We start from the raw sequence: 144,179 nt of genomic DNA on the forward strand, positions 1-144,179 counted from the left end.
CAAACATATGAAAAGATATTCAGCATCACTAATTATTAGAGAAATGTAAATCAAAACCTCAATGAGATACCACTTTACACCTCTTATGATGACTACTATAAAACCATAAATAACAGGTGTTGGCAAAGATGTGAAGAAATTCAAATCTTTGTGCACTGCTGGTGGTAATGTAAGACAGTGCAGTCTCCATGGGAAACAGTATAGATATTCCCCCCCAAATTAAAAATAGAACCACTATAAGATCCACTAATTCCACTTCCGGATATATACCCAAAAGAATTCAAAGCAGGATCTCAAAGAATTTTACATGCCATGTTCAAAAGCAGCATGATTCACAATAACCATGAGGCAGAAGCAACCCAAACCCCATTGATCGATGACTGGATAAATAAAATATGAGATGTACATACAAGGAAATATTATTCAGCTTTAAAAAGGAAGAACATCCCGTCACATGTTTCAACACAGACAGACTTGGAGGACACTATGATAAGTGAAATAAGCCAGTACAGAGAGACAAATACTGTATGATTCTACTTACGGGAGTTATCTGAACTAATCAAATTCATAGAAATAAAGTAGAATGGTGGTTGCTAGGAGCTGGGGGGGAAGAGGATATGGGGATTTTTTTTTTTAAACAGATATAGAGTTTTAGTTTTGCAAGATGAAAAAATTCTAGAGTTCTATTGCAGAGCAATGTGACTATACCTAACACAGCTGAACTGTACATTTGAAAATAGTATGGTCAATTTTATGTTATGTGTTCTTTATCCCTTTTTTAAAAAGGCAGGGGTGCCTGGCTGGCTCAGTCAGTAGACCATGCAACTCCTGATCCTGGGGTTGTGAGTTCGAGCCGTGTGTTCAATGTAGAGATCACTAAAAAAATAAAATCTTTAAAGGTGGGGGAGGAAGATAGCTCACTCCAAGAGGTCCAGCTTGCATATGAGTCCAAAGGTGAGGAGTTTATATGAAGGAGAACAGATATAGTGGTATTCCACCATGAGTTATTAGATTAATTATAAATACTGAGGGGGCCGTGTTAGCAAGGGAAATAGTTTAATCTTTTTCATTGAAAGTAGAATATATAATCTGATATAGATAAAAAATTTAAAAAAAATTTTTTTAAAGACTTAGATCCTTAAATGATTTTGAGAGATGAGCCCATCACACTCTACAATAAGGCACGGCCCCAGGGGATTGTGCTGAGTCCTTGCCAGAGACAAGCCCCAGATTAGAAGGGCCCCAGGAAAGTTTATTTCTTCCTGGAAATTTAGGTATTTTCTAATGGCCTTTGAAAGCCATTCTGGGCTTCAGTCCGGGGTATCTGCTTTCTTCCCATTAGTTTTGGCATTTTGTAAGGTGAGGAGCCATTAATAACAGCTTTTCTCCAAGCAGAGTAGTACATCTCCTTTTATTTCCAAATCCTCACTTGGCTAATATAGGATAATGGCCATCTCAGTTTCTTTGGCTTCTGTCATTCATTCAAAGGCCAAACTTACCCTGCAAAGAATGGCAGACTAATAAACTAATTACCATCCTAATGTTATCATTTATTGGGTACCTACTAACCACATCAGACACTGTACTAGGCAATTTGCCCATTTAATGTTTTTTTTTTCCAAACTGAACTATAATCAAGTATTCTTATTTTACAGTTGAAGCTAAAGAAATTAAGTTGCTTGCCCAAGGCCGAAGCAGGAGATAGCTAGGATTCAAACTGAGCTCTGCCATATGCCTGAGCCTAGACCCTTTTATAAGATATTACGTCACTTCTTAGTCACAGAAATTTACAATTAGAGGACTGTCTGGTCTAGTCATTTTATTTCAAGTGAGAAGAAAGAGATAAAATACTCCCTTTTCCATCTATTTTACTTATTTACTTATTTATTTATTGCCCAAAGAAATCTTTTCTAAATGTTCTGGCTTACTCTTGCTCTTAATAGGAGAACCAGAAAAATACTAGTCATAACCAGAAAGTTATTCTTAGAGGATACAAGAATTAGTATGGATGTTTATGTAGGAATGTGTTCCTCATAGCGTTGACCACCCTTCCTCCTATATATAAAAATCTAATTTTATCATGCAGCTCACTTAACTACAGAACAGACAAACACTTCAATTCAAGAATTGTTCAGTTGGGATTTTAAGATTAGAACTGAAGTACTGACTAGAGAACAGAAGAGAAAGTCATTTACTTAGAAAACCCATGGATATATTTTCATCTTACATTTCTCATAGCAGAAAGTACATTTATATTCATTTTTCCGTAATACCTAATGAGAAAAAAAATTGCTTCTTTCTTCCAAAAACCTCAGACTACTCCCTAATCAGTATCTGAAAAACTTTCAGTATTTGTCAATACCAAGAAACAAATGTCTGTGCTTGTTACCACTGCTTAAGAATGAAGGAGACCTGACTTCCTGTTTCTGTGAAGCTGCATCGTGTTAGAAAGAAGGGATAGACAGGGGTTCCAGGAAGGTGTGATGACTCTGAATTCGGTTTAGAAGCTGCTGTGCCACAGGTTTGAATTCTGTTTCCCACTGGAGTTTGTGATAGTTTTTTAGGTCTTGGTCAAAACTGCCATCCAGTGCTAGTTCTTCATCTGTATCGGAAACATTAAAATTACAGCGATTATTTGAAAGTGTCACCCTCCTGGGGAAAGTTTAATTTTTGTTGGCCTAAGTTAAACTCATCCTGGGTCATCTCTGATTCCAAGACGACACAGATATGATTTGGGGGTTAAAATGGTTTTGTTTTGTTTTAAAGATTTTATTTATTCATTTGACAGACACACAGAGAGAGAGAGTACAAGCAGGGAGAGCAGCAGGCAGAGGGAGAGGGAGAGGCGGGCTCTTCGGTGAGCCAGGAGCTGGATGCGGTACTCGATCCCAGAACCCCGGGATCATAACTTGAGCAGAAGGCAGACGCTTAACAAACTGAGCCACCCGGGCGCCCCCCACCTCCCCCCGCCCAAGAAAAAAAAATTTTTTTTTAAAGATTTATTTATTTATTTATTTGTCAGAGAGAGAGAGAGAGAGGAGCAAGAGTGAGCACAAGCAGACAGAGTGGCAGGCAGAGTGAGAAGCAGGCTCCCTGCCGAGCAAGGAGCCCGATGTGGGACTCGATCCCAGGACGCTGGGATCATGACCTGAGCCGAAGGCAGCTGCTTAACCAACTGAGCCACCCAGGCGTCCTCCAAGAAAATTTTTTTAAAAGAAGGAGTTCTTTACTCTCTTTGGCGCTTGGAACTATACTTATTTTAAAATATTCGTAATCTCTTAATAAAAAGGACAATAATCTTCTCAAAAGAAAAAAAGCCTAGATTGAATTGAGCTCTTATTTTAACTAATCCCTAAGTATTTCGATGTAAGGGCACATCCAAAAGTCAGATCACAATTTCTCAGAAGAGACAAAATATTAATAGTTCCTTCCTTATCTGGGCATTAGAAAAGTTAATTACTTTAGCAATCCACAGGTATAAAAGGAGTCAGGAAATCTTTTGGGAAAGTAGCACAGTTGAATTCGATGCTGTAAACTTGACTTGAAAATCAAGGTTGTGGTTGTTGTACTGAAAGGGAATCCCCCATGCCCTTGCCAGTAACAGCGAAGAGTAGGAGACTTTGAGAATCCCAGGGAGTATTAGAATCCCAAGTCACTCTATCTATAATGCAAAAAGCATTAGTTTAAAAAAAAAAAAAAAAGCAAAATTACACCCTTAATTTGCTTCTTAGTCCAAGGACACCCTGAGTTCTGCCAACACCGAAACTATATCCAACCCAAATAAGAAGATAAGTGGCCACAAAGGTTTCTGTGCCAACCTGCCACAGCATGTTTACTTGTTTTTATTCGGCTTCACACCCCATGGGAAGGATTTTAGGAAAATGCCGGGGCCTGCAGGTCAGAAGACTGGCGCTTCTACTTCCGAGGTCTGTGGCCGCAGCCAACTTTGCGAGTGGGAACCACTAAGCCCGTAAGTGACCACAATTAGTGCTTCTTACATAACCAGCAACCTTTTTTCCACGGGGCCAATGAAAATCCCATTATAAAATGCTTCATTACTGTTGACATCAAATTTTCTGCACTGGATGTTTTCCTTGACCCCGTGTACTGTGGTGCAGTTCGTGTTAGCATTGGCCCTCAGAGTAAGATAAGGGAACCCCGTTTGTCCCCTCCCCTCCTGTCCTTCGACCCAGAGACCAGCTCTGGGGCACTGAGATAAGTTCTGCATAGACATAAACAGTCCCGCAAGGTGCTCCACAGAGGCCCGGATCTCCCCAGCCACACGCCAACCAGGGCCTGGAGAGGAGAAAGCAACCGGCGTTTGATGCCTTCGAAGCCCTTCCCACCCGGCTCCCTTCAGCCAAGTGGAGCCGGGGAGACGTGGCAGTTTCGGGCTTCTAGAACATCTCCCGGCTTGCTCTTTTCCAGGCTTTCTGAGCAGACTGCCATTAGACCATGAAATCTCTTATTCAAGAGGCTCAGGGCCAACGGCTGCCCAAGCACTGGACAGTTCCCTTCTCTGCTTGGGGCTTTGGTTAGGGTTAGTAGGTTTAATAAACCTCGATTTGGGTGTTTTGGGGTTTTTTTCAACCTAAGGTCAAGACTGTTCTCTTTCTTGAGGTTTGGCCTCGGATTAGTTAATCCACACTCAGACCCTATTAATTTGTAAAATGAGTTAAAACAAGATAACAAAAGGGGCCAAAGAGCTATGGGCAAGAGGAAGGCAGTCTGCAGTTTGAAAGTAAATACAGCAAATACCTAAAAATGTGCCCTATGACGAGATACCTGGGTGGCTCAGTTGGTTAGGCAGCTACCTTTGGCTCAGGTCATGGTCCTGGAGTCCCAAGATCGAGACCCACATGGGCCTCCCTGCTCAGCAGGGAACCTGCTTCTCCCTCTGACCTTCCCCCTCTCATGCTCTCTCTCTCAAATAAATAAATAAATAAATCTTAAAAAAAAAAAAAAAACCAAACCAAAAAACAGTGCCCTATGACGCTTGGTATTAAATTTTGGAACTTTACCGCCGAGAACGGCAGAGGTGAATTCAAGAACAGTTGAGATCTGTGATTCTCAAACTCTGGCCTGGGACCTAAAAAGTACACAGGTCATGACTGTACGTGGTGACTTACCAACTTATGTACAAATAACAACGGTTTCACCATAGAATACTTTGCTTTGCTACATGGGATAGATTCTGGTATTTTCTTTCTTTGCGACCTCATTTTTTAAAGATGCTGGACACAGTGTGAAGAGCACGGGTTTAGATAACCAATCATTCTTAAGCTTTCTTCATGTACCGCATACTTCTAATACTAGAATTTGAGTCAAGGTGTTAGAAAGGTTTACAAAGGGGTAAGGAAGTCAAAACAATAAGTTTCTCAGTGATCATTATAGCACAGTCCCGATTATTGCTTAAGTATCCTGCGCCACCAATAAAAGCTTCTCCTACTCACTGCACAATCTTCCAGCTGGGGTTCAGCACCAGGTAGCTACTGAGGGTTAATTATTGCCCTATTATAAGGCACAGCCCTCATGGTGCATGCTGTTTGGCGTGGGCTTGTTAATATGATCCTTTTTTCCTTTTTTCTTTTATTTTTAGAAATTTATTTTTTTAAGTAATCTCTATATCCAGTGTGGGGCTCGAACTCACAACCCCAAGATCAAGGGTTGGATGCTCCACCGACTGAGCCAGCCAGGAGCCCCTTTAAGGTGATCCTTCAACTTGAACATCAGGCCCCACTCTACCCCTTGTCCCATAATCTAGGTGCTAAGTGGCATATACCTCATAATGAACAAAACGCAACCTGTGTCCTTTACATTCACAATAAACCACACACCCCGATCACCAGCTCCCGGGAAAGCAGCTCAGGGTAGACCAGTGGACCAGGGTACACCACTTAAGAACTTCAAGATAAAGACACTGCTGATGAGTTCGTAAGAAGTGGCTGCAATCCATCAGAAAGTTTTAGACAACATACTTTTTAAGCCACTTTCCAAAAACAACATCAACATCCCCATGCCCCAGCCGTGTTGAGGACCATCAGTTTCTCCTTTTTTCCCCCTCAGTCACCCACCAAGAAAAAGCCGATGACTTACATTTCTATATTGATTACCTTGTCATCATTTCTAAAAGCAGCGCTCACACTTTGGCATGGGGCTCAGTGATGTAGCGGCTCGTCCTGTTTTCAAAATGGCCGGCTTTTCAGCCATCTTTGGAAAGGAACTGAAACTCAAGCCCACTCTCACCCCCCACCTGCAGGACTTGCTGCTGCCCAGCTGGTCAGACACAGCTACAATCCTGTCGGAAGTGAGGGTCTGTTGAGGGAGAAACCAGGAAGGAGCCCAGTCCTTAGGCTTTATAAGGAGAGCCTGGCGATCAGGTGAGGATTCGCTGACATGTGGTGCCGGTTACTCCGCTCCCTGATCAGCTGGCTTTATTTCTGTTATCCACGCCAAAGTCCCCTCCCAGGGGCTGGAGGGCAGGGGGTGGCTGGCAGCAGGGGATTTAGAAAGTTAGCCAGTCCACAGACTGGCTATCTATCTATCAAGGACTCTTTCGTAGGAGGCAATATCCTTTCCCCAAAGTTGCTCAAATGGATTGGGGAAACAAGACAAAAGTTACAAAATAATAACACAGGAGAAGTTACACAGTTCATATTGCTATCAAAGAAGTAAGGATTTCCTAGGACCAGGCCATGGGCTTGAAAAGGGATTTGGGAAGGGTCTTCCTGGACAGACAGCACATGGCTAGGCAGGTAAGGGGTACGGCACCCACAAAGGCTCAGAGGCTGGGGAAGCACAAGGAGAGGCCCAACCCGGTTCTAAGGGAAGGTTTGGGGGGCGGGGAGCACAGGCACTAGGCCTACTAGAAAGAAGCGCTTGCCAGGTTCCGTACCTGCTGAAGAGCTGGTCATGCCCACACCCTCTTCAAAGGGGCCTTTGTGTCCCATGGCCTAGTCATTTTGCTATTTACAGTCAACAGCCCCAGACCTAAGTGCCAAACCAAGCCAGAGATAGTCTCTGATAGAGGCGGCTAAACCCAGAAGGGCCTACAGCCCAAGGGAATGATGCACAGAACCAATCACACCTCTTCCCCCAAGTGGGAGACAAAGAGTGAGCCAAGAGCAGAGGAGACTCACGCTGAGGGCAGCAAGGAGCAGCCTTGAGCTAGTTGAAGCCAGGACCAAGCGGGAGCCTATGGGAACTTTTTGCATAACAGCAGAGACAGAGCAGAGTGGCATCTCCAGCTCCGTGGAGAAATGATGGCCTGCTACTGAAGGGGTCAGTCAGGGACTCTGGCTTCATCCAGAACACCCTTCCAGTGCCTCTCCAGCAGGCTTTGGGCAAGGTACACCCTTCCCTTAAAGTCCTTCATTAACCAGGGTAAGGGTTCTCAAGCTTGGCCTCGGAGCAAATTCACCTGAGGAACTTTGCAAAAAATGCAGATAACGAGCCTCACCCCAGAGTTCCTAAGTCAGAATTTCTGGGGATGGGGTCAGGACAAGTGTGTGTTTTTTAAATTCCACACTTGATTCTACCACACCTGAGAACTGAATTAAGGCAAGTTGAGCACAGCCCTCTGCTCCTGGCAACCTGGGAAAGCCCCACATTCACAGAGCACCCTGTGAACCTCAATCATTGAAAACCAGGCTCATTTTTTTCTTACTCCTACACATGCAAGATTATTTTTACCGCAAAAAAGCAAATTTCACATCAGCTCCGCCGTCCCCAGTCTTTCAGGTAACTTCTGGTTCTGAGTTCCTGTTTAGTAACTTTGTTACAACACTTGGAATTTATAAACCACCAAGTCCCGGCTGTACCAGGCTCTCTGCACACGTCTCCTCTTACCATTCTAATAACTCTGCAAAGTGTCCATCAATTGTCCCTAGCTTAGCGATGAGAAAAGATACATGTAGGGAGGTTAAGCCCAACACCAACAACTTAGAAGGGCCCAAAGCAAGGTTTTAAACTCAGAACTGTCCAGCTGTGGTTGTCTGGTCTTTTCATGATGCGCACAGAGGCCTAATTGAGGCTCGCTATTGGCTGGAGCGCGGCAGGAATTACCGTGTCCCCATCATGGAGATGAAAAGACAGGTCCTGAAATTCTCTTGTCGAATCACACCGTAAGAGAGCACGAGGATTTGGATCCATGACTGCTAAGTCACACTGAGCTTTTCCACGTGGTCTTGCTGATCCCACATGGTGGCTGGGCAGTGGGAGGGACATTGCCTCCGTTTGGGGGAAAGGACTATTGAAAATGCTCATTTACTTACTCAAATCATTGTTTTTAGACCTAACCCAGGATGAAAAAAAATCTCCTAAAGAACCTTTTTTTTTTTTAAAGTTAAGAAACTATCCTCTTTCGTTTAGTTTGTATCAGGGATTTCCTGCCTTTCAGTGATCTGAACCCCACTGCAATGTCAAAATAGTTTCACAGACGCTCCTCCACATTATAATTAATATAGTTGCTAATTAAAATGTATGGATCCCGAGGCACCTGGGTGGTTCAGTCGGTTAAGCTTCAGACTCTTGGTTTCAGCTCAGGTCGTGATCTCAGGTTCTTGAGATCAAGCCCTTTGCGAGGGCTCCCTGCTCAGCGGGGAGTCTGCTTAAGATTCTCTTTCTCCCTCTCCCTCTGTCCCTCCTGACCCCCAGTGCTCACTCTCTCACACTCTCTCTCTCAAAATAAATAAATGTTTAAAAATAAATAAAATGTATAGGTACATTAAAATCTTGACAATTCAGAGTAGCTTTTAGCCTTATTTTCTCAATTAAAACATCTATATATTTTTAAGCAACAGCAATACTTTAGGTTGAAATCTTGGATTTAGGCAGTCTATAAAACATGCAAAAAAAAAAAAAAAAGGGAAAATGCTGCAGAAATCATGACAGTCTCCAAGGAGTTAAAAGTCCTTGTGTCCCCACTGTAAATAACACTCAGCCTCTTCCAGATATCTCCAAATTTACACAGCTACTCAAACACATACCAATCTTTATTCATGCTGGTCACAGAAAAAAAAAAAAAAATTCTTACTCTGATAAAACTCACAGACTCACAGTCTTACCTAAAAATGATGGCAGCAGGACGAGGAGTGTGTTGGTGTCCTCATCTCCAAACCATGATGAAGCATTGGTGATATTTTCACTGAAGTTCCATAAAGTTTTGCAAACCAAGCAGGCCAGCTGCCAATCGGTAGGACCAAAATGTCTTAAACAATTCACCAACCTGAGTTTAAGAAAAGTCAAATTGAGAAGTCATTAGGTCAGAATCTCTTTTATATTTTCAGCATAACGACGATACTCCTTCTGTATTATTTAATATGTATATGTAATTCAGTGATGTTTTAAAAATTCCACATCCACAAATTTGAGCAGCTACAAAGTACCAACAACCGACTTCTGAATTATTTTAAGGGTCCAGGGGAACCTAAATTCCCTCTTAAGTAGTAGCTTGGCAGTTCCAAACGTTGAAATACCTCCACGCCAGGAGAAGCACAGAGGAGCCCAAGCTCCCTGGGGACACTGTGAGAGAGTCAGGACTCCATGCCTTGAAACTCACTTTTTAATGCCACCTCCTTCTTTTAGGATGACACGCTTTTCTTTATCCACAGTGAGATTTAGGAGAACGCCACAGGCAGAAAAGCAAATATCCTGATGCTTGGCATCCAGCAGGGCAATCATGAACTTGTGTACTGGGAGGGCAGAGAACAAATGCAGACCAATAAAGCTTATGGTTCCCAGCTGTGCTTTATTTTGGAAAGGGGAAAGGGGGAAGATGGGGAGTGGCTCACAAAACTGGAAACTCCGCTAGGGGGTTTAATCCATTCTTCCTAAAGCTTTCTCGCCATGCCCAGCTGCAGGTTCACCAACATCCACTGCATCTAGAACTTGCTCCCCAACCCCCAAGTCCTTGGTGCCCACGTAGTTCTGTCTCTGACCTAGACAGCAGCTCCCTCTCCAGGGCAGTGATACTGTCCCTTCTGGTAGAAAAGGAAAAAAAAAAAAAAATCTTGGGTCCAACCACACAGGTGACATTCATCTCTAACATCTGATTCTTCTCAAGGGCCCTTTTGAACCTTCATCAGCAATTTTCTTGAAACAGACAACCTCAGGGGAGGAGGGGAGGCTCCCGTTGAGATCCTCTCTAAAGTCTTCCAGGGTTTGTAAGAGAAAACTTGCTCCGGGGCTGGAAACTGGCCTGTAGCAAAGCAGGACTGCCAGGGTGGGGGGCCGCTCAGATCAAGACCGGCCCCCTAACTTCAGGAACCACTTTCCTTTACTTCCAGAAAATGGAACTCCTCGTCCTGTTGTCTTAACAGCCCCTGCAGGGGTCGGGCAAAGGGTCGGGCAAGGTTGGATAAAGTGTGTGTTCTGCTGCCTCCTGTTTGCCCCCACACCTGACAGGTGGCCATCCTGCTCTGACTTTGGTCCCAGGGATCGTCAGACACATCTATGCGTGTGTTTAAGAGTCTAAAGAATGGGGGCGCCTGGGTGGCTCAGCTGGTGAAGCGTCTGCCTTGGGCTCAGGTCATGATGCGGGGCGGGGGGGGGGTGTCCAGGAATCAAGCCCCTCTTAGGCCTCCGTGCTCAGTGGGGAGTTCTGCTTCTCTCTATCCCTCTGCCCCTCCCCCAACTCGTGCACATGCGAGCTCTTGCCTCTCTCTCTCTTTCTTGCTCTCTCTCAAATAAATAAATGATCTTTAAAAAAAAAAGTCTAAATAATGTACATCAAAACATTAATAGTTTACACTCTCTGGGGGAGTGAGATGATGGGTGACAGTTTACTGCTGCTGCTTTTTCTCCCCCCTAATATCTGTGTTACCTAAGTTTGCTATCATGGATAATTGGGAATTTTTAGTGATTATTCATACATGAAATATTTGAGACATACAGAGGATAGTTATCTTGGATACCTGCCACCCAGTTTAAGAAATAGAATGTTATAGATTCAATTGATATCTTTGGGCATCCCTTCCCCTTCAAAGGTGACTTCTGTCTTACTATTTTCAAATGCCATTTGTACCTTATACCATTACTAAGTACGTTACATAATTGTTACGTATGATTGTTATGTATGTTCTAGAACATATTTAATGGTATTATTCTTTATATACCCTCTTATCACCGGCTTTTTCGCTCCTGTATTACATGTTTGAGGCTAATTCGTGTTGAGTGAATCTCTAGTTCATTTATTTTAATTGATGTAGTACTTTCTTTCTTTCTTTTTTTAAGTAGACTCCCCTGCCCAGGGTAAAGCTCAACACAGGGCTTGAACTCATGTCCCTGAGATCAAGACCTGAGCTGAGATCAAGATTTGGATGCTAAACCGACTGAGCTACTCAGGCACCCCGATATAGAACTTTTTGTTTTGTGAATATCATAATGTATTTACATTTAAGTTCTTTCCATTTTTTTGCAATCACAAGCCGTACTGTTAGGGATGTTCTAGTACATGAAGGAGAATGTCTCTTGAGTCCATTCTCAGGGACATTAATGATGTTAATGGATGACCTGTTTCCCTTAAACACACACACGTCCACACACCATCTCAGAGCACTCACAAGGGAGAGAGGACAGGGAGAACACCGCCCAGATCTATCTTGGCACACTGAGCTGAAGGCCTTAAGTACGGATGGAACAGAATGTAAAGCACTACTTGTCCCGGAGCAGAGACAAGTATTACATCGTCATGACCCAAGCTCGAACACTGCTTAGCTGTTTATTGGCAAGAAGAACATGTTTATGAACCTGAAGTGTCATTAACTCACCATTTTTCTGCACAATGAAATCGCAGATGTCATGGTCCTGGGAGAGGTTTCCAAAAACACGCACAGCCTCTAGGATTCCATCCATGTTATTACTCACAAGAAGCTTTATGAGCACTGGGTTTGGGAACCAGAGACATAAATCACCGAATTTAACTTTTCATTTAAAGGCTATTAGCCATCAGCATCATACTAAATACTGATAACTCAAAATTTTCAAGTGCCAGTAAAATACAAACTAAAAGGGACTTTAGCGAGAACCAAGACCCTAACGTTTCCCCATATTCTGAATTCTTAGAAACAAATCAGGTTCTTTGATATTTGTACAAGAAATCAGAAAATAGGAAGGACACCAATTCTGTGTTTCGTTAAAAAAGTCAAAATCTTAAACAACCATGCATCTGCCCGAACCCAATTCTGAACCTTACATTCAGCAATATATAGCTTTTTGTCCTGAATTATGGAATTCTTCACTTGGTAGTAAGATAAGTTGTTGATTGTGGCTGTAGTATTGATCACCAGCTCCTCGCAATCCTCAATTGACTTGTATTCTGGAAGAAAGTTAGGAAAAGGGTATGGAAGATTCACTGTAGGGGCAGAAACATGACCTCCTAGCTGCCCCAGCATGCCAGGGTCAACTTGGTGTCCCAGATGGGATCTGTGTAGGAGCTTTGCTTACTGCTTTACTTCCCAGGACTCTTCTTGCAGGGAAATGCACGAAACACAGGGGACCACTCCTGACCAGGTTCTAGAACACTCTAAGCTCAATCCCTCCAGTCAGGGGGTCTGGGAAAATTAGGCTGACCTAGGCTCTGTGATCATAGTCAAGTGAAGGTGCCAACACACGGACAAGCTGAGCTGTGTCTCACCCCCACTGATGTGCATCTTACCCCCACCGACCTGCGGTGTTCTGAGCTTTCCTGGGGGCTCTACCTTGCGAGTCTGTTCCTCACACCTCCACCTCTCAGCAGAATGACCCTTAGGGCATAATCTGTTCATAACTCCTAACCGTGCTGCCCTCCAAACACACAGAATCTGATCGCTTCTCGCCTCCTCTGCTACTACCTAGCCCATCCCTCACCTCTTACCTGGCTTCTCCTCTTCCATCTTCCTGCCTGAGTCTATCCTTAACACGGCAATCCTTTAATAGTCAGCTAACATCACTTGTCTTACTTGAGCTTCAGGCCCTACCTGGGAAGCCCCAGTTCCTTTTTTTGTGTGAGGCGCAGCACAGAGGGAGAGGAAGAGAAAGGATCTGGAGCAGGCTCCACGCCCACCGCAGAGCCCGACGTGGGGCTTGATCTCACGATCCCGAGATCATGGCCTGAGCTGAAATCAAGAGTTGGATGCTTAACAGACGGAGCCACCCAGGCGCCCCTAGGCAGCCCCAGTTCTGACATCGACACCTCATTTGCTATTCCACAAGACCCTCACCACACTGGTCTTCTTGCCCAGCCCCCCCCTTTTTTAAAAGATTTTATTTATTTATTTGACATAGATCACAAGTAGGCAGAGAGGCAGGCAGAGAGAGAGGAGGAAGCAGACTCCCTGCTGAGCAGAGACCACGATTCGGGGCTCGAACCCAGGACCCTGGGATCATGACGTGAGCCGAAGGCAGAGGCTTTAACCCACTGAGCCACCCAGGTGCCCGCCCCCCTTTTTTTAAACCTATCAGCATGATCCTGCCTGAACCTATGCACCATTATTCCTTCTGTCTAGAACATACTCTGCTTCCAGGGCCCACTTGGTTCACTCCCCACATCCTTCAGGTTGTTGTTTAGATGTTGTCTTATTGAACACAGTTTCCTTAACCTCCCTCTATAAAATGGCATCCATTCCACTTTTTCCCTTACCCTCCTTTTATCTGTTCCATTGCACACATAATCATCTGACTTGTTAAGTGTTTAATGTTTGTCTTCTAGCCCTAAGATGGAAGCTATGTGAGACCAGGGATTTGTCTGTTTTCTTATTGTTGTCTTCCCAGCAGCGAGAGCAGACTCTGGTGCACAGGAGTGCTCACTAAATAGTCGCTGAATGCAACAGCAAGTGAACCCTTACTCCACACAGGAGACCCTTGGTCATTCTGTCCCCGCCTTCCACTCAGCCTCCACACTCAGCTCCCGGCAGAGGTAGAGATGCCACTGAGGAGTCCTTGTTCTCTCCACCCTCAGACTGATGGCACTAGACCTTGGGTGGTGTTCGGGAATCTGGTTTTTTTCTCTTGCCTTGGGAGAATTCATTAGCTTGTCCAGGAAAAGAAAGGGCAGCTCTTCTGTGTTACCGCCTTCTGGGGTCTGGCATCCAGGGCAAGAGGGTAGGGACTCGCTTCGAGGTAGCCCGTCACAACAGCACCAAGGGCTGTACGCGCACTTAGCACCACAAAAGTAAATGATTAATAATGCCTTACATGCACTTATAAGCATTTGAGCCCATAATAATTCATACTCCAAAGGTGCATCTGTCTCAGCTCAGCCACCATAACAAAATACAACAGATGTGAGGCTTAATTAACAGAAATTTCTTTTTCTCAGAGTCCTGGAGGAAGGGCGCCAGTGTGGTTGCCAATGTGGTTGGGTTCCGGTGAGAGCCCTTCCTGGCTTGCAGATGGCCACCTTCTTACCATATCGTCACGTGGTAGAGAGAAAGCCAGAGCAAGCTCTCCAGCGTCTCTTCGTAGAAGGATGCTAATCCCACCACAAGCACCCTGGCTTCATGACCTTGTCTACACCTGATTATCTCCCAAAGGCTCCACCTCCAAATACCATCACACTGAGGATTAGGGCTTCAATATTTGGAGCTGGGGAGTGGTGGGTGCAATTCAGTCCATATCAACCTCCTAATATGCCCATTTTACATATGAAACCACTGAGGCTGAGAGGTGTTACATACCTTGCCTGACTTCACAGAACCCACATCCGAATCCGGGTATGCCTGACTCAACCATGTGTGTTCTTTTCGTTGCCTCTCTTCCTGAGTGCCCAGTAGGGCTGCCTGGGGCCAGCATTTGCTGCCAGAGGGCTTGAGAAAGCCCTGTGTAGCTGGCTCAAGGATGTAACAAAGTCTAGAATTTGGAGCTGGCCACTAAGGCAGCAAATCTCTAAATCTGGGAGCTTGCTGAAAGGGCTAGTCCTTATTAGAAACATTTTGTTTTGTTTTGTTTTGTTTTGTTTTAATTTTCAAAGACTTCTGCAAAGAGACTGGCCTCTAGAGACAAGTGCTGGGGCTCCAAGTCCTCGACATATCCTGTGTCGGCCTGGAGGCTGGTGCTTGTCATCGGCTTCCTGTCCGCACGCCTGCCATGTCTCCACTGTAGACCCAGAGCTCCTGGAGAGCAGACACTATGTGTTTTTAAACCTTGCTATGCACTGAAGGTTGGTATTCCTCTCCAAGTTCATATGGAGGAGCCCCAGTGTGAAGTCACCCCCAAGGTGGTTGAATCGGGGGCAAGGGCCTGCGAGGAGGTAATGAAGGGTTAAATGAGTCATCAGAATGAGGCCCTCGACCCATAGAGCTGCTCTCCCTAGAAGAGGAGGAAAGGAGCATCTACAAGCCAGAAAGAGCATCCTTGCCAGACGCCAACCCTGCTGGCACCTTGACCTTGGGCTTCCAGCCTCCAGAACTGTGATGTGAGAAAACAGATGTCTGTGGTTTAAGCCACCCTTCTGTGGTGGTCTGTTGCACAGGAGCCTGAGCAGACTAAGATAAACCTCCTTTAGCATAGGACTCATTAGGCACTAAGCACTCAATAATGGATCTTAACGAAGAGCAGGGGGCCAAGTGCAAAGGTTACCCCAAAACATCATTTCATCAGGTATTAATGGTTCTTCTGTAGTGAAAAAATCTGTCAGAGCCTGGTAAGTCGTAGCTAAGTTGATCCCTCTGTGTGGTAGTTAATTTCCCTGCACATGGGTGGGCAAGTGTGACTGTGGGAAATGACAAGGCCCCAAAAGTGGAAGGGGGCTATAGACTGAATTACATCCTTCCAGTTCATACGGTGAAACCCTAATGTAACTGTACCTGGTAATACAAGATTAAATGAAGATTAATGAAGATTAAATGAGGTCATAAGGGTGGAATCCTTATCCAATAGGCCTAGTGGCTTTTATAAGAAGAGGAAGGGGGACATCTGCAAGGCTCAGTCGCTTAAGCATCTGCCTTCAGCTCAGATCATGATCTCAGGGTCCTGGGATCAAGCCCGGCATCGGGCTTCTTGCTCAGTGAGGAGCCTGCTTCTCCCTCTGCCTGCTGCTCCCCCCAACCCCCACATGTGCTCTCGGACAAATAAATAAATAAAATAAAAATAAAAATAAAGGGGTGCTGGGTGGCTCAGTGGGTTAAAGCCTCTGCCTTCGGCTCAGGTCATGATCCCGGGGTCCTGGGATCGAGCCCCACGTCCGGCTCTCTGCTCAGCAGGGAGCCTGCTTCCCTTCCTCTCTCTCTGCCTGCCTCTCTGCCTAATTGTGATCTCTGTCAAATAATAAATAAAATCTTTTAAAAAATAAAAATAAAAATATAATAAAGTAAAAAAGGAAGAGGGAGAGAGAGAGAGAGCACATGCTCTCCAAGGGCACATGCCAGCAGAGGCTGTGTGAGGCCACAAACAGAAGGCAGCCATCCTCAAGCCAGGAAGACAGACTGCACCAGAACCCAGCCGTGATGCCCACCCGATCTCAGACTTCCGGTCTCCAGAGTGTGAGGAAATAAATCTGTTGTTGAAGTCACCCAGTCTACGCTCTTTTGTTACGGCCGCCGTAGCAGGCTGGGATGGGGGTTGGTACCACGAAGTGAGCTGCTGCTGTACTAAGTACCTAAAAGCGTGGCAGCAGCTTTGGAGCTGGGGGATGACGGGAGGCTGGAGGAGTCTGAGGTACATGGTAGAAATGAGAAATGTTAGAGGCAATTCGGGTGAGGGCTCAGAAAGAAAAGATTATAATAATCAGGATAACAATAATCATGAACAGAATGTTGGTAGACGTATGGACATAAAAGGTCATTCTGAGGAAAGGAGGAACAGGTTACTGGGAACTGCGGGAAAGGTGATGGTTGCTGTAAGGTGGCAAAAAACTGGCTGAACTATGTTAGCGTTCTAGTGTTTTGTGAAAGGTAGAACTTGCAAACAACGATACTGGATATTGAGCTGAGATTTCAAAGCAAAAGTGTTTGAGGAGCGACTTGGCTTCTCCTGACATTACAGTAAAATGTGAGGATGAAGAAAGAATTGTTAAGCAAAAAGAAGTAGAACCTGAAGATCTGGAAGATTTTCAGTCTATCCCTATGGCAAAAAGTGTAAAAGCATGTGCTAGAGGGAACCAAATGTGTGTTTGGAATATCAATCAATACAGAGCTTCTGGGATTCTGTGGGCAGAAACACTGCCAGTTGGACCAGAAAGGCTCTGAGACCGGAAGGCTATCCTTGCATGGGACAGGACAGGACGAGGGAGCTATTGGGCTGTGAGTGGGCATTATTCTTCTAGAAGAGTGGAAATGACCCCAAAGGTGAGAGATCACAACCAGGGCCCCTGCCTCGGGTACAACAGGCCAGACACCCTCACCCTGAAGCCTTGAGAACAAGACCAGCCTACAGAGCCCCGGCCCCCTGACTGACAGATGTGCAAGTCGGACCCCTGCCCCAGGGGGTCTGGAAGGCAGAGCACTGAACCAAAGAGGGTGGCTTTCAGGTCTTAAACTATGACGGCATTCACCTGGCTTGCAGACGTGCCTGGGGACTGCAATCTTTTCCTTTTTCCCTGTTTCTCCCTTTGGAATGGGAATGTCTATCCGAGGCCTGCCCAATCCTGTATTTTGGAAGCATGTAACATGTCCGGTTTCATAGGTTCACAGGAGAGGAATTCTTCCTCAGGATGTACCGTATCTTGAGTCTCACAATATCTGATTTAGATGATATTAAAATGAAATTTGATCCTTAGATTTTAGAGTTGATGCTGGAATGAATTAAAACTTTCGAAGTTACTGAAATGGAATAAATGTGTCTTGCGTGTAAAAAGGACATGAATTCGGTGGGGGAGGCAGGAGCAGAATATTATTGACTGAATTGTGTCCCCTCCCCCAAATTCCTATGTGGAAGCCCTAACCTCCAATACCATTGCAACTGGGGACAGGGGTTTTAGGAGGTAAAGTGAGATGAGGTCGTAATGGTGGAGTCCTTATCTGATGGACCGGATTTGAGGTCTTAGAAGAAGAGAAAGAGAGAGAGAGCATCCACTCTCTCCTGGGGGCCACACTCTGAGGAATGACACGTGATGACCTGGTGAGAAGTCAGCCGTCTACCCAGCTCTCAATCCAGACCCCACCGGCGGGCCTCTCCACCTTGGCTTCCAGGCTCCAGAATCACAAGAAACACATTTCTCTGGGTCAAGACACCCAATCTGTGGTAGTTTGTTATGGACGACGAGTGCGGTGGCGAATAATGGGGGGAAATGGGACCAGAGTGACTGGGGGCCATAATTACAGGTACTGTAAAAATCTAAGAAAAAGATACACTCTCATCTTGTGGAGTAACCCAGGAAAAATGAAGGATTTTAAACTGTTTGTGCTTAGTTTGGCCAATTTTTGGCAATTTGATACCTTTTTTTTTAAATTGTGAGAAAATTCACATACCATAAAATAAACCCTTTTCAAGGTGTACACTTCAGTGGATTTTAGTAACTATTTTTTTTCTTTTCTTTTCAGATATATATATGAGAAAAATACATTTTATGTATTTTTAATGTAGAACTTAAATTTTAAATATATATATTTAAAATATTTAATACATATATACACACATATATACGTGTGTGTATTTATATATGTATTTTTTAGCCTGGGTTACTTTGGAGGCAGTTCTGAGCAGAAGAGGGATTTTCCCACCTGCAGCTGAGAAGGCTCATTCAAGCGAGCCGATCGCACTGCTGAAACTGTCGCCGCGCCCGAGGGGCCACCTGACTACGTCCCCTGCAGGCAGCGGCCGGCGGCGCGGGCCTTACCCAGCGTGGTGAGCAGCAGGCCCACGGCGTGCGGGTTGGCGGCCAGCGCAGGGCCGATGCCCGGGTGGATGGCTAAGTTGGCGAGCACCCGGGTCAGCTTGATGAGCACGTCCTCCGCCTGGGCCCGCGACCTGGGCGTCTGGGGCTGCTCCGCTCCCGCCGTCCGCTTCTCCGCACACAGGTCCAGTTTGTAGAACGCATGGAACAACGCCAGCAGGGTCGGGATGCTCCCTCTCTCTTTGGAAAACTGTTCGCGAGCCTGATTATTTTTCGCCGTCAGGTTGCCGAGAATAAAAACAATGCGGACAACCAAATCCTGCAGTAGAGAGAAGCCGGTTACAAAGGGCAGGACCCGGGTGCCTGGGTGGCTCAGTGGGTTGGGCGGCTGTTCGGCTCAGGTCATGATCTCAGGGTCCTAGAATCGAGCCGTGAATCGGGGTCTCTGCTCCGCGGGGAACCACTTCCCCTCCCCCTCTGACTGCCTCTGTGCCTGCCTGTGCTCTCTCTCTGTCAAATAAATACATTAAAAAAAAAAAAAAACAACCAAGGGCAGGACCAGTCGTTGGAAAGAGTACAGTATTTAATTTATTCCCGAGTTAATTAATAGTAGGATGGAACAACTTGTCTAGTATTTGATTCCCAAGATCGGTGCAAATCGACAGGGCAGATTAAAAGCATTTGGCCACAGTGAGAGACTACAAACTGAGGGATGCTCTTAGCAGGGGCTATTAACTTCAGATCCTTCATCTGAAATTCTGGCTGGCCTTTTTTTTTTTTTAAATCCCCCAGAGAACAGTTAGTTGAGTGGGATGGGATCACTGATAACACGTTAGGTATAAGTATTGATACTAACAGCTTTCTTGAGCACCTACGTCTTTCACTAAGAGGTCACCTCCTACAGAAGCACTGTGTTTCCAGAAACCAGATGTTCTGCACAACGGTTCATCAGATTGTGTTGCATCAGGCTTCCCCAACCTGGGCTCCACAGACTTCCGGGGCAGGAGAATCTTTGTTGTAGGGGCTGTGTTTAGCAGCCGGGAGCCCTGGCCCCTACTAGAGATGCCGGTAGTGCCTCCCATAGTAGACGTCACAACCAACGAGGGTTAACCATTGTTTTAAGTAGGCTTCATGCCCAATGTGGGGCTTGAACTCAAGACACCGAGATCAAGTTGCACGCTCTATCAACTGTGCCTGCCAGGCGTCCCCATAACCAAAAAGGTTTAAAGGTCAGCTGGGGGCAAAGTGACCCCCAGCTGAGAATCACTGTGTCATAAATATTCCACTTTAAAGCAGTACTTCTCTTCTTTGACCAGGGTAGTGGTGACGTGGGTGATCCCTTTATCACGATTTGCTAAATTGTACATGTGTGTTTCATGCACTTTCCTGCAAGTCAGCTATATTTCACAATAAATGTTTCTAAAAATCCCAAGCTGAGAGCAATTTACAACTGAACAGGATACAAAAACAATTATGTTCTTAATTCTACAACAACAGACAGATGACGGAATACAGTTGGCCTCCCGCTACCTGTGGATGCTGAGGGAATTCCTCTGGGAGGAAGAGACTTTATTTTTTTTTTTTAAGATTATATTTATTTACTTGAGAGAGAGAGTGCACGAGCGAGGGGGAGGGAGAGGATGAGAGAGAAGCAGAAGCCCTACTGAGCAGGGAGCCTGATGTGGGGCTTGGGGCTCGATCCCAGGACCCTGGGATCATGACCTGAACTGAAGGCAGATGCTTAAACAACTGAGCCATGCAGGGACCCCAAGAAGGGACTTTGAAGAGACATCAGAGAGGGGCTCTCACCGATCTGGGTGCTATCAGTGTGGCAGGCGCTGTGCAATCTGACAGAAATTGGGGTTTATAGAAGCTGCCAGGTCACACAGCTAGTGAGGAGTGAGTCAGGATTTGAACCCAGGATTCCCCTGACCTGGAGTCCTTTCTACAGCCAAGCCCTGCCTCCCACAGGGCCTATCCTGTAAGGACCTCTTTGCCCAGCCTTTTGCAGAGCAGTTAAGAAATTATCTCCTTATAAAATGCAAATGTGGGGCGCCTGGGTGGCTCAGTCGTTAAGCCTCTGCCTTAGGCTCAGGTCATGGTCCCAGGGTCCTGGGATCGAGCCCCACATCGAGCCCCACATCGAGCCCCATGTCTGGCTCCCCACTCAGTAGGAAGCCTGCTTCTCCCTCTCCCACTCCCCCTGCTTGTGTTCCCTCTCTCACTGTGTCTCAGTCAAATACACAAAAAAATCTTAAAAAAAAAAAAAAAAAAGCAAATATGTGGGGTGCCTGGGTAGCTCAGCCCCTTAAGACTCCTCTTGATTTTGGCTTAGGTCATGACCTCAGAGTTGTGAGTTCTAGCCCCAAGTTGGGCTCTGCACTCAGCTTGGAGTCAGCTTGTCCCTCTCCCTCTGCTCCTTCCCCGCTTGTGTGTGATGTTTCTCAAATAAATAAATAAAATTTTTTAAAAAAGTAAAATAAAAATAAAATGCAAATACGTCACCAGGCGGGATTCCCAGTAAACCCAGCTTTGTTTATTGGATCTGTAGTAATTAGCAGCCTCAATCACCAGGGACAAAGGGCAGAGGCCTAGACCTGTTTTAATCGGGGAGCCAGGTCTAGGTGGGACCTGGGGGTTGGGGGGTGGGCAGCGCAGGGACCATGTGTGGCAGAGAGTGGAGGGTCACAGACAAAGGACAAGACTTCTGGAATTGCCTGGGGTGACTTGGCCAACACCAACTTGTTCCTGCTTGTTCTTGAAAGAAAAGTTTTCCCTGGCACTGGCCAAGGGGACGCGAGGCCGAGGCTTGTGCAGCTGGGAACCATTTGTCAACATGAAGAAAGTCGAAGGCTAACACGCCAGCAAGAACTGGAGCTGGTCCAGGAGAGTTCACACTGGGAAAAACCTCCGCTCGGCGCGCAACCCACAGCAGCCAGTCATCCGGTCGGGAGAACCCGCTCCTGGGGACCAGGACCCGAATGCCAGTGCCTCGATAACTCTCCATGCTGAGGGCCTGGGAGGATACACTCCCAAGAACAAAATGGGACAAGGGGCTCTGAACAGCTTCTAATCCATTTGCGAGGATCAGGCTAACATCTATGGGGTAAGGCTGAATTCAGATCCATTGGAGGTAATTTCAAAATACGGCTCTCTGGAGGGGAGGCCGGGTCAGGCTGGCCAGTGGAAAGGAGCGGGTCTTGAGAAAGAGGACCTGGGACAGTCCCCTCCCTGGGAACTGGGGTCCCTTTGTCGGTCTCTGATCACCAGTGGTTCCCTGAAAAAGCTGAAGTCTGTGGGTCCTACATCTCACACAAGCACCCACCGTTTCCTTACACCGTCTCCTCACATAAAACCAGTGGCTACTTCACATCGTTCCTAACAGCAGAGGCTCCTCCCTGGGTTCTGGAAGGAAAGCGCCCCTGCGCCCTGGCCACACCCAGCGGAAAAGCAGGACGTTTTCCCAACAGGACAGAGGGTATTTCTGAGAATTAGGTTCCTCAAAGGCTATTCCGTTTTCTGTTTCCTAAGCTGAGGACGAGGAGCTTTTCGCATCAACTTTGAGGTACGGTTTCTGAGTAAAGACCCGCCACGTGAGTTCTGCCTCTGAAAACTTAACAATAGTCAGCCGTAATGGTGGTAACGGCGGCAGTAGTGAACCCAGGGCGTGTATGCTGGGCGGGGCGCTGTTCCAAGCATTTAGATATACAAATTAGTTCATTAACAGTGATAGCTTGTAGCCCTTTCCTCTGAACAGTGCCGTTCCCACGCTCCGCAGTCCAGGTAGTCCCTCCCTCACACACCCCAGGACAGCCCTGTTGACGTTTCCGGACCTCAGGCCCTCACGCTGGGTCCCAGGTTGCAGCCCTCTCCCATCTCCTCAGAAGCACGGAAAGCAAAACAGGAAAGGCCTTCTATGTGATTTTCGGTGACTTCTTTAAAAAAATGTAAAAAGGAGTGGTATTCTTTCTGCGAAGTCACATCAGGCTACTCAGTTTACCCTGTAAAATGTCACAGCTGTCTTTGGGAGGATGCCGGATTATTTCTTTTCTCCCTCCCTCCCACCCCCTTCCCAGGACTTGCTTCTTCACTTCTGCCTCCCCGTGTGTGTTTTCCTCCTTCGTGGACCGCAGCTGGTGTCTCTGGCCTGTGCCGCCTCGCCCCATCCTTGCTGACTTGCCAGGAGTGTTTGGTCCAGGTCTTCCCAGGCGGGAGAAGAAGGCAGCTTTCCTTAGAGATCACTGTCCTTCCAAATTCAGGGGACCTTCAGCCCCTGCCGCATGTGGTCCAATCTGGGGGAAACTAAGTGCTGCTTTTCTTCTTCGGAAAAATTCCCTCAGCCCCTTTGACTTCTAAAATTCTTCGATTCTAACATCTGTGTGGATCCTAACGTGGCACAGATTACCAACCTCCCAACCCCCGACCTGGGGCAGGGGGGCTGGGGAAGGAGAAACTCTAGACTTCGGGGCAGGAAGAGTTAACTCTGCCACAATGTCTCTTTCCCTGCCTTCGGATGGAAAAAGGAGGGGGTGGTTCCTGGCAGCCATGGTGCCAACTGAAGGATGGCATGCGAGATCAACAAACGGGGATGGCAGATTGCGCGGCTTGCAGCACCAAGCTTCCAGCAACTGCTATGCTCACTGGGTCTGTCCTCTTCCTCGGGGTTGGCTCAGGCAGCTTTTCATTCCCCCTCCACCTTTCTCAACTCTATTCTCTACAGATCCAGGGAACATGGATGAGGCCGAAATAGAAGCCATCTCCCAGGAGGCTGGCAGAGGTGGTGCTTGTCTTGACTCATCTGGAATCCCTGAGAGGCCCGGGCGCAGCAGGGGGTGCCTCGCAAGGCCCCGCGGCCGGCCCTGGGCGGTTGGCACCGCGTGGAGGACTGCCTCGGACTGCAGCACAGAGAGGTTGTTTATTGTCCCACAGCCCAGTCCTTCTCAAGTCCACAGAGTGCCCCTTGATTAAATATTCTATAAAGATCTGAAGAATTAGACAAAGGCCCAAAGTATGCACGTGTGGAGACCACGGCTTGAATCCACAGCAGAAAATCGTTTCAGCAGTATACAGGTCTCCTTCGAGGTGCAGATTTGCTCCTTTATTCTCAGACAGCCTCTGGGAGCCCCCTACAAATCAACCCTGAACTTCTGGAACATTTTTAATAAATTTAATACCAGGTTGCGAATTCATACCCCCAGCCATGAATTTTGAAACAGCAAAGTGAAGATGAATCAGGTGAGATAATATTTTGCTCAAAGAAAGCAGTCTAGTATCACCAGTTCATACGGACTTTCTCGTTGTGCAGAAAAATGGACTCAGCCCAGCAACAGCGGTGGCCAACCAGAGCTCGGACAAACAGGTCCGCCTCTCTCAAGAGCCCTGACCTCCAACGTGCCTTCCAGTCATAGCATGTGGGATATTCTCCTTAGTTTTGAAAATCCTTCCTCACATGCAAGCATGGTACTCAGTCTCAGTGGCCCCGTGCTGCTATTAATGAAATTGCTTTCACTGGAAAATAGCAAGGGGCAGGCATGTTGATGTTGCTTTCCACATGGGAGAGACTGGCCTCAAGTCAGCGAAGGAGGCTTTCCTTCTCAGAGACGTGGAGACTCGGGCTTCCCGGCACTCACTGAGCCCCAAGTCCAAGCCCGGTGAGAAGGGGCAGGACTTGGAGCATCTGTGCTTACAGGCAGATTCCCAAACTCCTTCAGCCCTTCTCCTCCTTCCCCATCACCCTCACCTGTCCAGTCCCCCAGACTTGGCCCCACGGACATCTGTGATTCCTCAGTCCCCTCATCAACCAGTCTTTGAGGTCCCTTTGCTCTGCCATCTCAGAATCTCCCGGCCCCTCCTTCCTATGCCTGCGCCCCACCCCCCCAGGGGGGGAGGTCCCTGCCTATAGACACCTGCCACAGACCCTCGATGGGGTCCTTCCTTTGGGATCAACATTAACACCGCTTCCTAAGGCTCTTACATCATCCCCTTGCTCAAAAACATTCACTGCTCAGTAAATGTCGAAGCTAGCGTCTGATGCACCATCTGGCCCCGTGCGACCAGTTCCACATGACCTTATGTTATTAGCCCTGGCCACGGGCAGCCAAAGTGAACATATTCCTCCTGGAGGCCCACACCCTTCCTACGCAGCCTTAAAATAACGCGTGCATCATGCCGACCCCAGGGAAGGAACCGTACCAAACTATCCCAGAACGAGTAAATCATGTTCAGCAGATGCCACTTACTTAGGAGAGAACCACGTCTAGTGAGTAAAGGAAAACTTTTTACAAAGATCTTCATGGTGCCCATTTAAAATTGGGTTAGGAGTTTCTCATGCAATGTGGATCTGAGAGCTAATCGGGATTTGCAATTTGCCACCTTTACCCAAATTCCCAGCCTCAAACGAAAGGTCAACATGAATCGTCCACGTGAATCGAACTTACAGGTGGCTTGAAGAACAGATCAGTTTTACCCACGTGGAAGGCAGACTGTGTTCCCGCAAAAATGCTAATTAACCCTGGGGTCCTGAAGGTGGGTCAGCGGTTTGCAGAAGTGCCAACCCGTACAAGACGGAAGAATCCGAGATGCTGGAGACTCGAAACCCAGGGTCTAAGTGGACAATCAAACCAGAAGACACCACACTTGAGGCCTCATCTATCCACCCCATCGGCAGTCATTTATCAAGCCCCAGCTACGTGCTTCTGGATCACTCCAAAGCACCAGGCAGGGCTAGGATTTCACTGGGCTCTGTTCTTTTTTAAGTCCGCAGACATAAATCAGGCGTCCGGGTTCCGTGCTGCGTGGGGGAAGAGCCAGTTCCACAAGGGCAAAGCAGCAGGAGCTGGAAAGAATGAACATGCTGAGGGCTTATTGTGCTGCATGCCCGGTCAGGAGTGCAGACCAAGGCCAAGGTTGAGAAAAGGAGCGAGCGCAGCCAAATGCTAGCAGTACCCACTGGGAATGTGCCTGCAGAGGGGCTGGGAAGAGAGCCACAGGTCTGCTCCTGCCAGGCGGGAGGCCGAGGGCGACTGGGAGCCAAGTTGCCATATAAAGGCTCCAGGGGAAGGGGTGGAGGTGCCTTCCTGGCCGATCCTCACCGACCCCGCACGGAGAGAGAGGGCACGTTATCTCTGGACGGCTGCTCCCCTGTGGTTGCGTTAAGGAGGAAACAGCTAGAAAGACGGCAGACGGTGGTGCGGCCAGCCCACACTCTGTAGACATTCCAGGTCTGCGGTCAACACGGCCATTTCCAAGCATTCCAGATCAGACGGTGCTCACTGTGCGTGCGTGGCTGAACATGACCGCTTCCTCGGAAAGAAGTCCAAATGGAATGAGGGAGGCATGACTTTGAAAGCGGCACAAGCAAGGACACGTCGGGTGATTCCCAGACAGTGTTTGCGAGTACTCTGATGACTGGCCTGCCTCTGGAAGTTCCGGTTTAAAAAAAAAACAAAGAAACTGACCCCATCTAAAAATGGAGAGGGTTAGACAGGCAGCTGCTCGATGGGTGCAAGTGATGGGAATGCAGATAAAGGTTATTGTTTCTGGACCATGACCTCTGTGAAATATTGCCCATCTTACAAAGCTTCTTGGAGGCATTTTACCGGATCTCCTGCCCAATAGATATTTCCAGAAGAAGTGGGGAAAATCCCTTCATGTTCTTCCAGAAAACAAACCCAAACATATTTTGTGGAGAAGCTAACTGCAGTGACGCTGACGTCAGAGGCACCTTCGGAGGCAGGCCCGGGTTTGCAAGGATGCTGCCGACCCTGCTCGTTCCTGGGTTACGAGACCCATCTGTTGGTACATTTGGTTTCTATCAAATGTAGTTCACACCATAAAGCATACAATATGTGCACATTTCTGAAATGAGACGTGTCATTTAATCGAATTTTGGTTGGCATTTGTAATTACTGCTCTACCTCGTGCTACAGTCTAGCTTTCGGGCGGCATCAAGCTGACTGAAATGTTGTGCTTTGGTCTCCGTGTGTGTGTGTGGGAACTGGAGTTATGAGTCGTACCATGGATCTTGGACCAATTAACCTCCTCAGACAGGAGCCAAAGACGTTTCCCTTGTTCTCCCTGAGGAAGTCCTTTGTAAGAGCTGGGAGGAGTGGATTCCTTTTCTCTGAGACTGTTGAAAAACCAGAAACCCTGGCTGGTACCACAACCGTCCGCCACAGACATGCCCACCTCCCTGGAGGGCTATGTGCAAAGAGGGCTGGAACCAACTCGGCCGTGTTTTGTACACACACGAGTCTTCCTCAGATGTATCTGCTGCAAACTTACAAAGTTTAGATATGGGTCTACACTGAACTTTCTCGAAGCAGGACATCGGCAGGAGCATTTGGTGATTCCTTCATCAATAAAATCTGGGGGTGACTTCACTCAATGCAAATCCGCAACTCAGAGTTTGTCTAGTTACCTGAGGTTGAGGCCATTCCGAGGGTCTTGCAGGAGAAAGCCTGAACTTGCCTCTCCTGAGTGGTTCATCCCGACCCATGCCTGAAAACTCACCAGCTGTGCTGTCAAGCACTGTCAGTCTTACCCCTGGGAGTGGTCCCACGACTCCTTTTTTGTTTGTTTTCTTTTATCCAGGACTAGATGTTTTGACACAAGTCCAGCGGGGGTAAAAAAAAAAATTCATGGAAGAATCTAATAAACCATCTCATTTTCTCGAGCTAAGAAAGCCTTTAGCTCTTGGTGCAAAAAGCAAAAGGCCCGGTTATGCCCGCTTGCTGGGGAAACCTTTCCCAGTCAGCACCTGCTTTGTCTTGCTAGTGTGGCTCCTACTTTGCAAGGGGGATGCACTGTGGGTCACAGGCCCGACAGAAAAAGACTGACCCTGTGTGGCTGATCTGATTCATCACGTTAAAATCTCTTGAGATTTTATAGAAACTCTCCACTGTCGATGTTGGAGAAATTGTTTTAAGGAACCACCTTAATAAGTTATACCACAGGGTTCCCAAAGCTGTAATGCATTTCAGTCGCTTGAAGACCTCTAAAAATAGGTCTTTGGGCCCCATCCCAGCCCAGAGCCGGAATCTCCACAGGTGGGGCCCTGAGCATGTGTATTTTTAAAGCTCCCCAGGTGATTCTGATGATCATTTAGGAGCTATTATCAAGAAAGAATTAGAAATCTCTCCATCTTAAGACCTACCGTCTGTTTTTATAATATCACTTTAAAAAATAAAAATCCATGTTCCTTGTAACAGATTCTCACAACACAGAGGTGTAGAATATAAAAGTGAAAATGCCCCTCAACCCTTCGTTATCACTGACCTGATAGACATAGATCAAGTACATTTCAAAAAGACCCAGTCTTATATGCAGAAATCAGACTTTACCTTGACAAGAGATGAATATGAATAATGTTAAAAAAAAAAAAAGGAATTCTTTTTTTTTTTTAACTTTTGGCATTTTCTCATACAAAATTTGTTCCTTCCTTCCTTCCTTTCTTTTTTTTCCTTCAGTGGGAAAATCAGCAGATACGGGGAGGAAATATTCTACTTCTCCCAGCAGCCATCCGCTCTGGCACTACCTGAGTCAAAACAGAATTTCCCCCTTGCTGGACCACGGAAGTGGCCGACACAGTTTCCTGCAGAGCTCCTCACTAGCTTGATAAAATCACTTAAGGAGGTATGCAGAGGGCTCTTTCTTTTTCCTTCCTTTTTTTTTTTTTTTTTAAATTTTTGTTCTGTATTCTTGGAAAAAAAATGCTTAGCCATGAACACTCTTTGCTTTAAGAATTAATCTCAGAAAAATGAAGTCTCTGCTGATTCCCAGTGTAGCCCTCAGACTTTTAAGACAAAGTTAATACTGACCTCTCGGAAGAAAGATAAGGTATATAGACTCCTTCTGCTTCTTTAATCGCTTGGTGATAGCTATGTATATTAAGACACTACCAGTCTTCCAAAGTATACATCTACAACCCAACTTAGTCTAGGATTTTTGTAAACATAAACAATGAATTCTGGAACACTGAAAAGAAATAAAATAAAATAAAATAAAAATTATAGGAACTAATAATTCTGTAAGTTGCTGGAGGCCTGGTGGGTTTTCCAAAGATTAGTTCAAAGCCTCAACATCCAAATAAATCTCAGGTGTAGCAGTTTTTAGCCACTGCAGATTAATACATTCCCAGCAGAACATGCCTGGTGTGGGTTTTCTGGATTTACTTTTATTTCTAAAAGAGAGGAAATACAAATCATATTCACCAGGCCATTTGGGAACATGAACCTAAGACGCTATCCTGGTCTGAAGTAATTTAAAATCCCTTACTTCGTTTTAGTCCTCTGTATGACAGTTCACCAATGTGAAAAACGTGGGAAAAAATTATTATTATTTCCTCCTCCAAAGTAGGAAAAGGAAAGTAAATATTTAAGGAAGAAGTTCTAGAATACTAGAAGAAATATTTTATCATGCTTTACGGATTCCAAAGCATTTCAAATACTCAAAATTCATTCTTTCAGCATTTTGTCATGCGTCTAGTATGCCAAGCATCATCTCAGGTTTATCAAAACAAGGCCTGTGTCCTTCAGGAATTTTCCCAGTAGTGGGCGAGGCAGCTACACAAAAAAACCACCATTTGGAAAATCACAAAAGAAATATTTATAAAGACCTATGGAGTATGGAGCTTTTGGTTAATGATTTTAGGAAGTAGTTGGGACACATAACTACTTCCTATGGTCTGAACAATTACCCTGCTCTTCTAAATATTTTGGTCTTGAGGAAAATATAAATTATGTGTCCATTTTTCTTACTCAAAAAAAAAAATCAGAGATCAAAACTGTAAACATTTCATTCTTTAGGATAAGTAAAACACAGCACAGAGTCAAAGTAGAATTTTTGAAGAGTTAACAATATCACTCTCATACAGATATAAAATTAACACATTAAAAAATTACTTATCTCATTAATGAGGGAGCCAATACAATGGTTAAGTTGGCTCCAAGAACAATTAAAGAATTGGGTGCTTACAAGCATTAAAAAAAATGTTAGATTACTAGGTTAGATACGCACCTGGCTAATAGCCCACAGGGTTATAAAATCATAACTTTTGAAGTTATCTTGTCTACCAGAGAAAAATCTACAAATTAATGTGTAACTTTACAGTGCCTGGGTTCTAATCAAATAGTAAATAGCAAGCTTAAACACAGATACATTCTCCTGGAGAATTAAACATTTCCCCAGCATGACTTTGTCAGGACATGTAGCCTCCCAGCCCAGCATCTTATTTCTAAGTTTTGAATAATTTTTCTTAATTACAGTGAAGTGGTTAAGACTAGGGACATTCTGCTTGGGACATCCTTAGCTCTGGGTGTGCTAGCTGGGTGCACTGGCTATGTTTGAATCTTTAAAATGATGCACAGATGTGGGAGGAACTGAGGGTCTTCAAAAGCTTCATAAGGGAGGGGACAGGAGAGCTACATCTTGTACTACTCATTGGCCCTTGAAGATGAGAAATGACAAGGGCTATTTCGCCTAAGAGTCCCCTCAGGTCCCCTCATTAAGAGCCCGTTCATATTCAATTGTATTTAAGGCTTCTTTAAGTGATACTTTTAACAAGTTTTATTGGGAGTTTCCTCTCCTAACTGCAAAGAAATAATCACAAAATGTAAGTGAAGATTACCAAAGGCAGAGTTAACAATCAGTAGAAAGGGAAGAGAGAGAAATCTACAAAAAGAAGGCACAGACATTTAAAGAATCTCATCAACAGACTCATGCTCCCAGGGTGGGAGAGATAGCCTCTAGAGCAGTGAGTAATACTTATAATATTGACCTTGGGCATCAAGAAGAGGTTAAATTAGGGGCGCCTGGGTGGCTCAGTGGGTTAAACCTCTGCCTTCGGCTCAGGTCATGATCCCAGGGTCCTGGGATTGAGCCCTGCATCGGGCTCTCTGCTCAGTGGGGAGCCTGCTCCCACACCTCCCCCCCTCCCCGCGCCTGCCTCTCTGCCCACTTGTGATCTCTGTCTGTCAAATAAATAAATAAATAGAATCTTAAAAAAAAAAAAAGAAGAGGTTAAATTAAGTAGGGATAGGGTGGCTGGGTTTGGACATTGGGGAGGGTATGGGCTACGGTGAGTGCTGTGAAATGTGTAAGCCTGATGATTCACAGACCTGTACCCCTGGGGCAAATAATACATTATGTGTTAATAAAAGTAATTTTTAAAAAAGAAGAGGTTAAATTATTTTTAGTATCTTTAAGAAGACAAGGAAATATACAATATGTCTGAATATGATTTTTTAAAAGTTTTTATTTATTTATATGAGAGACAGAAAGAGTGAGAGAAAGTGAGAAAGAGAGAGAGAGAGAGAGAACATGAGCAGGGAGAGAGGCAGAAGGAGAGGCAGACTCCCCGCTGAGTAGGGAGCCCGACTCGGGACTCGATCCCAGAACCCCAGGATCATGACCTGAGCCAAAGGCAGACGCTTAACTGACTAAGCCAACCAGGCACCCCCAAATATTATTTTTATTACAGTGATAAAAATAATTTTATAAGCTCTGCATTTCTTTGATGGTTCTGGAAACAATATGTACTGCACATAGTTTGCAAGGGGTTCTTCATTCTTCTGAACCAAAATAATTTTAATAGGAACACAAAATTATCATATAGATCAACAGAGGAAAAATATGGCTCTGAAACACCAATTTTGCTTTACAGATAACTATTGGTCCAAAGTGAAAAATAGTTCACTAAGAGGCATGGTAAAATTTTGTGCCAATTAAACTTTAAGATGGTTCATCCCTTGAACCAGGAAAAGAATACTCCTAACTATGTTGACATCACAAGTGTCTCATACTGGCAAGATACCAGGGGATCTGTCTGTTTACTAAACATGGCCATCATCCAAGCTACAGTCAGAAAAACAAACAGCTATTACTAGTAATGCTACAAAACAACAGGGCTATTTGTTAGCACTGAACTGATAGGTTTTCTTCCTTTTTAAAAAATTACAGGTTCTGACATAACTTGAAATCAAACTGTTAAACAGAAATGTTTTCTTTCACCCACTTTTGAAAATTCTAGTGCAAGCAAAGGTATCTTCTCCAGTTCTAGTTATCTAAATCATCCATGATCAAAACACCAAAGCAAAAGAGAATACTGGTGACAAAATAAAATTACAATGAAAGTCCATAAAATAACCCTTCAAAATAAAATCTATAACTTACCTTTTTAAGTACAGTTCTAAAAGAATTCTTTTAATGCTATAGTAAAGTATCTTTTCTACTATTTTATTTTTTTCCTTAAAAAAGAGAACCAAGAATAGGAGTGCCTAAGTTTTCTGCTGGAGTAATTCACTTGTCCAAAGATCACAGTCCAGATAATATATTGTACCAAATTCTAGATTAATAAATGTTTAATGGACACTTCAATTAATAGAAGATTGAGAATACTTTCAGGTAGATTAATCAAATCGATTCTTCCACTGACATAGCAAATTCTTATACCCTGAAATCATTCAAAGTGTATAATTTAGAGAAAACACAAAATATGTAGGGGAAAGCATTTGTAGCCCAAATACTCAGAATCAGAAACTCAAGTGCATATTTGTAAATCACTGCTTAAAAGCTAAATGAAAACTTAACACTTTAAGCAAGGTTTTATCATCTTCAAAATGTAGTCATGGTATAATACGAGCATAGAAACTTCTCTGTCATCTGTATAACCAAAAAGAGACTAGTAACCTTTTAATGTATCAGCTAATAATAGCATCAAATCTGACAAATTTAGTCATTCTCAGCAGAAGTACTGGGCTGGGTAAAAATAAGTTACATGCTATTTGTGGCAAACAGGGATTATATTCTGAGGTAGTTTTGAGATGTCCAATATAAACAAACACAATGCTTTATATTAAAATGTTTTTAGTATACACATAAATTATTGGGTTTTAGACTTAGTGACTCTGAAATTTTACCATATTTGAAATGAATATATTTTGTGTTCATGTATAAAACGTTCGCACTAAAGAGCTGATGTCACCTTAAGCATTTATAAAGCTGAATAAAAAAACTGCATTTAATGAATTGTCAAGAACTTATAATAAACCTTAATGTTTGTACTATTATGATTTTATGAAGGTGGAGTCATTTGTGACTTCTTCCTTCTTTTAAACAACTATATATACACCTTTACCTGATCCATTAACACCAAATTATTTTCTTTCTGATACTTACCTTACTTTGGAAGAATTTCATCTTCTAAATACTAAAGTGTCAAAGAATTAAAGAATTTTGGGGCTAGAAGAATCTTTAGAGTCTACCCATTGTAGGGGTTCCAAACTGTACTTTGCATCAGAGGTCCCAGTGGTCCTCACTGAAGTGCAGATGGCCGGCCTCTCCCCACCCATCTGACTCAGCAGGCTGCGGATGGGGCCTGGAAATGACCCCCATCCCACCCCAAGAGGATTCTCAAGTAAGGGTCTATAAATCACTGGGAGGAACGACACTGTGCACCGACCCTCTTCCTTAAACCAGGAATCCTACCACATCAACCATCCTGTTGTAGCCCTTTCTGCCTCAAACTACTCCCTCTTCAACTCCTACAAGTAATAGTCTCCTTGGGCTGCCCATGAACACATCAGATGGAAGCTTCTCAAAGAAACTGGTACCTTCAAAACATAAGACTACCCGACATGAGCTCACAAGAACACACCAATGCAAAGACATTCTGAAGAATTATATGCATGAAGAACTGACCTGTTTCTTCTGGTATTTGTTTATCAGTTTCAAAAACAAGGCGTAACATCTGGAGTAGTTGGCCAAGGCTACACAGCAGTCATGGCAAGAAGTAAGTTTGCTGCAGAAATGCCAAATGGGAAAATAAAAATAAACTTTTCTTTTTCTTCTCAGAAAGTTCAAATATACATACAGTTACTCCAAATGCAGACGTTCAAAGGGTTGCCCGTGCCTGAAAAAGAGGCTAGAAATACTCCGCATGCCAGTTCAGAGAAGACACAAGGAGGCTTGCTGTCTGCTCTAGACTCTGGGGGCATGGAGGTGGGGGCCAGGGAGGATCCTTCAAAAAAGAGAAACCCAAAGTCTCTGATACATGTATTCAGTGCGAATTTACACCATACACGTGGTTCGGAAAACACAAGCTAAGAAATCTACACAAATTCTGTTTAGATACCAACCACTGATTCCCCTGGGACCCCATCAGAAACAAATGTTGAACTGTTCAATAGTGATACAGCGATAAGAGGAAAAATGTCCTGAAAGTTAAAAGCCTTGAAAACAGCTTCAAAATTTTGAAGGCATGCAAACAAGCAACCAACCAAAACCCACAAGGGAGTACTGACAAACCTATATCAACTTGGGAGATGTTCCTAAATCTCTCATTAAGTGATAGATTAATAGGTAAAACATCATCAATATCGTAAAAACGTGACCTCATACAAGGCCATTAACAAGTCTCAGTAAATTTTCAGAGAAGTGTCTTCCAGCTTATATTCTCTGGTCAAAGAACAATTAAGTTAGGAAATCAACGTAAGAATACATTTTATGAATGGATAAAGAAGATGTGGTACATATATGCAATGGAATACTATGCAGCCATCAAAAGAAATGAAATCTTGCCATTTGCAACAACGTGGATGGAACTAGAGGGTATTATGCTGAGCGAAATAAGTCAATCACAGAAAGACAATTATCGTATGATCTCTCTGATATGAGGAATTTGAGAGGCAGGGTGGGGGGTTTGAGGGGCAGGGAAGGAAAAAAAGAAACAAGATGACATTGGGAGGGAGACAAACCATAAGAGACTCTTAATCTACAAACAAACTGAGGGTTCCTGGGGGGTAGGGTTAGCGTTGGCTGGGTTTGGACATTGGTGAGGGTATGGGCTGTGGTGAGTGCTGTGAAATGTGTAAGCCTGACGATTCACAGACCTGTACCCCTGAGGCAAATAATACATTATATGTTAATAAAAGTAATTTTTAAAAAAAGAATACATATCTTAGAAAACATACTTTTGAAAACTTAAAAACATAACTTATAGGATAAAGAAACATGAAGGTTTAAAAATAAAACACAGAGACACGAATAACTGAAAAAAAAAACAACCCACAAATCAAAACTTGCAAGATATACCATTTAAAGCATTTAAAGGAAATGCTTTTTAGCACCATTTAAAAGAAAATGTCTAGTCTTCAGAAGGATTTTTAAAAAGGAATGAAATTTCTAACTAAAACAGAAGAAAAATATAATATATCCAAAGATAGTAGAAGAAAAGTATTGATACAGATGAGGACAGAAGGAATATAATAGAAAACAAACATACAATGGATTGGATCAAGAAATCTGCTGATACTTTACAAAAACTATTAACATTAGCAAACCTTTGGCAAGACTGACCCAGAAAAAAAGGAGAAACATCATAAGCAATCAAAAGGAGTGAAAATCAGTATAAACAATGCAGAGTCAGTGGATATAGTGCTTAAATGTATGGCTTCCAGAGCCAGACAGATGGCCTGGTTTGAATTCTGACTGCGTGATACTGAGAACAGTACTAAGCCTCTGCATGCTTCAGTTTCCTTATATATAAAATGAAGACAATAAGGATAGTACCCACCTTTAAAGTTGTTATAAGGAATAAATAATTTCATATTTGGAAAGTGCTCAGAACACTGCCCGGCACAGAGTAGTCGTTATCTAAGTATTTGTTAAATAATATTAGTAGTAGGGGCACCTGGGTGTCTCAGTGGGTTAAGCCTCTGCCTTCAGCTCGGGTCACAATCTCAGGGTTCTGGGATCGAGCCCCACATCGGGCTTGCTGCTCGGCAGGGAGCCTGCTTCCCCCTCTCTGTCTGCCTGCCTCTCTGCCTACTTGTGATCTCTCTCTCTGTCAAATAAATAAATAAAATCTTTTAAAAAAATAGTAGTAGTAAATATTATTAGTTAAAGAATAAAAGGGGACATGATTCAAAATGCAACAGAGATTAAAAGAGTAATAAGAGAATATTTGGAATAACTTTATGTTGTTTGAAAACTTAGATAAAATGGGCAGATTCCTATAAAAATCTAACTTTCTGAAACTAACCCCAGTACAAATAGAGAATATGACAAATATATAACCATTAAAGAAAGTGAATCAGTAGTCAGTGACAATCACACATGAATGTGTGCAGACACACCCACCAGGACAAAATAGCTTTTCAAACAAGTTCTACAAATTTTTCAAGAAACAGGTAAGTTCCATTTTCACAAATTCTTTTAGGAAAGAGAAAAAGTGGGAATATTTCACAATTCATTTTATGGGGCTGGAATAAACTTGATACTAAAACCAGACAAGGACAATATGAATAAGGAAAAGTACAGGTTAATCTAACTCACAGATGAAAAATCTTGAATAAAATATTTGCTAATTAAACCTAGCAGGTATATAGTGGCTTAACATGAGAAAATCTATTAATCTGTGATCTACTATATTAATGAATGAAAAAAAGAAAATCCACATAATCAAAATAGATTCAGGGCAAGCATTCAAGAAAATTTAACATCCATTAGTGTGAGAAAATTCTTCCCTGGCCTTCTGAAGGGTATATACAAAAACCTACAATAAATATTACTTTTATTTGGTAAAACCACAAAAATATTTTCTTTGAAGTCAAGGGCAAGGCAGCAGGTCCAACACTCTTACAGCCTTCCATGGGAAATCCTGAGCGAGGTGGTAAGGAGGAGGTGGGACAGGAGGGAAGAGTTGTAGTAATCGGGGGAAGAAATAATAAATTATTTTTATTTGCAGACAAATTGCCTAGAAAATCCAAGAGAATCTACAGACTAACTCTTGGCCCTAAATTTCATCAAGATTTCTGGGTAAAGATTAATAAGCAAACATCAATACTATTTATATAAACCAGCAGCAACCTATTAGGAAGTATTTTATATACATATTATATAGTCGGCATGTGCCACTATGTTAATTTCAGGCATATGACACAGTCATTGAACAATTCTTTTTTTTTTTTTTTAAAGATTTTATTTATTTATTTAACAGAGAGAGAGATCACAAGTAGGCAGAGAGGCGGGCAGAGAGAGGAGGAAGCAGGCTCTCCGCTGAGCAGAGAGCCCAATGTGGGGCTCAATCCCAGGACCCTGGGATTGTGACCTGAGCTGAAGGCAGAGGCTTAACCCACTGAGCCACCCAGGCGCCCCTCATTCAACAACTCTATACATTATAACATGTTAACCATGATAAGTGTAGTTGTCACCTGTCACCATACAAAGTTATTATGATATTATTGACTATATTCCCTATGCTGTACTTTTCTTCCCTGTGACTTATTTATTTTATAAATAGAAATTTGTACTTCTTAATCCCCTTTAAAAATATATTTCAAGACTGTATTCATAATTGCAGCAAAAGCCATGAAGGAATAAATCTAATAAAAGATGGGCAAAATCTTTTTGGAGAAAATTATAAAATTTTACGGGAAGGTATAAAAGAAAATATCATAAATGTTTATCGGTGGAAGATTCGTTATCATAAACGTGTCCGTTCTCTTCACTTGCATCCCAGTTGCTCTACATACCCAGTGTTATTCCAAGAAAAACCCTAAAGTTCCTACCACAAACCTTAGCTGATTCTCCAACTCTTGAGAAAGAGGGAAGAATTTGGATCTTAAAGGAGAAAAGGGGTGAGGGATTCATCTTATCTTTTTTTTTTTTTTTAAGATTTTATTTATTTATTTGACAGATGGAGATCACAGAGAAGCAGGCAGAGAGACAGGAGGAAGCAGGCTCCCTGCTGAGCAGAGAGCCCGATTCGGGGCTTGATCCCAGAACCCTGGGATCATGACCTGAGTCAAAGGCAGAGGCTTTAACCCACTGAGCCACCCAGGCGCCCCGGGATTCATCTTATCTTATAGCAAGACTTCCATCTATAACAGTAAAGACAGTGCAGTGCTGATCTGAGGATGAGCCAGAATGCCCAGAAACAGACCTACAAGTATATGGAATCTTGTGTTTGACTAATTAAACTCTTAAAATCACCAGTGGGGCGGGGGAGGAGTTGGGGAGAATGGTATATTTGATAAAAGGTGCTGGGACAACCCATATGGGAAAAAAATTAAATTGAATCCCTGCACGCCACCAGATACAAAACCAAAATGTATGATTTTATAGCGTTTCAAAATGGGAGTGCTAAGTACCCAGAATTAAGCACCCAGATGGGAAAGCACAGGGCTAAAAAAATCAAATCTGGACTCCCATCCTCATCCCAGGGTCAGTTACCGATGTGTCTTCAGAGAATGTTCTATTTTACTAAACAACTACAAGTGAAGTTTAAAAAGGCCCAGGTCTCTTGAGAAGGATAACTACATAAAAACATGGGCAAGGAGCCTTGGAAGAGGAAATATAAATGCATAATTTAAAGACAGTTCTGAAATTTAACATCTTGCTTTGAAGCGACCTGCATTCAGACGGTCCTCACTTCTGGCTTGAAGTGTAAACATGACGAGTGAGTATATGAGCCAAAATTCAGTCACACAAGTGAAATAAAATTACCAGGTCGGATCAGCTTTTCTAAGCAGTGCTGCCCTTTTTGAATTATAATTCTTAAGTACTGTTTCCAAGTATACTAGAAAGTTCATCGTGTTTTGTGGTACAGTTCTTTATCTCCAATAAACTAAGAGGAATTTTTGTTTATCCCGTAAAAACCCCAAGATAACTCACAACTCACCAAAGAACTAAGGTGACTTACAATGGATGAGTTTAGAATCACATCAGGAATATACGGGAAATGGGGTCATTAGTTTTACATCATTTATTTTGAACGTGGGCCACTAGATTTAATTTTTTTTGCTGAGGGGAGTGAAGCAAAAATAGGATTCCTTGCAAGCCGCACACACACAAATATTAAAGATAACCCCAAATTTAAGCCTTAGCACTTGTTTAAGTTTACTTCGTTTTCCTAGTCCACCTACCTGAATATTCTGGCAATATTGGTGCAGACATCCTTGTCAGCCATGTACTGTCCCATCACCGTGCAGAGCTGGGGAAGGGCACCAATGCTCAGCAACTTACTTCTTGCTAGTGGTGAATCAACCAAGTTTCTCAGCGTAGCTGTCATCTAGGACAAAAGCGTGTTTGCGCCATTTTGGTTTTTTAATTGGAAAATACAGTAACACGAATCCGTACCACAAAATTCATCCTACAAGCTTCATTAAATCAGTAGTAAAACCAAGCAAACCCCTGTTAGGCATCTCCTACCAGACAACATGGGCTTGAGGACAAATGGCACGAAGTAAAAAAACGCAATGAATGCAAAGAAAGCCTACTTTGGTTCAAAGGCAAGGAATGAGAAGTTCATATTAATAAGGTATACCAAAACCCTAGGGTTAAATAAATCATATCTGGGTTTGTTAGTGTCTCTCAAAAGACTTTCACTTTACCCTGAGACGTGCCACATCAGTTCCACAGATTAGAAACCTCTTATTCTATAGGCTTAAGAGTAGCATCAAATAATGTTCTGGCCAAAGGATTTAAAGATTTTATTTATTTTATTTGTCAGAGAGAGAGAGAGAGAGCACAAACAGGGGGAGCAGCAGGCAGAAGGAGAAGCAGGCTCCCCGCCTAGCAGGGAGCCCGATATGGGACTCTATCCTAGGATCCTGGGATCATGACCTGAGCTGGCGGCAGATGCTTAACAGACTGAGCCACCCAGGCATCCCTGGCCAAAGGATATTTAAGACTGTTAGCTTCATCCTCTTCCAAGAGACAAGTATTGGTTTCTTGAAAATTTGTCTTTTTAAAAAAATTTTATTTATTTATTTGAGAGAGAGAGAATGAACTGGGAGGGGGGCAGAGGGAGAAGGAGAAGCAGAAGCAGACTCCCCACTGGGCCAGGAGCCCAATGTGAGCTAGATACCAGGACGCCAGGATCATGACCTGAGCCAAAGGCAGACGCTTAACAAACTGAACCACCCAGGCGCCCCCAAATTTGTCTTATTTTGTAAAAAATGCTCAGGAAAGCTATCTTTGTCTGAAAGTGGAGAAGAGAATGGGGTGCTGGGAATTTCAGTCATTTAAGCATCTGCCTCTTGGTTTTGGCTCAGGTAATGACCTCCGAGTCATGAGATCAAGCCCCATGTGGGGCTCCACACTCAGCTCAGTGGGGAGCCTGCTGGAGATTTTCTCTCTCTGCCCATCCCCCTGCTTTCTCCCTCTCTCTCTCTCTCTGAAATAAGTAAACAGGTTGTCTGGGTGGCTCAGTCCTTAAGCATCTGTCTTTGGCTCAGGGCATGACCCCAGGGTTCTGGGATTGAGCCCTGCACTGGGTTCCCTATTTCTCCCTCTCCCTCTGCCTGTCTCTCCCCCTGCTTGTGTGCTCGCTCGCTCTCTCTCTCTCTTTCTCTGTCAAATAAATAAATACATCTTTAAAAATAAATAAATAAAATAAGTAAACAAATCTGTAAAAAATAAAAAAGTAGAGAACAATTCCATAAATCCAATTTACTAAAGGTAAAGGTCAGAAAAACCAATGCTTCAGTTCTCTAACACTTTCGACATTCAGTGTGATCTTTCCTCATGGAACAGGACGAAGCAGGCTCTTAGTGAAAAACGGTCAGCTCGGGGGCGCCTGGGTGGCTCAGCGGGTTAAAGCCTCTGCCTTCAGCTCGGGTCATGATCCCAGGGTCCCAGGATCGAGCCCCGCATCTCTGCTCAGCAGGGAGCCTACTTCCTCCTCTCTCTCTCTCTGCCTGCCTCTCTGCCTACTTGTGATCTCTGTCTGTCAAATAAATAAATAAAATATTAAAAAAAATCTTAAAAAAAAAAAAAGAGCTCGGGAGCTGGACACCTGGTCAAACCCCAGCCCCGCCACCTACTAGCCTTGATTAGCAAGTGAACCTCCCGGGGAACCGTTTTCTCCTCAGAAAAGTGGGCATGGTGACAGCTCCCTGGAGTTGTGAGGATTTGATGAGACGAGACGTGGGAAGGGCATTGCCAATCTCCATCACCTAACAGGAGTCAAACTTTGAGGCTCCCCTCTCCGTGTTATGCGACTTCACACCCAAAATGCAGAAGAGGGATCGCCGGCCTTCGAGTCAGATGATGGAGATTCAAGTCTTAAATCTCTCTCTAGTTACGTGACTGAGGCCCCCGCTCGTTGCTCCTCTTCTCCCACTTTCTCACCTGTGAAAAGCAGCTACGTCTCTGCTCCCCTCCTGGGGTGGTTGTGAGTATCTGGTGGAAACATGTAACAGTGTCTCTGTGTACTGTAAAGCCTTATGTAAATATAAAGCTTCATTATGGCCATCGTTACTCAACTTTGAAAACAATTATTAAGATACATATGTTTGATTACTTTTTCTTTGTCACCACAGCAAGAAAAATATAACTGACTCCCTTAAAAGCAGAGAAAATAAAAATAATGCTTCAAGTAAATGTGTTCAAGTCTTTTGAAGTCAAGTCCATTATATAGCAATTCAGTAAATTATTCCCTGAAAGCTTCAGCATCCAAAATATCGAAGGGGAAAACAAACTTCTCGAGCATTCCGCTCAACCGTGGGTCTACAGCCCGGTCTCCCAGCTAAGGAATGGTCTTCTGGGAAGGCTAATACGTCATTTTAGGCCTTCCAGGCCATCACCACCATAACGTGGAAAATTCTCATCATCTGACCCTGGCTCTACCTGTTCTCCTTCTCTAGAGACAGCCCGGGAGGTCAAATGCAACTAGATTACATCAATCCCAGGAATGACTCATTAGTGTCCACACTTGGAGTCCAAAGAGCCCAGATAGATGCCCGCGTGAATTCTGACCTGAAGTCAGGCAGCCGGAGGCCGTGCAATACCCATTCGAACCATCGCCACCGCACACAGAAACCCGTCCTCTTCCCTGGTTCCCACGGCTTCACAGATTGGGGACCTTGATCCACAGCTGTCCTCTAGCTCCCCACATCCAACGTCTGGCAAGGCACCATCTCAGCAAAAGGGATGGTAGTGTTCTCGGGAGGTTTTTTTTTCTTGTTTTGACCTCAGTTTTTTCCTCTCTCTCTCTCTACTATTTTTCTCATCTCATTACAAAAAGTTAAAACAGGGCACCTGGGTGGCTCAGTCGGTTAAGCGCCTGCCTTTAGCTCAGGTCATGATCCCAGGGTCCTGGGATCGAGCCCCGCTTCCGGCTCCCTGCTCTGTGGGGAGTTTGCTTCTCCCTCTCCAACTGCCCTTACCCTGCTTGCATTTTCTTTGTCAAATAAATAAATAAAATCTTTTAAAAAAAATAAAAACAAAGAAGAAGAAAAAGGAGGACAAGGAGAGGAAGGGACAAGGGAGCAGAAAAGAAGGACTTTCCCCTTTAAGAAGCCTCTGGCAAGAAAGGGCGGGGGGGGGGGGGGGGGGGGGCTGTTGGTTAGAAGAGGCCAGAGCTTAAAGCCCTGAGGGCTGGGGATCAGGAGGAGGTCACTAGGCTGAGGCAGCAGAGCAGGCTCCGCATTTTGAGAGGCTGGCTGACAGCCAGGAATCTCACTGCGGGGGTGGGGTGGGGGTTTCTGACTGCCAAGTACAGACAAGGGGCTGTTTCGGGAAAAATGTATAAAGATGGGTGGGAGGAGAGTCTCATTAAATACTGTGGTAACAGTAAAGGCGAATTTCTAGTCAACCCACTTAACTTTCAACCTTGTTCCCACTTTTAACGGAGATATATTTGCAGAAATCACTAATGAGTTTTCCTGCCCTCCCCCCACCCCAGGAAAGCCCACCCACTCGGCCTGTCCCCAAAGCAGGAGTTCACCAAAGTCCAAGCTTTAAGCTTGTAGAAGCGGACAGGGCTCTTAACTTTCCATTCGAATTTATATGGTTTCTAACTCTGCTTAGTTATGTGCTTTTCTGTTTTACTGTCTATAAACTTTTAAATCATCTCAAATCCTTTAGGACAGAAGAAGAAATGTGGGTTAGATGATTTTATCATGTCTGTTGAGCTTCCAAAAAGCTCACTGGAGCAGTTTCCACATGTCATCCCACCAAGAAAGAACAAACAGAAAAGCATGTTTCTGGGGTGCCTGGGTGGCTCAGTGGGTTAAAGCCTCTGCCTTCGGCTCGGTTCGTGATCCCAGGCTCCTGGGGTCGAGCCCATGTGTGCCCAATGCTGAGCAGAGAGCCTGCTTCTCCTCCTTCTCTCTCTGCCTGCCTCTCTGCCTGCTTGTGATCTCTCTCTGTCAAATAAATAAATAAAAATCTTAAAAAAAAAAAAAAAGAAAGAAAAGCATGTTTCTTTTTCTTCCCATCTCCTAATGCGTGACTGCATGGGGCAGCGAGGCGAGCAGGGGGAAGAAGAGAAAGGAGGAGAACACCTAATTGATCATCTACAAAGACAGCTGATGGGAATTTAGATGTCCTTGCTTCTTAGCAGCTGTTAGATGATGTCTGAGGCGTCACCCTTCATTTTCAGTATAAGCCAAGAAAGAAGCATTCTGGTGGGATTCTGGTTATTAATCTGCTCCTGAAAACAGACCGAGCTACACTCTACAACTTTACGGTGCTCATCTTTTTGCTGAGGCAGCTTCTTCTTTCTAGGTCCCCAAATTCCTTGGTCATAAGAGGTACTGGGCCCCACCTTCAATCAGAATTTCTAAGCAAAAATGTCTGAAGAGCTTGACAAAAACCCTAGCGTTGAAAGTTCTCACTGCATCCTCAACACTGGGAGATGCATTATAATGGGAAGAATTATACTGAGAAGTGATTAGATAATTCATAAAGGCTTTTATAATTTATAAACATCATTTTAGTATAGCAAAATTAGAATTAAAAAGCATCTGGGTTTTTTTTTCAGATTGATAATAGGCACTTAGTTATCGATCTCTGATTATGTTTTCAACTATTAATTAAAAAACCTGGGGCGTCTGGGTGGCTCAGTCATTAAGCATCTGCCTTTGGCTCGGGTCATGATCCCAGGGTCCTGGGATCGAGCCCTGTGTCTGGCTCCCTGCTCAGCGGGAAGCCTGTTTCTCCGTTTCCTACTCACCCTGCTTGTGTTCCCTCTCTCACTGTCTCTCTCTATCAAATAAATAAATAAATCTTAAAAAAGAAAAGAAAAGAAAAGAAAAACCTTAGCAGATGCAAGAAATCCTTGTCTTAAAATATGAGGCCCTCCTGATTGATACCATGAGATTTAAGAATGACAAAACAAGCCCAGAAGCCGGAGCCCCATTCCGGCATGTTCTACTGCAGTGGGATGGGTGCGGGGCAGGGTGGGCGCAAGGTGGTTGATTTGAGCCTCTGCACACTGCTCATTTCCAGAGTGGCTGGCCCTCTCTCTTCCCTTTGCATTTTCCTCTATCAGAATCCTCAGTCCCCAGGGAGCCCACCAGCTTCTGCCCTAGAAGGCATTCAGCCACCAGAGCTGCGCCAGAGCACTAAGGGCTTGGAGCTCACAGCTCACCTTAGAACTCCTAGTTCTGTGCATCACAAGTTAAGCAGTCTTTTTTGGCTAGCCTAAGAACTTCACCATCAATCATGATATTGTTCCTTGGAGAAACATTTTCCCAATTTCAGAAAACCAGCTTTCAAAGAAACCTCTGGAACATAGCGCAATTAAAAACCGCACCATCAATAGTCTGGAAGTTATTATGTTTCCTTTCCCAAAATCAGCGTGAGGATTCAGTTTTATTTACTTTTATACATTGAATGTGATTATGGAAAGAATTTGAGCAGCTTTATGGTTTATAAAGCTACCCTGTATACTTGATCTCATTTGCTCCCTAAACCAGGCCCATGAGGCAGACAAGAAAGGTATTATGAGCCCCACTTTTCAGAAGAAGAAACTGAGTCTCAGAAAGTCCACCAGCCACCAGGTAGGTGGGCATCCTAAGCTCCAACTCCTTGTCTGTTGTCTCCCCCTCTCCGCTTGGCTGTCTCTAAAAGCATTCACTTTATTTCTCAATCATCTGGAACATCCATAACCAAAATCCCTCGAGCTTTATCTCAACTTCACTGCCAACTGCAAAATGGTTCACTTCCCACTGATGATGTGAAAGAATGAATACAGCCACCAGAGACCGCAAACAGTGTCAAATGATTTAAGAACCAAAGCCACACCATTTTCCAACCTCAGCAAAACCATCTCCCTCTATTAATAAAAGCGCATTCATTTTCTGGATCCGTGCCCAAGTGCGACCACGTATATGCCCAAACCAGAGCCTCTGTGGTAACCGGAGGAGTTTCGTATTGTCTCATGGACGGTTCATACAGTTCTGGCTGAGACGAGAGAAATCAACGACAAGATGGCACTGAACCCAGGAAATTCCTAAGCTAGCACCCCAAATTCCTAAGCAATTTATTGGAGTTAAGATCTATGCAGATGAAAGTAATATTAATTCATAATCCTTGATAATGCTTGGCGCCTGGCTGTGGAGCCCATTTGGCACCTTCCTACCACGGTTCTGTCCTCCCCAGACCCCCCAGAGCCCTATTCTGGGACTCTCTTCCACACTTGCCTCTGTTCGTTACCCTCCAGCTCCTGCCTCTACGGCAGTTACCTTGGTAAAACCAGTCGGTAGCTGGTTTCGCTAGTGGTGGTCATTGCACGTATCAGGATACTTGAAATTCTGAACGTCGTATAAACTACATAGTCTGTCAATGCAGGGAAACGAGGGAAATGAGTCTGAGAAAGATAACGTAATACCAAGAACTACCAAGTACTAACACCGATTTTCCCTGATTCCACATTAAAGTCACTGACATTTCTTTATTGCCACAACGAATTCGTCTACAACGAAGAGACGAGGTTGAGCAGTCATGACAGCAATTAAGAAGCAAATGTCTCTCCCCGGAAACAACAGGCATAGGAATATTTACTTCCCAATGCTTGAGGCTCCTTGTGAAGAGATATTCTTAATCATGACACTCCTGGCCACCATCATTCTTCGCTTCCTGACTATGGAGTATGAGGTTCTCTCACTTGCTCCTCCTGGGGCAGAAGCATCTCGTGATGGGGGGGCATGTCTAATCCGGGGTTCAGGATGAGAATGCCAACCTGCCTCCGCTATAAATTACAGCTTTCGATATGGTGATAATCTTCTCCCCCTCCGATCTGCCTTAGTTTCTCTCTTATTTCCAAGTTCAAAACCCAAGGCATTACATTACATGTCTGGGGTCTCTGAGTCTCCCCAGATCTTTAGATACGCCATCCTTGGAAAGTTCGAGGTGAACATGAGTTACCTGTTCACAGCCCCTTCCCAGGAAGGGGAGGATAACTGGAGAGGAAGGATTGCCTCTCTCTCATGCCGGCTGGGTGAGGGACTTCTTAGCTATAGAACTATCCCGCTATTCCTTCCAGAAAAGAAGCTTCCTACGTAGCAAATAGCGGCCCCCTGCCCACTAACAAATGCATCATTACAAAATTAGCAAGGCTAAGAACCAATACCAAAGATCGGGACCAAGAAAGTTGTATCCCATCTCAAAAACAATATACTATAAGCAAAATGAGCCAGAAATAGTACTCTAGTTAGCAACGCTGTACAATTTGCTGGTTTTAATAATGTGCTGTAGTTATGTAAGATGTCACCATTGGGAGAAACTGGATGATGGGGACACAGGACCTTTCTGTACTATTTTTGCAACATCTTGTGAACCTATACTTAGTTCAAAATAAAAGTTACAAAAAAAAAAAAAAAGCCAGACACAAAAAAGCACACACTGTATGTTCCATTTATTTTAAATTCCAGAACAGGCCGCGCTTATCTATGGTGAAAGGGATCAAAAAAAAAAAAAAAAAAAGGTTCCCTTTGTGGGGTAGGAGAGTGGGAATTAATTGGAAAGAGGAGGAAGGAAATTTCTGGAGTGATAGAACTCTTCTGCATTTTGATAGGGATGTGGATTACATAGCTGTATGTTTTTGCCAAAACTCATCAAACATATAAGATCTGGGCATTTCACTGTATTAGAAAGTATATGCAATTAAAACAACAAGAAAATAAATGACCTCATTTCCTATTCAAACAAAACCTTCAAAAAAGATGCTTTAAAAATACTTTTTTGTTATTTTTTTTAAAGATTTTTTTTTTTTTATTTGAGAGAAAGAGAGAGAGAGAACAAACAGCGGGAGGGGAGGAAGGAGAAGCAGGCTCTCTGCTGATGCGGGGCTCAATTCTGGGACCCTGGGATCATGACCTGAGCTGAAGGCAGATGCTTAACCAACTGAGCCACCCAGGTGCCCCTAATTTTTTTTCTGCTTAATCATCAAATCTCTAATAAAATTATAAGAATTTAAGAAATATTTTTTAAAAGAATTTAAGAAATATAACCATGGGAATATTTGCTCTCATAGGTATGCAATTTATTTCCTCCAACAGCCAGAGAAAGGTTCCAACAGGTGGAAGTTATTGCCTTGGTTCTGATTTTATGGTCTGAGAGGTAGGCTTCCCATAGGCAAGGGTAAGCCAGAGAAAGGGAGTTAACATACTTTCCTACTTAAGTCTGCACACTCACAATAATTAACTACCTAAATACGTATTAATCTCTACATTTTAAAACTATAAAATGTAACTAAAGCAAGATTTAAAGGACCCCTACCACCTAGGTACAGTCATTAATTACTAACATAACGTAAATCACTGCTTCATTGAATCTCCAGACTTCAGTCAAAGGCATCTTAAATTTCCCAGAACCTTGAAGCAGGAACAGTTGGCTCTGAGATTTGGGCTCCATTAAGTACCCAGAAGCCCACGCTGCTGATACAATACCCTCTTCCAATTTTAGTTTCTATTCAGCGTGGTTCTCCACATACCTTCTCAAAGACAGAAAAATGAAAAAGATCCTACATTTGAGATTCACCTCTAACTCTGTCACCTTAATTTCTTGTGCTTAACTTTTTTTTCTCCTCAGAAGAAATGGCTCTTTGAAGCTTCAGGTTTTGGTAACTCTGATCTTACTTTGTTTAATAAAAATTTCTGCTGAATGCCAACTTGTACCAGCTGTGGGCCACATCCTTTTGTGTAGTGCTTTCATAGATCAGTTCGTTTAATTTTCCCAACTACTCATGAAGATGGCCCTTTATTGGGCACCTGGGTGACTCAGCAAAGTCAGTTCAGGTCATGATCCCAGGGTCCTGGGATCAAGTCTACCTCTGTCCCTGCTCCCTGTGTGTGTGCTCTCTTTCTCTGTTAAATAAATAAATAAAATCTTAAAAAAAAAAAAAAAAAGATGGTCCTTTTTTTTTTTAAGAGATTTTATTTGTTTATTTACTTACTTGAGGGGTAGAGAGAGAGAGAGTGCCTGTGCACAAGCTGGGGGAGGGGCACAGGGAGAGGGAGAGAATCTCAAGCAGGCTCCAAACTGAGCCCAGAACCCAACTTGCGGCTTGATCTCATGACCTTGAGATCATGACCTGTGCCGAAACCAACCAGATGCACAACCGACTGGGCCACCCAGGCACCCCTCAGCTGGTCGTTGAAAGATGAAGAAAGGAAGGCTCAGAGGCTGAGAAGCACTGCCGGGGTCAGAGCGGAAAGGCCAGCTCAGGCCTCTCCACTCTTCACTAGGGAGCCCTGTCTCGACACCAGGTATGAAGCCAAATGGACCATCAGGCTCTTGAAGATGCGGTAGAGGAAGAGCGGGACACAGAATACAGCAGTAAACTCAGATCAGTCAAAGCAGGGAGTTTGCTCTAGGCTTAGAAATGCTTTTAAAAAATCAACTAGGGGCGCCTGGGTGGCTCAGTGGATTAAAGCCTCTGCCTTCGGCTCAGGTCATGATCCCAGGATCCTGGGATCGAGCCCTGCATCAGGTTCTCTGCTCAACAGGGAGCCTGCTTCTCTTCCTCTCTCTCTGCCTGCCTCTCTGCCTACTTGTGATCTCTGTCAAATAAATTAAAAAAAAAAATCAACTATATCAGAACACCTTTTAATTTAAAGATGCAGAGACAAAAACTCAGGCAAGCTTCAAAGAGAACATGGACCCACTAGCAGCACGACTCCGTCCCGCCTGCCTGCTCAAACTTCTCCACACAAAGGAGCAGAAGTCCTCTTCCCGTGGGTACTGTCCACAGCATTAGCCAAAGCTGACCAACCCAATCCATGCTTTTAAGCTCTCTGCTCTCCTGTACATTGTCCTTTCTTCGTTTTCTGGCTACTTGTTTTTTTCACATTCCACACATTTGGCCATTTCGTAGAATCTGTTCTCAGCCCTCCTCTATAATCTTTCTATATTCTCCCCTTGAGTATCTGCATTGTCTTTCTTGACTTCAACTTTTGCCTCCATGCAGATGACCCTACCTCTGTTTTCTTAGCGTTACTGTCTCTGCTAAGCACTAGTCTCTAATTCCAGTCGCTTACCGGACCGCCCCACTTGGCTCTTCGGCCGGCATCTTCAAGTTTTCAATGAAGACTAGTTATGTAATTTCCTCCTCTCACCAAATCAGTTCCTTGCATAACTCTCTAATTTCTCATGGTAATGTTATCATCTTCTGAACCATCTAGGCTTATAATGTCTGACTCATCTCTCTTTGTTTAATTCACTTTGCTTTTCCCCAAACTCAAGCCAAGGTGAAGGAATGGAGCAGGGAGTGACAAGGGCCGGGGTGACTGACATCACCGAGAAATGTCCTCTTAGGAAAAGGAAGAAGATGACATGGGAGATGTACTGAGCAAAGGAGGGGGAAAGATTAGGATCGGAAGGACCCTCTGCGGTGACGGTTGCAGACCTCAAGAAGTGAGCCCGGCAGGAGAGGTGGGGAGGGAAATAAAACCATGGTATCTGGGTGTTGCAAAACAGTCTAACTTCAAAAACATCGTATCTGAAGCAGGGTAAGAATATACTTCTCTACGGATTGAACTCAAAATCAAATGAGGCAGACTGTAAAGAAGAAAGGTTGGGAATACAAAGGAATAAAAACATAGGAATGTTAGTTCAAGACAATCTGGGTCTTACCAGTTACATTATGTATCTATAAATGACCTAACTGCAAATGTGATACCTTGAGATTTTCTTCAATAACAGTAAAGCAGCTTCCTGCACGGTGTTCTCGAAACACCAGAGGACAAAGGAGACACCAGGGGAATCAGGGGTTGGTTGTGATGATGACTTATACAGAAGGTTCTTCTCCATTCCCCAGGAATGGGGCATGCAGGAGACCACAACAGACTTTCTGATGGAGGCGACTCCGGCAGTTTTCCTGTGTTAAGCCTTCCCAATGTTAGCCTTAGAAATCAGAGATGAACCCTGACACCTCCTGATAATCCATTCCAGAAGGACACTGACAAATCCCTGCTTCTGTCACCTCCTAGGGTGATGCAATCCGTTACTGACCTGTAGGGGGCCTTGACTTTTACCTGGCCTTTCTTTTTTTCCCAGTTTTGGGGAGCTCTCCTGAAATTCTAGTATTCCACAATTCAGTGAATGTGCACAGTTTAACTTTCTTTACTCTTGCAATTTTACAAAGTCATATCTCCAGACTGGGAGTATTAATACTTGCACTTGGTGCACAGGTGGTGGCCCTCAGACCCTCCAAGCAGCAACACTCATCCTCTTAAAATGCTATTACGCATCTGATTGGCAGAACTTAAGGCAGCAATGCACCTGTGGAAATGCCATGCTTTTGTAGAAGAACAAGGCATCAGAATACTATAATCTGGACACAAGAATCTCCAAAGAGTAGGCCCCTACTGGCAGCTGTCTTGTCCTCCACTATCTTCCTCACTACCCAGAATATGCCTGGCACAGAGGAGCCCCTCTCCCACCATCCGTGAAATGAATGTCTCTTGATTTCGGCCATACAGTGATAAACATAAACACACACACACACACACACACACACACACACACACACGTGTGTGTGTGTGTGTGATAAAGAGAGCCTTTAACCTAGAAACAACATAAAGAAAGTAGAAATCTCAACCCTTCAGTATTTTTTCCTGTAGGCCACGTGAGCCCAGGTGCTGTGGAGGAGCTTTTCTTCCACACCCATTCCTGGATCTCATTCCTTTAGTTCTACGATAATCTGCCTCAAATCTAATAACTTAGCAACACTTCTTAACTGGGGCTACTGTGTGTGAGATCTTAGCCTGCCAATCTGTTCCTACCCCTGATACATTCTCCACCCATCACTTTTCAGCATTTTGGTCGTGATCAGTTTCCTATCTCATGCACAGTCATCCTTCTGCCACTCTGATCTCACCTCCTCCTCCCCCCACATCCACTTCCAACGGCTCCTCCAAGTCCACACTGTACGGCTTGGTGTTTGAGACTCAGGGCTGTGGCCTATGAATCTCACAGATTCTCACGGAACCCCTCTGTTCTGGACCGACCTCCTCAGTATGCCCCAAACATATCTCTTTCCCTTTGCGCTAGTTTCCCAAACCCTATAAACTTTCAGGCTCCAGCTTCCAGACGTCCAAAAGGGCAGCTTAAGGGAAACACAGTGACTCTAGCATTTGCCCCAGATGCCGGAGTGTACAGTTTTGTAAGAGGAGGTCCCCAGAAAGTATGCTAAAGTTACTGAGGTTCTCCAGGTTGAAAGTCATGAAAGAGAGGCACTCACAACTGTCCGGTGTTGCCTGCCTTTGTCTTTTTGGCCCTGCCACGTGCTCTCCGGCTCATAGACATTTTATCGGTATAGCCACAGTAATTAACTGATTTCTTCTACTGAACAAAGTTGCTTTAAAAAAAAAGTCTCACGAGCTAGAGTTACTGAGTTCCATAAACTGGTGTGAACAAACAATTCCACACGTGGCCAGACCTGTTTGGTCGCACGTGCACACGAGCTGGCTAGTGAAGAGCCAGTCAGCCTCACACATTTACAGGAGCAGATTTTCACCTGCTCTTCTCGTGAAGCCACGTGGCTTACGTCTCATCCATCACGTGACACGAAACAACTTTTCTTCAATTTCATGAAAGAGGAGGGAACGTCCAAGTCAGGGGGCCCTCCAATGATATCTCCCCCAGGTCTGTAAACACACACACACACACACACACACACAACACCCCACACGGAGTGACACTGTACAGCTGATACAAACGGGGCTTGGTGACCATGGCGGGAGCCCGTTCTCAGGCAGTGGCCCTTCCTCCTGCTGGACTGTGCCCCAGGGAGAAACCTCAGGCACGTAAGGGCTGCCCAAGCCAGATCCTCGGCAGCTTCAGAGGAGGCCTAGAGACCAGGACAGTGCCTGGTGAGTGGTGGCGGGCAGGGAGGAAGAAGTTACTGCAGTGTCCCTTGTCGCACCCCCTAGAGGGGTACATGGATGTCAGGAGAGGAAAGGGGCATTTAACCTAGTGAGTCAGTTTGCACTTAAGGATGTTGAATGGGGGGAAAAGGGAGGAAAGAGAGGAACACGGGGAATAGGACTGTACTTATGGCTATACCAGAGGTCCTAGCTCTGGACTGGATATATTTTAGGTCACAATAATACTCAATGTTCCTTTATACCAAATGACCTTACTTCTATATATTATATGTTTTATTATAAATAAATGTTAATATAAAAATAAATAAAGTACATATATAAAGTTGTATTTATTTTATTTTTATATGTATTTTATTATATATTATAATGTAAATTATAATATATTATATATTTACATATATTTTTATATATGTATATAAATGTGTTGGAAAGAGCTTTTTTAAGATTTTATTTATTTGTCACAGAGAGAGAGAGAGCACAAGCAGGGGGAGCAGCAGACAGAGGGAGAAGCAGGCTTCCCGCTGAGCCAGGATCCTGATGTGGGACTCAATCCCAGGACCCTGCAACCATGACCTGAGCCGAAGACAGCTGCTTAACCAACTGAGCCACCCAGGCAACCCTGGAAAGAGTTTTTTAATCAGACAAGAATTTTAAAAGCTGCTGCATAAAAATGAAAAAGAGTGAACACCCCAATGGGAGAACAGTTCAGAATCTGAGGTATAATCTTATTGTAGAATATTATGCAGTCACTAAAAAACATAAAATGAATCTACAAGGGGTTTTTACTGTGTATTATTACAGGAGAACACAGAAGTGCATAGAATATCCCATTTTTGAAAACCTATGATTGCACTAAAAGGTGCTGAGCACATCAGTGTGAACAATGTGGGCTAACTGGTTAGAACAGAAGAAATGAGGAAGGAAGAGAATAATGGAAAATAAGCAAAACAACTATTAAAAAAAAGATGGCCCATGATAAAAATCAAGAATTATATAAAATTATGCATATACAAGTATATATTTGCATGAAAATGCAATGGAAGAATGGTTATAAAAATGTTGGAGGTGTGCTATCTCAGGGTAAACATATTTCAGGGGATTTTACATTCTTCCTTGTACTTTTTTGCATTTTAGTAAGTAAATATATAACCAAAATAACGATTTTTAATTGAGGAAAAATTTTGAATAACTCACTACCACTGGCAGCATGAAAATGAGGTTTCTAAGTCTTCATAGACACGAGATGGCATATCCAGTAGAATTTTGAATCATTCATGACTAAAAGGGGTTTTCCCAATCTTTTTTTCAAAATGGAGACAGACCACAAAGTCCAAAATTAATGATCATCATAAACACTTTAAGCATCTTTAAGGCAGGTCTTAAATCTAATTTTTAACACACTCTCCCAAAGGCTCCAAGCACTCTGAGTGCTCAATCAATCCTCATTAATTGACAAGCACATTTCAAATCTCATGAATTATTACATCAAAGATGATATTATCTGACATACAAATGCTATTAAAAAGTAAAATCTCATCTAAAAATGAATATGAGAGCTGAGGCAGCTCCAGTGAAAACAGTTTAACTATGAAATTTAATCTGCCACAAAAGAAGTAATAAAAGTAACACAGAACACATTTTGCTCATCTTGCCCCTGGTCATATTAAATGTACCTAGTTTTGCTACCTTCATTCCTGTAGTCTCAGGCCTGAAGGTCATCTACACCGCCCCCAACAACCGTCCACTCAATATCATTAACTTCTACTTTTTATGGCAGATACAAGATTCATGACATGAGCTACCCATCCTCATGAACGATATCCAGTCTTTTGAAACTCTAAAGATTAAAACTCTGCCTGTTAAAATTCTGATGATAGCATGAAATCGTTTTGCAGAGAGATGCTCTCCTTTTATTCTCCTAGGCCTGCTTCCCCTGTAGAGTAGCAGAAATGGATGTCGAAGCTGTGCAGAGAGATGCTTGGTGAGCAACCATGGAATAGCTTTTCCAGGGGAAACACACATGGGGTGTGGGGGAGGCAGTAGCTGCTTCTCTCAATCCCTAATGCCAGGTACCCCCCACCTGGCTGTAAGTAACAGCCCACCTGTTCCCTGTTACAGCCACCTGGCAGGTAACTGGTACGAGGGAACATGAACACTCATTTTACAGACACAACCTTTTCAAGTAAAATACTTACTTGGACTAGTAAGTGGCCTGAGTTAGGCAAGCAGGGGCCACATTTCTTGGTGTTGTCGTTTATCTGCTTTATCAAATTCATCAATATTTCCACAGCACCTTTGCTGATCATTTCATTGAGAAATCGGGGATTTCCAGAAATGAACTTGATAGCCCCCATACAGTATAGGAAAGCTTCCGTGTTCGTCTCTAGTTCCTCACTTCTCAGGACCTCAAATAATGATTCTGCCAAAAAGATGAATTATTACAAATGTGTAACAACTGGAGAGAGATTATTTTAAAGCACTTGTGTGCGACCGTCAAACACAATTTGTAAAATGTTGGTCAATGTTACATTCAAATGCTTGTTAAGTGTTATTCTTGTGGGATGGTAAGAGGTAAGCTTATTTGCAGCAGAGACAAATCTCTGTAATCATAACGACAGCAAAATGATGGGAGTATTAAAAGATTTTTATTTATTTATTTGACAGAGAGAGATCACAAGTAGGCAGAGAGGTAGGCAGAGAGAGAGAGAGAGAAGCAGGCTCCCTGCCGAGCAAAGGGCCCGATGCGGGACTCGATCCCAGGACCCTGAGATCATGACCTGAGCCAAAGGCAGTGGCTTAACCCACTGAGCCACCCAGGCACCCAAGGATGGGAGTATTAATATATAAATAAGAACACGTTCTTTTAATCAAAATGCCATTTCTTGCCTCTTACTAGTATTTACCAACCTTTATTTTTAGTTACAGAAAAGTTGAGTTATTATAGAATAATTGATAGTTGAGACAATTTAGGAGTGAAATTCCTTTTTCTTTTTAAAAGATTTTATTTATTTATTTGAGAGAGGGAGCAAGCAAGAGCAAGAACAAGCAGGGTGAAAGGCAGTGAGAGAAGCAGGCTCCCCGCTGAGCAGGAAGCCCAACATGGGACTTGATCCGGGGACCCTGGGATCATGACCTGAACCGAAGGCAGATGCTTAACCGACTGAGCCGCTCAGGTGCCCCAGAGTTAAATTCCAACAAACTTCTGAGGACATACGGGTTGCTGTATGAATGGCAAATTAATCAAGACAGGGTCTTTTAAGAATTCTCAAACACCACAGAAAGGGATACTTTGAAGATAACATCCACCTGGTTCCCGAGACAACTTAAGAACATCCATCTGAATAGCTACAACTACTAGATTTTAGGGGTAACCCAGGCAATTCTGATAAGGTTAATCATGCCTCTTTCCCATTTAATTTTATTAATGTCAATGTGATCATTTGTCAGAATCTTTCTTTGTCCCTGTCTGCTGGGGTCAAAAAAAGAGATCATTCATCCTAGGTCACAAAAAAAAGAAAAAAAAAAGAACTTAGGGCATTTTCCTTGTTACTGCCTTGCCTTAGATCAGCAATGCGAATTCATAAAAGATTTCTATTGAGGTAACTATTTAAGCATCTTAATTATTTAAGGGTGTACCAAGACTTAAACAGTATTAGGAAGGCAGCGTGTAACCAAATTTCTCTATATATCTGAAATACAGTTGAGACACTCTGATGTCAAACATCTACAACAGCATCTTCCAGTTTGTCTTCCAAGTTTGAGTCATTCCTACTCCATTAAAAGCCCCAAAATTTCAATTATGTCAAATACCATTATATGTATTTTGTCTGATAATCAATCTGAGACCAGGAAATGGATTTTTAAGTAGGGAACACTTGCTAAAGTCACATAATGTTACTACAGGCATTTAAAACAAACATCCAGGGGCACCTGGGTTGCTCAGTGGATTAAAGCCTCTGTCTTCAGCTCAGGTCATGATCCCAGGGTCCTGGGATCGAGCCCCACATCGGGCTCTCTGCTCAGCGGGGAGCCTGCCTCCCCCTCTTTCTCTGCCTACCTCTCTGCCTACTTGTCAAATAAATAAATAAAATCTTAAAAAAAAAATAAAAAAGTAAAAAGTAAAACAAACAGCCAACAGTCCTTCTTGGCTCCAAAGGATACACATTAAACAGAATGTGGAAAACACAGAGAAGGACAGAGCAAAACTAGGCATCACATAACTTCTGGGTATTAGGAGAAAATTAAATCTTCTGGCCACCATTAATGACAACTTCACCCCCCAAACTTCTCACTCATACTCAAGGGCCACATGCGCTGAATGATACTCACCAAGAATGCTGTCATTCTCAATCAGAGAGTCATTCTTCTCACTCCTGCTAATTTTAAATATAAGTTTGCAGACATTAAGAAGATTCTTTCTACTCACTTTAAGCTGCAGAGAAAGAAAACACGTTTTTATTGCAGAAGGAAATAAAGACGTGCCATCATTTTTTATCACAAATACCTATTTTAAAAGTGCTCCAGGGTATTTTTTAAAACATAAAGAAGGGGCGCCTGGGTGGCTCAGTGGGTTAAAGCCTCTGCCTTTGGCTCAGGTCATGATCCCGGGGTCCTGGGATCGAGCCCCCCATCGGGCTCTCTGCTCAGCAGGGAGCCTGCTTCCCCCTCTCTCTCTGCCTGCCTCTCTGCCTACTTGTGATCTCTGTCTGTCAAATAAATAAATAAAATCTTTAAAAACAAACAAACAAAACATAAAGAACAAATCTAAGGTTAGGCTCAGCATTTTCCAACTGTAGTATGTCATTAAATCACGGTAAATACAGTATAAATGATCTTGGGGGTATGCACACTTCACTGATAAGCATTTATTTCTTCATAAAGTCTTATCGTTATACATGAGATTATTAGTTACTTTCTAAAGAGTATATGAGGATAAAAGGAGGGAGGATGTTGACAAGTTTAATTAAGCAGAGTAATTGCTCTAACACACAAGAGTAAAGGAAGACGGACACCAAAATTTTAGATTAGACTAACTTAGAAAAGAACCTAGTAGGGCTGAAGGAAAGAAAAGAAAGGGGGAAGGTATCATTCTCTTTATTATTTGTATAAAAAGAACCCCTCAAAATAATTTTTTATTAGATAATACATATATACTTATTTTTCAGACTATACCTGGAATGCTTTGAGATAATGGCAAATAGTGTTCAAAATTTAAAATTACCTTCTAAATCCGACAAAAATAGTCAAGTACATTAAACATAGGGACAATAAGGAAGCATACTTTTTAAAAAGATACAGTAGAGGGGGACTAACTATATCAAAGAGTCTCAATTTGCTGTATTATTTATCTAAAGTAGTAAAAATTAAAAATTAAAAATATCCTCAGTGTTCATTATTAGGGAATAATTTAATAAATTGTGGAACAATACCATTTGTATCAAGCAGTCCCAGAAAGTGTAACTATGAATACTATGTTTTAAAAAAAGACATTTATGGGCGCCTGGGTGGCTCAGTGGGTTAAGCCTCTGCCTTCGGCGCAGGTCATGATCTCAGGGTCCTGGGATCAGGTCCCGCATCGGGCTCTCTGCTCAGCAGGGAGCCTGCTTCCCCCCTCTCTCTCTGCCTGCCTCTCTGCCTACTTGTAATCTTTCTGTGTCAAATAAATAAATAAAATATTTTAAATAAAAAAAAAGACATTTATAACTCATTGTAAGATGGAAATATTATATGCCCTCATCACAAGAATGTAAAATATGTTTATAGGAATGAGGTCATCCGAACAAATAAGTATATCTTAAGGGTCAATATTTTATCATTAAAAAGCATCTTCAAAATTATCTTCAATATTGTTTATTAATGACTTTCCAGTTAGTTAAAAAAAAAAAGAACGGAATTTGTTTTTAAAGATTCATTGTGGGGGCACCCCGGGGAGCTCAGTGGGTTAAGGCCTCTGCCTTCGGCTCAGGTCATGATCCCAGGGTCCTGGGATCGAGCCCCGCACGGGGAGCCTGCTTCCTCCTCTCTCTCTGCCTGCCTCTCTGCCTACTTGTGATCTTTGTCTGTCAAATAAATAAATAAAATCTTAAAAAAAAAAAGATTCATTGTGTGTTTGATCCACAAATATTACTGCACTCCTGCTGCAGACCAGGCACAGGGCTGTTCGCTGTAGGAGATGCGAGGATGAGCGCCGTCACCCTGGTACCAAGGGGCAGAGGGAGGGAAGCTTTACCCACACAGCAGTGTCCATCTGCCTCCCTGCTTTGGGCCCTGGACAGGTTATCTCAGAGCAACCTCGCAAACTAGGAGTTCTTTCCGTTTTGCACCTGGGGAATCTCTGTAAGTATTAGAAATGCACACCTTGGGCCCCAGATAGCTCTGCTGGATCAGAATCTGCATTTTAGCAAACTCCCCGGAGATCAGGGCTTGTGCAAGTCTGAGACTCTCTGTTGGGGAAGCATCGGAAACTGTTACCTGTGGCAGGATGGCCACTCCCTCAGTTCTCAGGAGGGAAAAGGAAATGGGAATTAGGAAAAAAAAAAAAAAGGAATGCTTAAGGGTTTCAAAAAATTATTTAAAAACCCAGAAGATAGGGGCACCTGGGTGGCTCATTCCTTAAGAGTCTGCCTTCAGCTCAGGTCATGATCCCAGAGTCCTGGGATCCAGCTCCGAACAGCATCATTTCCCTGCTCAGTGGGGAGTCTCCTTCTCCCTCTCCCACTCCCCCTGCTTGTGTTCCCTCTCTCGTTGTGTCTCTCTCTGTCAAATAAATAAAATCTTAAAAATAAAATAAAATAAAAACCCAGAAGATGAGCTAAGAGAATGGAGATAAATTCCATATCAATGGAAATAGATGTTGTTCTTAATACTTGAGAATATATTTAATCAGTTAACCATCTTCTGCTATACTGTGAGCCTGTGTGTGTGTGTGTGTGTGTGTGTGTGTGTGAAATGTAGCACGTGTTCCGTGCTTAATAAAACATGTTGAAGAAATGAATGACAACAACTAACCTCAACCTCCGCCCAAGTCTTCTATTTTTAGTAAAAAGTGACAAAGGGAAAATGACAACAACTCACGTCCGGGTTTTCATTAAAGATCAAACAAACAAAAACCCAACGATTTCCAAGCCTGTTATAAGGTCAGTTTACATCCAAAGCACATTCCTATACCTTCTCTTTTGGTAACTGTAAAATTATGACTCTGAGACATGAAAATATAATAAGATACTAAGTCACATGCAAGGAACATGGACAACCTTACATAGAACAGCTCTTCCTCGCACCCAGACCCATTCCCTGCCCTGTGCTTCACATTCTGCTCTCAGCAACGCGCTGGCCCCAGCTCCCCACTCCCCATCCCTCCCCACCCCACCCCTACCCTCGCCATTTCTCTGCATTTTCACAGCCTCTCCTGCTACCTACAGTGCCAGAAGGGGAGGCAGGGGATTTTATTCACTTGTATTACCAGCATCAAGAGTCCCTGGCACAGAGTATATTCTTGTACTGGGGTAGTTTACTTCTTACATTAAAAATAGCAGCCTTTCCTATTCCAAGCAAATTTGGAAAATTAAAGAGAGGTTTAAGAACACTTAAACTTACTACTTAAACTTACTACTACTATATATAATCACTCTTGACAGACTGGTGGGGTTTCTTTTCTGTTTTCTTTTTATCCCCTACCTGGGGTACTAGATTTCCCCCCCCCTCCTGAATATATAGTTGCATTCATTGCATATATGTTTGTACTTAAAAAATTCTTAATACAGACTGATACATTTTTGTAAGATCCTTTGACACAAAGTTTAAAATTATATGGCTGTCTGGCAAAACCCCCAACTAACTTAACCAAAAAAATGCAAGAAAGCAGAAGAACTGATATTATACTCCCTGAATGTTTTTAACTATAAAAAAATTTTTTTAAAGATTTAATCTATTTATTTGACAGAGACAGAGAGGGAGAGAGCACAAGCAGGGAGAGCTGCAGAGGGAGAGGGAGAAGCAGACTCCCCGCTGAGCAGAGAGCCCGATGTGGGGCTCGATCCCAGAATTCCGGGATCATGACCTGAGCCGAAGGCAGACACTCAACTGACTGGGCCACCCAGGTGCCCCTAACTATAAATAATTTTAAATGTCTGAACTTTAATACTAAACTGGTAGGTAAAATATTGGCAGAAACTAGAGAAGATATTAAAAACATCTTAGTTCCATATATATTTTTTGTTAGCTTTTTTTTTTTTTAACTTTTTATGATATGGTCTTTCTAAAACTTACAAAGAATTCCATCACCAAGGCCTATGCAAAACAATGTCTTCTTTGGAACATTAAGGGGAGATTCAGGTAGCAGGTGGGAAGTTGGGCTTGATGGCCTTGAAGATCCCTCCTGACCTGATTCTGTAGCTAATCAGAAGGGACATCCTGCCCATGTCTGCACTCTGGTGTGTAGCCCGCTTGGAATTGCCCCTGATTCTGCAAGGCAGTCAATGCCACACAGAGAGCTTTATCTAATCAAACTGAGTTTAGGATGCGATCACTGCCTGGGAGATCACCTAGCCTTTTACCCTAAAATAGTTAAATCATGTCATGTATCTAATTAATTTGAATGGCACCTTTAATAACCAAAATAATATTTTCTTGGCAAAGCATTGATGAATTCATGACATTTTCCTCCTCTGTCTCCTTTATCTATTTTTTGGCTTGGTATGGAGCAAAACGTCTGGGATCCAGATGAAAAACCAAAAACAACGGATCGCTCAGCAGCTAACAGCTTCGGTCTCCCCAGGGCAGCTATGCTGGTAGAAACTTCTAGCCTCACACAGGGGCTCTCCTGGGCCTAGGGGGCACCTCAAATCCAGGGCCAGAGAGGAAATGGGGCAAGCATGCAGATACCTTTTCACCTTTTCGCATCACCTTTTTTATTCTTTTTCAAGTTTTATTTAAATTCCAGTTAGTTAACGTAAGTCTACCGACAGCTTTTAATGTCAATGATCTCTGTGGCTTCTGCTCTTTTTTGTTTCATTAAAGCTGACCGATCAGATACCCCCAGTGAGGGGATCAAAATACATCTCAAATCAACATTTCAAAGAAGTATTGCTTTCTGAGTCATATATCATATCACAGCGTTTTAGAAGAGGGTGAATGGTTTGTGATGACAGCTAACTAAAGGCGTAGCTTCTCCCCAAAAATTACATGGGGTATGTAGTCAGGATATTCTGCCTTCATGAAAGACATCAAAATAAGGAACACCGGGCATTCTTCCTGAGCTCTTGGTAAGTATGCCAACACTTACCTTTCCTGTGTACTTTCGGATTTTAAATTATATGAATTATGGGTGTTAACATAATAGCTTTTACTTTTATGGAACCAGGTAAACAAAGCTTCATTCATTTGTTTTAGCGGCTCTTTTAGAAGGTTCTCTAATAACTCTGCCTTATCTTTTGTTTCCAACCGCTTATGGCTGTGACAACAAAGTGTTCCCCTCAAACAATGGTATCATTTTGTCCGAGACAGAGCTTATCCAGACTTTTATTTGGTGTCTGGCCTTTTCTTCTAACACGTCCCGGGAGCCTTCTGTTACAGCCTTCCCATGACCACAAGCAGCTGCTTCTCTGTTTCACACTGGTTCATAAGGCACCTGGCCAGTGTGCCCACGGCCCAGGGTATCCTTGGTTATTTATTAAATCATGGAGCAGAATCAAGGACCCGGCAGAAACCGTAGGACAGAAACCACAAGCTTGGATTCCCTGATACTGATCTCCAGTCAAGTTACTTGAGAAACTGTTTTGAATGTATTTGCCTATTGTCACCTTTTTTTTTTTTTAAAAACCTAGCCACGGTCCAAATATAAGAACTTATTTGAACATTTTCCACGACCTCAGCCTCAGACAGCGTTCCTAGTCAAATTTGGAGATGGCAATTTATTACCCTGATTTTTTTTTCAAGATTCTAAATGAACACACTGCATTTCTAATCTCTGTAAGACTTACAAATAAAGCATTAGATAGAACTTTTATGTGCTACAGTCTAGTAGACCAGAGGAAAGAACAACTTACTGCTAGAATAATTTTTGCAAGTTTAAGGCTGAGCAAGTCTGAACCAATATCAACTAGTTTATACAGGGTCTTCAGGAGAACACTTCTTCTCTTAAGTTTATTTCCAAGCATGTTTCCTTCCTCTAAAGCATGATGAAGTTGTGTGCAAGCAGCACAAATCGTTTCAATGTTTTCTTCTGTCAGAGCAAAGAGAGTAAAGCGGCACTTACTAATTAAGGTCAAGTCTTCAAGTGTGTCAAACACAGTGTAAGTAAAACCCCCTAATTCTTTCCCCAAACATCTTCAAATTCCTGAACTATGTTTTTTCCCTTCTCTTGCAGTTTCCATCTACCTGTTGTTGTTTTTTTTCATCTACCTCCTACCATGTTGACTTACTCACTCCTCAGTCGGCTTATCTAGAACACACAGTCTTTCAAAGAGTGTATTAAAGAATGGAACCGTACGGATCCCAGGTGGCCTGCTTTTCTCCCCAGACACCCTCCACCTCACGGTGCTCCCTTCAGTCTCAGGGAAGCGCACCACAGTGTCTCCACCTCCAGCCCTCTGGGGCGTAGTTCCACTGGCCCAGAATGTTTTCCTCTCCTACATTCTTACTGATTTGGGTCCATCAAGGATGTCACGCTAAGTGAGGAGGAATCGTGTCTTTGTATCTTTGTATCACCAGAACATGGTACAATGAGAATACTGTACTGACAACCTATAACATAGTTTAATAAATACTTGTTTTCTAATGTGTCTGGTGATGAAAACAATGATCCATATTTTTCTGTGAGAACAATGCTCATTATCTGAGAAAAGAGGGCTCAAAGGGAACAAAAATCTCACAAATGTCACCTCAGCCACTATTACTTGCAGGTGGTTATTACAAGAGAGGACTGTAGTTGGGAAACGGGAGAACCCTAGAACATTTTATTTTATCGTGAGAATTCTGAGGACAGCCGTCTTTGAACGTGGTATCCATCCCAGTAGGCATATGAAGAAGAAAACAAGCACACAAAGCGGAACCTGAGGGGAAATCTAAGAATCCAAGTCTGAGATATTCAGTTGAAAAATATTATCTGATAGATCCCATCACAAAACTTAAAATTAGGAAACCAATCTTAAATAAATACCATAATGTGCTCTTAAAAGCCCACATAGAGGAAGTGTGCGCCTGAAGAAGGAAATGACTCAGGCCATTTTTAGCTCTTTTCAACAATAACATCTAAGAAAAAATGTTAAACCTCAATAGCTTGGTAACCTTCAATGGCTTTCGGTTATGCACTTAAATAAATGAATTTTTGGGAAATGACTTAGACTAACTTTAAATAAAAGGAAAAACCTGAGCTCTATTGTAAGAACACTTTTGTTTTGTTGTTTTATTCTTCTGTTCCTGGCAGTTTCTTCACAAACCCCAAGTTCAGGCTGTGGGCCACTCTCTGGCCGTGGGGAGATCTCAAGGCATTTTTCTAACACTTCCCTCTGCAAACTCTTCAGCCTGGTTGGGTTCAATGAGGAGTAGCTGCCTTAGTTTAAAAGAAACTAAAAAAGGAAGTTTCATGGGTCAAATTTTAAACTGTTGATCAAATTAACTCTTTATACCACTTGGCTTGTTGTAAAGGCTATAGAGCCTTGAAAGACAACTTGAACTTAAGAGCTTTCAAGATTCTCAGGGAGCTAAAGCTAGTGGGTAAAAGTTGGAGAAGTCATAGAAAGCAATGCAGCCTCAAAGTCGTGGCTCCCGTAAGATACTTATTAATTACAAAGAGAAAAATAGTAACTTTAGAGTGGAAAAACCTGGACACCACCTTCTCCAAGTGATCGAAATTCCCATCCCCAGTAAGAGACCAGATGAGCATCATGAGCCTACCGCTAGGACACAGCACCACACCTGCCGTGTACTTGCCCCAAATGCCTCATCCTGGTCTAAGTGTGAGAAAATACCAGGCCAAACTCCTTTGTGGGGGCAGTCTATAAAAGAACTGGCCTGTATTCCTCAACTGTGTCAAGATCATGAAAAGAGGACAAATAATTTGAACTTGTGATCCAGGATTTTCTTTTTCTATAAAAGAAATTATTAGGATAACTGGCAAAACTCAATAAGGTTTGTATAGTATGGTATGGTAGTATCCAGGTATGTGACGGAATGTCCTTGTGTCTTGAAATATATGTTAGGGTACTAGGGATATGGGACACCACTTGGCAACTTGTTCTTAAATGTTTCAAAAGAGGAAAAAAACCAATGTCTATGTATGGCGTGTGTGTGTGTGTGTGTGTGTGTGTGTGTGTGTGTGTGTGTGTGTTGGGGGCTACAGAGAAAATGAGAGCAAGAGGAAGAGAGAGAGGGAATAATGAAGCAAATGTGGTAAAAGATTAATATTTGGGGAATCTGAGGGAAGGGCATACAGGGTTTCTTTGTACTACCCTTGACACTTTCCTCTAAGTCTAAAATTATGTCAAAACAAAAAGGAAAACAAGAAAGAGAGACCCTCAAAAGCTCAAGTAAACCCAGTCCTGCCACCATTCACTGTTCTTAAGTTGATGGGAGAGATGCCATACTTCAGAGCCCCCAATCCTCTGAGAAGGGAGATTCATCCACATTCCAGATCCCAAATTCCGGTTCCCTTTTCTCTGCTGGTATCCTCAGAGCTAAAGTCCTTCAGACTGAAGACTTCCTCTGGCCCAGGCCTTCGTGTCGCAGGCCTTCCTCCGCTAGCATGTTCTCCTTTTGAACCTTTGTTAAGACTGACTGCTCTCCTCACTAGTTTTTGCACACGTCTCCTAAAATACAGGGCCCAAAGTGAAGCTGAGGGTGGAAATTAGGAACTCCAGAAGGAGAAAAGTCATCCACTGGGGTCTTGAGCTGTGGTAACCTTAGGAGAGTAGGACATATGCATTTGGATCTAGAAAACCATGGGCACACCTCCCAAGCCTGCCAGTCCATGAGACTTAGTCGAAGTTTCAGGGGCCTGAAATCTGTTCTAATCTTTCACTTTCATGTATTAACTGCCACCCCAGAGAGCGCAAACCAACATTTTCTTGGGCAGACAGAAGGTGATAATTAATACGTATTCCATGGGGAGTTTTAGAAGCAGGCTCTCCTCCCGAATTTAAAGTGTAATTTTTACTCACTAAAAATTAGGTTTACCTGTATTTCTTATGCACATTAGTGGGTGAATATAGAGATAACTTCATTTGTTTCTGAACACGTTTGCAGAAATGGTAGTCAAAGTGTACTAAAAATATCAGGGCAATGGGGAACATAGAAATAAGTACAGATATTCTCAATTTAAAACAAAAACTTTTTGTGTTACCCTTTTCTAATTGGTGCAAAATTGGTACAATCCTGGTATTCCAAAAGACTTCGTCTACTTCTATTTCTGTCTCCTTTTCTTGCTCGTCAGCTTTTGAGGCTGCAAAAGAAATCCAGATCAGAAGAAAGCAATGAACAAGGAGGTACACCGGGAGTACCACCTCAAGTCTTGGTTATTCATCACCAAAATTAATCAGCTCTGGAATTAAATTATACCTTGCCGCCTAAGCCCAACTAATTCTAATTAGAACCACTGTCTTTTAATCAAATCACCCCTCATCAAAATCAGGTAAGGTCATGTAAAGAAATCAGAACTTTAAACTCTCGTTAGGACACTTGCATGATGTCTTAAGCTTCGTAAGTGTTGGAATTTTTGCCATAAGGCAAGTGATTGTTTTTGTTTTTTTAAGTAGACTCTACGCCCAATGCGGGCCATGAACCTATGACCCCAAGATCAAGGGTCGCATGCTCCACTGACTGAAGCAGCCAGGTGCCCCCCATAAGGCAAAGAGTTGGAGTTATTTTTTATTTAAGCTTACGACTCGGTAATGTGGAATAAATAGAAAACTACAGATATGTAAAGAATAAGGATTCTGAAAACATTCAATGAAAACTTTTCTAAAAGGAAGGCCTGCAGAGAGGCCTTCTTTCCTATAGGAAATGAAATGGACACATCATTTTAATGCCATTGTCGTCAGTGCCAAGTGAATTTGTGAATCTCAGTCCGAATCGCAGCTTCGGCACAGATGCCTTGGTGGGCCAGGGTCTGGCTTCTTACCCTTTCGGAGCCTCATCAGTGAAACAGAGATGAAAATCTTTGCCTGCGGGGCTCTGAGAATTAAAAGACATGATACAGGTAAAGCTCAGAGCCCAGCGTCTGGCTTCTTGTAACACTCAATAAATGTGAATTTCATTTTCCTGATTAAAAAACAACAGGCCACCGCTGTCTGACATTCATCCGGCTGCACGATACCACTCAATCAACGAGATTAGATGCTGCCCCAGAACGTCGTAGAGGAATGGTTGCCACTGGCTGGGCGCCGTAAGAGGCCACTGCCTCTACTTAACTTTTATAGCATAATGAGGAGGTCCTCAAATTGTCTCCATTTTCCAGATGAAGAAAGTGGGGTTCAGGGGCATTAAGCTACCTGCCCAAGGTCATACAGAGCCATAGCCCTTGCTCTTGACCTCTATGCTATTCCGCCCCACGGCAAAATCAGTAAACTGAGAGGTGACTTTCAAAGGCAGTGTGAATCGTATTAGAAACTGCAAATCATGATTACATTTCGCACAGGAAATACCCCACTATCTAAAGCACAGACAGTGTAGCCGGAGAGTCCCCCCCACCCCCACCCCAGTGCGGACTCTCAAAAGCAATGCTAAAGACACATTCCTCAGTTTCCCTTCTCCCTTCCGCTCCCTCCCTCCCTCCCCATAAGGCCCTCTCATGGTGCCCAGTCTATACTGGTTCAGAGTCTGTACCTGCTCAGAGTGGACCTGGTACCAATCAATCAAATGCCCACCGTGGGTGCCTAGATCCCAAAAATGTCCCCCAAAGAGTTAGAAGTGATAGGGACAATCAGGGTTTCATAGAAAGAGGGGAAGAGAGTGAGCGCAGTGAAAAGGCATATGGCCTACATAATTTTAGGTTATTTTAACTCGGGGCGGGGGTGGGGGCGGGGGGGGGGAGGCGGAAACCAGCTGACTAGGGAGCCCTGTTAAGAGCATAGGTTCTAGAGTCACTGTGTGGGTTTGAATCCTAGCTCTGCTGGTTGACTGTGGGCAAGTTGCATCACTTTCTCTCTATAAAATGCAGTAACGATGGTCATCTCCGAGTACCGGGATTATGGGTTATTAATTTCTTTTATGCGCTCCCCATTTTCCAAAACCTCTCATGCATTTGTGCTACTCTTGAGAAGAAAAAAAAACAAACATACAATACATATTAAACTTCCCAAGCATGTGGTGATGATGTCACCTAGGAGAAGCAGGAAAGTTATGCGATTTATCCAACCCCTCCAGTGCATGGGTCCCCCTCTAACCCTCCACACTGGAAATACCGCCCCCCCAGGGGGCAGTGAATCCAGGTTTGCCTTTTCTCAAACCTCCCTGGCACCAAAAGGGGTCCAGGCACACTAGGCGTGAGGAGCCCTTGAGCAGAAAAAATAGAGAGGGTATCGACAAAGCTGTAATTCAGTAGTGTAGGTGTGCTGTCTGTAGTTTTATTAGCAAAGTTTCCCATCATTTGTCTAACCCATAAGGAAGAATTCATGAAATGCACGGGTGCATTGTCTTTAGGACAGCATCAGTCCATATCAGAACAGGTTCACAATCCCTTAGCCAAAGCCTTTGGACCAGATGTGGTTAGGGAATCCAAAAATTTTGGATTTTAATGAGGCAATAGGGTGTACATGCTGTGTAACACACAGCACCCCCGGTAGGGTCTTCTGGGGCGGTACCCTGTGGCAGGGTATGTGCAAATTCACACGAACGAAACAAAGACTACTCTTGGCCTCCTATCAGCTGGGCTCAGGCATGGCCACTACATGAGTCTGAAAAACACTTCATCTTTCCAAGCCTTCCCAAGCTTCAGTTTTGGGATTTCAGAACTGCAGATAATGGATGGGAGACCATCATCTCAATCTTTTGGGTCATTACTTTTATGAGTCTACCCTAACTTTGATAAATTGTAGGTATGGACTCAAAAAGTAAACCTGAATATTCAAGCAACCCTAACCCATGGCTAGTCATAGTCCCAGGTAAGTCCAGAACATGTGAATACAGTCAGCATAGATCAAGGCAAGTGAAAAGCCAGAAGATAGTAAGTCAGATAAATAACTTAATCACCCAATATTTATAGCACACTTAAAATTTACTAGAAATACAGTCTCCAAGTCCAATAAGTTCAAATCAGCATTTTTACCTTCTAAGCAGTATGCTCTTTAATAGGACAGCTCTATGAGGAACAATGATTATCAATCTGTTTCTCAGGGCAAACAAAATCAATAATGTGCTCTCCCGGGGATAAGTGGAATTACAGGGGTGAGCCAGAAATCATAGAGCACTTATTTAACCTTGGCAAAGGAAAGGCCCTCACAGGCCCTTCTGAATGGTTCTAAGATTGTTCCTTCTCAGAGCAGAAGTCAACCAGACACTGTGGCGTAAGGGTTCCCTTTCAACCCTCCTCCAAGAACTGCATGGCAAGTGGTTGTGTCCAGCCATGACCTTTCCACGTCTCCACCCACTCAGGCACCCCCTCCAGCACTGCTTTCTGCAGAAATCCCACTTTATATAACTAAACCACTTTCCACTCCAGCAACTGGAGCATGGAATCCTGTGATTACTCCTGAAAATCTACAAAAACTAAATAAAGTTTGCCTCAGTCTTGGGCAACAACCTGATATTTTAGAAAGCACTTTCATCTAGGTTCACAGTTTGCTAAATATAAAAATTATGATTCAACAGGAAATTGGGCAAGTCATGCAGAAATTTCAGCATGTTTTTGACAATTTTGCTGTCTCAGTGGTTATAGTTTTTAACCACAGCTTTGAGTTCTGGACACAAAAACTTGACACAATGTTTATTGGCTGATGTTTTTAGCAAGTGCATGTAAAATCCTTAGCAACAATGCTGATGCGGAATCAGTCTAAGATTTTCCTGAGTGTTACAGAAACTCCTATTGGCCACAGAAGTCATTTTAGTGATAAGAAATTAGTTTTGAAAGTAATAAAACATTTTTTCAATCTGATTTTAGTCTGGTTTTATAGAATGTCATGTGTGTAAAAAAAAGTGTGAAAAAGTAACAAACACCTGTGTATCCACAAATAGTTTGGTCAAATACTAATGGTATTTTTATCCTCCCCTTTATTTCAAAGAAATAAACATTACAGATAGAGTTGCCTCCCCCTATCCATTTCCCCTCCTCCCTCTCCCTCCAAGGATTACCACCATTCTAAATCAGGTGGTTATTTTTATCATGTTGGACTTTGCATGTCACCACATAGATCTGGATCCATAAACAACATATGTCATTGTTTTTGCAACTTAACATTTTCACGTAAAATTATGTTTGTACTCATTTCAGTCGATATTATAAGCATGACTGCTATATTTCATTGCATGAATACACTTTGCCTCATTTCTAGCCTGTGGTTAATATTGTTATATATTTTTTTCTCAAGCAGATTAAAGACCCCAAAGGCTGTCTTCACACAATTAATACAGTTTCACTTAAGTGAGCAATGATTTTGAACTTCCGGTTAACTCAAGAATTATGCTAATGTCAACTTTTGCAACTTTCTGAATGCTTTTACAAAACAGTTTCTTTCACGCTCACTAAGACCATGATCTATCAATGTCTGAGGCCCCAGAGCTGGATAATGGTAAGAATTTTAAGAATGTTGTGAAAACAATAAAAATTTCTAAAAATAAATGTTGATGTGTGGCCAAGTTGGAAGAAGTGACTGGAGTTTTCAAACAGTGAGCCAACATGAGACATCTTGGGTGCAAATGTTTTTCTTACAAGTGGAGATGCTGAAGGTGAAGTTCTGGGGTCTCGCAGCGTACGCGCACCTCACCTGCTCTGGTTTCCAGCTGGCTCAGGTCTGAGCTGTTGAAACAAGATGAGGCTCTTGAACGCCTCTTCCCCTGGTCCCTAGGAGGAAGAGGAATACAACAATGTCAGCGTAAAAACCAGAGCATTTCTCTTTCTGCGAGTAGAATCAGCTATTGGCAGATTGGGAAGAAAGCACAGAGGATTGCTTAGAGGATGGGGTTTCGCACTCTATAGTCCTTTAATCAATGTCTGATTTCCAGTTTAGATTTATCTATCAAAACACAAGACAAAGGGACGCCTGGGTGGCTCAGTCGGTTAAGCCTCTGCCTTCAGCTTGGGTCATGATCTCAGAGTCCTGGGATCGAGCCCTGCATAGGGCTCTCTGCTCAGCAGGGAGCCTGCTTCCTCCTCTCTCTCTGCCTGCCTCTCTGCCTACTTGTGATTTCTGTCTGTCAAATAAATAAAATCTTAAAAAAAAAAAGACAGAGCGGCTTCATAGTATTAAATACAGTTACTAGAACAACAACAACAAATCCCAAATTTACTTTGCAAATCCAAAAAAAAAAAAAAAAACCCCCGGAAAAAAAAACAAAAACCAAACTGATGAAGGATATGTACCACAAGAGGTCACTGTTACAATAAGAAAGAACTCAGGTCTGCCGGACCCACAAAAGACTAGCATTTAAGAGCTGGAAGGGACCCTTTCTCTCTGTCTCCCTGTGCAGGAGGAAGTTATTCCCAAATTGGTCGGATGTGTCCCAGGTCACAAACCAGGGTCAGATCTGAAGCCCCGATCTCACAATTTCCAACTCACAGCTCTTTCTACTTAGTCACAGAGTGCCCTGTTTCCACTTTAAAAAATGCATTCAGTTAATATTCTTTGAAAAATGTCTTATTTTTTCCAAATAATTTAAATGTGAAAAAATTGAAGGTAAATTCAGGCAGCCTCCAGATGACAAATATTTTGTGTTCCAAATAAAAGAGTAGTGGTTGGCCAATAGTAGGATTATATTGCCAGGTTGGTTTGGATTTTTGTTTTGTTTTGTTTTGTTTTTAAGGTTTTATTTAATGGAGAGACTGTCCAGGAAGGATACAACTTTCCTTTAACTACATTTAATTACCTATACACAATTCCAAAGTAAAAAACACCGAGTGCAAATTTTACAACAAATTTTTCTCATCAAATAAAAGATTTGCTACAACAAAATCATAAAGAATGCATATACATGGGGCCAGGGTCACTCACAAACACCCACATGTGTGGTCCCCACACTTGCGCCCGTGCAGTAAGAGCCTGGGGAAACGCTCAGTCCTGTGTCTTGGCCCTTGGCTTGTACTACTGCCCAAGGTTTAGCTTCTCCAAACACCATTTTTCCCCATAAACATGCCCCCTTTTTAAACACTTGATTTAACACTTCTTATCATTTAGTAGAGAAAAGATCAAGCTAATCTTTCCCAAAATGTGTAATTATTTCATACTATGAAACAATTGCTTTATTTTTACACAATGTAAAAACATAGATCTGGTACCAAGAGGTCCCTGGCCAATCAAAGAAAGAGTATGTGGATGGGATCTACTGCATCAACGCTCTCAGAGTTGAGATTCAAATGGAACAGATATAATCTACCCTATGAGAAGGTAAAATACCAAGTTTGACAGGGTGTGAAGCCAAGGAAGTTCTCGCAATTCTCACTCCTAGATATAATAAGAAAGTCAGAACAATAGAGGCAAGGCCTTCTTTTCATTATTGTCCTAAATAACTATTGAAAACCAGCAAGCTAGTTTTCAACTCATGGCTTTCCAAAGTCACTGGTCCACTCTCTCAGAGTCATGGACTTTGATGAGGTTGCCTCCCTATATAACACATTTGTGTATCCCCACTTATGGGTAGGGGTTAAAAAAAAAAAAAGAAAGAAAGAAAGAAAGAAGGAGGGTCCTTCTTAGTATACACCAAAGCTCAGCAGTGCCGGGTCCTACTGGTTCTCAAGAAGAGCACAGGATTGGGATCTACGAACACTTGCTATGATCATCTTTGTACAGTTGTTGAACTTGCAGGCTCTGAACCCAAACTACTGGGTCCTGGGCCAACATTTATCAGCTGTGTAGATTTGGGCAACTTACTTAAGCTCTTGGCCTTGGTCTTCTTATGTTGACATGAGGGCAATGCCTCTCCTTAGCACAGTGACTGGTACCTTTGAAGAACTTCATAGTCAATATTGGTTTTCTCTTTTGTTCTGAATCAACAAGAACCTGTCTGAATAGTGCAGGGCTGAATGCTGTTGTGATAAAGACTGTACAAAGCGTTGCCCTGAAGGAGTCTAAGAGCTACTTCGAGGAGCTAAGCAACTTTTTAAAACAGAAAGTTCCAAGGAAGTCTCTAATCAAGGGCTAGATTGTGAAAGCCAGCAGGTTACAGGAACTAGAGGGATGCTGAGAAGGAAGTGATGAGTAAGAGGGAGAAATGGGCCATAGAATAGGTCTTAAAAGAGTAAAACTGGGACCAGCAAGTGACAGCAGTACCCTCAGGAGGGGAGGATCATGAGGAAGGCAAAGAGGAATGTGAGCAGCCTGAGACTCGGGGCAGGGGATACTGCATGGGGCCAGCAAGGTAGGAATAGGAGATTTCTGCTGGGACACATGGGAACTGCTGCCCGGCGATGGCCCCATCAGATAGGCAATGAGGAGCTGTCATATGTTCTAACCCAGGAGGTAATGGGCTCTGGATATGTGACAAAAGCATTTAGGAGACTTGGAAGCATGTAATAAGAACTAATTCTTTGGGAGTGCCAATAGGACTGAAGATAAAGGAAAAATTGAAGAGATCTTGCAAATGAACAGTTGACAGGACTAGTGGTTGATTTCAAGCAGAAGAAAGAGCAGAAGGTAGGCCTGGAGGAACAGGATAGCAGGGTTGCCATCAACAGAAATGGGAAGGTTAGGGAGTAGAGCAGTTTGAGGAATGAAGCACGTATGATGTCTGCCATATTGTTTTGGATGAAAAATGGAGGATTGGCAAAGGAGATGTGGAAATCAGGGGAAAAGCGCTGTTAGAGATCCAAGTGGTACACAGGGACTAGAGTCGTCAGGTTTGTGGCTGAAAAGACCAGAATCTCAGGCCCAAGCCTTGTCAGATGCTCATGTAAAGGATAGAAAAGGGGAAAAGAAGTCCAAAGGAAGAGGAGAAATAAAATATATTCTCATGGGGCCCAAGCATGCTGGGAAGGCAAGCATGATTAACAGGTCGAAGACGAACACTGAGGAAGAACTACCCCGTCTGACCAGAGTAAGCCCCACAAGGGTGTTTGGGAAGCAGGAGAGCTGAAGTCCCACAACCAGAGTGAGGTGGGGAGAGAGGCATCAAGAAAAGAAAATCCCCTCTCTGCCAAAGAAGAGAACAGATGCATTTACAGTTAATGGAAATCTGTTCTCCCATACTTATACCCCCAAGAACCTTCTCAGTTCTCTGTACTAATTGAAGCCACAGGAAACAAAGATTTATCCTCCTTCTTCTCCATAATTCTCCACATACTTTAAAATGTGGTGTTCACCACTTAACGTCCTCTCCTAGGGTTTAAATCCCATGGTTTTATTAGCCATGTTATCAGCTAATTATGATCGCATTTATTAGCTGTGTGACTTCATGCCTGTTTTTCACCTAAGCTTACAGCTGAGGGGGTGGTAAATTCTGGTAACCCACTCTATACGGTTGTTGTGAGGATCAAACGATAAAATGTGGAATTGCTAGCAGAATTCCAGGTTCCCAATAAGTACTCGGTAAAGGTTTATTATCATTGCCGGTGTCATCACTGATGTCACCGACAAACTTCTCCTGTCCCTTCTACTCCTCCTCCTAGGACGTGGTTGCAGATCTCTTTGTCAGCCTGTTCAGTCACTCTGAGCGAGTGTCACTCTGTCTGGATCCCTTTTAAAGTCTGGAACCCAGCACTGAGCTAAAGGTATGGCCTGAGGGACAGTGAAGAGAGATTCTGCATAATGCAGCCTAAGACTACATTAGTGGTTTTGGTGGTCACATCGTAACATTAGTCAATTCTTGTTTTTTCTTTCATATGCAGCTAAGGCAGATTTCCCCCATCCACAGTGGACTCACTAAATTTCACAGTGTTATATTTGGCAAAGGATTCCTGTCTATCAGACGTGTCTAGACCCAGATTCAGGCATCCAATATAATTCTTCTTCCCAGCTTCCTGTTCCAAATTGTCAGAGACCACAATTAATTTCTGTGCAATGATTTTTGATGTCCAACAAAAAATAATTCCAGAAATTATTCTTTAAAGCTCTTTTGTGAATTTCTTCTTAGAGGCAGAATAACACCATTTAATTAGTTAGGGGGGGTATCTTCATCTACAAATAACAACAAAAAAAATTCTAACAGACTTAACCAGTAAATGAAATGTGTTGGCTCATATAACCTAAAAGTCGAACACTAGGGTGGATTTTAGGTATAGTGTGATCAGGGCGTTCACTCCATCTTTCTGCAGTTCTCTCAGTTCTGCCCTTCCTTCAGTTCAGGTGGGAAGACGGCAAGATGGCTATGGCATTCCCAGGTCCCTGATCTATTGCCAACATGTTTCAGAGCAAAAGCATCGTCTTCTCTTCTCAGTTACTTACAGGAGTCCTACATTTCACTGAATAACCAGAACCAAGCTCTCTAGCCAAGGCAATGCCATACACAGACTGACTGAGTTACTAGTGCTCATCCACCACTCAGTCCTATAGGCAACATCTAATTCTGGACCATATATACACAGAAGAAATAAAGTATATTTATTTTAAAACATTCAAAAACTCAGATTTTGCTATTTAGACAGTTTTTCTAATTATAATGATTAAGTCAGAGGTCAGCAAACTTTTTCTTAAAAATCCAGACAATAGGGATGCCTGGGTGGCTCAGTGGGTTAAGCTGCTGTCTTTGGCTCAGGTCATGATCTCAGGGTCCTGGGATCGAGTCCCACATCGGGCTCTCTGCTCAGTGGGGAGCCTGCTTCCCTCTCTCTCTCTCTCTCTCTGTCTGTCTCTCTGCCTACTTGTGATCTCTGTCAAATAAATAAAATCTTTAAAAAAAAAAAAATCCAGACAATATATGTTTTATACTTCACAGGCCAAATGACAAAATGGAGGCTACCACGTAGGTACTTCTGTAACCATTTAAATGTAATGACTTGGGGCACCTGGGTGGCTCAGTCGTTAAGTGTCTACCTTCAGCTCGGGTCATGATCCCAGGGCCCTGGGATCGAGCCCCGCATGGGGCTCCCTGTTCAACAGGAATCCTGCTTGTCCCTCTCCCACTGCCCCTGCTTGTTTTCCCTCTCTCACTGTGTCTCTCTCTGTCAAATAAATAAATAAAATCTTTAAAAAGAAATAAATGTAATGACTTAAAAATGTATAAACCGTTCTTGGCACAAGGGCTGTAAAATGAAACAAGGCAGGTGGCTGGCCAGATGTGGCTCGCCGGCCAGAGTTTGTTGATTCCTGCTTTAAAGCAGTAACTATAAAGACATTAAGAAGGATGTGGCATTAAGGGGGAAAAAAAGCAATAAATTTATTTCCATTTGGAAAAAAATTACATGTATGAAAATGGGAAAGGAAATCTTAAAGGTATATTTAAATTTTTAAAGCACATTTAAATTTTAAATGGGTTCATTATTATAAGCATATGATAAAAAGAAAAATTTAGCAGATTTGAGCCAAACTTTCCCTTTCTCTGAGAAAAAGACACTTCATTTTTAGAATTAGACTCAAGTTGAATAGATTCGAGTCAGGAAGTAAATATTGAGGGCTTTGCAGCCGTTCAGTCTCTAGAGCAATTCAATTCTGCTGGTAGTGCACACATAGCCACAGACAAGAGCTGAATGAACATGTCTGTGTTCCAACTTTATTTACAAAAACAGGTACTAGGCTGGATTTGGCCCATGGCTTTTAGGCTGCTTACCCCTGCTTCATTGTCTCTTAGATTCTTTTGGCCTGCAATTTGAGAAGGCCACACCAAGGAGTGGTGGTGGGGTAGGGGAAGGGAAGATCCCTTCATCATGTCTTTGTGGCCTGAAGCACCAGATACATAGTTTTCTAGACATATTAACATTTAAGAACATTGTCATTCTGTCTTAATAACAAGTGTTAAAAAATAGAATTCTACTTAAAGAGTTACATATAAGCCCAGTGAAATGAAAGAATGACTTCAAAATAAGGTTCATAAGGTCAAATATTTTTTTTTTTTTTTTCAGATTTTATTTATTTGACAGAGATCACAAGTAGGCAGAGAGGCAGGCAGAGAGAGAGAGAGAGGAGGAAGCAGGCTCCCTGCCCAGCAGAGAGCCCGATGCGGGGCTCTATCCCAGGACCCTGAGATCATGACCTGAGCCGAAGGCAGCAGCTTAACCCACTGAGCCACCCAGGTGCCCCCATAAGGTCAAACTTTTAAGTCCTCCAAGGTATCTATAGCATTGGGTTGCGGCCCAAGATTTAAAAAATACATAGTTAAAAATTACACCTATAACCTTAGTATCTTTTTCAGTCGTCACGAGGTGGTTATTCTTCAAACTCTACTTGTAGAGACCTGATTAGACATGGCTTTGTAGCTAACCATGTTAGCTTCACTTAGTTAAGCTCCAATTCCCTTGGCTTTGAGTACAAGCCCATGGGTTCATGCTTCCCTTAACCTTCACAGCCACACAGCCTCAAGGCACTTGGTGTGAAAAGCCCCGGAACTTCCCACTGCAGCAGCCTTCCTCACGGGGAGAGGGGCTGAGACTGCCCTCTTCCCAGTGTGTTAGTGTGGACGCCAACCCTGCACCATTTCCCTTCTCTGCTTTCCTCCCTACCGTCCCGATGGGGCGCTGACACACACACCATCTTCCACCAGAACAGCTGCAAACTCTGCTCCCCACCCGGCTCCTCTGGCCCGGGCTCTCCCCTCACCCTGCCCTTCACTCAGCTGCCAGACTCAGTCTCCTCCTGGTAAATTCCCAGTGACTCCCTGCAGCCTCCAGCCTCAGGACCCAGGCTCCAGCCACACCAGCCCATCTGCCTTTCTGCCAAACCGCCGCCACCAAGTCAGATACTCCTCGGCCTCTGCAGCTCCTTCAGCAAGGAACATCATGTCCCACCCTTGTTGAAAATCGCCTCAGGAGGCATCCCAAACCCACGGACCCCAGGAAACCTCCCCTGATCTTCAGGTCAGAATGAGGTGCTCTCCGACCTAAAGTCCCAGGGCGCGTGCTTTCATTCTCCAGCTTCAGAGTTAATCACGGAACAATGCTTTCCAAACTTTCCTGTGCATTCAAATCACCTGGCTTCTTATAAAAACGCAGATTCGGATCCCCTAGGTCCGAGATGGGGCCTGAGATTCTGCATGGGTAGCAAGCTCCCAGGTGATAGGTGTCGCAGCTGTTCTAAAGGCCACCAAGCCTAAGCAGCAAGCCGGCTGGGCTGCGGCTGCGGTGTAAGCGCCTCCATTTCTCTGTCTCCCACTCCCTGAGCCCCCGTAGGGCTCTGCTTGCTTCCCAAGAAATGCTTGTTAAATGGAAATGGTCGAACAAGGTGGGATTCTGCAAAACCATTCTGGCCGGTGGTGCTTCTCTTTCCTGAACGGAAAACGGTTTCTCAGCCACATTACCCTTAATTGCTTCAAATAATAATGACTTCATTATTTTTGAAAAAATGATGTATTTATTAATGCTTCAGGCCGGACAATATAAGAAAGTACAAAGAAGATATTTTTTTAAAAAATCATCCAGGATCCCACCACCCAGAAATAAATACTAATATACGGTAAACATCATTCCAGACATATTTTGCACATATTCAGGTGAAAAGAGAAAAGAAAGAACAGAAGAGTGATTTGGAGGGCAGGTAAAGGATACATATAAACAGAATCATACCACACATGTCACTGTAATTTTAAAGTATTAAGTATAAATTTTACTTGAATTTAACAGAGAAACAGAAATTGAGATGAAACTGAAGGAATTGTAGAACTTCAGATGAATGGGTCTTCCCAAGAGATATTAGTTTCTAAAAGATCTCTCTGAAGTTAAGAAAAAAAATAATGAAAAACATTAGAATGCTGAAATATTCTTTTTAAAATTTATATTTCAATTTCAGACTGTAGCTACCGACAAATCTATTCCCTCTTATCAAGTGAACTAATTGCACTGCCTCCCAAGTACCAGTCTGGGTTATTTATATTACTATTACATCATTAAGGTTTCTGTTCCATAACCATCATTTTCAGAGTTTTAATTCGCTATGAAAATAAAGTCGATACTCACCATGAATGCCTCCTCATTTCTGAATTTTGACACATCATTTTGATGGCAAAGAGTTTTCTAGGGTCGCCTGGATGGTGGCACAGTCAGTTAAGCATCTGACTCTTGGTTTTGGCTCAGGTCATGGTCTCAGGGTCAAGAGATGAGCTTCCGGTGGGCTCTGTGCTCAGCAGTCTCTGTCTCTCTCTCTCTCTGCTCCTCCCCCTCCTCTCTTTCTCTTTCTCTCAAATACATACATACATACATACATACAATCTTTTTAAAAAAAATTTTTTTTCTAGAAAGTGCATGTATGATATAGTTCCCAAGTTCATTCACATTTGGAAACATCTGTCTGTTGCCTTTTTACTGAGGAACACCTTGGCTGGCAATACAATCTTGGGTTACTCTTCTTATACTCAGGACTTCATAGACCTTACTCCACTGTCTTCTGACACCGAGAAGTGTTCTAATAAAGCCAGAGGCAGCCTGCCTTTTGCTCTTTTTATGTGACTTGCTTATTCAGCCTGGTTGGCCATAGGATACCTTCTTCCATGTATCCACTCAATCAACAATTACTGATGGAGGGCGTACCGTCCTGGGTAGTGTTCTCGTGCTGAACATGGTTGTGAGTACTTAGTGTGGGGTACTCCGTGTAAAATTTTGTTGATGTGTCCACTGAGCTTCAGATTCAAACTTCTATTTCAGAAACTTGTCTCTTCCATTGTCAGTTGGTTCTTGTGAATATCAAATGAGTTAACACAAGTAAATCGCTTGGAAGAGTGCGTGGCAGGTGGTTGTTGAAAGTAAGCTAGTACTAGGAAGGGCTGGAGGGAGAAGAGGAAGACTCCCCTTCGGGAATACAAGCGCCATGCCTCCTGTATCTATCCCAGTTGCTTTAATTATGTTCACATCTCCGCATTCATTTCTTTTTGTCGGATTGCTTCCAGCCTGTACACCATATCTCATTGCATTTTCAACTGTTTTTATTCTCACTTTATTTCTAATATGACTTTCCTCTCCATGTTTATACATTTTTCTTTCACTTCTTGAGAACTGAAAACATATTTTTCATCTCTTTAGGGGGCTTAGAATCTCGAATTTGAATTCTCATAACTCAAAGAAGAGCTCCTTTTTTTTCTTAAAAAAATTTTTTTGACACTATGGAAAATTGTTTTAATTCTTGTTTTAAAGGGCAATTCCTTTTGTGATCCATTTTCTTCATCTGTCTTTTGTTATGTGTTTTATATATCTCTGCTCAAGTTCTATGTTAACTCTTGTCCTATTTATTTCTCTTTAAAACTGAGCCATTTATTTGCTGAAGAATAAATAGGAGCCACAGAGGGGGAGAATCAGGTGTTCTATAGCTTCAACTTGAGTCAGCTTCCTTGAACATCCATTCACCAACTCTGTCATTTTTCTTGACCTGAAGCATGTGGCCGCTGGGTCTGTGTGTGGCGTATTTCTGTGATTCACAGGAAAACCCTGTTCCGTGATAGGTTCCCAGAGTTATAACCTAGCAAACTCCCTCCGCTGCCAACACACGCACGCAGGCACGCACGCGGGCACCAGCTGGCCTCCAGGAAATGAGGAGATCTTCACTCTCGGCTCCATCCCCCTGCCCTTTCACCATCTGGATCCTGAATGAGGTCCTTACAGGGGCATCTCCACATTTCCCATGGCTGGCCCACACCCTCAAGTCTCTTTTCTTGAATTAAAGACTACTGGCTGTCCACCTGTCTGAACTGAGAGACTCACTCTTAGTGAAATCTGTCTCTTGCTCTAGGTCTGAGGAGGTCAGTGTCTGCTCTCAAATTACCCCTTGTTTTCATCTATACTTCGTAGAGTCCGGCAGGTTAACTAGACACCTGCTTGCACTATTCCAAGTGACAAAAACCTAATCTGAAATACTACATGCTGACCCTGTCAAAATAAAGAAAGGAAGGAAAGAAGAGAGAGAAAGAAAGAAAAAAAGAACAAGGAACATATTGGTTCACAAAACAGAGCAGTCTGTGATGTGGATATGGTGGCCTCAGGTATGGCTGGATCTAGGGGTATCTATGGATCGCCCTTGAACCTGGTCACTATCTCCATTTCTTTAGCTCTGTTTCTACATCACGTCCCCCCTCAAAGTCACCCTCCACAAGGCAATGAAATGGCCACTGTTGGCTCTAAAACCACATCATCTTTATAGTTTATGAACTTGAAAGAGCACTTTCCTCAAAGGCTTTGGCAAAAGGCCCAGAGAGGAATTCAGCTGGCCTGTTTTGGATCATGTGCCTACCTCTGAACCAATTGCTGTGGTGGTGGATTGGAGAACTCGGAAGGCCAGTCTGGGGCCACATAATTACCCTGGGCCCCCAGGGAAGGTGGGCAGGGAAGATAAGATCAGCCCTTCTCTAAACCTGGAGTGAGCATGATGCAAGACAGCTTGCTCTCCAAACGCAAGAATGCCAGGTAGACAAAAAAAATCAAGCCCACAATGTGGTGTAAATTTTGCTCCATGTTTTGTCATTTTGGGATGGAAGAGGTTTTCTGCTTCATTGATGGCATTTATTTTTGTGTTTTTCATTCTTTGCTGCTTGTGTTCAGTTTCTGCAGAATGCCTCTGCATTATCACCTTTAATCAGAAGCCCTCTTTTCTCCTTTTTGATTCCAAAAATACTGTTGGCCCTTGACAGTTTACGGATAAGGCTTTCAGGCCTTATTAATCATCCCACAACCCTCGGTGAAGGCTGGGGGAAGATGGGAGTAAAGGCGCCCAGTTATTTCCATTTTACAGATTAGAAAACTGAGCCCCTGAAAGTGGTAAGAGACTTGCCAAAGAGCATACAGATAAGTCAAGTGGCTGAGAGTGAACCAAGCCTAAATCCAAGGATTGTGGTTTCCAGCTAAGAGTTCTTGGACTATCGCTTCTCGGCCTTTTGGCTAAGATCAAGTGAAGAGTTCTTGGGTTTTTCTCCTGAAGATCACATTTCCAAGCCACAATAGTTCGAACTGTTTTTACATTGAAAGCCTTAGAAGGTTTTTAAGCAGGAATACCAAGGGGTTCATCAGATTGAACCACTGGATGGATGAATGGCTAAGTGGATAGACATATATACACATTCATATTCTAATGGAAGCTTTATTATTTTCAATCCACATGGCAACACAAAGTAAGAGAAAATGGAGTGTCTCTAAGGGGCAAGCCTGCCAAAGCTTAGATGGGCCCTTAACCGGACACAGAGAGAGTGTCAGGGTTGCAAGACTGTTTGAAGATGACAGCTGGGTAAGTGCTTCAGAATATATTCTCTTTGGGAAAGCTACATAGCCCCCCAAGATCTCGTTTATGATGCTAACTTGCTTAGCAAATCCTTTTTCCATCACGACCAGCATAAAGTGAAACTCCAGTCCATCCCGGGTCTGAGCTATCCATACTCTAAATTAAGGGGGTACAAATCAAAGCTATTTCACCGGAATAGACCGCTCCCTTCTCTACCCAGCCCAGAAGCAGGCAGCATGAAGGTGGTCACTTCCCCCACATTAAGCAAGTGGGTAAGGACCCTGCACAAGGTGGGTGGGGCGCTGGTCCTCACTTCCTCTTTCCCCTTTCTAAGACCCGTTTGTGCTCCTCCTCGAGCCAGTGTCCTCTCAAGCCTCCTCCTTTTCTAGTTCTTGCATTCCCTCCCCTCCCTCCCTCTGCGAGCGGGGCTCACTGACAAGAGTCATCATTTACCACATTAGGGTTTAAAGACGGAAAAATGTTAATTGAGTAAGGCTTTGGCATCAAAACTGGGACTACTCCACTGCATAGCAAAGATCATTTCTTGGAATTCTTCACTTAAATGTTTACGAGAAACAATTATCAAGTGTCCCAGATTGATTCACAAACGTAATTAATGACAGAATTGCTAATAGTTTCCATTTTCTGGTTTGTTTTAATCCTACTGTATAAACTGGTTTTTTGGCACCCCGTCAACCAAACCCCATCCGTGATTCAAGGAGGTAAAGATTCATAAAGCAGACATGTAATTGGAAGTTAAACTCGCCAGGGTGCATTGCAAACTCCACTCAGACACAGTCATTACAACGACGCAAAAGCCATCCTCACCGAACAGAAGGAAAACAATTAGGGCCGCCGACGCCTCATAATTTTGGACGGTCAGGAAGAAGGGCTTCCAGTCCCTAATTGATTTCTCCTTTGCTGTTGGTGGGATAAAATATGCAACTGAAAATGCCCTCCCCGATCCCAACAGAATGAACTCCGGCTTGCCAGATTATTCTGCAACATCTGAAGGTTTGCAAGGAAAAAAATAAAATAAAACAAAATAAAACAGCTCTTGTCTGGTTTTTCCTAGTCAACTTCAATTACTGTAAGGATGGGTGCAGCAAGATAAATGTTTCCTTTTCACTTCAGTGCTGAAGAAACACAAGCTCTCCTGCGGTCTTTTATGTTTAAGCTCTGAGGCCTGCAGCCCATTCTTAGTCACCAACTGGAAAAGATCGGTTGCAATGGCCAGTCTGATGTTTTATGCTCAGTTCCCAAAGTCCCAATTTGAAGTCATTCTCTTCCACTTAAGGAGTTATTTCATTTTTCCCTTAATTTAAAAAATGTTCTGAATGCAAAGCAACATGACCAGGACAACTAGGTTGCCTGATATGAATTCCGTGTGTGTGACACTCTTCGGGCTGTGTCTGGAGACAAGGTCAGTTCAGCCAAGCTAACCAGCTGCCAAGCAGCCAGTTCCGGGAAAAGTTTTAAGCACGCTGCGTGTGTACAAGCCAAAGTCAGACCCAAAATCTAAAGTGAGGGCAACAAGTCCTCGGTCTTAAAATGGCCCATGGAATTTAATCTTGTTAAGCAAAGCTGAACCGGGCAGTTGTCCACAATGACCCAATGGAAAGTCCTAGAAAAATAACTTTAACTGAATGACCCGGGCCAGTCCAAGACCTTCTGCATATCTTAGCATCGTTATTGGCCTGGGGCTAGAGAACAGAGGCTGCTCTCTCCACTCCCATCCTCCACCCCAGTTCCCCTTCATTCGAGAGACTTCTTTAGGAAAACACGGGGCGGGGGGCGGGGAGGGGGGACGGGAGAATTCATATGGTCCATACAGTGAACATTTCTCCACAAATCTTACTATGGTAAGAAAATTGTTCCTCGATTTTCTAGGGGAAGCCCTAGAAAGCCCTGCCTAGGAACATGGAAATAAAGTAATTCCCAATAATTCATTTTATGAGGGATTAGGAGAGGGATATCACGGACAAGAGAAATGTACAGGATTCTCCTGTTTTAACTATTTACCTGTTTGCAAAATAAATATTTGAATCCAAGTTTCTACATGGGAATAAGAAAAGTGTCTACTCTTTGGTGGAATTAACAACATGAACTAATCCAAGGGAGAGAACGAGAGATTCCAGGCCAGACAGGAATCCCAAATAACATACAAACAGAACAATCACTCATCACTGGAGGGCTGGCCGAACAGCCTAACTAAAGCAAAGACTACTCTGACAGGCCTATCAACGCGCATTTGGCAGGTATGAATAAATGTTTTCCTGAGGAGGAAATAGGGAATGATGTAAAACCAACTCCATTTAGCCATGAGAAAAAAATCGTTCCTATTCATGCGTCATTAACTTAAAAATGTGTTTGTATAAGAGGGAAAATGCAAATCAATCATCTACATAAGATGAGGAAACAAACTAGTATATGACACAGTTTATCCTAAACAGAAAACTAAATCCAAAGAATACTGACCCTCCACTTCTGAGATGAGATGGCAAGGTGGTTGTCCCTTTGAACATTTCTTGCTTCTTGATTTCACTGAAGCCTCCATCATAAGTTAGCTGAAGTGGGTGACTCTTTAAGCGGCCAACAGCTCTTGATTCTGTTAAATAAATCCCATTTATTTTCACCATAGGGTCCCCCATCACAACTGTTTCCTCGGGTTCCACCGTCTTCTTTGCTGTAAAATCAAGGAGATGTTTGGTCAAAGTATTTCTGATTTTCGGAATCACTCTTTCAATATTTTTTTCAATCTAAGAACTTGTACAGTGTACAAATGTTTATATTACTTATAATCTAGTCTGGAATTGTGTTGCCAAAATCCGCAAGACCTCCCCACTACTTCAGGCTTGGCAGCATCGATTCATTAAAATGAATGGGATCTTCTCTCTGTTCTCTCAGAGTCTACCAGAGGACACGCACTCAAATGGAGGTTTATGACTAACTCAGTCTGCAGAAATACGTCTGCATCCCAGAACAATGACTCCTTTTCCAGAATTTGATCATGTTAACTTTTCATTCAAAAAATATTGAGTGCTATGGCACCTGGTGGCTCAGTCGGTTAAGTGACTGACTCTTGCTTTCGGCTCAGGTCATGGGTCATGGGCTCAAGTCCCGCGTTGGGCGTTCCATGCTGTGTGTAGAGCCTGCTTGGGATTGTCTCTCTCTCCCTCCCTCCCTCTCTCTAAAATAAATAAATAAAATCTTAAAAAATGAAAAACTACTGAGTGACTCCCTGATGGCAGACACTGGTCTAGACACTTGGGAGGTATCAGTGATGAAACAAAGATCCCTGACTTTGTACGTTTACATCCTAATAGGCATAAACAGATAATAAATAATATACCATAATAAATGAGGTCCGAGATGTAAGATAATAAGTACTCTGGAAATAAAGCAAAAGTAGAAAAATGGAGAAAATTAAAGAGGGTTGGGGATGGGGGCAGACAGCAGTTTTGAAGGGGGTGGACATGGTAAGCAATGGAGGTGAGGCATCTAGCCACTGGTTGACAAGGGACAGAATTCCCTGCAGAGGGAAGGCACTCTTAAAGCAGGAGTGCGCCTGGCATGTTCAAGACACAACAGGAGCGGAGTATGTGAGGGAGAAGAGGAAGAGAGCTGATCAGAGGGACAGCACCCAGATCAGGGAGGACCTAGACACCACTGCCAGGTGGCAGGAAGAGGAGGGCATTGGCTTCTAAGGCTTTCTAAAGAGGACTAAGATGATAAGAGTTGCAAACAGAAGTCCAGTCTCTAAACTAAACATCTATTGTGCGTATGACTGCAGATTCTTAGACCTATGATACAACACTCTTTCTTTATCAGCCAGTGGCCATTAGGAGTAGCTCATTTGTGATGCAGCTAGCACACTTGAGTCTCTGATAAAATGTTTTTTTCAGGGGTGCCCGGGTGGCACAGTCAGTTATGCAGCTGCCTTCAGCTCAGGTCATGATCCTGGGGTCCTGAAATCGAGACCCACATTGGGCTCCCCACTCAGCAGAGAGACTGCTTCTCCTTCTGCCTCTGCCCCTCCCTCTGCTTGTTCTCTCTCTCTCTTTCGCTCCAGTGAATAAATAAAATCTTAAAAAAAATTTTTTAAGGGGAATGTAGGGATGAGGTTCATATAGAAAATACTGCTTTGCAAGTTTCTCCAGAACAACTCAAAGTTTCCTTTTTTGCACTTGAACAAACCAATAAAAACCAACAAAACCACTTAGTCCACTCCAACTAAGCTCCCTGCTTTCAAAACAATGAGATTTAAAGCTGAAAGGAACCTTTAAGATCGGCTAAACTTAATTTTTCAGATGAGAAAACTGAAAACCTGAGTGTTACATGACCAGTCTAAGTTCACAGAGCAAGTTCAGGGGTGGGGGCAGGACTGTACAGCTTGAAGAGTGAGGGCTTTGCATTCCATCAGATTTAGGGTCAAGTTCTGGCTAAGTGAAGCGGGCAGGTCACTCAACTTTTCTCTCACCTTCCTCAGTGGTTCCCACCTCTTAGGGATGTGTTAAGAATTAAATGATATGGCCTAGTAAAGTGATTTATTACAAACATAGAAGTTATTGTCAGTATTACTAAGGAAACCCAAGAATCCCAACTTCTGGTCCAGGGCTCTCTCTGTGGCACCACACTGCCTTAATTATCTTCACTACTGAATTACAAAGCCCAGATTTTGTCACAAGTAATGCAGTTTTAGCCTATTCCTACATTTTAGCATTGGTTTCCTTCAATCATTTACTCCATGAATAGTTATTAGGTACTCGCTGCCCTGTGTTGGGTGCTGTTCTGGGGGCTAGTGGTCTAACGGTGGGGGGAGAAGCAGGGAGTCCCAGCCATGCGGAGCTGCTGCTGTAGGGGGCAAGCATACCCATACTTGGGGCGGAGTTGCTGCAGCCCCTCTAACTTCACGGTCTACTGGAGGGAGCTTGTCAGTTATTACCACAGTGAGGAGCTGCCCCGGGCTCCCTCTGACTCCCCTGAAGGTCCACAATAAAACTGAGCATGAGTAACAATGCCCTTTGTGTTCCTGGTAAACGTCTGTAGCACGCTGTACTAATTTTGTAATGGATCATGGGTTAAACTTCAAAAGTCTACAACAAGCAGTGTTACCACGCGGAAACAGTTCCATTTCACAGATACTGCTTTGGCACCAACCATATACCAGTCCCCGTTTTAGGTTCTCGGGCTACCAATAAAAGAAATCCTCTTTTCCTACTGAAGTTACTGAGTCTAATAGGGGAGACAGAGAGGCAGATGTGTTAAAGAGAGAAACATCATACACTGTGGCCTGGGGCCAGGTAAGGGCAGTAGAGAGAACAAGAGAGTCCTGACGGGTTGGGAACTGGTCAGGGAAGGATTCATAGAGGAGGCAGAGCCTGAGAAGTATTCTGAAGGATTAACAGGAGGTCAAAAGGAGTTCTGAGAAAAAGGAGCAAAAGTCTGGAGTCAGAGCTAGCTTTGTGTGTATACAAGCTGTACAGTCAAGCTGGGTCCCTTACTTAGAAGAGCCCTGCATTTGGTTGAATGCTTTGCTGTCGCCATCTTGAAATTCTCAATAATTTTTTAACAAAGAGCTCCGCATTCTCATTTTGCACTGGATCCAGCAAATGATAGAGCAGATTTTTCAAGAGGCTTGAAATAGCAGGATAGGTACGGGGAACTGCAAGGAGGTCCATACTGCTGGTGCACAGGCTGTGGGCGGGAGGCAAAGGAGAGTCAAGAGAAGGGCCTGGAATGTTAGTCTGGGGCCAGATCGCCAGAGAGCTGTGCATGCTGAGGAGGAGGGACTTCATCCCCTCCGCCAGGAGTCAGCAAACCGTCCACCGAATCTAGCCTGTCCCTTGTTTTTGTATAGCCTGAGAGCTAAGAATGGTTTTTACATATTTCAAAGGCTGGGAAGAACTCAAAGGAGAACACTATTCTAAAACATGTGAAATTGAGAAGAACTTCAAGTTTTGGGGCCCATCAATCGGTCTATCTTGCTTTCCCGCTACAACAGAGTTGTAGGACAGTTGAATAGGTTCAACAGAGACTATATGGCCCATTTGGTCTAAAATATTTACTCTTTGGCTCTTCACAGAAAAAGTTTGCTAGCTCTTCTGCTAGGGTCAGTATTTCCCAAACTGCATTCTTCAAAACACAGATTCCCCAGTCAAGTACATGTGTAAAACGCTAGGTTTGAAGGGTATCATGGCTCTTTCCACAGTTTGGCGACTGTGGCCAATGCTGCTATGAACATTGGGGTAGAGACGGCCCTTCTTTTCACCTCATCTGTATCTTGGGGATATATACCCAGTAGTGCAATTGCAGAGTCATAGGGAAGCTCTATTTTTAACTTTTTGAGGAATCTCCCACTGTTTTCCAAAGTGGCTACACCAACTTCCATTCCCACCAACAGTGTAAGAGGGTTCCCCTTTCTCTGCATCCTCTCCAACACTTGTTGTTTACTGTCTTGTTCATTTTGGCCATTCTAACAGGTGTAAGGTGGTATCTCAATGTGGTTTTGATTTGAATCTCCCTGGTGGCTACTGATGGTGAACATTTTTTCATGTGTCTGTTAGCCATTCGTATGTCTTCTTTGGAGAAGTGTCTTTTCATGTCTTCTGCCCATTTTTTGATGTGATTATCTGTTTTTTGTGTGTTGAGTTTGAGGAGTTCTTTATAGATCTTGGATACCAGTCTTTTGTCTGTGGTGTCATTTGCGAATATCTTCTTCCATTCCGTGGGTTGCCTCTTTTTTTGTTGACTATTTCTTTTGCTGTGCAGAAGCTTTTGATCTTGATGAAGTCCCAAAAGTTCATTTTCACTTTTGTTTCCTTTGCCTTTGGAGACATGTCTTGAAAGAAGTTGCTGTGGCCAATGTCAAAGAGGTTACTGCTTATGCTCTCCTCTAGGATTTTGATAGATTCCTGCCTCTTTGTGTATGGTGTAAGAGAATGGTCGAGTTTCATTCTTCTATACAAATTCTTCTATACTTCTGTCCAATTTTCCCAGCACCATTTATTAAAAAGACTGTCTTTTTTCCTGGATAAAGAAGATATGGTCCATATATACAACGGGATGGTATGCCTCCATCAGAAAGGATGAATACCCAACTTTTGTATCAACATGGACAGGACTGGAGGAGATGATGCTGAGTGAAATAAGTCAAGCAGAGAGAGTCAATTATCATATGGCTTCACTTACTTGTGGAGCATAAGGAATAACACAGAGGACATTAGGAGAAGGAAAGGAAAAGTGAATTGGAGGAAATCGGAGGAGGGAGACGAACCAGGAGAGACTGTGGACTCTAAGAAACAAATGAAGGTTTTTAAGGGGAGGGGAGTGGGGGGGTTGGGTGAGCCTGGTGGTAGGTATTAAGGAGGGCACGTATTGCATGGAGCACTGGGTGTGGTGCATAAACAATGAATCTTGGAACACTGAAAAATAAAAAATACTGACCACATTGCCCACCATTGCATACCCTTAGCCACTGCATAGTAAATATTTACATACAAATAAATAAACGAATAAATGAATGAATGAATAAATGAAATGCTGGGTTGAATTAAGATGAAATGGGCATCTTTACTGACCCTCAACTAGGCCCGTGTGCACTGGGGCTCTCCACGAGAGGGAGGAAGCAGGCAGACCGATCTGAGCACTGGACCCCACTTCCAAGGGAAAGCTGGGACTCAGTTCGGCAAGCACTCCTTCAGACACAGGGAGCCCTCCAAAGGGTTTTCAGCAGGAGGATGATGCAGTCTGATTTTTATTTGCCTCCTGCCCCCTTGTCCCATATGGTGCACAATAATCGCTTTTCACGGTCCACTGGGATGAGGGGATGAGGTTGCTGCTCACAGCCATGTGCGGTTGGCAGCTTGGCTTCTCCAGGCTCTTCTGGCTGCTCCAAGGGAGCAGGGTCCTCGGTGAGCGGAGACCAGAGCAAGACAGGGACGCCAGGAGACCAGGCACAGGGCGAGGGGGGCTGACAGCAGTGCGGCACTGGTGGCAGAGGAACGTGCAGAGCCAGGAGACGCTTCGGAAGCCCATTTAGGGAGCCTGTTGAGGGCTTGGCGAAGGCCAAGAGGACAGGGATGGTGAGAAGGGGGAGACTGCCCTGTGGCCTCTGTCCAGTTCGAGCAACTGGGCGGTGTTAGTCACATTGCCACCTCCAGCCAAGAGGCCCATCTGAACACACAGCAATTACACTGCGGGTCCTACAAAGACGGCCACACATGTCCCTTCCCCTTTCATTCTCTTCAGTCAGAAATTCCCAACCTGCCACCACACCCCTTGCCCTGCCTGTGCCAGAGTCAGCTACAAATGACTTCACACCAAAGGCAGGCACACACCCTCTGTCTCCCCGCTCAGCTGCCTTGAGAGCCTCAGTCCCCCACCGAAAGGCACCTTTGCTAGACAACAGACTCCAATACCAAGCCCAGGAGGCTCCTGCATGAATGACAATGGTGCCGAGGCTGGAGTCTTAGAGTATATGGTTTTAATGGGGCAATGTGTGCTTTTAAAACGACGATGACTTTTTACTGTCATTGTCTCGTGAGTGCTGACCCCGACTTCGACCTGGACCTCGGGGATGAGGAGCCCTGGACACCTGCGAACAGGGCAACAAGAATGGCAACAAAGACATGCTTCTGGCCCTTTGGGGGCATGAGGACAGTCTCAGTGCTGGGAAATGGCAGCCAGGGAGTGGGGGCACAGAAGGGAAGGCGCAAAGCCCCGAGGGAAGCAGAGACAGCGAGGATGGTGAGGGAAACCTCAATCCCTCAGTCACCCACACAGACACCCGAACAGCTCCATGAGCCACAGGGCGCTCACCTGAGAGCTACCAAGAGTTAAATGCACGAAATGCCTAGGCGGCATCCAGGCTCAGAAGCGAAACACCTAGTGAGCGACGCTACCCTCACACCAGCTCTGCCACCCCTGTTCCTGAGGAGTTCCTAGCAAGGTCTGACCTCACCCCCAACCCCGGGCTCCAGATCCTATGCCCCTCACAATGGCAAGGACTTTGATCCTGCAATCCCCACTCCTCTCTGATGTCATTGGTCTGACTGGGTCCCCAGGGAGGGCCCATTTGAAAAGCTCCTCAGGGGATTCTAAGTGCAGCTAGAGCTGAGAAACTGAAGTCAGAGGAGGTCTGTCCCTTCCTTAAACCTTGTGCTGGCTTTTCAGGGCAAGCAGCATAGAGTGCGGGCCATTTGCCCCTGCCTGGCCCTTTGGGGCAGTGGCCTCAGCTCTCTCCATGTCCCCAGGGTAAACCATCCTCCAGCCACACTGGCCTTCGGGTCCTCCACCACCTGAGTGACCCTCCTCCTGTCTCCCAGCCTCGAGGTCCCCTCAGAGTGGGCTCATTGTTCTCAGCTTTCAACATGGCCGCCTTCTTCTCATTGGTCACATTTCAACTCAGGGCCACCTCCTCGAGGACACGTTCTAGTGCCACCTGATCTCACACAAAGTACTCCTGCTGTGGACATTCTCCAGCCCATTATCTCACTTATCTTCTTCACAGTCTTTATCAGGACCCAAGTTATCTTATTTCCTTGTTTTCCTACTTACTATCAAACCTCACAAGCTGTTTGAGGGCAGGACCCTGTGGGCCGAGGGTGCTGTCTGGCACTTAACTTAGAAGGGGCTCAGTTAATATCTGATTGACTGACAGAAAAGAAACACTGGGACACCCGGATAAAGCAAGTTGCCTGATCACACATCCCGCGACAGCACCGTCATGGCGTGATCTCCACACCCTGTCTTGCCTCTTTGTCGCTTCCTTCCTTCTTGATTCTACCTCCTCGGCGATGTCAGGGATCACGAGGGATTGGAGGGGTCAGGAAATGAGGAAAGTGGGCTGGGAAGACATGGGGAGCCACAACTTGTACCCTGGGCTCACAGGGGTGGGTGCTCCCCGGAACGGGGGTCCAGCGTTGCCAGATCTTCCAGTTTCCCAGAAGAGGTCGTAAATCTGGATTCTTCCATGAGGTCTTCTACATTTAAATGTTAGTGACTAATTAAAGGAAAACGCTTTTATGTCAAGCAAGTAGGATCCTCTGGCAGTGACTTGGAACTTTTGGGATCCCTCTTCAGATAATCTCCTCTCCATGTCTGTAAACCTAGCCTTCTTCCTCAAGCCTTATTGACTGAAGGAGGGCCGGTTTGGTCAGCCCCTGGTAAAGCGGTTTTCCAACTTTATGACTACATAGAATATAATAAATTCACAATATAGTTGAATATAAATATGTAATAAATTCGAAATGCGACCCTGAGTACACTCGTACACGACTACAGTAGGTCTCCTTGAAGCAACACTTACCTTATTGTCTGCGATTTGCCCTGATGTTCTCCATTCTATTCTATTTCATTTTTTTAAAAATGCTGATGATCCACTAAATTGATTGCCATCTCACTAATGGGTCATTTCCTGCAGAATCTGAAAAGCTCTTAGTATACTCTGGCAGGGGTGATTCCAAAGGTTGGGGCACACCTTAGAACTTGAGGTTTGTAGCGTCTCTGTTTCCAGGATTAGAAATCCACTAGCCATTCTGTGGAAAAGAACTGGAAAAGCCCCATCCAACTTTAGCTTTTGTCGTCACATGGGATTGGAAAGGTATTTTCAAAGACCTCAGCTCAGTGCACATCGTATGAATCTTAAATGTGCCTAATGAAATTAACAACTGTTTGAACTCTGATTTAAAAATCATTTATTTCCAACTCAGGTGAACCCCCTTGTTATTAAACACTTACCCTAATATTCTTTTCCTACCAAGTAACTTTTTAAAACAAAACAAAACAAAACAAAACAAAACTAGCTGTTTAGGTATTCTTCTTAAATGGCCAGAAAAATACATGAACCCTGTTTCTTAACCAGGTTTGCACAATATTCACTAAGGGTTCGTTAATGTAAAAATCCTGTGGGGTTTGAAAAAAAAAATCATGTAAAAATAGCTTTTGTGTACCCATTCAAAAAAACATGCCCGCCCCCCAGATTTCAAAGGAGGTGACCCAGCCTTACACTCAGCAGGAGGCAGAGTCCTGTCAGGCAGCAGGGCCCCCTGGGAGGCCGCCCTGAATAAGCGAGCCCGGGCACTGCTTAGTCTTCTGATCTTCGCTGGGTCCACTGGGGGCTTGGGAAAGGCAAAGCAAGGATCCTCCTCCGTGGTGGGAGATGCCGGAGCTTTCGGTTTCTAGAAAGAGATTTTTCAAATGATTGGCGAGCATTTCCGTGTCTCAAAGAAGACTCACCCCCCGGCTCTGGCGTTGACACTTCTGGATGAGCACAGGGCTCACTGCTTTGCTTGGCCTCGTTCTGGCCACCCAATTCTACACCTCCCTGGCCCATTTGACTTAATGTGACATGTGGTATACACACACACACACACACACACACACACACACATATCACATTATGTATATGTTATATATTATATATAGTTTTTGTCATATACATATTTAATATAATATATATAGTTTTTGTCAAATATAAAAACATTATTTTAAATACTCTATTTTAAATACTCTATTACCATGCTTAGCATGTTTGAAGAAACAACTTACTCATGCTCGGAAACAGATATCTGTATGAGACTGTAACATTTGATACAATATGATCAAAATGCTTTATAACTTTTTGTGTTCTTGCCAGCTCAGAAAGCAGTTACTGAGAACCTATGTATACCAAGAACTACATGGAACGCAAGTACTATCATTACATATTTTGGACTCTGCAAAAGTACTTTTTCAAGAATATAAAATTTCTTGAATAATTTAGATTATAAAGTCTAAAACATAAGAACAAGAAGCTGTCTTGGACTTACAATACAAAAATGTTTTATTTTCGGAGCACCTGGGTGGCTCAGTTGGTTAAGCGTCTGACTTCAGCTCAGGTCTTGATCCCGGGGTCCTGGGATCGAGCCCCGTGTGGAGCCCTGTGTGAAGCCCTATGTTGGACTCTGTGCTCAGTCTGCCTGTCTCTTTCCCACTCTCTCTGCCCCTTCCCCCACTCATGTGCACGTGCTCTCTCTCACTCTCTCAAATGAATAAATAAAATCTTTAAAAAATGTTTTGGGGCGCCTGGGTGGCTTATTTGGTTGAGTGTCTGCCTTCAGCTCAGCTCATGATCCCAGGGTCTTGGGATCAAGTCCACGTCAGGCTCCCCGCTCAGCTGGGAATCTGCTTCTCCCTCTCCCTCTCCCTGTGCCCCCCAACCCTGTTCGTGCTCTCTTTCTCTCTCTCAAATAAATAAAACCTTTTTTAAAACGTTTTATTTTCCACATCTCAAGAATTCTATGCTGATACCCTTAGAAAAGGAACATTACTGGCAAATATTCCAATTCCTTTAAGACTTTAAAAAATACCGGCACCAAAACCCTGGGCACTTTGCCACCACAGCACCCTGTAGTCTCACTTCCAGATGGCGGTAGCCTCTAACCCAGGGCCAGAACCTCGCAGGGACCTAAACTCTCACTTTTAGGGTTGCTTAGTGATCCACCCTTCTTCCCTCCAACTTTAACATGATTATCTGTTTATGAAAGAGTAATGTTATGGCAGCAGGTGCTTTTAGCTCTCTAGCCCAAAACAATCAAGTTGAAGTTCCTAAAGTCACTTATGTAATATATGAACGGAGTGACTCTCATTCTAATAGGTGAATCAATACACTTTTTAGAAAGCTAATTGAAACTGAAGCCAGATGCTCTGGAAAAATGGGTGAGGTTATGTATTGTATATGACGCTCAATTTCAAACACTCATTTTCTCATATACATTAATAGAACATAGAACATATTAGAGTTCTCCTTCCAAGAAGCTGTTCACTTCAATAATGATAATAGTTTTCAAAATATTTTTTGTATCCTCTTGTTCATTTACATCCAGAATCAATCCATCAACCAGGCAGGAAAAAAATTAGCTTCATGACTTTAGAGACACATTTTTTTTCTAAACACAGAAAAAGGGAAGATAAAATAACCAGTCTAATGTAGGGGAAGAGTAAATCACCCTGAGATCAAACCAAACTGCAGTGTAATCCATTTCCTAGTTATGTGAACGCGGCCAGGCCATTTACTTCTCTGAACTTGCCCTGCTCTCAAACAGAGATCGGTCTCGTCTAGCAGGGACATTGACATACGTGCAAGTTCAGTTACGGAGGCTCGAGAAATGCTAGCTCCCCTCAACACTATAGTTACCAGATTTCCTTCCAAGTTACTTCGAAGTCTCAAAAGCCAAGCCCCTTAGAGGCGCCTGGGTGGCTCAGTCAGTTGAACCTCTGCCTTCGGCTCGGGTTATGTTTCCAGGGTTCTGGGATGGAGCCCTGCATCTGGCTCCCTGCTCAGTGGGGAGTCTGCTTCCCACTTTCCCTCCATCCCTTCCCTTGGCTCATGCTCCCTCTCTCTCAAATAAATAAATAATCTCCAAAAAGGGGGGGAAACCCCCAAGATCCTAGCCTCTGACACAACCTTGCTGTGGAAAAGATTTTGAATTCAGAGGGGTCCCTTCTGAGGGAGACAACACTCACTTGTCTGCATAAATTATATTTACTTGATATATTTACATATATTTACTTGATAGTCCCTTTACTTTTTAGTCTCCCTAACTTGTTGCAAAACATTCAAAAGAAGGTGATTTAGACCATGAAGCTAATAGTGACGAAAAAGTTAAGAGTATAAACAGGAAAATAAGTGCTTTAGTTATAGTTATGAAAGATGAAATATAATGGATAATGTCAGTATTAAATGTAGATGCAAGATTTTCTTATCTCAGAAAGCCTGTACTCTGCAGGTACCTTGAATCTTGAAACAAAGATTGCAAAGTCTGCCAAATAATAATAATGTGAATAAAGTAAATGGTTTCTTTTACAGATGCCCTGTTATAAATGTTTTGGGTACAAAGTAAAAGGTCTTATAAAAAGGGAACATGTGCAAAACTAATTTTTACCCAAAAGAAAATAACTCCATTATCTCTGGATGGCAAGATAAAACCCCTTAACTGCTCCTTGATAAAAGACATTATTTTCCTAGTGCAAAATCTGTCACTGTTTGTAGAATGAAAAATTAGTCCCATGTGACTCCTGTCCTCAACGAAAATTATTTATTCCATTTAAACGTGTATCTCATTCGACTACGTAAAGTATAAAGTAATACATGTAAGCATTTTTAGTTCTTTGAGGGAAAACTACTAAACAGGCCATCAATTTCCATCCTGCCAGCTTCTGTAACACGTTCTTCCCCTTTGTGGAGCAAATTGGCTTTTATGGAGCAAAACAGTAAGAACTGTTTTGTTAGAAGATTCACTTCATTTTCCAACTCAGAGAACTTTGCAAGGAAGTTGAAATTTTCCCTTGAGGACTTCACCTCTCTGGTTTTGTGTACCATGACACTCCAGTGACTCCAGTGTAATCAAGGACACTGGGAAAGTCAGATGGTAGGATTTGTTCCCACTGATAAAACGTCTGTTGAAAAATGAGACTGTTCTTGTAGAACAACCCAATCAAATGAGACAAAATTCCTAGAACATTTAAAGAATCTGCCTGGCCTTGACTCTCACCCCAGCACGGCAGGCCTTGACCAGTTTTGGACATGGCCCCTCTAGGTCACCAGACAGAAAGGCAGGGTCCCCTCTACTCTACAGGAAGGGGGGTCTGCCACATCCCACCTCAGAAAGTTGCTAGGATTGGATTTGTAGAGCAACAGAACACACACACACACACACACACACTCTCACACACACTAAAAGACCTCTTGGAAGTTAGAAAGCAAATATTAAAAACTCTTGCAAGTGAGAAAGGGTATTTTTGTCCTCTCTGCTTCAGCCGGAACATCCATCTTTTCCCCTTGGACACCGGTGCTTCCGGCTCTCGAGCCTTCACATTCAGATGGGGGCTCACGCCACAGGCCACCTGCTACCTTGTCCCCCACAGCTCTTCAGGCCTTTAGGCCTGGACTGGAACGACACCACTGGCTTGCCTGGGCCTCCAGCTTGCAGCCAGCAGACTGAGGGACTTCTCCACCCCCCCAACCATGTGAAGCAATCCTTCAAAATAAATCTCTATGTATCTGTATATATGTATGTATGTATGTGTCTATCTATCTATCTGACTACTGGTTCTTACTTTCTGGAAACCCTGAGTCATACAATTGTGTATCAATTACACCTTAGTAAAACTGTTAAAAAAAATTTTCCTACCAGCACATAACCTTTGGATGTGGCAATTGTATGTGCATCTCTATCACTGTGATTTTGTCCACGGGTGTGCTGGGCTCCTCTGTCACTCTCAGCATGTGACTCACTGCTGTAATGTTCCCATTCAGAAATAGTGACAGAGAAAAACATTGCTTTGACATTCTCATTCTGCTTTCTCTTAACCTGGATTTCCCCTATCCTCAAGGTACATATGGAATTCCAAATCCCTTTCTTTTTAAAATATATTATATTATTTAACTTGTCAAATATTTGGAGCTTGGTTCCTGTAAAAGGTGGGGGGAAAAGGGCTCAAACTAATCTATGCTTGGGGCGCCTGGGTGGCTCAGCTGGTTAAGCCTCTGACTCTTAATTTCACCTCAGGTCAGGATCTCAGGGTCCTGGGATCAAATGCCCTGTCAGGCTCTGAACTCAGCATGGAGTCCGCTTGTCTCTCTCCCTCCGGAGGCTCCTCCCCCTGCTCACTCACGATCTCTAAAATAAATAAATACAATTTAAAAAACTCCTAATCTATGCTGTGAGGAATCAAGACAGTAATCGCCCTGGGGAGGCAGTTTCTGGGGTGCTGGTAATGATCTATTTTTTTTCTTTTTGAATGCTGATCACAGAGTGAGGTGAGTCTGTGCTAATTTATGAAGCTGCACTCTTACGATCTGTGTCTTTTCTGCATGTCAATAAAAAGTTTAATAAAAATATATGGGGCTTAAACCAACTAGACTTTGTAGGTTTAGGAAACACAGGAAGAATTTTTTTGACAAAAATAATGATGGAAAAACTGGCAATTCACAGATCTGTACCCCTGGGGCTAGTAATACATTATATGTTAATAAAAAAATAAGAAATTAAAAAAAAAAAGAATCTCACAGAGCCAATAAATCTGTTTCTTCAAAAAAAAAAAAAAACCGATGAAAGACAAAAATCTCCTATTCATTCACAGGGTCACATCTCTTTTCCTACAGCGGCTCCTGTGTATATAAATCTGAACACCAGTTAACCAGGGTAGCAGAATGAAAACAGAAATAACTACTACCACCCAACAGCTCCACGCCTCAGAGCTGTCGTGGGAAGGTGGGGAGCTGCTACAGAAGAAAACAGAGGTACCGGCCATACCGAAACAGCAAGTAGGTATACATGTTTCCCTCTTGTCTGATATGGTTACAGATCCTAATGGGAACCTTGCCCAGTCAGTCAGGCCAGGCAGCCAAGGCCCGAGTGGTCAGGGGCCAGGGCACCCCTGAGTAGAGGCAGCCCACCACTTGCTAGAGGGTGTGAGGGTTGGGGAGGAGCACAGGCCAGACCCGGGGGTGGGGGTGGTGGCGGGAGTCAAAACAGGAAGAGGGGAAAACATACAAGCTCAAAGAGGTGAGCTGATTTGTTAAATGTAGCAGCTGGAATGGGGTGCTTTCTTGGTCCCTCTTCCTTGACTGACTGCTAGCTGAGGAATTATTAAAAGGCAAACTAGCCTAAGAAAGTCACCTAGAGCCAGAAAGTGCTGAAGTTCGGTCACTTAGGTCTTTGCAAATTCTTTCAGCTAGTGGGCCTGGTAACTAGGAGACAGCCCTGTCCCAGCCTCCAGCTGTCTCCTTGCTCCTGCTCCCTCCTCCCGCAAAGGAAAAGGAAAGAAGGTGGAGTGGCAGGTTAGTATAAGTTCACTGTCAGAATTTTTTGACTGGGGGCTCCAAACTTTCCCCATGTAAAATAACTCCTTTAGTTTGAACTCCTTTTGTTATAGTAGATTATGTAAGTGTCTTAAATATATATTTATATATTTATATATTTATATATATATCAGTTTAAAATGAAATATATAGTTAAATATATATATTGAAATATATAGTTATATATATAACAGTTTAAAATGAAATATATAGTTAAATATATATATTGAAATATATAGTTAAATATATATATATATAACAGTTTAAAATGAAATATATAGTTAAGACCCTTACATAATCTACTATAACAAAAGGAGTTCAAACTAAAGGAGTTATTTTACTCAACATGGGGATTTCTGAGTCTATTTTTACTTTGCACATAGCACCTAACCATTCTGCTGTAAAGAAATAAAATTATAATGACCCTAAACAGAGGCAAAGGCCAATACTATCTTTGCCTACTACCTAATCCTGCAGTCCAAAGACTGTACCAGTTTGACAAGGGCTGGCTTTGACTAGGTTAACTCTAGAACTAGAGAACCCAAACTGAATGAATCTCCAAAAACTACAGAACACTAAAAACAATTCATGGGAGTCAAATGACAGAATCAGAACACAGAGAGCCACTCTACGAGGTAAACCCATTGGGCTTCCAAACCAGGGGCCCTCTTATAGCTGGCTCAAAACCCAAGAAATTTCCAAGATTGTAAGTGAAGAAACTACGTGTCAACAATGGCTAACAAAGTGTTTATTGCACACTGGTTCGTGTTTACTATATTAGAACCTTATTTTTGCCATCTACAATATAAGAACCAGCATAATCTTCCTCATGGAAGCATTTTGATGAGTAGTTCTAGAATATGAGATACATTTGGAGACAATTGGGGTCATTTGAACATGGACTGTACATTAGATGATATTACTGAGTAATGTTTCTGAGCTCTGATGATAATATGGTAGTGATGTAGGAGACTGTCCTTGTTCATATGAGATGCATACTTAAATTTTTATGGAAGAAGTCTTAAAAGATCTGCAGCTTACTTTCAAATAGTTCATCAAAAACAAACACATACACACACACACAAATAAGCACACATATATGCAGTAATAAAACAACACCCCGATTCCATGACAGTCTAAGGGACTAGTATCACCAGTAATAAAACAACACCCCGATTCCACGACAGTCTAAGGGACTAGTATCACTAGTAATAAAACAACACCCCGATTCCATGACAGTCTAAGGGACTAGTATCATTAGGTACTTGTGACAGCAGAGCTACAAAGGAAAGAGACCTAAATACGGAGGACTGGCTGAAAGTCTGTGTAACTCCTTCCCTCCCAGCTCCATGTAGCCAGGCTACATGGCTGGGAGATTTGCTCCACAGAGAGGGTAAAACAGAAGTCTCTGAATCAGGCTAACTATGCAGAGTTAAGTATCAGGGTACTTATTAGAAATATGGAAATTAACTGAATATTTGCCTACTGAATGCTAGGTATTCCTACCTTCTTCCTCCAGCTGGTTCTTGGAATATAGCAACCAGCTTTTATCCTCTAGGCAAGAGCTTAGAAGATACTTCTATAGAGAATTAACTTGCCACAAGGAAATCCCTAAAGATACTGCTAATCCTTGAAGATACTGCTGCTGGGGGTTTCATAAACAACACAGCCCAGCCAGTCCTCCCTGATGGGGTTAGGTATCACCTATGGGTTGACCTGTCTATTCCACATGCTCCTACTTTCAAATAAGAGCAGCCAAACAAGTAGCATGAGCTATCAGAGGACAGCCTCTGATATGAAAAAGAGAAACCAAAGCAAACATTAAAATGCAACAGACACAGAGGGAAGACTGTGTAAAGACACAGGGAGAAGATGGCCATCTACAAGCCAAGGAGAAAGGCCTCAATAGAAACAAACTCCACTGCCCTCTTGATCTTTGACTTCTACTTCAGAACTGTGAGAAAATAAATTTCTGTTGTTTAAGACACACACACACACACACACACACACACACACACGGCACAACAGAGATTTTAAAGGAAAAAGGAAATAATTCAAAAATCAAAATTATCATTAATATACTCAGACAAGATGTTACAACCATAAAACACAAGAATACTATACATAAGAAAAGAGAACTTAGAGCAGGGAAAAAGCTTTTAGGAAATTAAAAATAATTAAATAATTTAAAAATACGACAGCAGAGGGGCACCTGGGTGGCTCAGTGGGTTAGGCCTCTGCCTTTGGCTCAGGTCATGATCTTAGGGTCCTGGGATTGAGCCCTGCATCAGGCTCTCTGCTCAGCAGGGAGCATGCTTCCCCCCCTCTCTCTCTGTCTGCCTCTCTGCCTACTTGTGATCTCTCTCTCTGTGTCAAATAAATAAATAAAATCTTTAAAAAAATACGACGGCAGAAATGAACAGAACTCAATAAAAGGATTAGAAGATGAAGTCTCCTCCAAAAAAAGATGGGAAATAAAAATTAAAAAAAGAAAACTCAAGTACCAGTCCAGGGACTCCTACATATTGGGATAATAAATTCCAGAAAGAGCAAACAGAACAAAAAAGAGGGGAAGATACACCAAAATAATTCAAGGACATTTCCCAGAGTTGAAGGGCATGAGATTCCATTGAAAGTACCCAGCACAATGGATGAAAATAAACTAACATAAAGGTCCATTATCATGAAATTTTAGAACACTGGAAACAAAGAGAAAAATCCTATAAACTTCTAGAGAGAAAAAACAGCAATCAAGGTCTCAAATAATGTACTTCCCATAAACCCTTTCTCTAGAAGCTACCAGAGGAAGTACTCCAAAAGTAAATCCTGGGATACAGGAGACAGGTAATCCATCACAAGAGGGAGAAGCAAGCTGTGGGCCAGGTACCAAGGGTAAATGGTCTGGGAGAAAGTGGGGAAAGTTCCCCAAAAAGATGAATCAATAGAATACTTCATGTGCCTGAATATGTGAAGTAGATTTAGAACCCTGGAGAAGAGTTTGGGGTTGAAATGGTAGTAACACAAAACAAAAAAGCAAGGCAACAATTAATACCAGGGAAAACAAAAAGTGGTGTGGGGAAGGAAAAGTAATCATCATTAGTTCAAGACTCAGTTGTAAACAAGATTTATATAATCCTAGTCAGAGAAAAGGGATCCAACCAAAACTATGATATATCTATATTGGGAATAGCAGTGGGGCCAAAAAGGATGACTGTGTTGTGAGGCTGTGTGGGAGGACAGACAAGAGTTAAATTTTCATCTTCCTTAGTGAGAAGTCATTAGATAATTCTTCAGATTCATAAGTCAGAGAGGAACAAGACACTGTTATTTAAAAATTTGGATGTAAATACCAAAAGAACTTGCCAAAAGAGTTTAATGTTAGAGTCACTGGTTAAGAGTAGAATGAAGAATAAGGAGACAGGGGACCCCTGGAGTGTTTTGGGTAACAAACCTTTGGCCTTTTATGTACACATATATATTTGTATATTTATTTGTATATGTTTCTATTAAAAATAAAATAACATATGTATAACTTTAAGAAAAAAACAAAACAAATTGTGAAAAACAAAAAATGTTGTAAAACATTCTGTTTGCCAGGTTACTGTCTATTTCTGATGCTCTTATTATTAAAATAGGAAAATAGGGGCTCCTGGGTGGCTCAGATGTTAAGCGTCTGCCTTCGGCTCAAGTCATGGTCCCAAGGTCCTGGGATCCAGCCCCATGTTGGGCTCCCTGCTCAGCAGGAAGCCTGCTTCTCCCTCTGCCCCTTCCCCTGCTTGTGTTCTCTCTCTCATTATCACTCTCTGTGAAATAAATAAATAAAATATATTTTTAAAATAAAATAAAATAAAAATAAAGTATAGGAAAATATTAGAAGTGTTTATCAAGATTCGAAACATTTGAAAAAATATAAATGAAATTGTTTTCATATTAAATTATCAGTATACTTAAGTCTATGTGGTCTTTTTCTTAGCATATACAAGTACTGATCCCAAGTATTTTGGGCCAATTCCATTTCACAGCACTGATGGTAATATAAGGTACTCACAAAATCTAGTGGACTGAGACGAGCACCAGAGATGGGCCTGGATTCAGATGACTCAAAACTGGATGCATGGAGGCTAGCACAGGAGATGGAACAGAAATATTAGTCTGTGAAGAATCATTTATTTCTAGTGTATGTTAGTTAACTCTAGTCCCAAAACAAGTAAAAGCATTTAACGCATAAGTCTTGAGGAAGAAGCAATTTTTAAAAAATCATAGCACTTAGAACATTTTATTAATAAGGTTTTTCATTGCTTGTAGGGGAATTAAAAAAATACTGAATAATGAAAAGAAGAAATGCATACAGTGATTTTTTTAAAAAGCTTTGTTCATATCACTTTATAGAGTTGGTATGACAACCACCATTCACCATTTCAAACCAAAGCAACTTGTTGGACCCAAGGTCTGGACTTATCTTCAGGAATCTCTGAATAGATACAAGAGGTGTAATTAGCAGACATCAAACTTTTAAAAAAGCAACTATTCATACCTAGAATTAAGGGAAAACGTCTCTGGTGGCTTACAGAGCCGAGTGTATAAGCAAGAGAAACGTCATCACCTGAAGGAAGAAGGAGGTCTGTTCTCCGGTGTTCTGGAAGATGCAGGACCGAAGAGTTTTCTTTGGTCTTCCCGTGGTGTAAACGGTCTTTGCGTCCCAACTGTTCTTAATGCATTTCGTGCTTCACTTATGATTTCTGCGCTGGTCTTCTGCTTGGACATAGAAGGTCGATAAAATGGATCCAGCTTTTCTAACTTTTTATCATTTGGAGATAGCATCTTTCCTTTTAAAGTAAAATGTTCTTCAGGTAGACACCACAGGCTGCAAATATATGATACAATATATGAACTGTTTTCATCTAGGAGTTTAGAAAAGAGTGCTTAAACCCATATGTTTAAACCATTCCTCTATATTAAACAAGAAAAAGTCACAAACAATTTTTTAAGAAGATTTTTATTATTTGAGAGAGAAAGAGCCTGTGGTGGGGGGAGGGGGGATGGGAGGGGCAGAGGGAAAGGAAAAGAGAGAGAATCCCAAGCACACTCTGCACTGAGTGTGGGACCCAATGTGGGGCTCAACCTCACGATACTGAGCGCATGACCTGAGCCAAAATCAAGAGCCTATTGCTTAACTGACTGAACCACCCCGGTATGCTGTCACAAAAAATTTGTAATTAAAAATCTACCAGGCAGGGGCACCTGGGTGGCTCAGTGTGTTAAAGCCTCTGCCTTCGGCTCAGGTCATGATCCCAGGGTCGAGGGATCGAGCCCCGCATCGGGCTCTCTGCTCAGCAGGGAGCCTGCTTCCTCCTCTCTCTCTGCCTGCCTCTGCCTACTTGTGATCTCTGTCTGTCAAATGAATAAATAAAATCTTAAAAAAAAAAAAACAACTACCAGGCAGTAACAGTTAGAAGATCAGGGTGGAAGAAAAGCTTTCAAAAATATAGGTTGGTGTGCACAGTTATGCCTATGGGAATATATGCACTCCGGGGAAATGATGTGCAGGGAAGAGAGCCAGGATGAAAGCTAAACCTGGAGACAAAGAGGAGAAATCGTGAAAGAGGACAGACGAGGAAGAGAAAATTATCTTGTATTCTCCAATCTATAAAAAAAACAACACTGAGGGGTTCTGTTAAAATTTTAACTAAATTTTCCTTTTTTCCCTCTGCTGTCCTCCACGCAAACTGCAAGTATAAGGTTAGATTTAGATGGGGCCTATTTCCAAGCTCTATTTGCTTTTATAAATGTAGTTTGTAAACTCAGGGAAAGGTTCAGCCCCACATTTACCCATGATGTATTTGAATGAATGGACTCAAATCACCTTCCATGTGAGATAGTGTCCTAGAGGAATAAATATCAAATTATCAACATCAAATATTCTTTCCCAGGCTAGTTTTCTCAGTTAAAGTCATGCACAAGGGCCATGAGAATGCAGATCCTTCTTAAATGTTGGCATGTCCCCAGGGAGGCCTGGTTAACTTGGCAGGACACCTCTGTAGCTCTAAACTTGGAAACAGCCGAGATTTAAAAAACATAATTCTAATTACTATTTGGTATTAGGTGTTCATTAAAACAACAACAACCCAGATCCCTGAAAATCTCTAAGGAGAAAGAGGCCTGGAAATTTTTCCTATATTTCAGTGCCCAATTTTAGAATAACTTTTGCAAAAAAGAAACATTTTTTGGTGACATATGCCCAAGGAAACTAAAAAGACTTCATTTCCATAAGTGGAATCAACAGATGATTCCTTAGACAAGTAAAGAGGATTTACTATATTGTGATTCTATACATTAAGTTGTTATGTAACAACAGACAACAAGAACATTTGTTTAGTTCTATCCAGACCCTACCCTAAGAGTTTTTGAGGTAAAGAGCATGATGAAAACTACAAACAATATGCTATTCCTTTCTTTTCTTTTTAAAATATTAAATGTACTTTATTACTTTTGAAAACTGGTCACGTACATGATTATTTTTGGTCAGTCATAATACCTGATTGGCCAGCACAGATAAATATTTACAGAGAAACACTGATACTTTAAAAAACTAGCCTTTGGAGGACATTTTTTTTTAAATTCAAAATTTTTTCAGCGTTAAAACCAAAAAAAGAGTTGCAGATTTTTATGCTATTCCTTTCATATGGAAAAGCCAGGAGAGGTAAAACAGTAAAAAAAAAAAAAAAATCCTAGATAAGCTGTCCTATTCTAGGTGTTTTCTTTCTAGGAATTTCTGATACAGCATTTGGAATTTAAGCAAGGTCGCCAAAAATCATGCACATTAATACAACTAACAAAAAACTATGACAGGCCAAATACATTTTACTTCTAATTCTTCTGATGTGATTGGCTGTTTATTTTTAAAATATTCAAGGCTGATTATTAAAAATACGTATAGTATTTTTTGTATAGCCATATATACACGTTTCCCCTGCCATCTAAAAGAGCGCATTCCTATGAAAACTCTGATAAGCCAAAACGGTGTGAAGAGTACAGTGCCCTGGCTTTCTGCCACTTTGCTTTTACAAAATACCTGCATTAACACCTGTTTTCACTCACCAGAAGAAATCTGAAGAGGACATTTGCTTTTATAAGACTGCGTTATTATAGATCTTGCATAGCACGAACCGTCAGAAAGCAGGGGATACCTGTATTATTTTTGGATGCATGGTAATGTAAATTCAGTCCCATTACAGCTAACTCAAGCGGCCATACCAGTTTCCTTTGCTTGTTTGTTTTTAAAAGGCCCATGGGGTGCCTGGGTGGCTCCGTGGGTTAAGCCTCTGCCTTCGGCTCAGGTCATGATCCCAGGGTCCTGGGATGGAGCCCCGCTAGGATAGAGCCCCGCATAGCATCAGGCTCTCTGCTCAGCGGGGAGCCTGGTTTCCCCCTGTCTGCCTGCCTCTCTGCCTACTTGTGATTTCTGTCTGTCAAATAAATAAATAAAATCTTTTAAAAAATAAAAAATAAAAAATAAAAGGCCCAGTGCGGTAGGAAAGTACACCACTTAGAGAGAGGAAGTTCCTGTGCAATGAACAGGTTTCTCCCTGAGCCCAAATCAGGTTTGTGATTCCTTTGGCCCCGCATAGCTCTAATAAGTCTAGCGATGTCGGAGGGGATCTGGCAAACCTAATAAATACTAGAGGAAGTGCTCTGGATGAACACTATGGCGCAGCGCTCCTGACCGAGACCCTGTGTTTCAGTTTGTGGAATACTACGCTCTTCCATGAAGTCATGAAGCAGGGACATTCACTCAGGATGAGTGCTAACACTCCTGTACTTTATTTGGGCACACAGGAATTTAGATTGATCAAATATTGGTGGAAATAATGTAGAACAGTAGGCTTAAAAATCATTTTGTTCAGAAATTTGTTTACCACAAATTCTAAAACAACTTTCTCTCTCCCTCTTCCTTTCTCTTTCTCCCAAACCTTAATGGTTACATTGTGAGAAGCAGTTTCAATAATGTAAGATCTGCACAGTTAATCTACTATTATTATTCATGTTAATATATCATGAACTAAATCAAATATGGAAATTTTCAGGGACCCAAGTGAACTGAGTTAGAAGCATGTTTTTAGGGGAGAGGGAAGGATTTTTTTCTTTGTTAGATTACAAATTCTTATTATAGAGGATTTTTGCCAACTTAAACAATCACTCAGAGTTTGAAAGCTTGTCTGTTTATAGTAAAGGACACCTGAACCATAACACAATAGTATCACAGAAATTTTAACTCTACAAAAATTCTCTTGACAACTGGAACAAATCCATTTGGCTAGTATGGATTAACTGTTTCCTATGTACAAAGCCCTCTGCTCGGATCCCTGGGAACACAGGAATGAATACTGTCTCAACTCTCAGCCAAGAAGGCCACTAATGCTAGTTAAACATTTGCCTTAATACCAAGCATTGTGCTAATCAGTCTCAAGGACATCATCTCAATGAATCCCTACAACAGTTTTGTGAAGGATGAGGTTTTAGACAAAGCACAGAAGCTATGACATATGTCCAGAGATGATACTGAAACTATACTCATGAGATGGGGTGGAAAGAGGCAGGGCCACCGGAGGCCTTGGGGCTGTGGCTATGTCTGTACCAATACAGACAGGCTGATATTTCCAGAACTGGAGTGGCTTTCTTGTAGTGTACCAGCTCAGTGTCAACTCTGCTTGTACCCAAATGATTTTAATACAAGGTGGAAACTTATAGGGGCAATGAAAAAAACTGAAATAACTGCCATGTGATTGCAAAAAAAAAGGATTTCTGATTGGGAGAAAATGTCAGGGAGGCTTCCTGGAGGAGGTGATGCTTGAGCTCGGTTCTGAAAAACGGGCTGAATTTGAAGCATGTGGCAATGGCTGACATTAGGTCTAGAGCAGAGAAGGAATTTCCAGCAAAGTCAATGAGTGATCCAAGGCAGAGTGCCAAGAACATATGGGATGTGTGCTGGAGAAGAATGAGCTCTGGAAATACAGATTGGAGTTGGACCAGAGAGAGAACTGAATAGTAGGTCAAGAAATTGAAAAAAAAAAAAAAAAGCTGGTGAGTAAATTAATAGATTTGGAGGCATGATGTGATCTGGCAGGAGAGGGCAGGATGGGAAGGAGGTAGTTCTGATGTAATGAGCCAACTAATTCTTAGAGGTCTTCAAGGAAGCATCCCTGGCTATGGCTTTCCCCGTCCTCCGGCCTGTTAGGTGTTTCTCCTCCATACGCCACAAGGTCAGCAGCTGGCCTCTGTCAGTACACCTTCCCACTGTGTCCCTGGTGCTGTCTCACCAGACTCTGAGCCACAGTTCCTTTTGTGAGGCACGGTTGAAGGTCAACATTTGTTGAATCGCTGAACTCCATTTTCTCTTCTCTCTCTCCTTTTAAGACTTACTTATTTATTTTTAGAGCGAGAGAGAGCACCCATGAGCAGGGGAAAGGGGGAGAGGGAGAGAGAGAATCTCAAGCAGACTCCCTGCTGAGCTCGGAGACTGACTTGGGGCTCCATCTCACAGCCCTGAGATCATGATCTAAGCTGAAATCAAGAGTCACCCAGGTGCCCCTGAACTCCATTTTCCAATACAGATCTGAGTCAACCAATATCAAGCTGAAGGCAATATGGCTTCTTTCATTGGAGACATCTGTTACAGTGGATTAGGAAGGCATATGGGACTTTATTTCAATGGCATCTGACATCTGATTCTTTTTTTTTTTTTTTTTTTTTAAGTAGGCTCCATGCCCAGAGTGGGGCTTGAACTCATGACTCTGAGATCAAGCGTCTTATGCTCTACTGACTGAGCCAGCAGGGCACCCTGTCAAATGGCATTTGATTCTTGATGCCAAGTGGTAATATGAGATCAAATTCAGCCCCCTTTCCTTTCTTGCCTTTACTGCAAGTTGCCTGGCAGGGAGTAAGACCTGATAAACAGTGTGATCCGTGAATGAGGTACTCAAAGCCTGAGATGAAAGAGAAAAGGTGCAACAGAGGTAAGAAGAGAGATGAGAACAAGTGAGGGACAACAAGAGCAGAAGAACCAACAGGATTTAGCAGCTGAGAGGACAGGAAAAAGCCAGACGTGACACTGGATGGCCGATGCCAACCTGGAGGGCCGAGGTCAGAGGACCAAGAGACCTTTTAAAAGAAAACAAGAGAAGGAGACTTTGAAGGGAAAGAAGAAAAAGGCTATGAGCTGCCTTGCATCACTGTCCTGAGTTGATGATGTCCGCAGGACCTCTAGAAGATGACCACAGCCAGTGGTAGGAAATCTGAAACTGGAGATCTTCATTTTTAACAAAATATCTCTTACCCATTGGGGGAAAATTTCAGAGTCTTCATTTGTAAAAATTCATACCTAATTATCAAGACCCATCTTTCTCTTTGCCACTAATAGTTACCTAAACCAGTCTCCTTGCTAAATGCAGCACCGCTCTATCAAGATATTCTGCAACAAGAGAAAGGCTGACCCCCTCCACCCTCTGTTCCCTGCAAATCAAATACAGATCTTCAGTTTGTGATAGGGTTACACCCTGAAAAACCCATCATAAACTGAAAATATTAAGTCGAAAATGCATTTAATACACCCAACCTACTGAACATCATAGTATAACACAGCCTAACTTACACATGCCCAGAATACTTACATTAGCCCATAGTTGGGCAAAATCAGCTAACACAAAGCCTATTTTATAATGAGTGTTGAGTAGCTCACGTCATTTATGGAATACTGTGCCTAAAATAAAAACCAGAATGGCTTGCGGGGGGCTGGGGGGGGGGTGGTCCTGGGTGGCTCAGTTGGTTAAGTGGCTGCTTTCTGTTGTCCTGATGCTGGGGTCCTGGGATGAAGCCCCCTCACCCTGGGGAAATCTCTGCTCAGCAGGGAGTCGGCTTCCCCCTCTGCCCTTCCCCCACTCAGCACCTGCTCGCAGGGTCTCAAATAAATGAATAAAATCTTTAAATTAAAAAGAAAATTTTAAAAACCAGATGGCTATATAGATACAAAACGGTTGTGTGTGTATAACAGTGAGTGGCTATGACTACCCAGCATCCCCAGAGAGTACGACAGAGCCCATCCCTAGCGCGGGAAAAGATAAAAATTCAAAGTATGGTTTCTACTGCATTAAAAATTGCTGCCACATCAACAGTAAAGTTGAAAATTTTCAGCTGAACCATGGTGAGTCGAGGCCATCTGCACTCAAGACCCTTTCCATGTTTCTGAAATAACTTTCTGTTAACATGAGCACCCAAAGAGGCAGTGGTTAAGTGCATTGCTGGATCAGGGGTTTAATATTCTCTTGGCAATTCACAGCTATGTGACATTGGCAAAGACCGTAATGCCTCTAAGCTTCAGTTTCCTCATCCGTAAAACAGGGATGGCCATAATTGCCTTATAGGATTGTTCTGATAATTAAATAACCTAATTCCTGTGAAGTGCTTTAGCGTGGTGCCTAGCCCTTAAGAAAAAGTTAACTACGACCCAGGCACTATGTCATAAAAGGATACAATAAAAATTCTCCCATGAATAAAAAACTGCATTAACGAAAGAAATTGCAAATGAAAGGGAATGAGGTTTGTTTAGTGTTTCCATAAATTTTTTTAAGTTAAAATTTAAATGCGGGGTTTCATGTGAAAAAGAATTTTTATCAAGTACTTTATTGAATATCAGGTATGCCAAATCAATAACTAATCAGAATTTTATAGACTCACAAAATAGGATGCAAATCGAGTGCTTCTTGCTTTTCTACCAACTTAAAATAATTCTAAATTACAGTGAGATGGAAGAGCCGCTGTGACAGTCATGGGAACGGACGATCAAAGGCATTATATGTACACATGACGTATTTTAATGTATACTGTTACATTATTTATTTATTGGGCCCCTCCCTGTCTGTTGCCTAAAAGAGCCCAGGTACAATCTGTGTGACCGTGGCGAGGTCGCTGTCTACCTAGACAAAACTCCTTGGTTTACCACTTTCATTCAGTAAATATCTCCAAGCTTCTGTTAAGCTCCACACAGTTGACTACACAGTCGGTGTACAGAAATAAGGACAGCCGTGAACCGACGCCGAGAGCATACACCCTTCTGGGGGCAGAAAGGCAGGCGACAGCAGGAAGGGTCCCGGGTGACTAGGCAGGAGACGCCTCACCTCCCGTACGGACAGAGGCTTCCCGGCTCCCGGCAATGCCCCCTCCTCCACAGGTTCAGGCCAGGACACAGCGCAGCAGCGCGGTCACTCTGCCTGCCAGCCCACCCTCCCGCCAGCCCCCTAGCTCGCCGGCTCTGCCAGGCCGGCCAGCGTCTCCATGGTAACCGTACACAAACTACCTACCCTGGGCGCCTGGGCCGCCTGCCTGCAGAGCCAGGTCGCTGCTGGACGTGCGGAGAGGGACAGGAAATGAGCTGGGACCCGGCGCAGGGAAAGGGGCTTCCGGCCAAACCCAAAGCCCCTGTGATTAGCGCTGGTAACAGTAACAGCTGCGGAGTTTCAGCTCATCCTTTAGGTTTCCAGAGGCAGCCAGCAGCCGCGAAGGAGCAGCAGGGCGGGGCGGGGCGGGGCGGGGCGGGGCGGGGCGGGGCGGGGCCGGGCCGGGAGAGGAGAGACTGGGAGGTTTCCCGGCGCCGCCTGGCCACTGGGCCTGCGCGGGTCCCCCAGCGCATGCGTAGAAACGCTGAGGCCACGGGCGGGTGGGGGAGCTGGGGGAGCTGGCGGAGCGATGGGAGGATCTTGGGCGAGGGCTGGAGTTGGGGAGTGCGAGGGAACCGCTTAGAAGACAGGTGTGGGGAGGAGTTCCCTTATAAATTAACAGCTTACCGAACCAAATTTGTTGAGACCCTATGAGATCTCAGCACTTTTATTAAACAACAAAAAGCAGGACGACAGCTTAGTGCTTAGGGTTAAAAGTCAGGGTTTACTGATTGAAGTTACAGCCCCGTATAGCCTCAAACTAGTTGGCTTACTCTCTCAGTTTCCTCATTTGTAAAATGGAGAGAATTAGTAGTACCTAGCTAGGTCTTGTGGTTGTGGCGAAGACTGAATGAGAAAATAGATATAAAGCGCTATGCACATGGCAATGAATGAAAGTTAAACGTTTTGCTGCTTTTAAGCAATTGCATGGGGGAAGCACTTTAGAGTTTGCAAAGGATATTTTATTGTGTATTTTTTTTTAAGATTTTATTTATTTATTTGTCAGAGAGAGAGAGTGAGCACAGGCAGACAGAGTGGCAGAGGGAGAAGCAGGCTCCCTGTGGAGCAAGGAGCCCAATGTGGGTCTCCATCCCAGGACGCCGGGACCATGACCTGAGCCGAAGGCAGCCGCCCAACCAACTGAGCCACCCAGGCGTCCCACGTGTGTATTTTGTATTTTCTTTTTAAGTGTCCCTACCACTCTGAGGTAGCAAGCAAGCCTGGCATCCCCATTCACAGGGGACAAAACAGCAGTCCAAAGTGTAGCGAATGACAGTTGTAGATTCAAGTTTAGGCTCCCTGTGGGCAAACATTTTTTCTGTACTTACTGCACCAGCGCAGTTGATTGGCAAAAAGAATTCCATTTATATGTTTCCGGTTTAAATTCCGTTCTCTCCTATTAGACCATTCAGCAACACTTTACAGTGTGAAATACAAATGAGACCCTAATCACACACCATTCAAGTTGACACCACGTTTTATAAATATGGGGATTTTTCAGCTGAAGTGTTGTTGTCAACATAAAAAACGCCACATGCCTTGGTGCTAAGTATCTTGTAAAGAATAATTAAATTGAAAATATTTTTGAGCACATATTATGCCATCATGCTAGGTGGGAAATGATACTAGCCTAAACTAAAGGAATGTAAGTATTCTTCAAAGGATCCAAGAGGAAAACTTATTAGTGGGTTGGGTAATTTTAAGGCCTGAAACAAAGTATTTGTGTTCTTCCAGGTTTTAATTTTTCCAAGTGAGTCAACATATCATCACATCATCAAGTCCCACTGGCCACTGGACTCCATTATGCCAAGGGAACTTTGCCCATTTAATATAAAAACCTAACTAATATTTTGAATTCACAACTTGGGAGATGTGATTAAAATGCAACTCTCTTTTTATCTCTCACAGCTGTTTTAAGATACATTCAGTGTTGGTTGTTTCCCCCTGCCCCTAGATGGAAAGTGGGTAACGCCCATGTATTTTTTGCTCATTTTGAGATAACTGATAGTCCTACTGTAACTAAATCTCAATCACAGCTTCATTCCAAAATTATAATGTTGGATACAAGATATAAACAAATGCATCAAACTTTACTTGAAACTAAGACTTCATCCCCCTCTCCTGTCTCAGGTCTCCAGATGCCTTTCCCAGCAGAGATGCAGTGGGCTTAGGCTCAGCACTCCCCCATTCATTAGAGGCCACTTGAGGACCCAACCTGGGTGGAGGTGAGCAGGAAGTGGGGAGAAAAGAAGCCAGGAGATGGAGCACTTTTTCCCCGGATTTGAATAGCTTGGAGGTTGCTGTGCCTGGACTAGAGTTAAAGCACCCCACGTGGGGCCCTCCTGGAACGGTTCATCGGCATTTCTTATTAATGAAGACGTCTTTCCAGGGAACTCTTCAGGTGGGTGCTGAGCTATCCCACTGCTTGTTTACAACCCTTTCTCTGACCCTAGAAATCCAGAGTTTACTCCAACCCCTTTAGATGGATCCCAAGATGGTGCCATACCTAGTCCAAAAAAACAAAAAACAAAAAAAACAAAAACAAAAACTAACCACATACATCTCTTTCCTTCATAACTCTGAGAATGCAGGCCCATCCCAGTGCAGCACGGCCCACCTGCCATCCCTCTTCCTGCTCCCCCCTCCCCCATGCTATCACAGGATGGAGCTTTAGCTTTCCCAGAGTGAGTCAGACTCCAGTCCTCTGATCTACCTAACTTCAGTCCCTGGCAGGCTCCTCTGGAAAGGCTTCTCACTGGGTTTGAGATGAAGGGGGTGCCCCCCCCCACTCCTCTCCAAAGAAACTTCCTCACCCATCCTGCCCCTGTATTCTCCGATTTCTCAATTCTAGCCTCAAGCCCAGACCCTTTGGTCCAGGGAGTCTATATATTTCTTTATAACTTGCCTAAGGAGACTTTGCCTCGCCTTCACTTTGGAACTGGTGATTATTCACTTATCATCTCAGCTGAAACCACAGTTTAAAAAGCTGTTGTGTAGCCAATTACCAACTATCGTCTTGCACCTAGGGTCTTGGTCTAAAATTGACAAGTAAGCTCACAACTGGAACCAGAACCTAGCCAACTCAGTTGGCCAGGAAATGCCTGCCAGGCAAATTAGAACAATTGGAAAAGAGTGACAAGGGCAGAATTATAGGACGCAATTATTTAAAGAAATAAAGCTGCCCAGCTTACCTCAATGAATGACACGACACAAGAAAATATTGAGGCTATCATAGCAATGGCCTGTTATACTGACCTGGCTATTCCTCCATGCTTACCTGATGGCTATTTAACAGAATTTGACATAATGAAATTTGTAAGTGAAATTATTTTAGAAACAAAATTGCTATCTTTTTATACCTTAGAAAGATTAAAGAGGAAAACAAAATATTAATTGTAAGCATCTGACATTTATAAAGCACTTTATAATTTCCAATTTGCTTCCATATGGAGCATTTCATTTTCATTGTTTTATTTGGAGTTTACAGCTAGACTGAGAGGTGACTAGTTCAGGGATTATTATCCCAATTTGAAAGTGGACAAAATTGAGGTTCACAGAGGGTAAGTGATCTGCCACACAGTCACAGAGCTGGTAAAGCGATGTGAGACCTGGTGTTTTCAATGCCCAAGTCCCAAGTGCCACTTGCCATTGTACACGGTAAATACAATTTTTTAGGCTGAAGCCTCTCGTTCACAGCATTGAGAGGTACTTCCTAGGCTGCTGAAACTGTTACAATATGCCCTGCATTCTCTCTTTTCACTTATCTCAGAGTACATCCTGTGTGGGGCTACAGGGATCAGGGGGAACTTGGGAATCTTTACATTCAACTTGAAAGTGCCTGCTGGACTTTTGGATTTTGAATTAAGATGAGAATTACACACTCTAAGATGGAAAAATGCAATAAAATGTTGAACTCCTAGATAATTTTATTCACCTACTACCAGTGGATTTTATAGTTTATATTACAGTGCACATCACATACATCTCATGTTTAATATCTATAAGCTTATCTGGGTTTATATATTAGATATATTTTTGAAAAGATGCATGTTGAATAAATAATGCTCACAATTCCCTCAATGATTTTTACAACTGTAACAGAGATGGACTCACAGAGGAAAAAAAAATTGCTTCTGGCATGGAATAAAAATCACCAATTTAGAATTCTAACATTCGCTTCAAGACACTTTCTGCTTTTGTCAATATGGAATCTCGGTGCTTTAATTATATTTATCACATAATGTCTGTGAGGAGTTCATCAAATTGATAGCCTATGCAGTCTCTGCATACAAATTTCAAGGTACAAATACATTAAAATGCAACTTGGTGGAAATTTACAATGCAATGAAAATTAACTAACTTCATGGAACCGCATAGATACAAGACTGTAGAATAGTCCTAAAACTTATCAGCTGAAAAAAATTACATGGAGATTCTCTATTTAATGGGGCTCAGGCTTTACCTGTGCATTTGAAGTATTACTTTGCCTTTAAGCACATTATCCCCACCACAGAAGTTCCAGGACCCCAGGGCACACTGTCAGGAGCAGTCAAGTCAAACTGTTGCTAGGGATGCTAATGAATGAGGGTTCATTTAATTACCAGTTTATTACAGAGTCTCTACTTGGTATTTCATCAGAGGGGAAAGGGTTCTAGTTTTCAGGGATTGAGTCAATAGCAGTCTTAACTCTGAATTGCTTCATTTCAACAACTACGAAGTCCCTCTTCTATGTTGGAAGAGACCTGTTAAGACGATCAGAAACTGGTTTTGTTTTTTGTTTTTCTTTTTTTGCCAGCCTCACCTGTTACACCTTACTAAGAGCTTGTCTGGGAGCTTGGGGCCGCAAATGACAGAATGCCCCATCGACAGTAGCTTCAATACCAAGGACATTTATTATTTTAACAAGCAACCTCAAAGCGGGCTGCTTCAGGGTTGGTCCTGCAACTCAGGGCTGGCGTTAGGAAGTGTCAGTGATGGTCACAAGCCGTTTGTGGGGGCACATGACAGCGTCTCAAAGCAGGGAAGAGAGAGGAGGGGCCGAACCCTCTCCACATACACCTCTTTACTCGGGAAAGGGGGGAAATTTCCCAGAAGCCACACATCTCACTGTTCAGAACCGTGTCACGTGCCCACATGCCAGCCCCAGCCGGAGATGAATGGATTACTATTACTATGATCGACTTATATCAATCAGGGCTCATCCCCTGGGGCTTGGGCGGAGGATTTCATCTCACACCTGGAGCCATCTCTGCCCAGCGCCCAGGTGTTCTGGTTCCCTTGCAGGGGAGAAGCGCACAGGGGAATGGGTTTCGTGATTTCTAGAGCTGTGGAGGGCGCTGTGCTGGGCAGCAGCCAGTATGTAGAACAGCCCTAGTGAAGGCCGGGGCTCTCCTGCCAGGGGGCCTCAGCCAGGACCCAACAGGAAGCAGCAGAGCAGTAAAAAGAATCCTTGGCTTTCAGAGCAGAGGGAATAGAACTCTGCCTGACCCAGAGATGGAAAAACGGGTCTCACGGACACTTGTGCTGTCCTTGTTATGCCTCCCTTCTGTTCCCATGCCATCTTGGGGACTTTTTATATCTACTCTCCAACTGGCCCGTCAGATCCCACTCCATTCTCCCCTGCTCCGAGGCCACGCTACACTCACCAACCAAAGGAACTGTTCTAGACCACATTCCCGGACATGCCTGTCTCTGCTCACGATGTCTGCCTGTCGACCAAATTAAATCCTAGATCCTCCGCCGTCTGTTCTACTGCCTGTACTGCTCCCTCATTATAATAACCGGGATTTATTCGAGGGTTCTAACAGACCCCGGGGTTAAGTGTTTTGATGACTTTAAATCAGTAAATCTTTCAACACTAAAAACATAATTACTATCCTCCCTTTACAAGGAAATTGAGGCTTCGTGTCCTCAAGTCACACAGGTGGTAAAAATGGCGGATCTAGGAGGCAAGCCCAGCTAGTCTGACTGCGGAGGCCATAGACCTACATGCACCATGTGCTCAGCCAAACCGACTACTGCCATTGCCAGGACTCTCCTTGCATCTCCCCACCTCCGTGCCTTCCCTTTGGTTGGTGCCTCTCCCTCAGAAAGCCTGGGGCAATGATGTTTCTGGAACCCTGGAAAAATTGCAAGGAGGCACTTGCCTTCATGTCGTCCACAGGAGAGACAAAGAAGATGGAATATATCTGCCTGTTCCCTCCTGCCTCCTGTTTTCCGCTGGTTAAGTTCATGGTGGATCTAGTTGGGACGCTTCTATGGCTTTCTATACAGTGCCCCACAGCCCAGGAAGAAGAGCGGTGCCTAGGACTGGCGAGAGCCGGAAGGGTACAGTCGGATGGGGCAGGCTGCAGGCCTGGGCTGCATGGGAAGTAGAGGGAGTGGAGAGTGTGCTGGTGTGGGAGGCCTAGGAGAGGATGGAGGTCACACCCTCCCAGAGCAGATGAGGCGGGTTGATCAGAGAGGGGGCTGAGAGTTAGAGATTTTAGGGGTGACTCAGTTGTGACAGCCAGATCATGGGGTCCAAGGTGTGGCCTGGCAGGCTGCTGTCCTGGACAAGGTCAGGGTGATGGGGGGCACCGACAGAGCGGGAACAGACAGAAAGAAGAACCCGACCTGTCAGCAGTTTGTTCCTCAAGACTCTTGCACTGTGTTAATGACACCTGTTTTCTAGTTCAACCCTCCCCCCCACAACCTGCAGCCCCAGAAAAAGCTACCAGTCCCCAGGGCCTGAGGTTCCAGGAGAGCTAGGCCTCCTGCTTCTCGTGGGTGGTGACAGCAGGGAGTTGCCCTGACAGAGAAGGAACCCCCTAACTAGTCTGGAGACCCTGTGGGCTTAGAGAGGGTCACTCAGGATACTGACTTGGCCACTTCTTGGGGTTCTCAAATTCAGCTTATTTTTTTTTAAACAATATACTTATGTACTATTGAATTACCAGCCCAAGAATATATTATTTTGGCAATATAGCAAGAAGGAAATGTAAATAGAGAAAAGTATCATTTAACTGTGGGAATTCAGATGATCCAGGAAATAGCGTCTAGCTTCAGGTTTAAATATTCAGACAGAATGAATCCTAGCAGGTCCCAAATCTAACTGAATGTATTTGGGCTTCTAACAGCAACATCTTTAAGAGCTAAAGATGTTAAACACATCTCACTGGGATGAAAATGGTCATAGAATTCTTTATGCTATTCAGACAAAAGGTATTATATAAATAGGGTATACACGATATTACCTACCAACAATGCAAAAGTAATAACCACACAAAAAATTAAAGCCTCATGATAATCACGTGTGCACTCGCAAAGCACTTTCCTTCATCAGAGCTCAAAACATGTTTCACAGAACTAAACACACATCAACACACACATGCACATGTGAAACCGAGGAAATCCAAATATAGTGAGGGACTATCAATGTCATTATCATGGCTGTGGTATTGTGTTCTAGTTCTGCACGATGTCACCATTGGGGGAGCAGGGCAAAGGGTGCATGGGACTTCTCAGAACCTCTCTATATTATTTCTTTTTCTTATTTTTAAGATTTTATTTATTTACTTATTTGACACTGAGAAAAAGAGAGAGAGATTGAGAGCACAAGAAGTAGGAGGAGTAGGCAGAGGGAGAAACAGGCTCCCCACTGAGCAGGGAGACCGACTCAGGGCTCAATCCCAGGACTCCAGGATTGTGACCTGAGCCAAAGGCAGCCGCTTAACCAACTGAGCCACCCAGGGGCCCCCACTCTCTATATTATTTCTTACAACTGCATATGAATCTACAGTGATCTCAAAATAAAAAGTTTAAAATAAACCACTTCACTCTCTCATTTCCTATTTCATTTCTGCACAGCTCCTCAATGCAAACATAGAAGAAATATGAGTAGAGAAATAAACAGGATGATTATTTGACGTTGCACTATGGAGAAAACAATTTCTGTTTAGACCTGGAAACCAGTGGACTGGCCTTAACTGACCAAAAAAAGTGGATTTCAGCCCTGAAATTCTCGTTAAAATCATTCTTTCCTGGCGTTTTCTAAATTCACAGTCAGAGACTGTTAAAATGAACAATGTGTCAATCACAGTTTTCTTAACATTTTATTCTTAAAAATTTCAGCTTCCTTGAGGTATAAATGACTTACATATATATTTTTTTTAACATTTCAGTGCCACAGTTTTCATTGAAACTTCTCAATTTTTTAAAGGACTTTCCTTATTTATTAGAGAGAGAGAGAGAAAGAGAGCACGAGCAGGGGAAGAGGCAGAGGGAGAAGCAGACTGAGCAGGGAGCCTGATGCAGGACTTGATCCTGGGACTCCAGATCAGGACCTGAGTCAAAGGCAGATGCTTGAACAACTGAGGAACCCAGGCGCCCTGAAACTTTTCCATTTTTAAACTATGTTTGATGATTAGAGTTCAAACTCAAATCAAGAGGAGGAATTTTTGGCATAGACAGCGGCGTTCAAAGCAGCTCATTTTCCATCAGGAGTGGAGACCCCCTGACTCCCACCCACCCCCACCCCCACCTCCTGCTACTGCTCTAGGCTGCACACTGTTCCTGTCTCCCGCGCCCTTTAAGCTGCAGGGACCAAGCCCCCAGCCAACTGTGACTGACCACGCCACGCACCACCTCCTATTTCTGCCTAGCTCCCACATTAAAGCTCTGCCAGGCTTTGCACTAAGTGGCTTAAGGGCTTAAGAAGCCACGTGACCACATCCCGTACCAGCTGGTCTCCCAGAACAGCTCCCGACAGAGCGCACTGCAGGTCCCCAGCCAGGACCCACCCTGAGGTGCTGAGGAGCTTCAAGGAAAGCTCATCCCAAAGAGAACAGCATCATTTCATGTCCCCAAGCGCTCAGTACAGGAGTCCTACACCAACACGCAGTCCTTACTTTCAAGGACTCAACTGAGAAAGATTATTGCTCTGCGGGAAGATCTAGAAGATGCTCCAAAGCATCTCCTTTTTTGATTTTTCTTTTTTCCTAAAGATTTTATTTACTTATTTGACAGACAGAGATCACAAGTAGGCAGAGAGGCAGGCAGACAGAGGAGGAAGCAGGCTCCCTGCTGAGCAGAGAGCCCGATGTGGGGCTCCATCCCAGGACCCCAAGATCGTGACCTGAGCCGAAGGCAGAGGCTTAACCCACTGAGCCACCCAGGCGCCCTGATTTTTTTTTTTTTCACCGTGTATTATACTTTTTGTTTATTTGGGTCACAGAGAGGAGAACCCTGAGAAGAGGAGAATGGGAATGCTCAGCTAAACAGAACGGTAAGCACCTGAGATCAGAGAGCTCTTGTCCCTCATGCTCATCTTTGGGTATCTTCAATACCAGCACAGTAGCTGGAACATAGAGATGTTCAAGAAGTATTTGTTGAATAAGTAAACAGAGGAATGTGGGCTTGCGAACGTGATACTTGAGGCCCAGAGATCACAGTATGGAACCCTGATGATCCAGGAGGCCTTTCCATAGACAGTCAGCCCCAGCCTCCTGCCCGTTATTTCTGGGCGTGCCCCCGGCTCTGCCATCCCGCTGTGCTTAGGACGGAGCCCGCTCATGCTCCCCCGCTCCCACCGTCTCAAAAGACCCTTGCTGCCCCACCTGCGGGAACCCTTCCTTCGGGAGAGTACGGCTTTGCCATCCTCCCCACTGGTGCCACTCTGGGGGTGAGGCAGGCTCCCCTGATTCTGTGACACCCGTCTCAGTGCCCTGAGGCTCAAAACCTGTCACATGGCCTGGCTAAGGGTCAGTCTCCTCCATCTCTCTCACTTCCCTGTCACTCTATTTTTTTTTTCCTTCTCCACGCCAACAAATGCCTTCCTTTCCCATCAGCCAGAGCCAAAGGTGCTCCTGCAAATCAACTTCTGTAAATGGGTACCTGTGGGGGTCACCAACCTCCCAGATCTCAGAGTCCTATCCAGGAAAAAGTCCTGGGCTCAGGGCCTGGGGTCCAAGGTCAAGCCTCACACCTTTCTCTCAACCGCTTTGTAATGTGAGCGAAATCACAGGAGCTCCATGGCCTCTGTTTCTGGGTCTGCAAAATAAAATAGGTTCTAGCAGTCTATGGTGCCATGAGATTTATGAGAGAGAAGGGAAGGCAAGAACAAGCAGCACAGGAAGGAAACCTGGTGCTGGGAAATGAGCCCTTAGCCAGGAAAGGCATGGGAGGGAGTGTTCCTCCAGCTGGGCATAGGGAGGAAACAGCCCACCCAGAAGCTACAGGGGCCGCTCCTGCAGCAAGTACAGAGCTAACAGACGCCCCGTAGGGTAGGTTCACCCTTCAGGTTCCAGGAGCTTCGGCAGGTGGGAGAGCAGATGTGGCTCTTTTGTGCAGTCATAGAGGATGGCTGGCCACACTCCAGATTTTTTTTCTTTTATTGCTTATGCTTTGGGTTGTCATATCTAAGAATCCATTGCCAAATCCAAGGTCATGAAGATATTCTCCTGTTTTCTTTTAGGAGTTTTATAGTTTTAGGTCTTACGGCTTCAAGCCATTTGGAGTTAATTCTTACACAGAGTGATGGTAATGGGCACATGTCCTTCTTTCCTTCTTCTGTCCGCAGTTCTCCTGTCCTCCCAGCTGTTGAGGAGGGGGAGAGACCTTGAGGCAACAATACATTGTGTCACTTCAATGTCCTTCGATCCAGGGCGGGGAGAACCAGAGTAGAGTGTTTCAGGATAAGATCCTGAGGGTGTGAGCTTATCAGAGAGTGCCCCCAGGGTGCCTGCCATAATGCACGGAGGAAACAAAGCCTGCTCATCACTCAGCCAGAACAGCTGGGCGGACACCTGCAGCTGAGGGTGGGGGTAGCCACAGAGAACAGGTGGCTTTGGGGCAGCAACAAAGTCAAAGGCGTGGAAACTTGAGGAGGGTGGCGGGGGTGGGGGGGGGGGTGTCTCGGAGCCCAGGGGGGTAGCACAGGGGAGCCAATGAAAGAGCCTCCAGTCTGTGCAGGTTTTATCCAGAGGGGCCTCTGTAAGAAGAAAGGATTTTGAGGACAGGAGTTTCAACATTTCCATTGGTGGGCCCTTGGAGCCAAAAACTATTTTTGTTACTTTTTGCCTGTCCTCCCCCAGGATGGCACAGCTTGGAAAAGCAAGAGTTACAATTAATTTCCCTTTTCAAAATGTGGTTCAAAAAAGAACATTCTGTTTCCAGGACCCCCGCTTTCTGTGAGAAATTCTATACCAGTATTCAAAATTAAGCCACATTTGCCAGAATGTAAATTTCTTTCAATGGCTATTTTTTTTTTAAGTGACTGCTTATGTCTCTAGCAGAGAAAAAAAGAAAAAGGGAGGAGTAATTTATCTGAAAAATAGCGGTTTTATTTTGGGGAAGGGATTTCGAGAGAACCTATGTAGTTCTGTAATATGAATCTATTTTAAATTTTTCAAACGTCAAAAATACAGTTTACATTTGCTGCTGCAAATTCGGTGAACGTTTTTCATTATGCACGAAGCAGAAAATTTGGAATTAAATGTACAGCAATGTTCCGACAAATGAAGAAAACCCCTCCCCCAGGCCATCCCTTGACATAACTGGGACAATCCAATATAATAACCCTCTAAAAGGATTAATGCTGCCTAAAACCAGCTCCTGAAAAAAACCACACGGCACTGTCTGAAACATTCTTGATAATGTGCACGTCTTTATTACATTTGCAATCCATGAGCCGGGTGCTGACTCTGGGAACATTGTACGACGATACTGAATGAGGGAGTCTTTACCTTCAGAATCATAGGAAAACCTCAATAATAGTTAAAATAGACAAAATAAAAGAGTAATGAGGTTCCATTTTGCTTCTATTAAGTTAATAAAATACTTAAAACATACTCGTTGCTAGAGATGGTGTGGTAAATCTGGTCCACACATACATTGCTGTTGGCAATGCAAAACAGCAATTCCAGGCAAATCCATTCCAAATTTTCAGAGGATTCAGTGATTTGCATCATCCAAAAGGAGGACAATGTTTTACACTTGTTTAATACAAAACTAATATAAGAATGTTTATAAGCTGGCAGCCTCCTAAATATCTAGGAGGGGTGGTTGGTGGTTAGGGAAAATATATCGTACCCACTTAATGAATATACAGGCCCAGCTGAGATATGCAAATAATGCAGTGTTATGAGGCACAAGCAGTTCTGTCGAGGGGGAGGGGACAGAATTGTAAACCCAGTCCCTTGTTATTAGAAGTTGCATTAATGTCTTCATGCCTTTTTTTTTTTTTGCTTAATAAAAATTTTTATTTTTATTTCTAAAAATAAATTACAAAATAATTGTTTATAAAAAATTGCAGGTAAGGTTCATTTCCTTTTAGTTATTTTTTTTAAAGATTTTATTTATTTATTTGACAGAGAGAGAGAGAGATATCACAAGTAGGCAGAGAGGCAGGCAGAGAGAGGAGGAAGCAGGCTCCCCGCTGAGCAGAGAATCCGATGTGGGGCTCAATCCCAGGACCCTGGGATCATGACCTGAGCCGAAGGCAAAGGCTTTAACGCACTAAACCACCCAGGCGCCCCTCCTTTTAGTTATTTGTAAGAGGACACAAAACGGAGGGTATACAGTATCTCGGGTTTTTTTTAAGATTTTATTTATTTATTTGACAGACAGATCACAAGTAGGCATAGAGGCAGGCAGAGAGAGAAGGGAGGAAGCAGGCTCCCCGCCGAGCAGAGAGCCCAATGCAGGGCTCGATCCCAGGACGCTGGGATCATGACCTGAGCTGAAGGCAGCGGCTTTAACCCACTGAGCCACCCAGGCGCCCCCAGTATCTCATTTTTTTCAACCTTTTTATCTATGCTTGGCTTGACTTGGCTAGACTGGTCTGTGATGTCTTCCATATACTACTGAGTGACACCTACCCATGAGGCCAAGGGGAAAAATTCTCAGGGCATGAAGGCATTCATTGGAAAATGCTTAAGGAGAGCACTAGGAAGAATAGATTCATCCTGAAAGAAGCCGGGCTGGGCAACAGGGTACCACTTCTGGGGCGTCGTTCACATTGTCTTCTCTGTAAGTGGGGTACGCCCAACAGAATACAGCCCAGTGGTGCTTTATAACACCCAGTACCTGCTAAGCCCTCCTGGAGTAGAGCCGCTTTCGCCTGCCATCAGCATTCTCCAGTTCTTCCTTGCAGAGTTCCCAGTAATAAACAACAGATCCAACTCGAGCTAGTTTAAGCCAGAAAGGAGTTGATTAGGGACAGACGGAGCTCACAGGATCCCAAGGAAGACCAGAAAATCAGGCTTGAAAGCTACATAACCTGGGACAGTACCCATATTACACCACCAAACTGCTCCAGTGGAGACGTGCGGCCACTGCCACCTGTACCATGGCCACCGTGCGCAGAATGTCACTATACAGTTGTCTCCGAAAACCACACCGCCTTTCTGTGGTGTTCCTCCACACTCCCTGGAAAAGGGATTCTGCCTGCCATCTAACTCCTTACTTCCCTCTCTTCTGAATTGAAGTCTTGCACAGGTGTGTCTAATTAGTGGCGTCCAGGCAACACACCTGCACCCAAACATACCTGCCTACTGGTGAGTTTTGCTTCCATCCTGGCTCTCCAGGACTCATAATGTGGGAAATTTCTTGAAGATAGGGAGCCTCAAATATGAGAAATGCCCACAAAACGTTGCCCAACTTTGACCAGGTGGACCAAAACAAAATTTGATTACGCCAGTTAATGGAAATTCCATTTTCCTTGATGCAAAAGAGGCATGTGACCCAATTCTGACCAACAAGGCATGAAGAGACATCTGCTGAGGGACTTCTGAGAAAGATTTCTCAGCTCTTAAAAAGGGACGCAAGGGCACAATAATCCCCTTGTTCTGCCTCTGGAGAGAGGTGTGTGGGGATTTGAAGCCTGGAGCTGCTGTAGGCATCTAGCAACCGACACAATTAAAATGGCAAGGCAGAAAGATGGAATTAATCTAAATTCTTGACAGCATTACTTAGCTACTGACTCAACCAACCCATCTTATCTTGTTACGTGAAAATAATACTTTTCTGGACTATTTAAGTCAATGGAATTGAGGCTTTCTTTGCAGCCCACAGGGCCCTGATCTACCCAATCTGTCTGGTGTTGCAAGGATGACTGAGATAAACAGGAACACAGGCATGACCATCTTTGGGGGCTGAAGGAGCCTGAGGTTAAATCAGTGAAAATGAAGTGGACGGGTAACGTGGGGCCCTATTCAGAGTCCCTTCTAAACAGCTTGCCCTCTCAGAAGTGGACCCAGTCTCCACTCCCCTTCTGCAACAGCACCCTATTTCCTTTTGTGGTAATTTCACTTCCGCCCCTATGTTCAGTAATTGGAAACAACCTGCCTTACCACTGAGAAGGCTGAAGGAGTTTTTGGAAGTTCTTTCCGGCAGAGACTTCCCGTCACTACCCCCGTACAGCCAGCACCAAGCTCAAGACCTAAGCTCAGTCCATCACACTCTTTCCCTCAAGACTTTACCTCTCCAACCAAGTGACTTGAGGACAGAAGATAGCAGTGGGTGTTCATTTATTCCAGAAAACTCCCACTCTAGCCCTACTACCTGGCCAGGTCAGCTGAGTTGTTCTGGACGCCCGGTTGCCCAAAGTTGCCCTGGAGGAAGATCTGTTCTGTTTCTAAAACCACCAAGTTCCCAGGGAACAGAGATTTCAAAACTCCCGGTAGCCCGGCCAGAGACATTCCAGTGTGAAAGCTCCCACACTTGAAGAAAATCTAAATTAGAACCTTGTGAAAAGTCAGTCCTACCAATGCACCTCTTTCTCTAAGGATTGCTTCAGTGAATTTTTATGGAAATACTCTTTATACATGGAATCCATCCATTTCTTCTTACCCTCACCCCAAATTGGGGGTTTTTAAATTATGACATTAAAAGGCTGGTATAAAACAGGCTGCTAAACTTAAATTCATCTAGAAGGTTGTTTTTTTTTTTTTTTAAGATTTTATTTATTTATTTGACAGACAGAGATCACAAGTAGGCAGAGAGGCAGGCAGAGAGAGAGAGAGACGGGGAAGCAGGCTCCTTGCTGAGCAGAAAGTCCGATGCGGGGCTCGATCCCAGGACCCTGGGATCATGACCCAAGCCGAAGGCAGAGGCTTTTACCCACTAAGCCACCCGGGCGCCCCCATCTAGAAGTTTTTGCAGATGAATCAACTGTTCACCAAACACTTATGTTTACAAATTTCAGAGAATATTGGCATCCCAGATTTTTGCTTGTTGGGGACTTGACAATTACTTGAAATATTTTTAAAAGTATTTAATTCCAGGAACTCTAATAATGAGTACCATGTGACATATGAGGGCAAGAGAATAAATATTGAGTATGTGGAGGAAAAAGAAAAAAAAATTTTGTCTCTTCATTTGGAACTTTTTACTTACATAATCATTTTTAAATTGTGGTAAAATACACATAACATAAAATTTAACATCCTAGCCATTTTTTACTATACAGTTTAGTGGAATTTTTTAAAAATTAGACAATTTAATGTTTGGGGTTTATCAAATATATTCTCATATAGTCTGAAGACCTGTGAATTTTCTAATAAAATCGGATTCTTGAATCTGTTCTCTGAGGAAATGTTAGTTATAAAGCTCAGTACATTTTCTTTCAGGGTTCTGGCCCTCAAGTGATGGCCTCTTTTCTATTTCTGAACATTGAAAAAATGAAGATGATTCAAGAAATAAAGAAAAACACATTCCTGATGAAAGCCACTTAATTTCTCATTTTTAACCTCCAGCTAGTCAAACATACTAGATCATGTTCAGTGGACCTTGCTATATTTGAAAGGAATTATATATCAGTTATTATATTGTTAAAACTTTGTTATGGAAAATGTCCAATGTATACAAAGCAAACAGAACAGTATCATGAACCCCCATGTACCCAAGCCCCAGCTTCAACAATTGTTAATATTCTGCCATTGTGGTTTCATCTGTTTCTTCAAACAACCCCCCAGCCCCGCCGAAGATACCAAATTATTATAATTTTTGCTGTTGGTTCTTTTAGGTAACCTCTACATTAATGTACACAAATGTCAACAGTGTGATTTTGACAAATGGATACTCTCACATAACCCGCACGCCTGTCACAATGTAGAACACTTTCATCTCCCCAGAAAGTTCCCTCATGCCTCCTCCTAGTTATTCGGAGACAGCCACCAGTTTGATTTTTCACTTTTGGTTATTTTTGTCTGGTCTAGAACTTCACATAAATGAAACCATACTCCTGTGACTCTGCCTTCTTTCGTTCAGCATAATTTTTGTGAGGTTCATCCATGTTTTTGACTAACTCCTTTTTTATTATTGTTGAGCAGTAAGTCACTGTGAGAACACTGGTTTTTATGGTGGAAGAACCCTTGTAGGAAGGTTTCTACTATCTGATGGAGGGCACTGACTTGCTTCTAGCTTTTGGCTATTGTGAAGAAGGCTGCTAAGAACATTCTTGTACAAATACTGTGTGTGTGTGTGTGTGTGTGTGTGTGTGTGTGTGTATGTATATGTATATAAGTTTTCATTTCTCGTAGATAAATAAATACCTAGGAATGGAACCGCTGGGTAAAAGTGCAGTTCTGTGTTAATTGTATGACTCTGCCAAGCCATTTTGCAAGTGGTTGTACCATTTTATAGTCCAACACATACATCCAACCTTCTAGGTCAGCCATGTGAGAATTTCAGCTACTCCACAGCCTTGCTAACATTTAGCTGTATCTATCTTTTAAATTTTAGCCATTCTGACGGATAGAGGGTGGTACCTCATTGCAGTTTTAATTTCCATGTCCCTGATGACTAATGAGGTTAAGCACTTTTTCATATGCTATTGGTTAGTTGTGTGTCTTCCTGTGTGGAATGTCTGTTCAAGTAGTTTTTTTCCTTTTTTAATAAATTGGGTTGCTCATTTTTTAAATTATGGAGTTGTAGAGATTCTTTTAAAGATTTTATTTATTTATTTGACAGATAGAGATCACAAGTAGGCAGAAAGGCAGGCAGAGAGAGAGAGAAAGAGGAGGAAGCAGGCTCCCTGCTGAGCAGAGAGCCGGACGAAGGGCTGGATCCCAGGACACTGGGATCATGACTGGAGCTGAAGGCAGAGGCTTTAACCCACTGAGCCACCCAGGCACCCCTAGAGATTCTTTTATATATTCTGATGCAAGACCTCTGTCATAACATATTTATGAATATTTTCAAGTCTGTGCTTTGTCGATTCACTTTATTAAAGATGTCTTTTGATAAGCAGAATATTTTAATTTTGATGAAGACTAATTTGTTAATTATTTTCTTTTATGGTTATTACTATCTGTGTCCTATCTGAGCAATTTTTGCCAAATCCAAGGTTGTAAAGATATTATCTTGGGTTTTCTTGCCCATGCTTTTTGATTTTAGTTCTTATATTTATATCTCTAGTCCATCTAAAGATAATTATTGTGTATTATGTGAAGTAAAGGTTCACTTTTCAAATGTGCATATCCAGTTGTTCCAGCACCATTTTGAAAATACTATCCTGTTCCCATTAAATGACTTTGGCACCTTTCTTTCTTTCTTTTTTTTTTTTTTTTAAGATTTTATTTATTTATTTGACAGAGAGAGAGATCACAAGCAGGCAGAGGGGGAGCGGGAAGCAGGCTCTCTGCCAAGCAGAGAGCCTGATGTGGGGCTCGATCCCAGGACCCCGAGACCATGACCCGAGCTGAAGGCAGAGGCTTCACCCACTGAGCCACCCTGGCACCCAACTTTGGCACCTTTCTGAAAAAAATCAATAGACTGTATATGTAGGGCTCTATTTCCAGATTCTGTTTTGTTTCATTACTTGTTATGATTATCTCTATGCTGGTATCACACTGTCTTATTATAGTAGCTTTATAATGTATGTCTTTTATAGCAGCTATGTTAATTTCTAAGGTTGCTGTAACAGATTACCACAAATTTAGTGGCTTAAAATACAAATTTGGTCTCACATTTCTGGGTTGATCAGTCAGTTAAGTGTCTGCCAGGGTCCTGGGATCAAGCCCCTCACTTGGTTCCAAGCTCACTGGGGAGTCTGCTTCTCCCTCTCGTTCTCCTTCTACCCCTTCCCCCACTCATGCTCGCTCACACTCTCTCTCTGTAAAATAAAATCTTTAAGAACATTTTTTGTGTGTCTTGGGGTACCTGGGTGCCTCAGTCAGTTAAGAGTCCAACGCTTGTTTTCAGGTCAGGGCATGATCTAAAGCGTGTATGATCGAGCCCCGCACTGGGCTTTGTGCTAGGGTATGGAGCCTACACAAGAGCCTCTCTCTTTCCCTCTGTCCTCCCTTCCCTCCCTCTCTCTTAAAAAAAAAAAAAAAAATTCTTGTGTTTAATATTCATGAGATATATTGATCTTTACTTTTCTTTTCTATTAATGCCTTTGTCAGATTTTGGTATCAGCATTATGCTGGCCTCATAAAAAAGTATTTTTTGCCCTTATTTTCTAAAGGATTTTGTATGAAGTTGGTATTATTACTTCACTAAATGTTTGACAGAATTCATCAGTGAGTGGGTTTATTTCTTCCACCAGTTCTTTAAAGATTGTATTCCACTGTCTTTTAGCTTCTCTTATTTCTTAGTACAGGAAAAATGTAATTCACATTATTGTTCCCCTGAATGAAATGTGTTGTTTTACTCTGGAAACTTTCAAAAGTTTCTTTTAATCTTTGGATTGCACGAGTTTTTGAGTAATGTGCCTAGATATGGTTGTCTATCCTACTAGGTATATATTTATTCTACTAAGGGCTTATTCAACTTCCTTGATCTGTAAATTCATATCTTTAACTAAATTGGGAGGTGTTTAACTTTTACTTCTTCAGGTACTTTTTCTTCTTCATCCTCTCTCCTTTCCTTCTGGGACTCTAATGGTATGTTAGACCATTTGATATTATCCTACAAGTCTAGGACTGTTATTTTTCTTCAACTTTTACTCTCTCATCTTTTGAGGGGATTGTTATTGTATTGTCTCAAGTCGACTCATTTTTCTGCCAATTCCAATCTAGGATTAAAAACTTTGAATGAATTTATTATTTTAATTGTACACATTTCTGCTTTAGAATTTCCATGTGTTTTATTTGTGCAGCTTATTTCTCTGCTGAGTTTCCCGCATCTGTTCATTCATCATATATTGTTTTCTTTCACTCCTTGAACAAAGTTACAATAGCACCCGTAAGTCCTTGTCTACTATTGCAACTTCTCAGCATTAGAATTTACTAACTTTCTTTTCTTGAGTACAGGTCACATTTTCCTGTTTCTGTCATATCTAGTGACTTTTTAAAAAATGCATATGGACATTGTAAATGATTCAGTGTGAGGACTCTGGATTCTGTTATGTTACTCTAAAAAGTAATTTTTGTCTTAGTAAATAGTTAACATTATTGAACTCAAACTTCAAGCTTTACTTTCCCCGTAATGGGAAGCAGCTGAAACATAGGTGGTTAATTTTGTTTCTAGCTACTGTTTTTCCATTAAGGCCCTGGGATCTCTTCACAAGTGGATCATCTAATGGTCAGCCCAAGATTTTCCTTTTTATTTTATTTTTTTTAACAGAGTTTATATTCACTGTCTCTGGGTCTCCTTCCCTTCCTAAATCTTTCTTCTCCCCTAAACCCTGCCATGTGACTCCTCAACACAGTGAGACTGGATTTCTGCTGTCCCTGGAAGAAAGCTGCATACAGATTGAAAAGTTATCTCAAAAGAAAAAAACTGCTGCATGGGGTGCCTGGGTGGCTGTTGGTTAAGCACCAATCTTTGGCTTGGGTCATGATCCCAGGGTCCTGGGATTGAACCCTGCAGTGGGCCTCTCTGCTCAGTGGGGAGCCTGCTTCTCCCTCTCCCTCCGCCCTTCCTCTCCTGCCCATGCTCTCTCTCTCTCATTCTCTCAAATAAATAAATCTTTAAATAAATAAATAAATAAATAAAGCTGCTGCAAAGAGAGAATCTCACCAGGATAGATTCTTGTCTAGTTTCTCTCAGCTTTGATTATTCTTCGGTGCTTTCTAATAGTCATTTCTATTAAAAAAATTTTTCTCCCAAATATCACTAGTATTTGGGAAGTCTTGTCTAACCAATGTACTCTGTCACTATTGGCTATTATTTTTAAATACATTCAAATTAAGGGGTGCCTGGGTGGCTTAGTTAGTTAACTACATGCCTTCAGCTCAGGTCATGATCTCAGGGTCCTGGGATTGAGTCCTCCCTCCCCCCAGTCAGGCTCTCTGCTCAGCAGGGAATCTGCTTCACTGCCTCACTCTCCCTCTGTGCTCGCTCTCTCTCTCTCAAATAAATAAATAAAATCTTTTAAAAATTTGTTCAAAATAAAAAGAACAAAATGGAGGTATCACAATCCCAGACTCAAGATATACTACAAAGCTGTAGTAATTAAAACAGTATGGCACTGGCACAACAATAAACACATAGATCAATGAAACAGAATAGAGAGCCCAGAACTAAATCCACACTTATATAGTCAATCTTCAACAAAGAAGGCAAGAATATGCAATGGAAAAAAGACACTCTCTTCATCACATTGCACTGGGAAAACTGGACAGCTACATGCAAAAGAATGGAACTGGATCACTTTCTTACACCAGACACAAAGATCAGCTAAAGAATGGATTAGAGACCAAATTTGTGAGAACCGAAGCTATAAAAATCCTAGAAGAGAGCACAGGATGTTATTTTTCTGACACCAGCCAGAGCATTTCTAGATATGTCTCCTAAGGCAAGGGAAAACAAAAACAAAAATAAATCATAAAGACTACATCAAAATTAAAAGCTTCTGCATGGCAAAGGAAACAATCAGCAAAACTAAAAGACAACCTAGTGAATGAGAGAAGATACTTGCAAATGATTTATCCAATAAGGGGTTAGTATCCAAAATATATAAAGAACTTATATAAGTCAGCACACACAAAAAACAAATAATCCAATTAAAAATGAGCAGAAGACATGAACAGACAATTCTGCAAAGAAGATATCCAGAAGGCCAATACACACATGAAAAGATACTCCACATCACTAACCATCAGGGAAATGTAAATCAAAACCACCATGAGATATTACCTCATGCCTGTCAGAATGGCTAAAAAAACAAAAAACAAAAAACAAAAAACAAAAAAACAACAACAAAAAAAACCCCACCAAGAAACAACCAGTATTGGCAAGGATGTGGAGAAAAAGGAACACTTGTGCACTCTTGGTGGGAATACAAAATGGTACAGCTACTGTGGAAGACAGTATGGAGGTTCTTCAAATAATTAAAAATAGAATTATCATATGATCTAGTAATTCCACTATTGGGTATTTTACCAAAGAATATGAAAACCCTAATTTGAAAGGATACATGCACCCCTATGTTCATGGCAGCATTATTTACAATAGCCAAATTATGGAAACCCCCCAAGTGTCCATCAACAGATGAATGGATAAAGAAGATATGGTTTGTACATACACCATATGTAGATACAATGGAATAAATAAGAATGGAATGGAATGGAAATAAAATGGAATAGAATGGAAATAAAAAAGAATGAAAATGAAAAAATAAAAAAGAATGAAATCTTGTTATTTGCAACAACATGGATGGACATAGAGGGTTTAGTGCTAAGTGGAATAAGTCAGAGAAGGACAAATATCATATGATTTCACTTCTTTGTGGAATTTAAGAAATAAAACAAATGAACAAAAGGAAAAGGAGACAAACAAAAAACCAGACTCTTAAACATAGAGAACAAACTGGTGGTTACCAGGGGGCAGTTGGGGGCGGGGGGAAATGGTTGAAATAGGTGAAGAGGATTAAGAGTAAACTTACTGTGATGAGCTCTGAGTCATGTATAGAATTGTCAAATTCACTGTAGTGAAACCTAAAAGAAATATAACATTGTACCTTGATTATACTGGAATTTAAAAATAATACATAAATAAAATATGTTCAAAATACTGGGAATTGTGTATTGAGAAGTCTGAAGTTAGCCAGATGCTCATACCTGGAACCCAGATATATATATAGGACAAACTAAAAATTGGGGCCTTGATACCAAAAAAAAAAAAAAAAATCGCACGGGATATATGTATCCCAAGATGCTGTCCCTTGATAATTGCTGCTGACAATTCCATTGCAGGTGACATAGGACAAAGGAGACTGGGGAAAGGGGCATGGGCCCCCTTGAGTGGTGGGCAGTGAGTACCCCACATCTAAGCCCTTGGCTCAAATAAACTGACCTTGGGACTTGGCCTTAATTATGAGACAGTAGCAAATGGAACGATTTCTGTGGAAATAGGACAGTGGAGTGATACACGAGCAGACACTGTAGACTATCCAGAAGCAAAGCAGTGTTGGGAATGGTGGAAAGAAAAGTGCTTTTAAGGACATCCAATTTCAAGTGTGAAATCAGTTGTTAATCAGGTTTGCCTCTGACAAAGGGATGAGGGAGGGAGGATGAGTGACAGGAAAAGAGGGAAGAGAAAGTATTCCTATTACTTTCATGTCCAAATTTCCTAAAATGACTTCTATGGTTATTCCTCTTTATAAACTAACATCAGATCTTAGAGAGGTAACCGACTTAAGTGACTCCAGTACGTCTCATGTACCACTAGGGCCACAGTTGTGAAGTTTTAGAAGTTGGAGGTCAAGTTGCAGCATCCTTTGTCTTTGATGGATGACAAAGCGGTCACTAAAATGTGCAAGAGATACAGAGAAGGTGTCATTGTTGTAAAATCTCTAACTCTGCTCTACAAACTCACCATCTATTCATCAGCCAACCCTCGAGTGAGGTAATGAGAGTTTTAAGTGGGTTCAAAAGCCACTCTTAAAAAATAAAATCTATTCCTGGGAGGCTTAGCTGTCAGTCCAGCACATCATTGTATTCATTATTTTGCGCACATGGCTTTCCTCCTCACAGCTCTCTGAGGGAGAATGTGTCATCTTTTTCCTCCTCTGGAGAAGGGGGCACCTGGTGGGGGAACTTGAGAGAAGCAGCGCCAGAGAATCTCATCGTTTCTGGAAGACAGAAAGAGGAGAGTTGTCAACTGTCAAGAATATGTTAAAGACTCTTTTGCCCCTTTTGACTTTTCTAGGGTCTCTCTGGGGAGTAACCCTCACTGCTAGGACCACGGCTGACAGTCCTCCCTGTGACACTGCCACGGAGAAGGAGTAACTTCTCTGACCTTTCTCACAAAACAGGCCTCATTGGGTCCACGCATGACAGCAATGGGCGTTATGCTTGACAGAGAGGCACCAGAGGCGACACCGAGGGCTCCCCTCTATCCTACAGTTCCAGACACATTTATTCACCATGACAGGCACCAGATTAACCAGTCCTAAATGCAGAAAACCACTGAGAAGTGGGGTGCAGTGTCCAGCATGTGAACGCGAAGAACTAGGTTTCATTTTTAAACACACTCTGAAATTCATCACCAGTTGTGTTCCCTTCCTTGCTTTGGTCCCCAGGAAACTCAGATCCAAACTGAGAAGGTCAAGAATTTCTTTTTTGAAGATTTTATTTATTTATGGAAGAGAAGGAGAGAACAGGAGGAGGGGCAGAGGGAGAAGGGCAAGCAGACTCACACCAAGCCCAACATGGAGCTCAACCCTGTGACCCTGAGATCATGACCCAAACCAAAACCAAGAACGCGTTGCTTAACCAACTGAGAACCCCAGGCGCCCCCTTTGTAAGCAGGCTCCACGTCAAGTGTGGAGCCGGACACAGGGCTTGAACTCACAACCCTGAAATCAAAACTTGAGTGGAGATCAAGAGTGGGATGTTTAATCAACTGAGCCACCCCGGCGCCCTGAGAAGTTCAAAAATTTTTAACATATGTGTCTGCATGCTAACTTTATCCTCGTCTTTATTTTACTATTCTTTCTTTATTTTTCTTTTGACCTCTTTGTTCATTTTTATTTGCTATATTGTGTATATTTATATAAAGCCAACTCTGATCCTTTGGGGAGTAAGGTAGGGGAAATAAATAAGTTCTCTTCAGATTGTCTTTTAATAGCCTGAGTATGCATTGCTATTTGACACAAAGAACTGGAGATTTTGGTATGCTTCGTCAAATGAGTTACGGAGTAAGCCTTGCTTTTAAATAAGAAAACAATTTTTCAATGTGCCCTGTGGCCTCCCGCCCATCTCAAAGCCGTCACCTTTGGGTTTTTTGATTCCTTCCTATTCAGACCAAATTGCTCTACTAGCTTTTGGAAAATTCTGATTTAATATCATGCTCCAAGTTTATAAAGGGTCAACTAGCTTCTCTTTAACTTTATGAAAGTTAAAATTAGAGAAAATAAGAAAAATTGCAGAAACATTGTACTCCAGTTGCCAAAATAATAAAAGCTTTCTTGAAAAGTGATTAAAAAGTGGGCTTCTCTGGTAGATTTGTGGAATTCCTATCCCCTATGCCTTACACAGTGAGCACAGACCATTTCCATGAATGGTTGAGGTGTCACTTTCTTGATAATGTCCTTATAAAAAATTTGACCCACCATCAGTCAACATACACTTATCAAGAGTAAGCTATGTTCACGATATTATTCTCTGCTTCCAAGGAATTGCAGATAAGTTACTTCAGTTCTTGCCCTCCAAGAGCCCACAACGTAGGGATTGCAAGATGGTAGAGGTGGAGAGAGAGACATAAAAATAAGTAAATACATATATTACAAGATAAAATCAGAATGAGCATACAAAGAAGAAGGACAAGCATTTGTGAACTTGGAAGAGAGGGTCTGGTTTGGGAGCTGGCACGAGCACTGGCTTCATGGAAGAAGATTTGATATTTCCACTTGGGGAACAGAGAGGACGAAGCAATGAGGTCCACTGAGACCTGCCATAGTGATTCCTGAATGTACGGTGGAGGCATTTACTCTCAATTTTGCAGTAAGTGCTGGGGGAACGGACACAAAAGAATTCGCAATGGGAGAACTGCGCGTTTGACAGCAAAGAAATTTTTATTTAATTTTATTTGCACCACATACTTCCAGATTAGGTTTTGTGGTAGCTTATGTCAAAACCATAAAACTGTTTAAAAAAAAAAAAAAGGAAACAAAAGAAGTGGAATGGAAAGCGTAAGTCCCAATGGACACTTCTACAAACCGATAATGAACCAATTTATTCTTGAGCCGTCATGGCCTTGTTTTCATTGTACACGGTATATAAATAACCTGAATCATGGACAGAAGGAGCCAGAAGTCAAATAGCATGTTTGGGAGGGCAGGTCCCCTTAGCGAAGCAGCGTGACATTTTAACCCACCCGCCTTCATCTGGACCGTGCCGGTTCACCTCCAAGAGGAGTGCTGACATTTTCAGCATTGTTACCCAACAAGCCTCCTTTGATTTTACAGAATTCTTCCTCTGACTTGCAGCTTTCCTGACATGACTGAATTCCCTGTCAGGAATAGCTCTTAAATTAAATTGCCACCTTCCCTTTTCCAGCCCCTAAAGTTGAGCGGACAGTATGTTTCTAATTTCTCTTACAGGTTCTCATTCTCTAGTCAGCCCTTCTGCTCTAGTTATATGATTGATGTGGCATTGTAGGTCCCCCTGAATGCCTCCATGGCTTTTCTATAAAATAATACCTCTACTAACAAAAAGGATGATTTCAGGGATATTCCCCTCGCCGACATTTTATTAGTAGAGGGAACATTAACATAGAGGTAGAGGAGAGGGAATGTAAAGGAAATAAGGCTAGGAGGTTTGGTACAAAGAAATCATTAAACATGATTTAAAATGCTGTCACTTGTATGACAATGTATGTATCTCGAAGCCTTGGAATCAAAGATGGGTGAGGCAGGGACCTGTGCGAGGACGCAGGAAAGAGGTGGGTCTGCCTTTAGGTCGAGAAGTGAGTGTGAGCGTTCTCCACCCCTGGGCTCCTTTGGGACCAAGACTGATGCTGCCTGGGCCACCCTGGTTGGAGGAAGCGAGGACCTTTAGGCTCTGGCTCCCTACACCAGGGTTTCCAAAGGGTCAACCAGTCACCACCCGGGCCTGGGGCAATTCCAGGAGCACTTACTGACCCAGGACCATTGCCCATAAAATGGAACATCTCCTCCCCTACCAAGACCTAAAACCCCATTCAGGAGAGAAAAAGCCTTTCATTTCAATTGCTAGAAGGCTGAAAATGCAAATCCTACTGGGTTAACACCTCTTTTTTTGTTTGTTTTTAAGATTTTATTTATTTGCTTGAGAGAGAGAGAGAGAGAAAGAGAGAGAGAGAGCATGAACAAGGGAAGGGACAGAGGCAGAGGGAGAGGCAGGCTTCCCGCAGAGCTAGGAGCCCAATGCGGGGCTCGACCCCAGGACCCCGGTATCATGACCCGAGCAGAAGGCTGATGCTTAACCAACTGAGTCACCCAGGCGGCCCAGGGTTAAAACTTCTGATGAGTAAGTGGGTACATTATCCTCCCCTCTAACCAAAAAGCAGCAGCAGGGGACTGGAGACTCACCTGGGTGTGGGCTACCTACAGAGAGGAGGGAGCATTTGGAAAGGGAAGAGTCTGCCTCCGAAGAGGGACCTGGAAGGCACCCCAACTCTGGGGAGTCACCCTGTGACCTCCAGTGGACCCAACACAGAACACGCTGTGCCTGGGGTTGGCCCGAGGAAGGCAGCGGTGGGTCCCATGACCCCCCCTTTCCTTGGTTCCATAAATTCATCCATTTATGATAGCTAGCCATGTCTCCAATGGGGGGGGGGGCTTCTCCGGTTCCCATTCACTCATCAGTCCCCTGACGGCAGGCTTCACTGGGTCGGCAGAATTGGGGATGTAGGTTGGGGTACCCCTGGCCACTGTTTCATGCAGGAACCTCGTCTCTTCATTTTTGATTTTGCCAAAATCAAAATCAGAAGGAGCAAGTGTCCTTGGGGCGCAAGCTGACTTCAGTTTTCTTGATGATTTTCCTGAGAGAGGCGCACTAACCCAGTCCTGTGCCCGTGGGCGTCGCGAAGCTTCTTGGTGCGGTCAGCCGCATCTCTGCAAGCTGCCTCCGGGCCCTTGAGAGGAAGTGACCCCTTTTTATTGCAATGTCGACCAGTCGCTGTATAAATTGACTTCATCCCCAGGAGATTTAGTCATTGAGGTAGCACAAAATTTGCTACTTTAAAAAACGGCTTATTGGCCAATCAGAGAGTAGCATTTCAGTCACTGAGTCCTTAATAAACAGGTAACAGAAAAAGCAGAAGGCGGGCACATGGCAGTTCAGGGTGCTGCGTGGGGACAGGCAGGGCTGAGATGAGAACTCTGAGGGAGCCTGTGGCCTCCCCTGGCTTCACTAGCAACGGATACCTCTTTCCTCTCCACCCCAGCTGTCCTGCCTCACCCAGCAGGGGAGCTGCTTGCTTGAACACAAGTCTCCTTGACCATGACCTTGTGTATTGTTCCGGTTAGCCAGTGGTCAAGGCCCTGGTCTGAAGCTACACCAGTGCTAAGTACAATGGAGAGGAAGCCGGGCCGTGAGACCATGGAACTCACGCTCCTGGCCACAGTGCTCGCCCCCAGGATTTCTGCTGTTCCCCCAGGGCCTGCTGAAGCAGCACCGCCACCTCTGGGAGGACACTCACCCCCTGCACCCCACCCCCAAGATGTTTAGCTCACAGGTGGAGAAGAGTAATTTGCATCAGGGCCCTGAGAGGGCTAGAGGCAAAGTCACTCTGCCGCCAGGGCCCTGGGGGGCAGCCTGGCCGGGGTCCAGAGGGAGCGGGGGGCTGACAGGGTCTCAGAGGTGGTCTGTGATGACAAAATGAGGCGAGGGGAGCCCAGATCCATGGGGAGGGAAAGTGGGCCCCCAAATAGGCTGAGAGAGAATGCACCAGGAGTTCATAGGTCACTGAGACCAAGAGGACGCCAACCCAACCCAACCATAGCTTGGGGGTCATGGAGACTGTTCGCACACACAGAACAGCATGAGACCGGGGCACCCTCTCTATCCCCCCAATGGCCATGACAGCCTGTAAAGCCTTTTCTGCCACCCCCTCCACTAGACACCCTCTAAGAGACGAGCAAAAGGGGGTGGGAGCGGCAGAGAAGCCTAGAAAACCGAGCCTCTGAACCATGGAGGTGAAGTAACCCTAAAGACAGTATTTAAATCACTGCATCTCAGTCTTCAGCCAGTCAGGCTCCATCTGCCTTCTCTACCACCATCCTGTGGGTAGGGGCCTCGGGAGGACCAAGACAGACGTTTTCTCTGCACGTGTGAGTGTAGGAAGTAAATCACAAGTCTTTGCAATTGTTCCCTGGGTACCACTCAGGCCATACTTGGCAACCTCGTCTTGTTTATCTTCCATAAACTGTGTCACATTCCTCTCCTAGAGGAGGCCCAGCTGACATCTGGGGTGCGCCGTGGGTTGTCAGGCCTTCTTTGGTGCCGTCTGCAGGATCAGGGTGGATGCCCGGCTCTCTCAGGGTCCTTGTGTTCTCCCCTTACCAAGTTAGATTTGCAAAACAAGGTCTCACCTCGAGGCACTGAGGCCTCTGTGCTTACCTACACTTGGGATTCCAGAGGCAAAAGCACCAAGAATCCCAAACCTCGAGTTCTGGAGGCTCAGGGCTCATCTCCAACCCTCTAGCATGGAAAAAAGGGGAAACTGAGGCTAACCAAGTTGTAACATCAAGACTTGAGCCCCTGTTTGGGGGCTCCCCGTCCTTTGGGACAGAGCGTGAGTGGGGGCCTCCCACGAGGACCACGTGGAGGAGCCCAATTCTGCTCACCTTCTGGTTCCTTCCAGGCCGGGGGACCCGCTTCCTGTTCCAGTCTGGTCTTCTTTTTTTAAAATCAGACTTTAAAATGAACTCTACAATGTTAATTAACCTTTTCTACTGTTTGGCATCTTCCTGATTCCTGTGCTCTGTATTCCCCCAACAACAAATCATACTGTTTGCCTATTGACTGGCAGTAAATCAAATATTTTATAGCCTATTAAATCACACCAGATCGACTAGGCCGGTTTCACAAAGTCAGCGCTTTGGACAATCGTTGTTCCTTTCTGATGACCGGCTCTAGAGAGGGGGACGAGTTGTCTGCAGAGGGGCCGCGGACACTCCAGAGCTGACCATATTTAAGGCTGCAAGCTAAATTTAGCCCTCCCAGCTGGTTGTTATTCCAGCAACTGAGTGTGGGCTTGGCCAGCTGTATTTTAAGCTGAGCCCCAAATTTCCCTGTTTGGCTTTGTTGTGTTCTACAGGATTTAGGTTTAGTTACCAGAAGTACAAAGGGTTTCCTTATGGGCCTGTAAGTGAGTAAGTTCAACCAGAGAGAGTAAAAGCAAACTGTCTAAGGCTGACGTGGGAATTTGTGGTTTTGGGGGGCCTGTGCAGCCCCTGGAGGACCTTCTCTGAACCCCCGAGTTAAGACTAAGGAAGCAGGAAGGCCAGGATGACAAATTTACACAGCCCAAAAACTTACTTTTTGTATGTCAATACAATAAAGTGAATTTTTTAAAACACCTCAGTAAACTGAAATTTTTTTTTTTAAAAAGGCTTACTGTTAGGGCACCTGGATGTCTCATTCAGTTGAACGTCCTACTCTTGGTTTTGGCTCCGGTCATGATCTTGGGCTGTTGGGAACCAGCACCATGTTAAGGCTCCCCACACCGCAGGGAATCTGCTTGCGATCCTTTCTCTGCCCCTCCCCCTGCTCATGTGCACATGCTCTCGCTTTCTAAAATAAATAAAATCTTTAAAGAAACAAAAAATAAAAGATAAAATGCCTGTTAAGAAATACTTCCCCAAATTTCAAAATACTATGCTTCTGCATAAAACACTATACATGGGACGCTACCAGCTGTGTAGGGAAATAGGAAATACATGTTTGTATATGCAAATTATCTCGCTGGAGACATTCACGAGGAACTGGTAATCCCGGTTGCCTCTGAAAAGAAAAACTGAAAGACTAAAGGCCAAAAGGGTCACGTTAAAAATTTTTCCAGCGTGTACGGATTACTTAGAGTTTTCGTGCTTTAAAAATGTGTTGTTTGGACAGTGCACACTACATTGGCGTGTTAAATCATGGCTTCATCGTTCCATGATCGCTGCAATAGTTGGTGGCAGAGCCCTTTCCAGCTCAGAAACTCTGGGGAGGAGCAAGCAAAACGCCACAAATGTGTGAGAACAAATTTGTGAGTTCACATTGTGCACACATGTGTGCACACACGTGGGAACACAACTGACACACTTCATATTTTTCAGCACATCAGCACACTAACATTGGTTTTAAAAACAGAGTACTGGATGTAAAGGCTGGAAGCAAATATGCCCAAATGTTAATAGTAATTTTGCACGGCGAGGAGGTAGGTCCTTATGATTTTCTTCTCTATATCTGCATGCCTTTAAAAAATTTCATTCCAGTGTTTTCTCTTAAAAATAGAGCCTGACTCTGTGTCTTTAAAAAGCCAGGTCTTTGTGGGGGCACCTGCGTAGCTCAGCTGGTTAGGTATCTGACTCTAGATTTCAGCACAGGTCTTGATGTCAGCATCATGATTTCAAGCCCCACATTGGGCTCCCCCCTGGGCATGTAGCCCACTTCAAAATAAATTCATAAATAAATAAATAAATAGATGATAAATATATAAATAACTAAATGCAGTGTCTTTTTAAAGCCGGAAGACAGTAAAGGAAACCACATAGCAGCAACTCACCAAGCACTAATATTAAATATAGGAAGCCCCAGGATTTCTTTTCATTTTCACTTATTTGACATCATTCAGGAATAACTCAGATTTGCTACTGTCTCACACATAGAGCACTCATTTCAGCTCAACAGATGCTTCTTGAAGGAGTATTTAGGGCTTGCGATGGGCTGGGTGTTGGGGGGACCAGCATGAATGAGACCCAACATAGCTCTTTTCATGTGGGAAGTGGTTATCTTTTCTCTAAGACTTTTCTAAAGCAAGAAAACTTTTACGTTGGGTCCAAGCCTTAAATAAAACACTTCTCAATCATCAGTTACATGGAGCCAAGGGCTTATGTTCTCCTCCTGGAGCCTTCCCACACAGAATTATTCTTTCTGCTACCATCCTTGCTCAAAGTCAACTCAGGGAATGGAGAACGAAATTTCTTACCAAACTAATCAGAGTATCTTCTCCTTACTTCAGCGTTTTAACCTCTTGGATAGTCATGAATTCAAGGTCAGGGTGTGGACGGGCAAGAACTCACTTTATACTGCCCGGAATGGGGCTAACCACCAAAAAGAGCATGACAAACCCTGGCTGAGGTAGAGGATGAGGAAGCGGAGGGTGCAGGTGGGAGAGGTCTTGGCCCCTGAGCAAGGGCTGATGGAGACCTTGGTGCACCTGATGAAGCAGCGGGAGGTTCTTGGAGGTAGGGCGGGGACTTCAGGGCCTCCAAGGGAGATCCTGGCTCCACAGAGAGCCTTCCACATTGTAGTCACCCCAGTGAGGCTGCCGGGAAGCCCTGTGGCAACTTGACCGTGCATCATGGCGGACTGCTGCATCATGGCGGACTGCTGCATCATGGCGGACTGCTGGCCTTCACAGAGCCAGGCCAGCCTGGGCACCTCCAGACTTACTTTGGAACAGTTGGTGAAGTAGGAATGTGGAAGTCGGAAATAGAAAAATGACTCTGAGTTACTTAAGCTTTTTCCTCACCAGCACCACAGAGACTCTTGACCCTGACTTTTTGACACCCAGCCCTGGACCAATCCCTCCATCCATTAGTTTTCAGGCTGAAAACAGAGAACCATCTATTGCTAGAGCAAATCACTTAACAGCCAATGGGCCCCACAGCAAACCCACACTTTCTAATCCGGCTGGCCCCGCGGCATCTACTCAACCTACAGATTCCCTTTGCTTGTCACATACATCTCCCCCCCACTCTTTTTTCACCATTTTTTACCTTTTTTTCTCTCAAGGGGTGACATCACCTCTTTTTTCACTAGGAGGGGGGCCCTCTCTTTTGCTTTAGCTTCCTCAGTTTCCCTTCTTTGTATTAAAAAATATACTTCAACCATCTCTCCTTATTGCAGATCGACTCTGGAATGGCTCCCAATAACCCCTTCCCCCTGGTATTCAGACCCTCGTGAAACTGCCTTCCCTTGGAGTGAGGATGGGATCTGTGACTTGTTTCCGACCAGTAGAATATGGCTAAGGTGATGCCATTTCTGCGGTCACATTATTTAACCCCGTAACTTCCTTCTTGCTTGCGGATTCTCTCTCTTGACACTCTCCTTTGCAGGAAATAATCCACTATATGGAGAGGCCCACGTGGCCAGGAACTGAGGGAAGCCTCCCGCTGACAGCCAGCAGGAAAGGGAGGCCCTTGGTCTCACAGCCCACAAAGAACCAAATCTTGCCAAAAGCAACGGGAGCTGGGAAGTTACCTTCCCCGTTCAAGCCTCGGTGAGACGACCCCAGCCCTGCCTGACACCCCACTGCAGTCTCGAGAGAGACCCCGAAATAGAGGACCGTGCCCAGATTCCTGACCCAAGGAAACAGTGGGTAATAAATGCGTGTTGTTTTAAGCCGCCACATTTGTGATTTGTCACACAGAAGATAACGAATACACGCCTCCTTCCTTCCTTCCTCTCGCAGAATCATAAACGCTTCCCCAATTCCTTTCCAGTCCCCCTGCCCCAGCCCATTCACATCTGCCTTTATTCCTACGCCTCCCTCTCTCTCTGTCAGGTTATTTGTCCAGCTTCTGAGTTATTTAAACCCACACCTCCCCCCACCACCCACAGCGGGGATCAGCTCACAACCCTGCCGACCATTTAAATTCATGGCCACCGCACTCAGGGTACAGAAGGGCCTGGCTGACACTTCCACTAGTCCCCATGGGTCCCTCCCTTCTCCAAAACCCAGTACCCCCTCCTCCATTCTGCCTTTCAGCTGATGACCTTGCTTCCGGCTTCCCAGAGGGCAAAAGAAACAATCGGTAGAGAAGGCACACGTTGAAACACTCCCGCCACTGCTTCTGCCAAATGACCAGCACCTGTGTCCTTGTGCGCCGCTCCCCATTTTGATTCTTCCGCCTATGGCTGAGGACCTTATCTAAGAGCAGCCTCTCTCCGTGCAACCGACCCCACGTCCTCATATCCCTCCACGGTCCAGAGCACCAACATCCCCGTTAGCTCTCCCACATCACCAGTTTGTCCCTCTCCAATGTGTTCTTTCCACCAGTATACGAACCACTGTAATTTCTCCCATCTTGAAAAAAAGACAAAAAGGAAGAAAATACTTTCTTAGTCTCATCTGTCTCTCTAGCTACCATCCCATGCTTCCTACTCTCCTCTGCCGCAAAGTTCCTCCAAAAAATTATTTAAATTCACTCCCTATCTCCAATTCCTCTCTTCTAGTTCTCTCTCAAACTTCCTTTGGTGGGGCGCCTGGGTGGCTCAGTGGGTTAAAGCCTCTGCCTTCGGCTCAGGTCATGATCCCAGGGTCCTGGGATGGAGCCCTGTGTCGGGCTCTCTGCTCAGTGGGGAGCCTGCTTCCCCCTCTCTCTCTGCCTGCCTCTCTGCCTACTTATGATCTCTGTCTGTCAAATAAGTAAATAAAATCTTTGGGGGAAAAAAAACCACTTCCTTTGGTCAGGCTTCTCCAGCCACTCCCCCATGCCACTCCATAGCTCCTGTCTGGTCATCAGTGATCTACCCCCTCCGGCTAAGCCAGCGGACAATTCTCAGCCTTCATCCCACTGGACCTGTGCAGCAGATCCTCCTCTTTGAACCATTTTCTTCATGTACCCTGGGGACGCTGCTCCCCTCTGCTTCTCTCCTCCTCCATTGCTGACAACTTTCCTCTCTCTTGCTGCTTGATCTTTTCCCCTCCTGCTGTCTGTGTTGGGGGCTTCAAAGCTCGGTGCCCAGATTCCCTTTCCTGCTGTACGTATTC

General features: G+C 43.4%; 1 protein-coding gene across 1 annotated transcript; it reads right to left on the minus strand.

The window, feature by feature from the left end:
• Positions 1–641: 641 nt before the first annotated feature.
• ARMC2 (armadillo repeat containing 2) lies at positions 642–102,987 on the minus strand. Its single transcript, XM_080806584.1, has 17 exons — positions 102,737–102,987; positions 102,182–102,254; positions 92,296–92,467; positions 83,766–83,973; positions 69,780–69,856; positions 65,204–65,302; positions 61,911–62,086; positions 56,194–56,296; positions 54,060–54,283; positions 38,671–38,816; positions 33,446–33,545; positions 18,752–19,067; positions 12,194–12,316; positions 11,769–11,882; positions 9,560–9,692; positions 9,066–9,226; positions 642–2,602 (listed from the first exon to the last, which is right to left on the minus strand). The coding sequence occupies exons 1-17, from the start codon at positions 102,952–102,954 to the stop codon at positions 2,445–2,447; spliced, it is 2,601 nt and encodes an 866-aa protein (XP_080662710.1). The 5' UTR covers positions 102,955–102,987; the 3' UTR covers positions 642–2,444.
• Positions 102,988–144,179: the final 41,192 nt, after the last annotated feature.

The sequence above is a fragment of the Martes martes genome, assembly GCF_963455335.1.
Source record: "Martes martes genome assembly, chromosome: 6".
Lineage (NCBI taxonomy): Eukaryota > Metazoa > Chordata > Mammalia > Carnivora > Mustelidae > Martes > Martes martes.

Excerpts from the sequence above, each read along its gene's own strand:
- ARMC2 (XM_080806584.1), bottom strand. The coding sequence starts at position 102,954 with ATGCTATCTCCAAATGATAAAAAGTTAGAAAAGCTGGATCCATTTTAT. Across the intron at positions 92,468-102,181 it reads GTCTCAGTCCACTAGATTTT|AAACCGAAAGCTCCGGCATC; the intron begins GTGAGTACCTTA and ends ATCTCTTTCTAG. Across the intron at positions 62,087-65,203 it reads TTTGCACCAATTAGAAAAGG|AAGAAAACATTGAAACGATT; the intron begins GTAACACAAAAA and ends TTGCTCTGACAG.